At 38.7% G+C, this 118,795-nt stretch overlaps 1 protein-coding gene and 1 long non-coding RNA gene across 5 annotated transcripts; one reads left to right on the forward strand and one right to left on the reverse strand.

The window, feature by feature from the left end:
• Window positions 1-2,884: 2,884 nt before the first annotated feature.
• LOC146542192 (uncharacterized) lies at window positions 2,885-58,411 on the reverse strand. 4 transcript variants are annotated; one of them, XR_014880415.1, is made up of 4 exons: window positions 57,553-58,411; window positions 38,389-38,612; window positions 9,251-9,984; window positions 2,885-7,627 (listed from the first exon to the last, which is right to left on the reverse strand). It is a non-coding gene; the product is annotated as an uncharacterized LOC146542192 (long non-coding RNA). The 4 variants fall into 4 exon arrangements; XR_014880416.1 differs by having other exon boundaries at window positions 2,885-5,885; window positions 57,553-58,410; XR_014880413.1 differs by having other exon boundaries at window positions 2,885-9,984; window positions 57,553-57,830.
• LOC109363970 (uncharacterized) lies at window positions 40,615-42,550 on the forward strand. The gene is given in 2 exon segments (XM_085213445.1): window positions 40,615-40,758; window positions 41,534-42,550. Coding segments are annotated over 2 exon segments (1,161 nt in total).
• Window positions 58,412-118,795: the final 60,384 nt, after the last annotated feature.

Consider the following 118,795-nt stretch of genomic DNA (forward strand, 5'->3'; position numbering starts at 1 on the left):
TTCTCTAACACTTGCTTATGTATGGTGATCATTCTAAAACAGCACAGAAGCCTAAATTCATTACTTCTAAAGAGAAACACATCTGTGTCACAAGTAAACAGTGTCAGGATATAAGTGGTTGAAGCCAGTAAACACTTTTTACAGTTCTATGTAGCTTGCACCCCACCTTGCATGGTGGATGAAAAAGAGAGGCACTTTGTCACAGTCATGAGTTCATGTTAAAAAAAAAAAAAAAAAAAGAAGAAGAAAAAAGAAAGAAAAAAGAAAGAAACATAAATTACTTAGGGGTGCAATGCCTTAGTATGTATGCATGTAACTGCATGAAGGAAAATAAGTCAGTATGGTGTCATGTCTTGATGTTTTGTTTATCATGTTTTGATGAATGTAAAAATTTTACCTCATGCATACAACATTCTGGTCATCTCAGAAGCACAATAAGCAAAGCAGTGCTGTTCACAGTGTCCCAGTGAATCAGGACTCCTTCCTAAACAGTAACCAAGGGTAGTAAATGGCTATGCTCTAACTCAATGGAGCAATTTAATATAAAAAGGATCTTAGTCTTTAGTAACACAGTTTTCAAAAATTGTGGTGGGAATGCAAGGAATGAGAAGAAGATTTAAAAAAATAGAAGGGAAAGGAGTATTTAAATTTGCTAGCATTCCATTGTAGTTGCAATTTGCAAACATGAATCTTACCTCTACATTTTGGTATCTGTGTATGCTATTGTCAATCTGACTGCAAAAACAAAGAAACACATAATCAGTATATTTTTATGTTTCTACAGGTAAAGTAAATTTATACTTGAACAAAAGCATAGTGTTTGATGCTATAAGAGGAATGAATGTATTTTTGATATTGTGAATGCAGACTATCTTAGAGCACTGTTGGGGAACTGACTGAAACCTGCTACAGTTTATACTGTAGCAACACCAACACCCGCCCAACACCTGCATCCATCTGGGTCTTCAGCATGCTCCCAGTGTGCAGCAGTTAGTGGAGAGCATTGTCAGGGTCAGTAGCTCATTAGGATTGTGAGACAGCTCAGACTTAACAGGAAGATATCATCTGCTTGTGGCAACTTTATGGCAGTAGCATGCTGCACTGTGTACACACTACTTGGGTACATGCATAACAATGGCTGTTTGCAAAGCCAGCAGCATGTGGAACTACCCCAGCCCGTCACAGAGCCTGCTGTTGTCAGCACGTGGTGCCACCCAGTCATTGATGGTGGGGCCATCAAAACAATCCGCAAAGGAGCTTCACTGGGCTGCAAGCAAATTCTTCCTCCTGCTCCTTGCGCAACATTTCTCTGATTCCAGGATTTGCAAGCAAGGGTCTTTCTTCCCATAATTGATCATGCTGACCTCTGCTCTTCCTTGCAGCCTCAGGACCATCCGCATCTGCCTTTCTCTTGGCTCTTATCTTGGCAGGCCCTGCTCCCTCGTCCTCACCCTGCAGCCCACCAACTGGAGTTTCCTGTTTTCCACCCTTGCTCACAGCAATCTCTGCCTTATCTCCCTGCTGGTTTCATTCTCAGCTCCATCTGTTCACTTGACGTTTATGAATCTCATCAAGCATTTGTTTTCAAACCCATCCAAATTTAAATACTTTCAATTGTATTTGTGCTCACTCGGTTCTCACATTTGTCACTGGGTTGATAACTGTGCTGAATAACCTAAATTTGGTTCTGAGTTAGGCTTCCATCCTTTTCCAAAAGCCTGCCATGCTTTCAAACCTCACAAAGAGGTCCCCATGGCTGAAACAGTCCCTTTTTGTACTCCATGCCTGTCAGACATTCTCCAGATGCGTGAAACTTCTGACGTAAATTGAGATCCTCATCCTGCCCCCATCTTCTCCCAGCAATAAAATGTATTTCTTTGTCTTGAAACACCATCAGATTCTGTCATACTTTGTTTTGAACATTTAGTGACTGACTTTCACTTTTGTGAGAAACATTTTTTTACTCTTCCACCTCCAAATTCAGTGGGAAACCCTTCTTTCACCTTGTTTTCCTTCTCAGCAGGAGCACAGGTTTGAAATTAAAATAAAATAGCTCCCTCCTCACTCAAGCTTGTATCTTATTCCTGCTTTATTCTCATCTGAAATGCCTCATTCCTCCACAATTTTAGTTGTACTGAAGTGTCACAGAGATAAAAGCAGGAAGGAAATATAACTAGCTTAATTTATCCTTATTTTTATCTCAACTAAATCTGATTTAAATCCCTCAGTTATTAAATGAGTTTCATTCCAAGTATGCCACCTGCAAAGGATACTTCGAGAAAAACACTGCATCCAGGTCTCCAGCTCAGAAGCTCACAGGTAAAGGAAAAAACAGACTTCCAAAACAAACAAAATTTCATGAGGAAAATAAATATTTCAGACTGGGAAAGTGAGGTTCAACGTTAAGATTCTGACTTTGTGGATCATCATTCAAAACTCCTCACTTACCAATTCCTTTACTAATATACCTAATGTGTTGTATATATATACACACACATATATATATATACCTATGGACTGTCCTTTTTTTCCCTTTGAATCTCATCCTAGTATTATAACTCTTTGTCAGAATACGGGTATCCTGATTACCCCAACTACTACTCTTTCAATACATTTCTAGCCTGCAGATGTGTGGTTTCCAGTATTTCCAACTAATACCTACTTTGTTCTGGTACAAATAATTCTATACACAAACAGTTTTCCTTTTGAGGTGCCTAATAAGGATTAAATTAGATTTAGTGGACTCTGTTATCTTAAACCAAATCAGTTTAGTTCCACTATCAACTTCACTGCTCATCACTGAGTTTTTTTTTAATGTATCTGTTTTTCATTGTTTTTCAGCAATGTTTTATAATCTACAGCTCATAAATCGTATCTCCACCCACCTGTGATTTCCCAGCATGTTCTCTTACTATCAAAATAAAAAACAGTACTGTAAGAAATTTGCACTTAAAGGATATTTTTCTCTTTCTCCTTTATTTTGAATGTTAACTCATACAACAATCAGAAAACAGCCAGAGAATTTTCAAAACATCTCTAAAAATCAATGATGATTATATTGTCAAGCATTGAAATAAAACAATGATCACAGCAGATGTTGCTGTGCTAGGATAAAAGCATTGCCTGTTTCATAAAGGCAAAGGAACCATTAAAGCTGCAGAACATTAACAAGAGTATCTTTTTGAAATGAAATATGACAGAGAACCACAAGAGAAAACAGAGGCAATATCATAGCTCTAAACTCAGTATTTCATGTATAAAGTGATCAATTAGCAACACCTGTATTAATAATACAGCCACCTCAAAGTTGACTTCTGACTTTTCCAGGGCATAACATGGGGCAGCAGGATAGATTGGTGCAATTAAAATGCAAACACCTGTGCTGACTTTTAAAGACCAGATGTGCTGCTATTAAACAAGCCCTGAGGTTTGCTTAAAACTAGCACCTGCTTCCCAGTTGAATACTGTCACTTGGGTTACTATATTTAAGTATATTTTAAATTTCAAATATTTTCAGTTCTCTTTACACAGGAAATGTCTGTATTTAGGCATTTCTTCGCAAAGAAGACAAATTACCTTGTCTGCATGCTATGTTCCAAAATTCATTCCCACCCTTCAGCTTCCTCCTGAGGTCTCTCCTGGATGTTGTATAATAGCCAAGATCCAATAGCCACAAAGCGTGCTGTCCCACAGTGTTTAATTCTTATAATACATTTAGCTACAGTGGATAATGATAAAAATGAGAATGGAGCTACTGATGAGTCAGCATTAAACTACAGCGTCCCATTGAATGACAGCAACCCTGAGGCCATGCTAAAAATGACAAACTTAGTTAATAGTTATATCCCAGTTTCTCTTGGCATCTGCACACGGTCTTGGGCTCTGCCTGGCAGCTCCCTGATTTATAACAACATGGATTTGATTTTGGGACTGAGCACATATGCATCCTCTGACTAGGGACTCCCTCGTGCCATCTGTTGTTTGCCAGTTGTACTGTCCCAGTATGCACCAAAAAAGCCCACACATTTCGAGACTTGCAGGTGAGACAATGACAGCAGCTGCGTCCTAGTGAGCAGATTCATAATTAGAAGAGTAGGACAATCCATAGTTACACAGTCAGCATATAGCGTGTCTCTACTGTTCCGCTTAACAAAACTCAGGGCCCAGCTCCATACTGTACTTAGCAATATATTTAAAATTGTTGGCAGCTAAGAAATCGGCCAAACAATCACCTCTCTCAATATCTTAGTTCTGATATTGGAAGTTTACAGTATTACTATAAATTTGTCTACCTCCTTTCCTCTCTGCCTTTGTCATTGACAGCTGATACAGTTAATTATTTTAAAGACATGATTTTTTATACTCAAGGGAGTCATCTAGAGATGGAAACGGCTTGACTTTAGGGAGCTTTAAAATTTAGCATGATGTGTCTGACCATGACAAAAAACAGGATGTTTTTTTTTCGTGCAGAATCATCTAAACTATAATCTGTGTGTATCTGCCTGCATGTATCACATGCATCCTCGTCTAACAAGCATTTGAACACAGCAGAGCAGAAATATCCTACCTCAGTGGATGGGCAGCCAGCCCTTTACTCAGGCAGTGGAAAGTAAAGGCTCAGCTGTATTCTGGAAGGCAGGACGAATGTTTACATAGAAGCAACCTGCCAGGGTTATTCTCAGGGGTGAGAAAGGCAAAGGTGTCCTAGACGTACAACAGAATATATAATAAACTCCTTAAGGTGCTCCTCTCCAACTTACTGAGGTATTGTGTTGCTAGGTTTCCACTGCACACTTTTCAGACTATTTTCATTTCTATTCCAACTCCTCTTTTCATTAACGAAAAAAAAATATGTTTAAACACAACCTAGAATCAAATCTCTTCTGAAACTGCAAGAACTGTTGTATCTCCAGGGCAGCAAACAGGAGAAGCAGCAAAACGACCCCGTGACTATTTTTGTCTGGGTGCCTGTGGTGAGAACAGATTTTTGATGATTTGCCTGGAGCACTGGAAATCTTAGCACCAGCTTTGAAAGTGTAAGATACACTGAGAGTGAGGAGAGGGATATGAAGTGCTCAAGATATGGTAGACCAGCCTTTTGTAGTGTCTGATGGGGTATTCAAAGAAATGAATCATTCAATTTGTCCTGAAGGTTTTCAGCTTTCAGGAAAAGGAGGAAAGTTTACATCAGTCCTTGATGTAAAGACTGAGCGTGGGCATGAAAAAATGATGATTTTAAGTCTGCAGGGTTTTCAAAAGGACTTAGTTCGCATCTATGAGGCTTCTGAAAATTGGTGTTTTTTTTACTCGCTGGATCCTATCTAGAAATAAAAGTAATTTACATGCCTCAGCAGCAGCTAGGGAATTTCAGTTCTTTCTGCTACAGCAGAAAACACGGAGATATACACATGATGTATGCATGCACGTATAGATAACAAAATACAGATACATGTAGATTGATCCAAAAATAATGCCTCCTATTTATTTCCATGGAAACTACAACAGCTAGAAAGAGCACAATAATAGTATTTGATAAACTCTCAGCTAAAAAAGCTCTTCATCAAGATAGTCACCACCACTAGCTATGCATTTTCACTAGCAATGAACAAGAATCTTCATGCCATACCTGTACAAATCTGCATGGCCATCTGGAATATGGCTTGTACTTCATATTGGTGTTGCTACTGCTAAAATGCACCAGTCGCCATCTCACTGTGCTCACATCCACTGTTTGGTCTCCACAAACGTTCAGCAAGCATCAAGGAATGTCAACGAACACCATTTTTTTTCTGCATGTAGAAATTCAGTGACACACCATTGCTTCATATGCACTTCCATGTCAGACACCATTTTGTTAGACTGCCTCTCTGCTGCCATCTGTCACACTGCAACAAAATGTAATGGAATATTGGCAGGAAAATTCAACCTCTACTATCATACCACCAACATCCACCTATGTCATTATGAGCCAACATTACAAAATACAAGGCATTACTCTCAGAGCAGCCTTTATACATCCAGGGAAAGAAAGGCACTAATAATAACTTTAATTTCATTGTCTTTCTCATGGTTTTTTTGTGTGTGTGTGTATGTGTGTGTGTGTTTGTTTGTTTTTTTTTTTGTTTTTAATGAGGCTCTCTGCTATGAGTATGGTAAACTTCAGAAATGCTAGGCATCAGAGGTACAGGAGAAAGTGTACTTTCTTGATATCTTGATAGTGTAAATCATAGTAATATGGTTGAAATAATCTATTTTCTTAAGGTAAAAGCCTTTTTCTGTGACTGGTGAGTACTTTTTGATGATGATCTGGATTTAGTGCCCTTGCCTGCACTGTGTTCTGTGCAGTGACCGCTAATTCAGTTTTGGGGAAAAGGTGTTCAAAGATGCTTCCCTGATAAAGGGCAACCTGAGTCTTTGCACAGGACAGTCCTTTACCATGCCACCAACACGTCGCCCTGCTGAGCCCCTGGAGGAAAGAGACATAAAGGGAAAGAAAGAGACATAATTCAGAGGGGCAGTTTAGTTTCACTGCTGTGCAAAGACAGAAAACTATTACTTTGCTGAAGAAAGCAAATTACTTCCAAAGATGTGAGTAGGATGTGGGCCTGCAAATTGGCATGTGCATACTGAAATTAGCCAAGTTTTTGAAAATATGTAGGCAGGAACGGATACAGATAGACGTGTAGCCCCCAGATCCTCACAAATATTCAAGTACGTGTGTACAGTTAAATTAAAGGAGTGAGTGTCAGCATCTAATTAGTTTGTCTTGCTTTGGCCCTTGTGAGATTTGGACATGTTTAAGACACCTCTCAGATTCTCTAGGTGCTTGCATGCCTTTACAAATCTGTCCTTACATGCCTAATTAAAGACATGAAACACAATCAGTGCTAATATTTCACTTCCTGTAACCTATGTCAACAAGCCTTTTCTTGACTATTTAAGCCCAAAACTAATATAAGTGTAACATAAATTCTATCTGAATTACTTGTAGGCTGCTCCTTTATAACCTCCAGATTTTAAATTGATCCTTATATGAAAGTTACTGGCACTAATCCATACTTTTTCCTTCTGGATCTCATTTTCTTCAGCAATATCCCTTCAAGTCTTTTTTTTTTTTTTTTTTTTTCCCTTCAGTATTCAGAACGGGGTTCGATAATCTGCCTCATTTTTCAAAATTAATCATTTATTACATTTTTTAAAAAGCCAACAAATATGCATAAACCACATTCAGACATCTGGGTCTGACAGCAAGAAGCCAGTGCTGCCTTATGGCCACATGTAATTGTCACAGACATATCTTGCAGCACATATTCTAGCATTCAGCATGTCCTCCAGCATGCATTAGCAGTTCAGTGCCATTTTCTCTTTGCAGTCCGAGCTGCTCGCAGCAGCATTTCCTTACTAGTTCTCGACGTGCTTTTTTGGATTCCAGAATAACTTCAGCTCTCCATTCCTTTGTGATTATACTCAATGATCCACTTTGCCTTTTCCTTTTTAACCGTTGCCAAAATTGGCATTTTGACAGCACTGGAAACTGAAGTCCTCTGTTTGTTCAGGGAATAGCTACAAGCGCAGGCAGTGCTGCAAGCTGTCCCAGCTCTGCTCAGCCAGCATACCCCCACCTTCCCTGGAAAAAAACACTCTTAGTAGCATGCCTCTTTTTTCCCTTACTCAGATCATTCAGGTCTTGAGTTGCACTGGAAGATAGCCTGCAAGCAAGGACTGGTTAATGATGGCTGCAGTGATATTTATTTGACAGCAGTCTGATAGTGACCACCATCTAATTTTGTAGAGGCTATTGGATCGATCTCAGGTGGCAATAATTTCTTGTCATTCCTGCCTTTTGTTGGATTTGAACCAGGGTCTTGGAGATGAAAAGAGAATTTTAGCCTCTTGAGGCATTTAGTACACCTGTCTTATCATCTCTGTTTTCATTACATACTTCCTTAAATCTCCTTTTTTTTCTTTTTTTTCCATTTCAGTCTCTCCTTTTATTCATCCTCCTTGAACCAGAATTTTGCACCTCTGTAGACCAGAATACACATACTCCAGTATCTCCTTTCTGTTCTTAATGTCAAGCCAGCAGCAGACTCTCTTTTCTGTGATCCCTCTACTCCCTATTAATAAAGAAGATCCTAGAATGCCAGTGGTTTTGAAGTTAATGGGCGCAGTTTCTTGATGCTGAGTCTGTTTGACAATGCTAATAAAATTCTTGACCATGAGGAAGGTTACAAAATATTTCTTTGTGTCCAGTTTGTAATACATGTCATAAAATTAATTAAATAAATATTGCCCTTGTCAGTAATGCACGGTTTTAATAGTGCACTTAACTTATACTGAAGTATAATTTAACAGCAATGGGAGCACTTATAGTATCCAACTTACTGTGAAATAAATTCCTACTAATCATAATGATATGACACTGACACCCTTAGACAGGGTCCTCCTTCATTGCATTTTTTTTTTTTAATTCCCTAAGTAACAAGAAATAGTGTTTAATTTTTTTTTTTTAAATATATGCAGCAAGAACGTCAGCAGAATAAGACTAATTTTACCAAGTTTTGTAATTTTAAGCTCCCATTCAATTTAACTGGACCAGAAACATTCAGGTTTTTCTCTACTACTTAGAACTTCAAACCAAGCCAAACCAAAATATGAATTTCAGTATATTCAGAGCACTAAACCAATTAGTACTCCTACACTTGCCAAGCTATGGTTTGTTGTGTTAAATATGTACATGTGAGTACCAAACAGTCCTTCCAAACACAGTGACCTATTAAATCAGAGCCATTAAAATCAAGCACCGTGATAGGATTTTAGAGGGCTGTTAGCCACTGAGAAACAAAACATGTAATGTCTGGATGAACATGCTGTCCTTCCAGTGGAGATAATTTACAGTTTGCTTTCATTTCTTCACAGAATTGCCATGCTCTAACCTCACTGACCTCTCATTTATGGGATTTGTGGTAGTTCAAATCATATTCTGTATTCATAAATGCTCCCTTAGGTAATGAGGTGAATCACAAAGTGATTCAATTGGAATTTATAAAGGAATTTTGATTAAAAGCAAGTCTTGAAGATGTGAATGAGCTGACCTCCACCAAGTTTTATTTGAGAAGAAAAGTTTCTTGAATCATAAAGCTTCCAATATTTTCCAAAGCATGTGGCAATATTAAAAACTTAGACTCTAAAGCTTCAGAATTGTTCACTTGGAGACGTTATTTTATTTTTATGCACAATGCCAGCTTACCGTAAAGCACTTTTGCAGTAATTTTCCTTTAGATTTCTTTTTTTTTTTTCTCTTTAAGGTTTTCCTTTGAGGTTTTTGTAGACTGCGTGTGGGGACATCAATTGTTATATCAGTCGCATTTAATCATTTCTTTTTACAATGTTATGCATAAACTGCAAACAAAAGAGCCATTGATATTAAAACAAAAACAAAAACAACAGAACCAATGCAATTATTTTCTACAACATATGACTATTATTATTATTTTACTTGTAGAATACTTGACACAGGATTTATTTATTGTTACAGACTTACAGCATTATTCGCTTTTGTAAGTAGAAAGGCAGTTTCATTTCAATGTTAGGTGATAATATAGAAAGATACAGAATAAAGATATTTTTCAATATTATCTCTCCAAAGAATTCAAAATACTGGACAGGAAACACATCTTAGAGGATGGCATTTCACTTTTTTTCATATATATAATAGAGTAATATCTTGGTTTTGCTTGCTTTCTATAAGAGATTATTGGAGCGAGACACTTTCTTCCCATCGAATATTTGGGACCTAATGTTTATATTGTCTTAAATCATTTCCAATCCATTAATATACTGCATTGATCCACCATTCATCTGATTGTTGAGAGGAGGCATTAATGGTTTCCATTAGTCCATTTTCTAATTTCCATGTGTTCTGATGATAATAAATCTTCACTTCATCTACTTGCAAGGAGCAGCAGGTTCCAGCAGAATGGACTGCATTGCAGATGATAGAGTTTTCCAGAAGGAGAAAAAAAGCAATGAACAATGATTATCTTCAGAGGAAAGGGAAACTGCAGAACCTTTTGCAGAATTTGTTTTAAAGAAAGAAGATAAGCACAAAGGCTAAAAGGCAGGACCTACATACAATATGTGACTGGAAATCTACCTGTGTTCATCAATCTTGTAGAATCAGGCAGGAGGGGAGGAGGGATTAAACTTGGTTGGGGTCAGTGCTCAGCAAAACAACTCCCAGATTGAAGGCAGCCCAAATCTAAGCCATTCCAGGTGGGGACTGTGACCATACACCTGCCTTAAGCACAGAGTAGAAATGTTTTTAGGTGTTAATTATAGGAAAAAAAAAAAAAAGACTGCATAAATTTGTGCCTCCTCTTTTGATGATGAGATTTGTTTCATTCTCGGGTTGCTACCAAAGATACAAATAACTGAATCCTATATTGTTTCAAGATTTACAAAAGAATAAAACTAAAATAGGCAGGAAGGGAATAAGACTCCATGGGTCTGGCTTTTATCCATGCAGTTCTATTTATCTAAAAGAAATTACTGAGCATTCATAATGCAGAGTACTGCTGCTACGCAGTAGTAGGTCATGAATACACCTATTTTTACCTGCTGTTCAGAACACTGCATTTCATAGTATGAAAAACTGATAGCTTATTGAAGTACCAGAGCATATGACCAAACTCAAACTCTGCACTTTCAACAGAATCCTTCTTTAAACCAGGATTTATTTGTCTGATCTATTCTAAATTTGGAAGGAAAATGCCACTTATGGTTCACTTCAGAGGTGATATCAGTGGAGCTGTCATTCCTTCTTTAGGAATGGAGAGCAATAAAAGCTCATAAAGTTGTTTTCCTTGGCAAACTTTCAAGTATAAGTCTCTAAAAGACAGAGATTCAGTGGTCATGAGCTGGCAAATCATTCTTTTAAGTCTCACATGCTCACATATATTGCTCAATTTGAACTTGGTCTTACATCACCAGTTTGAAAGTTGGACAAGAAGTTCAGCATTTTGGAGTTTATTGATGAGAAGGGCAAAAAGAAAAAGAAAAATCTGATCTTTGAAGTAAGATTTCCTTCTATACAACAGAGACAATATACACAAACAGTATACACTAAGAAAATCTGTGAGATAAAGAACATGAGGAGGACAGGAAAGGAGTACTAAAAAAGATAAATTAAAGCATCTGCTGAATACAAGGTGAGTTGTTTTGCCAGAATATGTTTTGGAATAATTATTTTATCCACACAGGTCTTTATCTAGCAAGTTTTAAATTTGAATATAGCTTCAAAGTGGGTGAGGGGAAACCAGAATCTCAGTTCCAGGAAAAAGTGGTCATGAACTCAAGCAAGCTTTCCACCCCTACTCCAAATACTTTAAGAAGCTGTTGACAGATTGTCAAACTCTGAAGACTGCATCTCAGTGAATAAGCCAAAAAAAAAAAAAAAAAAAAAAAAGTAAGAAATGTGTATGCTGGGATGGGGGAAGAAGAGAAAGAAGAAAAGACATTAAATATTTAGCACCATACACTGCCTAACAGGGAAGTTGACAGCCTATAGAACAAATCCTGTACAATTGTCCAATTGAAAAACAGTGCCAATCATGACACCAAAGGAACTTGAAAGTCAGACAAGGGGAATTCATGCAGCGTGAGGGGCAAGTGCTAGATCTGATGAGGTGAATAAGAATTTTAAGAGATTTCTTCAGTTTATTTAATCTAGAGGGATGAATGCTTGGGTTCACCAGGCACTCTATGAACACATGGATGCTCACAGATTCCTAATGAAGACTCTTGACGAAGAGACTGTACAAGATTGGGAGTAGATGCATCTAAGCCAACCTTTTCAGTTTGATTGATTATTACGTCCTTCACAAAGTAGTTATTTGTGGTATTGATGTAGTAACTGTAGAAAGGTCTTTCATAACTGCTATATTTAACAAATATTGAGCCAGGCAAAGGGGACACTGCAATTCTAGTCAAAGAGAGTGACATGAGGACACTGACTGAAGGTGAACTCTTCAGTGCTTGCACTGGGCAAAAAATAATTCATGCTTCTTCTTTGCAAGTAAAATTTTTCAGATTGCAGAAGAATGTCTAAAAAACTGATGGTATCAATAGTTGCTAATTAACAATTACTAAAGTCTGTAGGCTGTTTTCAATGGGTTCCAACTGTTTTTCCATCTCTGAGAGGCTTCGTGGTGAAACTATTGCTCATATTTCCAGACCAGCCTTGATGGGTTTTGTATTTACCCTTCAAAGCAGATGAGAAGCTATGTAGCTCTGCAAATGGCTGATCCACTTGAGCTGCTGAAGTTGAATAGCACGTTCCAGATTAGATTACTGCAGCAGTTTCTCACTTTGAGCAAGATCTATGCAAAGGTGGCAGGGAAAAGGAAAATATTGATGGTAGGTGGGCAGCTGGATTGGATGATCTTGGAGGTCTTTTCCAAATTTGGTGATTCTATGATTCTTTCAATTACCAACTCAATGACTTAGTAAAATTGCCAAGGCTGGATGAAGAGATGGAGGAGAAAGGTGGGCTGAATGGACAAAGGAAAGGGACAACACTGATGAGGAATGAAGCAATTAAGATTTGCACTAGCAAGTGAGATTCTGAAAGCAACAACAGCAACTGCAGCATGAAGAAAAGAGTCAACAAATTCTTAAATCTGTGTTATCTTTGAAGTGGTAGAGACTGTGAAGGGGACAAATATCAGCTTCCCCCTACACCTGCAGGGTGTAATGGAAGGACTGTTTTCTTCACCACATATGTCTGAGCCAAAAATTAACCCCACTGATTCTGGAGAAACTCAGTTGCCAGTCACACTGAACTGGGTGGTGATTTTGAGGAGCAACAGGATGGCAACATTTAATTCATTTGTTTTTATATTAGAAGCCACGTCCTAGCCCCACACACTCCCTCACAGCACTGCCTCTAGCAGAGCTGTACCAAGCACTTTTTTTTACAGAGTGTCTCATGTTTTTGGGGAGAAGACGAAGGGAGTCCACATCATGAGACACAAAAACCATCCCAGCACTCAAAGCTTGCCAAGCACCAGGCCATAACTCTGCAAACAGGAGATGATTTGTTCTCCCCATCTGTCTGGCTGTTCACAGGCAAATCTCAAAGGAGGACAACAGAAAATTTGAGCACAGATACTATGTGTGGCTGGGAGGTGAGCTTGTGGAGATACCACTGGAAATCCAGAAGGACAAGAGCAGGTAGGAGTCCTCCATAAGGAGCCCTACACACACCCCACTATTCTGTTCATAGTCTCAATGTGGTGGTATGATTCCTGCATAACTCATGAATGAGGTCTGCAGACATTTTTACAGGCATGTAGACCAGTTTCTTCCTCTCATTTTTGGGAAGGTGAATTTGATTTGGAAGAATTAAGCAAGAAGTCTGACCTGAGAAAAGATCAGAGAAGATACAATGTTGAGAAGTTTTAGAAGTTTATTTGGCTTTGTTAAACGCTGCTGGTTAGCTTTTTGAGCCATAACTGTACAAAGTAATATGTAGAATAGTAAATATGAAGAAGAGAAGTAATGATCAAGGGAAATCATAACAAACTTGATTTAATGCCACTGTGCTCTCTGTGGGTTGGCAGGGTCTACAGGTTAAATTAAAGTACTATTGGGCTCCTGTTCTGATAAGCAGAACATCCTATAAACCAACTGGTACTCACAGAGGAACTGAAGGATTCTCAAATAAGCCTCAGTCTGCCCTTGCCGCTTGTTGCTTATCCACACATAGATATTAGATTGTTCCAATTTTATTTAAACTATAAATCTATATATAAAATATAGAGCTCAAGTCATATCAATCTATTTATTGCAGTGCTATATTCTAATCTAGGGGTAAAGTCAAGCTCAATAGCTGATATCAGTGACTGGAAATACAATGACAGCAACTGAAGCAAAATTAATTACATAAACCAAACATTGTTCTGTAAATCAGATTTAGATTTTGTTCCATGTACAACTACACTCAGTTCAGCATCTCTCTTTTTTTTCCCTCTTTGGTATAATATTTTCTCACAGGCAGACTGCAAACATTAGTGTTCATTATTTTCATCCATTAGATGTAAATATACTGGATGACTCTAAAGTAAATGGTGTCAGAAGGGCTGTACTAAAACAGAAGAAAAATTACAGATAGTCACCGTTAATTTTAAAATCATGAATGGGGCTGATAACTGAAAAATCATGCACAGCATGCAAAGACTTATAAATCAGTAAAAGGAAGTGGGCATAGAATACAAAAGGGTTATGTTCAGGACTGCTAGATTAAGCCTGAGAAGATTAATTTGTAGTGCCAGTAATAGGGTACTTGAGAATAATTAGCTTTCATATCAAATGTACCCTGCACTTGTGCCTAAAATCTTTACATGAAACATACGCATCTGAAAGGAGCTACAAAAATGAGAACTAGATTGGTTAAGTCTTTGTAGCAATATCTTTGAAGAAATCTGATGAAATTTCAAATTAGTAAGAAATAGTGGTAATGCAGTCAATACAAAAGAGGAGCACAATAAAAATCCACTTGATGTAGATTGGTGAGGAACAGAAGCAGTTGGGCAGCTTATTCCTCATGGGAAGGAAATGTCACTTCATGGTGTGCTGGAGGAAAAAGGAAAGTTGAGAACATATGACACAAAATGGTACGTGTATTAAACAAGAAAAATAATAAAACGGTCACATTAGTGTATTCTGTTTCAGTTCACAATCAGTATACTCTGCCACATCCACAGAGGATGGAAATGATGCAAACTGTTGAACTGTAACACTGCTTCTCAGACAGTTCATACCTGTTCTCTGCAAGGTTTTTTTTTTTTTTAATTAAAAGAAGATGAACATTTTCAACAATGAAAACTCACATCACACAAGGAAGCTATTGAGAAAAAAAACCTTCAAAAATTTAAATGTATACATACAAACACTTGCACACGTGTGCATAATCATCCTTCACAAAATATGTCAAGCCAGTCTCAAAACTGTGTGATTGCCTCCAGAGGCCTTCCAGTACAGGCTGCTCATTGAATGTGATCGCTGATGAGATGCCTGTTTTTCATTAGGACATTGGTTAAGAATTAGATTAACAATCTCCTTTCCCATGGTGCTTTGAAGCTGTGTTTTGAGCACTTTCTTTGGTCTGAAAGGTAGATCACATTGCAAATTAGCAACCCTGGCTTTATATTTACTCCTTTCCTTGCAGATTCACCTTCATACCCACACCATGTGTTCTCTGATATCACACTGATGGGCTCAGAACAATTTCTCAAGAGTGTTTTTATTTTCTCTGTAATGTTTATCATTACCACAAATGGGAAAGTCCTCATTCTGTCCATTGTAACTATGGCAAGCCCTCGAGTTCCCATTTGTACAACAGTCTGCATGTTTCCTTCCGGTACAGTCTTCCATGTTTGTTGTTACCCCTGTGTTCAACATAGAGTCAAGACAAGCAGGTACATTTTATAATAATTACTATAAGTGCTCCAGAACCAAAGGAAAAGCATTATATTCTCTGCACTACTGTCTCAGGAACTGTGGCTTTAGACCTGGAACATAGCCAGACCACTACAGGACTGATACCAGAGCGACTCCCAACCAAATCTTGAAGCATATGCATAGAAAGATAGGTATCTCATAAACTAATCACAAAAAAAAGAAAAGTTGACATATTTTTAATATTGTCAGCATTTTGCCTTTGTTGCACAGCAGTAAATAATGTAGCAGTACATGAAAAACAATTTGAATGCCAGATGGCAGGGACAACTGTTGCTGATTTAAGGCAAGGTTGTGTCTGAATGATGAAAACAATGGGAAACTGCTGCAGTAAAGTGGCAGTGCAAGTCTTCAGGAGCAATCTCCTCCAAAGCTTGAGAATAGTTCATCCAGACATTCAGGAAAAACTGAGGACCTGTCTCAAGTGAAAAGGTATGCATGTCTTGAGACCCAGCACAAATGATTTTACGCTGATGGAAATGAGAACAGGAAACAAAAGTAGAACATAGAAATATGGGCTGAGCATGCAGGGATATTGTCAAGGAAATACAAAGCTCAGATAAGGTTGAAATTACCAAAGGATACCAAAGGCAACAAGACAAACATCTATCTGCAGTAAAAGAACAAAATAGGAATGCATTGTGATTCAGATAAATGGGGAGGGTGATTAAGTGACAGTGGATGCAGAAAAGGCTGATGTACTCTGTATTTCCCAGTCAGGACTCAAGAAGATGTGCTACCAGCAGTAAACGAGTATCAGCTATGGGATCTTTCGAGAAATCTTGAGCCAGGGCCCCTGAGGTCCAGGGGCCTGATACAGCTGCATGGGATGATGGTGAGCAAGACGGTTGATGTCATAGTAAGGCTGCTTTCTATCACCTTTGAAAGTTTTTGGGAAAATCTTCTAATCATAGAATTATAGAACCACAATGACACAAAATGTTGCAATTATCTTCAAAAGGACAAGAAAGAAGAGCCAACAAACTAAACATGAATTTCTCTCTCACTGTTTTCTGAGAAAAAGTCATGGAGTTTATTATTCTCCCGGGAATATTTTTCGTGCATAAGAATGATAAAAATTAATTTGGAATAGAAAGAATATGTCTATCCCAGTTAAGACATACTTGACCTTTACTGTCTTCTATGATAGAATGACTAGATGTGATTGTGAACTGTGTGTAAGCAAAAACCAGCTAACTTTGCCTTCCTTGATTTTAGCATGTCTTAGTTCAGAGTTTCAACAGAGCTCATCATTGCATTCTTATATCCATACTGTAATGTTACTGTTTAGATAGGTGCACTACTGGATGGCTGAAAAGGTGTCTACGTGGTCAGATTCCATGTATAGTGGGTAGTGGGGAACACTTCACCTGGCAGCAGAGCAACATAAAGGTCCCTCTTTGGATCCATCCTATTCAATATCTTTAACAGTGATGTGAAGGAAGAATCAGAGGCATGTTCTTCAAAAACTCCCACTTGATGTACATCTCAGATTGCCATTCAGAGACACCTGGATGTGCTGCAGGAATCAGACAAGAGGACTTTTTTATGGAACAAAACCAAACAGTAGATCCTGCTCCTGGGATGGCCTACTCTCCCACAAGAGTATGAACAGAAGACCAGCAGCCTGGGAAGAAGCTCTGCTGAAAAAGTCCTGGCACATCGTAAGATAAGCATGAACAAACAGCTTATAGTCCCAGAGATCAAGCCAAATTATGCTGCAGTTAATTTAATCATTTTATTTGCAAGCTTACTCTGATAAAGTCACTACTTCATGGCCTGCTTCTCCTCAGTCTTTCATGTTTTAGAAACTGCTTCTCTCAACCTCTGTTCTCCATCTCCCCCTATAAAACTCTGCCAGTTTAACTGAAGGGGACTGCAAAGCATTCTTATATTGATGTGAGAAATGACAGGCTTTGCTCTAAGACTCTCCCTGTTTTCTATCAGTTTGATGCAGCATTTTAGAATTCATTTTTAAAATAAAATAAAAAAAAAAAAAAAAGAAAAGGAAAAGAAAGAAAGTGGAAATAGGGAAAGGAAAAAAGATTTAATTTAATTGTGCATTTAACTGAAATCTTTAGAACTCCTTGCATTATTTTATCACATCAGACTTGTCAAGTCACACTCATTTGAATGAGTGAGATTTGAAAACTTCTGAGTGTTATATTACATTTTCCATTGATATACGCTGTGAATCTTTACGGCTGCATGAAAATGAAGCCAAAAGTAAGAGGAGACAGCTCACTTCAAATAAGTGAGACTGGATAGGTCTGTCATATGTTATTTCAGGTGCTCAAAGGATAGCAATTCCAAACAGAGATGGGTGATGCAGCTGACAGGTTTGGATGGGTTTAGATAAAGAGGGAAAATTTAATCATAGAGACAGAAACAGGAGGTTATGATTCTCCTCTTGGAGTCATAGCCTTTGAAGACTAATTTGAGCCTCATCTCAGACTCAAGAGGGGCAGAAATGTCACAGCTGAGAGCCCTCCTGGAGGCCTTTGTTGGGCTCCTGCAAAGACCTTGCACTTTCTAAGGAGAAAACAGGCACTGCTTTCTCTTTAGCTGGGATGGAGGAACTGTGCCCCACAGATCCCCTTTCCCCCCCGCAAAAAGAAGATATCTGTGGATGAGATTACTCCAAAACCAGTCACAGGCTGACCCTGCTCCTAACTTCCTGCCTTCCAAGAACTCTCACACTCCCTTCATGCATGCAAAAGTCTTCTTTCACTCCCATACTCCCATCTCAGCATTTTCAAGCTGCCAGAGTCTGCTAAAAGTTTATAAAACTCTTCAAACAGAGATTCTTCCTCTTTTTTTGTTTTGTTTTGTTCTGTTTTTAGAGGGGGAAAGCCACCAAAGAGCTCAATATCACGCACCTGGGGGTTGGCAGCGTTTGCACGCAGCGAGCGAATCGCGAGCGGCAGGCGCGCTCTCGCTACGACGCTGCCTTTCGCACGATGGCCGCTAGGGGGCGGTGTTTGCACGCCGTGTTGTGCCGGGCCCGGCAGCGCAGCGCTCTGTCACTCTTAATGAATTCAGTGTTTGAAACCGAACCACCGTTTGAAATGTGCTTGCATTCATACGCAAGGGTAGACATGTAACGCGGAGAATTTCCATTAAACTTTCTACACAACCTCAAATTTTGAGTACTTTTGTGGGATGTTTTTGGAAAGTTGTGCGGCAAAGATGTTGGCTCTCACAGCGAAATCTCAGAAAGGAGTTCATGCACCAAGGCATATGTTCAGCATTTCTGAGACTGAAAGCAAATCACACATGGCAATTTTTAGGAACACGGTATCAGACTGAAAACAATTATTTCTTGGGTCAGGAATGTGGCAGACACACTGTAACTATTTTAAAGGAACGGAGGCGTGGAGATAAGAGTTTTTAAGTGATACTAACATGCACTGGACAAACAAATGGGCAAACTTGGATGCCATGCTTGTAACGAGATCAAATACACTTGATTAGACTTACACTAAAAAGCAATAATGATTATAAAATAACAACAGTAATAACAGTAAAAACAATGGTCTATTTGCTCTCTGCAGCAGACCTAAGGTGCCAGAGAATGTATATTGTAGCAGCAAGGTTGAAACTAGATGATCACTGTGTTCCTTTTCAACCCAGGCCATTCTATGATTCTATGAAGGAGATTGTAGGTGTCTCCCCTTCCCTATTTGGCCTGCAGGTCTGCTCACCACTCTGTCAGGCTCAGTGGCGGTAGAGCATGGAAATGAATTAGGAAAGAAAAAAAAGTAAAATCTGACAGACGTGCCTGGAAATTATTTTGCTCCCAGAATTTAAAACTGCTTTTGAAGAAGCACTGGTTAAATTTTATTTTGTTTTGACCTCACCAGTTTTAGTTCCTTGGAATTCCTCTGAGTGTAAAAGAGCTAAAAAGACAAGGCACTTCTTCCCATTAAAAGTTAGTCCAACATAAAGGACAGATATTTCCTGGAGATACTTACACAGATATCAGCTTGCTCTGAGGCACAGGAAATGTTACTAAACACACAGTCCCTTGAGGGGATGCGCCTTAGAGAGCCACAGAAGTTACATCTGAGGGCTTATGTCCAGAACTTGCATGTGGGCAGAAAAAAATCTTCAGTCAAATCGGTGGTGATACTCCTAGAGGCTGGGTGACATGACATGCACAAGCCCCAGTTTCCTTGGCAGATGATAGCTGTGCCCTCAGGCCATTGTGGTGTATGAGGTAGCCATTGCTATCAGTCATGAATTTGTCAACTGAGGCTATATAGTCTAAGGCAGAACACAAGTACAGCTGGAATAGCTGCCAATACCCCTTCCCACTCCTGCCCTCATCCTTTTTGGAGATGGTTGTTGTTTCCAGAAAATGGTGTTTCTATGAACTTTTCAAACACAAAGTTTATGTTTTTCACATGACTGGTGATCCAGTAATAAGTACAGCAGATCTAATTGTTCTTCTGTTTTGTCAATACAAAACCACAGCGGCTCATTCAAAATCTGCAACTTTTCTCTGAACAGTGTGAGAAAGGCCACGATAGGGTTCAGGGTCCCTGCTCAGACAGAAAGACTCTGAAGACGAAGGTTCTGGTTTTACTCTGTCATACTGAAGAATTCTGCGGCAGCCTGCAGCACATGGGTGATAGCCTGAGATGACACAAATGCTAACATCTAAAAGAAATACTCAGGGACACAGATTTTGGACAAAAAGTTAGCTAAAAAATGAAGACACCATGGAAGCCAAATTAAAAATAGCCACAGTTGCAATGAGTAAATCCTCTGCAACTCCTGAGTGTTTTTAACAGGGAAAAAGTGTAATCATATAACTTTGGGTAGACTTAGCATCACACGCAGCATTAATTTTAATGAAAGCTTTTTATTTATTTTCTATTTTGAAGAATAACATAAAATCAAATTTAAATTGTAAATAGTATCCAGATACTACTGGTTTCCTGGCTCAAATTCTTCAGCACATATGGCAGAAGCATAAGCTTGTGCCAGTCTGCCTACTTTGGGTAATTTTGCATGCAAATAGTTTAGTGCCTATGTTGAGGTGCTAGAATGTGTTTAGTACACTTGAAAATATTTGCATTGCAAAAAGAGAGCTAATCTCTCGAGGAAAATCAAATTGATATTTTGTATTAGGGGACTGCTTTGGACATTGTGTGGCACTGTTATATGGAAAATGATGTTGACAGTACAGCTAGAATTTTTAATTGACCTTCATAAGTGAAGGACTCAATGCTGCTTTGCCAGATTTGTAAGCTATTGGAACAGTCTTTGGTTGTCATTCATCACTGTGCTCTTTTGCTGCTTCTGAATCTTTCCTCTGATAATTTCATCACTTTGATAAAGCTATTCCCCATAAGCAGATTTAGCAGTGATTGCAATGTTTAATAAGTACTCAGGAGGCAGGCTGGATGGAAAGAAGAAACAGCACTTATTAATGGCATGAATCATTACCACAGCTGTGTCTTCTCTAGCTTCTGGAAATGTCTATTTCACACTGGACATGCTTAGAAGCTCAGCTCTTGACCACTTCATGGCCATGATTCTCATCGTCAGCAGCATTAATATATCCATTCTCTTACTATTAAGCTTATATTTCAGACTTACATTACCCTAGCCATGAACACGCGTGCTCACATACATAGATATCCCTTTTAGTTGCTTAAATGATCTCTGACAGTGTTTTCCTCTGGGTCAGCATGAAACTTGTCAGTATAACATCTAAGAGGTTATCTGCTTAGTCTGTGCTGCATGGATTTTGTTCCCTTAGCATCTAGCTGCTTGTCTCACAACACAAGGCCAACATGAGTTGTTCTGGTTTGGTCATGTCAAACTTTCTGGCTGGTTGGACACTGACAGTGGTCTCAAATCAGCAGTGGCTCAGTACTCAGAGCTTCCTTTGGCACCAGCATCTCATGGCACCTGAAACACAACTGGTTTCCCATTTGTTTTCAGTCCCACAACAGACATGCTATTTGGCAGGATGACTTTTGTGAGGACTTTTTTTCTTAAAACATGAGCTGTAACTTCAGCCACACATTTCTATGGCTTCCTAAGCATGTATAGGATAATAGAATGTTAAATTATTTTCATTTTGTGCTGAGGAGGAGAAAGGATTTGGATGTTTTTCCAGTTAATTTATATAATTACATCACTCACTTGGCTACTGCACTTAAAAAAAAAGCTGATGCTGTTAGTAATAGGCCTTTTTTTAAATTTATTATTTTATTTATTTATTTTCAATCTGAGCATGGATTTTCTTCGTCCTGCTTGCTGACCTACATGCAAATGCATTTGGCTTCTCTACTGCAGGAAAATCTCATTGGGGGCCTTACTGAATGCTGCTTCATATATCTACCATAAACACTCAAGAAGAAAGGTGTAAGTGCTTTGGGAAATATTTCTGAAACAGTAGCCCTTGATGTGGCAGATAGCCAGGATCATAACAGAGAGATGAGAAACTGTGTTATCAGCCATACAATCCTGCTGCGGGTTGATGGTCTTTTGCAGAGGGAGGAGGATGGAAGACGAAGGTTCTGGTTTTACTCTGTCATACTGAAGAATTCTGCGGCAGCCTGCAGCACATGGGTGATAGCCTGAGATGACACAAATGCTAACATCTAAAAGAAATACTCAGGGACACAGATTTTGGACAAAAAGTTAGCTAAAAAATGAAGACACCATGGAAGCCAAATTATAAATAGCCACAGTTGCAATGAGTAAATCCTCTGCAACTCCTGAGTGTTTTTAACAGGGAAAAAGTGTAATCATATAACTTTGGGTAGACTTAGCATCACACGCAGCATTAATTTTAATGAAAGCTTTTTATTTATTTTCTATTTTGAAGAATAACATAAATATATAATATATGTATATAAATATATAATAACATGGAGCAGGATGCTTTTGCAGTGACCAAGACTGCCTTGCACTGCGTTCTTAGGATATACTGATAAGGCAGCAGATTAGCTAAGTCTTAAATAATTTTAAAATGCCTTTTGTATATGTCTGTCCAATACCAAGTGAAATCATTTTCCAGCGAGTCCCTAAGGTGCCTGTTGGCTTTCAACATATGGAGAAAGAATTTAATCTGGTCACAAAAGTTATGCATATCTACTCTATACTGTGTATATGGTACTTCATTGTTGCTTTTATTCGTTCTCATCAGCAATTAGTTTATCTTCCTTTTTCAGTTTGTCTAATAGATACGATGATTGCTACACTGATTTAACTTTAAACTTTTTGAAACTTAGAAACTTCTGTTATCCTTATAAGGAACTTCCATAGATGTTCTTACTCTGGATCGCTCACAACCAAAATTAAAAAATACTTTATTACAATCTCGTAGTCCTTCAAAAATTTATAATATTAGTCTTTGAAATGTTTCAGAAGCCGAAATAATACCACATGGCATTTCCAGACACTTGAAACCTTCAAATGGTATTTTTACAGTCATTTAATTAGTTCATCTCACTTACCAAAAGGCAAAACTTACCTGTAAAGTTCCGAACACCATTATTTCTTACATATCAGCTGTTACCTCATAATTTCTTTTTCCTTCGAGAATACTTACATGTTTGTTTTGAAATTATTTCTAGGAGGAAGTCATGCTTACTAAAATAGGCAGAATATTTGGAAGGAAAAAGTTTTATTAACTATCTACTGCTTTTTAGCTGTGCATCACTGAAACTTGAGAGCATTTCTACATGACTCTGGGCCTTTTGCCCTGTATTTGTACAGTAGATACATCTTATTTGGAAAGAACACTGTAGTGCTGTAAATGAGAATATCTATTCTGCCTCTATCTCATCCTCTAAACCTTTTTTATAAGGTACTGTACTACCAGGGAAATAGTTATTATTAATGCTTATTTGGTTCTCATTTCTATTTCCTTGTTTCTATGTGTTGGTGAGACTGGAGAGGGAGAAAAAGCATAAATGCCTTGTGTACTTGTGTGGTAGATAAAGCCTTTGGCAACTGCAGAGCTTCTCACCTTCAGGAGGGCTTTGGAATTGGGTTTCTAGGTATTGACAAAGGAATTACCAGCGATTCAGTTCAAAATGTTGATCATTTTTTAATGTGAAATAGTGTTTTGAAGATGGACCTTAGAAGAAAACAGTTGGATTTCATGTTAGCCAAGAAATACCCCCTCTTAATACCAGTAGCATAGCTAACCACATGTTAGTCGTAGCTCTATTAAAGTATCATTAAGAGTCTAAGTAGTATCAACTATTAAAATGCCATAAGTAATGTTCTGATTTAATATGATAATGACAGTGATGGAAGTAGTTGAAATGGTCTAAAAGCTGTGTGTAGGGGCAGCTGCAGAATTTGGCTCTTGCTCTACTCACATTTTAATAATTATCCTTCCAGTCATAAGACAAGTATTTAATATTCTTGATGAAAGCTGAGATGCCAAAGAACAACTATTCAACAGGTTGGTTTTTGTTGTTGTTGTTGTTGTTGCTTCAAATACATATATTTGAGCAGCTTTATAGTGATAAGTATTTGTATGAACACATCTGTTAGCATAGATAGTTCCACAGAAACATTGCCTAATCGTTAGTATGTTCAGTTCCATTCTAACAATATGATACCTGTCTGTAAAGCAAAGTGCCAAAACAACTACAAAGACACTTTGATGAGAAGCAGTGGTTGTTGATCTGTGAGCACACAAAAGCTCTCCCAGATTTGCTGGGAACCAGCTGGTTAGAGCCTGAACTGAATCAAATAACATGCACAATGGTGTATGCCATCAGCTGTGCTGTTTTTGTTGTTCTACTATGTCGAATCAAGGGAATCACAGTCAAAACAGTCCTAGTATAAGTCTGGAATCTCTTCCTGGTCTGATAGTATCTTTTTCTGTTGTTGAAACCTGGCATCATGGTTACGTAGGTCATTCTGAAAGTAATGTCTCCTAATTATTTCCATGGAGATTACAACAGATACAAAAAGCACAATACTGTTACTTGATAGAACAAATTCTCAGCTACAAAACACTATTTTTCAACGCAGTCACCACCACCAGCTGTGCATTTTCACCAACAATGAACAACAATCTGCATGACACGCTAGTAAAAATCTGCATGGCTGTCCAGAATGCAGCTTGTCTTTCATATTGCTGTCACCACTACTGAAAAGCACCACTACCACCTCAATGTACTCACATCCACTGTTTGGTCTCCACATAAACATTCAGCAAGAATCGATGAATGTCACTAAACGCCATTTTTTCTGCATGGAGGAGTTCAATGAAACTCCATTTCTTCATACGCACTTCCATGTCAGATGTCATTTTCTCAGACTGCCCTCCCGCTGTCATCTGTCACACAGCAACAAGATGTAACAGAATACTGGGGAGAAGGTTCAACCACCAACATCTGCCCCTGACATCGTGGGCCAACATCACAAAATAGGAGGTATTACTTTCAGGGCATCCCTCATGTGCTCTACCTATGAAATTATCTGTGATCTATTTTGAGGAGGAATGTGAGACTTCCTTTGTTACATTTGCAGATCACTTCAAAATTTAAAAAATAAAAAATAAATGAAATCACAATCTAAAGCAGGAGACTTTGATCCAAGATCTATGCTCCTGTTGCTCAGCTCTGATTTTCAGCTTCATCCCTTTTATAGCTTTCATGCATCTTGTTGTGAGGAGACAGACTTCTAGAGGTGTTCAGTCAGCTGTAGAACTAAGGTGGAAGTGAGGCCAGCACAGTCTGTAACTTTGACATGTTCACAAGTGCAGTTCTGTATAGGATTTATATTGCACTTCCCCTTCAAAATGTGTTGTGATCCACTACAAGGTGACAGAAGATGTTAACTGGAAGATGGGTAGTAAGTTGTGACTGTCGAAGGTGAGAAGGGTGGAGGAGTGTGATAAACGGTGAGCACTTTGAATATATCATCTTGACTCCCCTTATCTTTAGTGACTGCTGCCTCTGCTTCAGAGTTGAATAAGCAGTTCAAAATGAGAATGAGCTAGGTAATTGCACAAAGCTGCAGTTTGAAGTCACTATTCCAGTAAGTCATACAGTCCACTGTGTCTACACATTTCTCATCTGCAAATAAGCAATACCAGATGGGATTGTAATAATTCCCATTGTTATGGAACAGTCTTGCTACTTTTAGGAAAGTCCTGCCTGAGAGAGCTGCCTACTGTAAGCATCCACACCAGTGAAAAACACTGTGTTCCACAGCTTTTTGCAGTATTTTTTCATCCTGTTTCCGCCACAGACCTCAGTAGCCTGGTGTGGGATTCTGTTTCAACAAATAGGTGCTGCTTGTGGGCCAACAGGAACTTACCATAAGCAAAGAACAATAAGGAAGGTCTGACTTAGTGTGTTTGTTGAACTCCTCTGTTAGCAATTGCCTCCATTTGAAAAAAGCAGAAACAGGGCCTCTGCTGCCTGAGGGATGCTGACACATCAATCAATCCATACTTATTCTCAGGTAAGTAAATAAAGGAATAACTGAAGGATAAGTCACTTCAGAAATCCACCAACAAAAACCTCTGATACATAAACTACCAGAATGAAATGACTCATTAGCAGTTTGGACGCTGAATTGCATTTGCAGACACAGGGAGGGAGAGAGAGAAGGAAAAGAGCAGCAATGCAAGCTGTGGGACATACATCTGTCTTTTATTCCCTGAATACCCTGCCCTTTCTCGATCCCACTTTACTGGAAGGGAGGAAAGGGAAAAAGGGAAGGGAAGGGAAAAAGGAAGGAGAAAAACAAAAACAGTGCAGCATATTTCTCATCGAACAGCTGCCTCTACAGCTGATGCGACTGTTAACTCCTGGTTCTTACCCTGCTAACCTGAATGTATGTGAGCCCCTGGCAGTCACATCACGCAGTTATGCGAGCAAAATTCCCATCACTCCTGGTGCCTCCTCATCAGCAAACACAATAGGCATATTATATCAAGTCTTGTGAATAATTCATCCCTTATATTAGGGGGAAAAAAAAAAAACCCACACAACAAATAAATTATACATTTTCTAGTAGATAAGTTTAGAGATGTCTTTTAAGGAGGACAGTAAATTTAGAGGCTTTATTTCTACCTGCTAATCATCTGTTTGAAGCAACAACAACAAAATAAACTAATAATCTTAAGAACTTCAATAGATATGAACACAGTTTTGTGTTCTGAAAGACATGGATTAACCATTTCATTTAGTGAGAATAACAAATCTCATAGCCTGTTTTCCAATTGGACCATGCATCCACAGCCCTCATGAAGGTGTTCAGAAACTGCCTAATTGAGACTCTGCTCTTAGAGTGAACTGGGATGGTTCTGAGAGAGGCAGTGTATGTGATCTGAGGTCAGTCAACATGGTTTTGGTAACATTCACCAGCAAAACAAAATGATTTTCTGCTACAGAGCAGTGAGTTCAACAAAAGCCTAAAATGGGACTTTTCATTGATACTGGGTATTCTGGAACAAGCACTTCTGTGATTTGGACCCTAAACTGCTGTAGCGTCACTTAAATACCCACGAATTTAAGTTTAGTTGAACTGGCAATAAAAACACCCCTGGCTGTGCTGAGCTGTCAATCTCTTTATGGGAAAAGCTCAAAATCCTGCTATTAACTACGCTAAGCAATGCCACTGGGATGAAATTGATAGTGCATGTGCACTGCTTTTTTCTTCTTTTTTTTTTTTTTTTTTAATAGACTATGAGAAAGTCTATCCAAGTGTTTTTTTAATTATTATTACTACTTTAACTTCCTGCTGTTATTTCCCTAGAACAAGCACTGGAGGGGAAAATTATATTTCTGCAACAACTTTGAATCAAAAAGTCTTTGTGGATAACTATTTCCAATTCATCTTGTGCTCTGTCAAAATTTAAACTATGCTTCTTTACCACCTCTTAGTTATGTACCTTCCTCTGCAATTTGCGAAAAGAAGATGAGCTTGTGTAACTGCTTTCTCTACAGACTGACTTTCAGGATTATCACAAATCATCTAATGTTTAGAACAGGGGAGACGTTCAGTTGGTAATGCAAGGGAGGAAGTACAAGATCATCCTTCTTCTGTATCTGCAATTGACAATAGGCAGCTGAAGTATTCAATGGAAAAATACTCAATTTATCCATGCTTCAATTTATTTACCTGGAAAAAAGTGCCATGATACTTAAGTACATCACTGGATCAGAAATAGTCACTACAGATTATTGTGAACACAGCTGCTCTATCAGGTCAAATCAGCACAGAGCCAGGTGTGTGTGGGAGATAGGGAGGGAATAAGGGGGACAAGAGACCAGTTTGGATACAGCACTGGGAGATGAAGTGCTTGCTTTACGGCTCTTGGTCAAAAATGGGTTGAACTGAAAACCTGAGTTTGGAGTCAATCTGTGGCTGGGAAACGTGATGGTGAAATATAACTTGAGCTATTCAAGTGATTGAAAATATTTGAAATTAAGTGTTAAAGGATACAATCTACACCTTGGAGTACATTGTAGAGTTTCATTGTAAAGTTCCTTGCTCATTCACAGAAGCATGGAATCATTAAGGTTGGAAAAGATCTCTAAGATCATCTTGTCCACCTATTCACCTACCACCAATGTTGTCCACTAACCCACGTTCCTTAGTATTACATCTACCTGATTCTTGAACACCTCCAGGGATGGTTCAAGACTTTTTTTTTCTTTTTTCTTTTTTTTTTTTCAATCACCTCTATATAGGACAGCCTATTCCAGTGCTTGCCCATTCTTTTGGAGAAGTTTCTTCCAACATCCAACCTGAACCTCCACTTGCTCAACTTGAGACCATTCCCTCTTGTCCTATCACGTTACACAGGAAAGGAGGCTGACCCCCACCTTGCCACAGCACCTTTCAGGTAGTTCTACAGGACAGTAAAATTTCCCCTGAGCCTCTTTTTCTCCAGACTAAACAATATCTGTTCCCTTGGCCACTCCTAATAAGGTTTGTGTTCCAGTCCCCTCACCAGGTTTGTTTCCCATCCCTGGACACCCTCTCCATGGCCTCAATGTCTTTCTCGTAGTGAAGGGGCCCAAAACTGAACACAGTACTCAAGGTGTGGCCTCACCAGAGTGAGTATAGAAGTACTGAGTATAGGGGGATGATCACTGCCTCGTTCCTGCTGGTTACGCTATTTCTGTTACAAGACAGGGTGACATTGGCCTTCTTGGTCACCTGGGCACACTTATAGCTCACATTTAGCTGAACTTCAATAAACATCACCAGTTCTTTTCCTCTGACTTTCTTTCCAGCCTCTCTACCCAAGACTTGTAGCACTGCCTGGAGTTGTCGTGGCCAAAATGCAGGATCCAGCATTTGGTATTGTTGAACTTCATCCCATTGCCTTCAGCCCCATTGCTCTATCCTGTCATTTCCCTCTGCAGGACCTTCCTACCTTCATGAATACCAACACTTCCTGCCAACTTGGTGTCATCTGCAAACTTATTGAGGGTGCACTCAATCCCTTATCCAGATCATAAAGATATTAAGCAGGATAGGCCTCAATTCCCTGGGGAATACCACTTGTGACCTGTCACTAGCAAGCTTTAACTCCACTCACCGTTAACTCCACTCACTCCACTCTGGGCCTGGCTCTCCAACCAGTTTTTTACCCAGCAAAGAGTGTACATGCTCAGGCCACAGATTGCCAGCTTCCCCAGGAAAAATCTAGGTAGGCAACATCAGCAGTCTTTTCCTCATCCCTACCAGGCTGACCACATGGTCATAGAAGGAGATCAGGTTGGTCAAGCAGGACCTGCCTTTCGTGAATCCAGATTCCTCATTCATCTGTTTCACATACAGAGAAATTGATTCTAATGTTCCAGGAAATTAATGTCACCATTTGGAAGGTATGCCTTCAGAACCTCTAGTTAAAATTCAGCTCTTTCCAGAGACAGGGCTCATGCTTACTGCAGGCACTACTGGGAGAGGAAAAGCACACTGGTTTGCTATCTCCTGTACTCCGAGGTTGTGGTGCTACTTTTTTAAAGTTTTCCATGAAGAAAAGTAATTAAAGTATGGGATAACTTACAAAATGAATTCTGGGCATCAGTGACCAACGCCAATCCATTCTGCATAGCTTATTAATAAGCACATTTGGATAGTGAGAAAGAACCAAACAAGTTGTGCAGCTCTAGAGATGGAAGAATGGACCAAGAGAAAAAATACGTGGAAGTTATTGTTACATGCTCTCTTTTTTTTTCTTTTATTTCTTATCTGCCTTCCTCTTGTTTTTCTAGATAAATAATCAGATCTTGACTTTTCTTCGGAATGAAACCACATGCAATGTTTAATTTATATATTTCATAATTTCTAATCAGAAAACTAACTCTACAAATGTTTGTTTGTTTTTATTTGTGGTGTTTTTTTTTGTTGTTTGTTTTGTTTTGTTTTGTTTTTGTTCCTGTCCCCAAAGTTATATGCAGATCTATCTGTGAGACTGAAGATGAAGAATTACAGAAGGCTCTCACTAGTCCATTTTCAGTCAAGCAGTTCTTTCAGTGTCAGACAACTCCGTAAGCATGGGCAAAGAGACTCAAAGCAGATTTTGAATAGCTGTTGAAATGATGAGTTATAAAATCACCACAATATCTGTAGGACTAGCTCACTTCATAGACAGAATATGTACATCAAGGCCATTGTCAACAGATGTCTATCCAACTTATTCTTAAAACATCCCATATATATCGCACAATTGTGTAATTTAATTTTGTCTCACTTCTGCATATTTAAGGAAGTTTTTCCTGATGTTTCCATGTTAATCTTTTTTGAAATTTTTTACTCCCCAAATAAGAAATTTGATACCCTGGTAGCCAAAGAAAGAAACTGATGACAGCCTCTTCTGAAAAACTGTTTGCATATACTGAAAGATTATCTTTGTATCTCAACTTCCTCTCAGGTTTTCAAACTAAACAAAACAAGGTTATTCCTCCTTTTCACGTGCTTCTTGTTTGTGATAGTTTTCTTTGGGCACTTGTTGTATCATCCTCTTTTTCTGCTTGATCTGCTAAGTCTGTTTCAACATAATTACTGCTCCTCCCCTTCACCTTGACACAGTTTCATACAAAACCAGCACCTGAAATCGAGCAACATAAATTATTTCAGCATGACTTCAGGTAACAATAAAGACGACCCAAATATATGTTGTTTTAAAAAGATAGTTCAAGCACCCGGGTGTTTAGAGTAACAGAATGTATATGTGTGTAAGGGGTTTAAGATATGTACAACAGATTTACAAATGGCAACAAGAAAGTAATTCTAATCTTAAGTTTATAATGGCTAATGCAATCATTCTAAAGGCTACAAAAGAGAAAGTGTATAACCTGGACACCTATACTTTGGAATGAATCTCAAACCTCTAGAATCATAGAATCATAGAACCTTAGAATCACAAGTTTGGAAACGACCTGCAAGATCATCTAGTCCAACCATCTTATCATTACCATTGCTACCACAAACTAAACCGTATCTCGCAGCTCCTCATCCAGATGTCTTTTGAACACTGCCAGTGACAGTGACTCCACCACCTCCCTGGGCAGCCATTCCAGTGCCTGACCACTCTCTGAGAGAAAAAGTTTTTCCTCATGTCCAACCTAAACCTCCTCTGGTATAACTTGTGGCCATTTCCTTGGGTCCTGTTTGTTGCCTGGGAGAAGAGGCCAACCCCTCCTCACCGCAGCCTCTCTTCAGGAAGTTGTAGAGTGCAATGAGGTCTCCCCTGAGCCTCCTCCAGACTAAACAATCCCAGCTCCCTCAGCTGCTCCTTGTAAGATTTGCTCTCCAGACCCCTGACCAGTTTTGTTACCCTTCTCTGGACACATTCCAGGGCCTCAATGTCTTTCTTGTAGTGAGGGATCCAAAACTGAACACAATACTTGAAGTGTGGCCTCACCAGTGCTGAGTAGAGGGGGATGATCACCTCCCTGCTCCTGCTGGCCACATTACTTCTAATGCAGGCCAGGATGCTGTTGGCCCTCTTGGCCACCTTCTCTCTTTGAAGCAGAGAAAATTCTTGAAAGTATTACTCCAGAGAAAGCAGGATTTTCTCTTTCCTGAAATGCTAAAATGCTTTGCAATTGTTTATCCAAATGCAAACATTGGTCCTGCTTGGCAAGTCTGTCACAATCAAAAAGACCATGATACATATCTTACAAGATGTATTTGCACTTCACACTAAGTGTTGTGAAAATTTTCAGCTAAAAGCTGTCACAGCCAAGCCATGTTTGCCCTCCAACTTCCCTGGTTAAATGTGGATGACCTAATATACATAAGATAGAGGTAGTTTTCACTTTTAGACTTCCCAGAATTTATGAAGGAGAATAATACCAACTAAAAGGATATGATGATGTTCTATCATAAAGCCATGTGAAAACATGATTTCCATAATAGGACAAACATGTTGTTTTATACTGTACCCAGATAAGAGTTCATTTCTGATGCCTCGTGTTGTATGGTGTCTGTAGAAGGAAAGCTGCATGTAGAGAAAGGATCTGGAGAGACTAGTCAGAGCTGTATGTATGCCTGCAGTGTGCCCAGGCAGCCAAGAAGGCCAACAGCATCCTGGCTGGTATAAGAAACACTGTAACCAGTAGGGGTAAGGAACTGATTGCCTCTCTTAATTGGTGCTGGTGAGGTCACAACTCGAGTACTGTACTCAGTTTTTGTCCCTTCACTACAAGAAAGACATTGTGGCCATGGAGAGTGTCCAGAGAAATGAAAGAAAACTTGTGAGCAGTCTGGAACACAGTGAATGCCACTGGATGCAATTTATTCCACATGGAGGAATTCAATTCCACACCTTTGCTTCACACACACTTCTATGTCAGATGCCATTTTGTCAGAGCACTTCTCTGCTGCCATCTGTCACACAGCTGTAACAGAATATTGGGGTGCCATACCATAATTGCTTGGATATCATGGCCCATATTAATAAATAAATACACATGCACCTTGTTGAAGTTATTATTTGTTGGCTAGTGCTACCAAGCAATTATGCCTAGAGCCTCATAATATTTTAATGAGTTTTTACACAAAGTAGCAATAAAAATTGAATAATAAGAAGTTCTTACATAATTAAAAAAAAAAAAGGAGAAAGAAGGAGGGTTGTTAGACATTTTCTTTTGGAATGAGTTGTCTTTTGGGAAGAAAAAACACATAGTAGATGTTGTAAAATATAAGGATCAAAATGCTGTCTGAGTTTTGTACTTGAGTAGTTCACAAAATAAAGAAATCGGGTTTACATGGTTATTCATTTATTACTTTATTTTTTTGTATAGAACATTTGTGCTAAAGGAAAGTAAGAAAAGTTACTAGTTTAATTTAAAGTGTGTTTGTTTTTCACTGATGGGAGAGGAGGAAACTCTTAAGTGGAACTCTTACAGTAGTGTTGTTAATATACTGAGTAAAGTCTAGATATTAATGACAAAACACTTAGCATGCAGAACGTAGGAAGTTCTGTACTGAAATGCAGAAGAATTTCTTTGTGATGAACTTCAGTGATGGTGACGGAGTACTGGAACAGGTTGTCCAGGGAGGTTGAGGCGTTTCCTTCTATGGAGATATTGAAGATTCACCTGGACACCTACCTGTATGAAATATTGCAGATTATCTACTTTAGCAGGGGAGTTGGACTTGATAGTCCCATCCAACCCTGGCCATTCTGTGAGTCTGTGATGTACTGTAAATATCATACTGATTTAAGTATTGCTTTACATGGATTAAAACTACTTAGAAATGGATGGCAGTGATGGTAAGGTATGAGTGAAAACTTTAGGTTTTTAACAATACTAATGCTCATAATGTAAATTCTAGTGATCTATAAAAAAAAAGATTTCTATTCTCTCCTGGTTTTGGCCTGTTATCAGCTACCTGAGCAAATAAGATAAAGAAAAAGAAAAAGAAAAAAAAGAAAAAGAAAAAGAAAAAGAAAAAAGAAAAAAAAGAAAAAAAAAAAGAAAAAGAAAAGAAAAAGAAAAAGAAAAAGAAAAGAAAAAGAAAAAGAAAAAGAAAAGAAAAAAGAAAAAGAAAAAGAAAAGAAGAAAAGAAGAAAAAGAAAAAGAAAAAGAAAAAGAAAAAAACCCCACAAATATCCACTTCCTCATGGTTGAAGCAGAATAATCCACTTGGATTTGATTTCAGCATACTCCTCATTACGAACTGTTTTCACAGACTCCTCTGTACCTCCTGCTTAGGCAGTTTTAAGCACAGGAAATCTGTTTTTTGTTTGGATCTCCTCCCAGTGGATTTGTGGGATTCTTGTTGTCAATTGTATTGGAAGCCTTTTCTTGTGCCAAGGGATGGGATGAGGAGGCAGGCAGCAGCTGGGTGGGAGCAGCATCTGCCTGCTGTTGATTTCTGCCAACAACCCCCCCCAGCCCTGGCTGTCCTCTGACTCCAGGGGAAATGATCAGAGATGTATTCCCCATGGGTGTCCATGGGAAGAGTTTTGGGGGACCACATACTCAAGCTGCTGCTGCGATTGCTGTAAGCACCTGTGACAGTGGCACACAGGAATGGAACCCTGTTGAATTCTTGTGATGTAAGGCTGTGACTGAAATTATTTGGGTTGATTTGGTTGAATCCTCAGTTTATCTTGGGATAACCCATGCCCTTTACTCACAACTTTCTCTGCTCTGAGTCCGCGCCAAATCAGAGGACAGCAGCACTGACTGCAAAGTCACTTGGCAGAGCTCTCTCTGACGCGTGAGAAGAGCTCACCAACTCTGTTTTTACGTGTTTTAAATATCGTGCAAGGACACGTGGTAATTCGTCTCTTCAAAACTGTATTTTTACAGCTGGGAGGTGTAGTAACTGAAGTTTCTTCGCTTCTAGGTATATTTGCAAATGCATCTAGATATGTAGGAGTAAAAGGAAAGATTACTTGTGCTATCAGGAAATCCTATGGGAACCACTCATTTCTGGGCTGGAGTATAGGATACTGACTTCTCTGCATCCCTTAGGAAAGCACTTGAAAGGAAGGAATGGCAAGCCTGCCATCTGCAAAAGCACAGGACGAAAAGTGAAAAAGGCCCCAGGGCTTTTACCATTTCCATCTGGTAAGTTATGCACGAAGTTGCTTTTTATTTGTTCACAAATTTGGTCACAGAACCGTATCTTAAACAACCAGGCCATATTTTATTAATTTGGAAGCCAAGGTTTGACTGTATCTTTCATCCAAAACATTGAGAGTAAACAGATAGGTAAAATTACTTTTTTAAAAAGGTTAGATAACAAGGAGTCAGGGGAGTGAACAAAGGTTGCTAGATGAAGATGGTTTTCAAACCCCGTTTGCATTCACCTTCATTTTTTAATTCATTCAAATCTTGATGAAATGCTCATTTGTTCCTGCTCAGCTTGAAATTATGAAATACACTATGAGATAAAGAGCATGCATCTCGAATTGACCCAACACAGATTTCTAGAGTCTAGTAGAAGTACATGATTTCTACAGTTGTAATGTGGACAGAAGTGATCCAAAGACATCTCTTGGGACATTTAAGTCTTTCCTGTTAAACTACTACTTAATCTAAAAACACTCATGCACATAATACTTAGGAGGAAGCTGAATTGACCTTGCCATAAACTTACATTATTTCTCTTTTCTGCAGTCTTTTGATCAAAGTATTCAAAAAGATTGTCTAGAGAGAATTATTTGAGACCTACAGGTAGATCTTCTTTTACTGAAGTAGTTACTTCAGGTGATAAGTTTGAGAAAAATTGAGTCTGATTACATCGTACTTCTACTGTGAAGGTCTTAACCATGAACACAGCAGTATTGATAGCCTACATGCACATGTATGACAGAAGATCCATGTATGACAAAAGAATATATGAGGGCTGATGCAAAAGTAATGCCTCCTATTTTGTTATTTTTGCCCATCTCAGAGGTGGATGTTGATATAGCAGTAGAGGTTAAGCCTTCCCATCAATATTCCATTACATTTAGTAGCTGTGTGACAGACAGCAGCGGAGATGCACATTGACAAAATGGTGTCTAACACAGAAGTGTGTATAAAGCAAAGGTGTGGAATTGAATTCCTCCATGTGGAATAAATTTCAACAAGGGGTTGTTGAGTCTCCTTCTCTGGAGATATTCAAGATCCACCTGGACACCTACAGCACAATCTGGTTCAGGGAGCTTGCTTTGGCAGGGGGGTTGGACTAGATGATTTCTAGAGGTCTCTTCCAATGCCCACAGTTCTGTGATTTGAATAAATTTCAAACCAGTGAATGTTTATGGAGACCAAACAGCAGATGCAAGCACAGTGAGGTGGTGAGTTGGGTGTTTCAGAAATGGTGACAGAAAGAGTGGGTTACCTCTGCTGGTTAAGATTTTTATGAGCACCACATGCAGGCTCTTGTTCATCACTGGCAAAAATGCATAGCTAATGATGATTAGTATGTTGATGAATAGTGTTCTGTAGCTGAGAATTTACCAAATATTGTCATGTTCTCTGTATCTGCTGTAGTTTCCTTAGGATTATATAGGAAACACTACTTTCAGGGTGACCTACAAGTAAATTTAAACGCATTCATTTATTTTTTCCATATTGCCTCTGTTTTAAATTCTTTGTCTGAAGTAGAGCACTATACAAATGTGTAGAGCACAGAGACTACAGTTCAGCCATTGTTGTTGAGTTTTGTCTGCTGTGCAGTGCCAAATATAATTTGACCAAAGTTCATGCCAGTGTAAACTACACTGTGCTAGATGTCTGCAAAATGTTGCTTGGTCATTTTATTATATTATTATTTCAAGCTTATCTGTGCTGTGATTGAGTTCTTTCTGTATCTCTGTTTTTGGTGTTTGCTGTCTGTGTAAGCCTATGTCTCAAGCTAAACTGTGTTTGGAAAAACAGTAGAGTAACTATCCAACACCTACTGCTCTGTCCCTGTTTGTATATTACAGTGATACAGAACCAGAGTCTTATAATGAACAAAGTTGTAAATAATGTCAGACAGTGCAGTCCACAAATACTTGGGTAAGCATACTGTGTCATTTTTGTTCAACTACTTTTATTTGTAAAAGTGAGTTAACAGCAACATAATCATACATACACACACACACACACATAAAAAAAGGAAAAAAAGGGGGGAGGTGGAAGAAGGAAATAAAGCTACTCTGTTATTAAAAAATAAAGAAAAAGACATTCAGAATGAGAATTATCACATTCTGTGACAGAGACAATAGAGCATACAAACTCTTCTGAGCAAAACACACTGACCAACCTGGCCAGTTTATACAATACTGCATATGCATAGCTTTTAAAAATTACTATGGATATATTCAAGGCCTACTTGTACAACCTTCTGCAGGAAACCTGTTTTTGGAGTGGGGTTGGACTAGATGATCTCCAGAGGTCCCTTCCAACACCTGCAATTCTGTGATTCCATGATTCAAGAAAGAAACTATAGAGACATAATAAAAATACCTAGGGAAATGGGTTGCAACTGGAATTTTTGCAGTACTGAGGTCTTTTTAGGACTGCGTTCCTCCCCTCCCTTCTTGACCTACCCAAGCTGTAGCTATGTTTGCCAAGAATCTGACATACCTATCTTTCATTTAAAGCTGTCAGTCAGCTTCATGCTTGTAAATAAAACTACTCTTAAAAAGAATCTAGATCCTAAAACAACTGATAACAGAGCTCAAAAAAGCTGTGACTCAAGTGTGAGTCTTTCATTCTCTCATGTTACTCTTCCTATTGTCGAAAACGTCCTTTGGGAATGTTTGGGAACGTTCTTGGAGCCTGCACTGTTCTCAGTTTTTTCCTCCTTTCTCTGCCAGTTGTTGCTAGATCGAAACCATTTTGCTAGATGATTACAACCATATGCGTTTAAAAATATACATTTTCTTGAATTAAAGTTAAATTATCAGAAATACCAGTACTCTTTCAGGAAGTTTCTGTGTCCTCATCACGCATAACAACTTTATTAGGTAGAGAGAAAAAAAAAAAAAAGTACAGGATAGCACTGATAGCACTGATCGCTTATTGGATTCTTTTAGAAGAGCTGAAACTTACAGGTCTGACCTAATCTTTTTGGTATTTCTCAGCCACATTCAGACCAAACTGTGCATTTCAGAAGTCCCATCACCAGATTTTCTCTAAAATTGTCACTATGTTTCTCTCACTGAATTCTACCTGATCTGTTTCTGGCAGCCCCAGGTGAACCATTCTCTTATTAGTAACGGGCCTCTCCCAACACATATTTAGCTTGTAACCCTACTCAGGGTGCAAGAATCAAACTAAGTGCTCTCTTTAGTTCCAGATATAGAAGTTTTGCAGGCAAAAAAGAATAATAAAGACATGGAAAATTAATCTCATAGAACTCTGCAAAGAAAGAAAAGCTATCTGTGAGCTAGTGAGAGTAAGCTGATGAAGGCATCAAACTGTAATTCTATTCTCTGTTTCCACCAGAATTCATTCATTATGGAGCATAGGAATTTCTGCAAAAATGTAAGTAAGTACTTCTTCACAGTAAGAGTGATGGAGCACTGGAACATGCTGCCCAGGGGGGTGGTTGAGTCTCCTTCTCTGGAGATATTCAAGATCCACCTGGATGCCTAGAGCACAACCTGGTCTGAGGAGCTTGCTCTGGGAGGGGGTTGGACTAGATGATTTCTAGAGATCTCTTCCAACCCCCACAGTTCTGTGATTCCGTGATTTTTCTTAAGTCTAGGTGATACTTACTGTAATACTGTTGATAAGGCATATAGCAATCATAAAAATGATGTCATTAAATTACCATCAAACAATTCAAGTTATCGGCTATCCTTACTCAACATCAAATCAACTTGAAGTACACACTGGGCTGCTCTCTCCTGCCATATTACTCACCATATGCCCCCATGTCCCTAAGGAAAAACATTCTCACTGATGGACTTACCTTTGCTGAGGCAGGAAAAACCCAGACTGCCTTGAGCAACGTGTATTTCATGTGTCCTACACTTAGAATATCTCACACGTACATTAAGAGTTTTGATTGGGCTGGGTCAGCTCTTGTGCCAAACAATCCAGATGATCCTAGGCAATTCCTGCCAGTCCCAAACAGCTTCACCACACCACCTGTACAGATGACAGCTGAGCCCATCGCTGTAGCTGGTGGCCCTTCTGTGAAAACATAAGAAAAGGAAAAATGCTTGCAAGAGTGAGGAGTGGGGAACTCAAAGGTGAGAAACAGCTCTGTAGGCACCAGGGGTTCAAGAGAAGTGAGGGAGAAGGTGCTCTGCATGCCAGAGAAGAGACTTAAACACCCTTGTCCAGAGGCTTTTACACCAAGAACTGATCCTTTCTCATCAGAGTGGTCTGCTATTCAAATACTGGGAAAAGTAAGGCCGATGTTCAGCAATAAGGAGAGACAAGCTGACTGGTATTGGTACCAGCTTCGGAATATTGTCAGTGTCTGAAGGGTAAGTGATTGTAACAGGTTAAGAATAACGGTTGATCAAGTCCTCTCCCTGGATCATGGGATTGTCAGATGATGTGACAACAGTCATTTTTGCGAACATCTTGAAGGGGAAGATTCAGCTGACACTCAGCTAGACAAGTGTGTAGAAAGGAGGTCACAAATTCATTAAAAATCTGAGTAGTAAAAGTTTGTCCTTTAAAATACAGAAGCTACTGGTGAAGTAAGCCCATAGGTTTATCAGTTTTGCTCTTCCTCTCATCATGGGACAGTGGTGGAACTTGTATAATAAATCATAGAACTATAGAAGAATAAAATGTTTTGGATAGGGACCATTAAAGATCATGCAGTTCAATGTCTCTGCTATTAACAAGCATGCCTTATTTTAAATAGGTTGCTCTGAAAGTAATGTCACCTATTTACGTAAGTGTTGATGGATGTCAATTCCAATTCTGGAGTAAATGGCATCCATTGACGGAGGAATTCATATATACCTTTGCTTCACATGTGCTTCAGTGTCAGACTCCATTTTGTCAGACTGCTCCTCTGCTCCCAACTGTCTCATGGCAATAAAATGTAACAGAATATTGGCAGGAAGGTTCAACCTCTACTACACTGTCACCAACATCTGCCTCTGGCATTGTGAACTAACATAATAAAACAGGAGGCATTGCAGTTCTTTCAGAGCAGATCTTGTAGGTTGCCCAAAGCCACATCTATTCTAGATTTGAGTGCTCTTGAAGATGGGACAGCCTTCTTAAACATGCTGTTCCTCACCACTCTTGTGGTAATAGATTTTTTTCTACTATCTAATCTAACTCTAGCCTCTATCAATTGGAAACCATTGCTTCTATTCATTTCACTGCAGTTCTTGGTGAAATATCGTGGAATCACAGAATTATAGGTTGGGAAAGGCTTTCAGGATCATAAGTCTGTGGCCTTAGGGCTTTGTATGGTTGTCCCCACACACAGGCCTATGCTCCAATCACTGTGTCCCCATAAATCAAGCATCCTCATGCCACATCTTCTAGTGAGTCTGTGCTAACCTTCGGATGGTGAATGAAAGTAAATTTCTACTGGACCCCGGCATCCTGCTGCTTATCTCTGTGTCCACCATGCTTGACATACGGCAGCAGTTACAGGGCCACTCAAGGCTGCAGCATGGCAGAGCTGGGCCCCAGAAGCACTCATTCTGGGTGAGTCACTGTGCTGCATTTCAGTACCTCATCGTGACAGTCAAAGATCATCTAGTGAAACAATCTTTCATAAACTCACCAGAACCTCCCAGCTCTTAGGAAGAGAGGATTATAAATGTCTAAAGTAGTTCTGTTGAGGGAACTTGAAAGTATTAGAAACACCATGGAAGAAAGGAGCTTCAGTTCAAAGAAGTGTTTTGACTACTTGTTAGGAACCTTCAGCACACTAAAGCATGCTGTTTTCTTAATCTTAGTGTCCTCTCCTGACAGCTCAGAATGGCTTTTTCTGGCTAGAAGGCCCTGGGTTACCCAAATATCTTGCCCAGGGTCACTCTGAAGAAGCCACAACCACCGGCCTAGCTGGGTGGTCTTCTGTGTTCCTTGGTCTGTGTCCTTCTTCCTGGGGTCTCTGGTGCGCCTGAGGATGTCATGGAGCTGACAGTGACTTCACAGTTCCCTTAGTAACAGTAGCAGATGCCTGGTTTGCATCTCCAGAGGATGATGTAAGGACATGAGTGGCTCTGGTCCCAGCATGCTGAATGCCATTAAATTAGCACTGCATGACTGGCAGTGCTTTGGCCCTTGCCTCCTCACATTCTTGATGGCCTGGGCTGCCCTGTGTTGTTTGCTCAACTTCTCCAAAAAAGGCCATCAGGTAGGAGAAAGGCTCCAGGTCAGCCATTCCCAGGGAGCCTTGCAGGATAAGGGTTTGGGAGCAGGCAGGGACTCACATTCACCACTGAATGGGGCATGAGCCTCTTGGTGGGTTCAGCTGGGGTCAGGGTCACTGGAGTCATAATGAGGTTCAGCAGAGCTGAGTGCAAGGTGCTGCATGTGGGTCAGGACAATCCCCAGTGTGTGTACAGACTAAGAAAAGTAACCGAAAGAAGCCCTATATAGAGGGACCTGGGTGTTCTGGTGAACAAAAAGTTTCACATGAGCTAGCAGTGTGCCCTTGCAGCCCAGAGTGCCCAGCATATCCTGATCTACATCGAAAGAATCATGGTCAGCAGAGTGAGGGAAGTGATTATTCCCAACCTGCTCTCCCCTTGGGAGGTCCTATCTGGAGTAATGCCTCCAGGCCTGTGGTCCTCAGCACAAGAAAGACATGAAGTTATTGTAGGGGAATGCAGCTCACATAGAAGATCATAGGGCTGGAGCATCTCTACTACAGAGAAAAGTTGAGGGATCTGGTATTGTTTCATCTGAATATGTGGTAGCCTGATCTGGTGGGTGACATCCCTGTGCAATGCAGAGTGTTGGAAATATATGATTTTCAAGGTTTGTTTCAAGATAAGCCATTCTATGACTCTTTGATTCTGTAATTCTATGAATGCTGCTTTCTTCTAGCAGGTCAGGAGCTGGCACAGGACATGGTGCATGAGTACACAGGAATCAGGTAAAGTTTTCTTGGCCTACTGGGGCCCCAGTGTTGTGCAGGGCTTAGCTGCATGCATGCTAGAGGCAGCATGGCCCAGTCTTTAACTATCAGCTGGCCACCAGACCTGGACTTAAGGCTGGAGGCCTGGAATGCTCTTGTTCATGGAGCCTCACATCCCCCATCTTTTGCAGTTGGCGAGGTGCACACAGACCTAGGTGAGCTTGGTCTGCTCTCCTTGGATGGCAGGCCACTGGGCCAGTTCTTGTGTTACAGACGTGACTGTGAGCACTGCAGCCAGGCCATTTGGAAGAGGCTGTTGTGGCACCATGCCAGATGGGCCAGAATGAGGGCATTCCACCATCTGCACTCCTCTTCGTCTTCAAACTCCAGCACCTCTTGCAGGGATGCGAATACAGCCAGCTCATCCCATTCCTCAACCAGAAGGAATTTGGCCACCCAAATTAACCTACCCTCTGTTGAACTCTTGTGCCAGTCAGAGCTGAGAAAACTGAGGAAATTCCATCTCGAGCACACAGTGATATATCAAAAATTGATGGCAATGCAGGGGCCAGCTGACACAATCACCTTTAATCTTGGACTTCTCAGCCAGGCCCACCAGCTTATTGAGACAGAACCCGTGCAGCCAATGAGAGATGCTTGCCACTGGACTGGATCACTCCCTACCGTGGTTTCCACTGCTGATAAGGACGTCAATCTGCCCACTGGAGTGGATTCTCATCATGTGTCAAGGCTAGAACAAGGACTGGACTTCTGGAAGCTTCTGAATATCCTGAGGAAGTCTGAAGAGACCAAACTGAGTGCCTTCCCTACCATTGTGCAGAAGTCACACAAGATGCACACACACAGGATAGCAGTTTCCACAGCTAACACACCACACCACTCCAGCACTGTCCCCATCTACTTCTGTTCACGGGAGGGTCTGTTCCTGAAAGAAGAGGTGCAGGAGGCCCTGGAGCTCCACATCCGTGCAAAGAAACTGCACCACCAGTGGGGCTTGCCTGGGAGGTTGCTGGCAACACCTCAGGCATAGCCAACATCCGCATGACTGCAGTGTGCAGTACTCCACACACATTACCACTCTTGGCATCTGAGAATGGGCACCACGTAAGATGTCAGGTGGAAACAAACTCCTGCTGCCTGCACTGCGAAGGGAGAGGCCTCCCCATTGAAAATGTCCTCCTGATTTTTCCTATTCCTATTAAAAATATTAAAGCCATTCCTCTCAAATCTGGGTATTTATTACAGGCCACCAGGCTAGGATGAGAAAGCTGATGAGGCCTTCTACACATAGCTGTATTTAGACTCACAATTACAGGCATTAGTTTTCATAGCCACCACCTGATATTTGTTAGACATATTCCAGACACACTCAGTCTAAGGAATTCCTGCAATTTGTTGAATATAACTTTCTGACACAGGTGGTAGAGAACCCAGCAAGGAAAGATGTGCTGCTGGACCTTTTTCTTCCGAACAGCAAAGGACTGGGGAAGTCTGGGATGCAGTGATCTCAAGATAGTAGAGTGGAGTTCAAGATTTTGTGTGGAAGAAGCAAGGCAATAAGTAGGACTGAAGTCCTGGACTCCAAGAAAGCCAACTTTGTCCCATTCAAGAACCTAGTTAATGGTATCCCATGGGTTAGAAAGTTGGAAGAAAATGTGACCTATGAGCGCTGATCAAAATTTAAGAATCACTTTTGCATGCTTAGAATTGGTGCATCTCTAAGGGTAAGAAGTTGAGCAAAAAATGTAATAATGAGCAAGGGCTCATGTACAAACTCAAAGAGAAGACCATGAAATGTGGAGAAAGGGTCCAGTCATTAGGAAAGAAAATTGGAATATTGTCAGGTTTGCAGGGATGCAACCAGGAAGGCTAAGGCTCACTTGTAATTAAATCTGGCAATTAATTAAATCTGACTAGACTGGGGAAGAGCAGAGGATGTTGTTTACCTTAACTTCAGCAAGGCATTTGATGCTGTTTCCCACAATATCCTTGTCATGAAACTTAAGAGTGTGGGATAGGTGTGCAGACAGAGGTGGATTGAGAACTGGCTGACTGGCAGAGCTCAGGGGGTCATCACTGGTGGCACAGAGTCTAGTTGGAGTCTTTTATTAAGTGGTGTTCCCCTGAGGTTGATGCTGGATCTGTCTTGTTCAACATCTTCATCAACTACTTGGATGAAAGGACAGAGCTCACCCTCAACAAGTTTGCTGATGATACAAAGCTGAGAGGAGTGTCTGATATAGCTCCTTTAATGGTGTACGACCAGAGCACCATACAAGCAGCCAGTACATAGGGAACTTAGCTCCAGAAAAAATGCATTGAGTAAATATAGTAAAAGGAAGTCAAGAATTGGGGACAAAGGCTGCTAAACTTACCAGAAACTGTAAAAACAATTTCCCAATAAACTCAATGAGATCAGAGGGGTGTTTCATGTCTGTTCATGTCAGTATATCCAAGGTTAATTGTGTCTCCTTGTTTCTTTTATTCATAAGCTGTATTACATGCTGTGGAAAAATGCAGACTTTGTACTTCAAGACTTGAACCAATATTCCTTATTCCCTTTTTTTTTTTTAAACAGGAGTAAAAAGCAAAGAAAGAATTGGGGCAGTTTTATGTTTTAGCTCTCCCCTGGATGTATATCCTCATGCATTTGGAAGTCCAGAGTCACGGTCATTCATATCTGTGAGACACTCTTACCATATACAGAAGGGAAAGGAGAATGTTCTTCCTTTAGACTAATTAAGAAAGTGCATGGAGAAAATACTTTGGCCATCAGAATACACCTGGAGTACAGCGTCTTATTCTGGGGACCCAGCACAAGAAAGACATCGAGCTGTTGGAGTGGGTCCAGAGGAAGGTCACAAAGATCAGAGGGCTGGAGCACCTCTGCTAGGACAGGCTGAGAGAGCTGGAGCTTTTCAGAATGAAGAGAATGCTCCAGTGGACCGAGAGACTTTTTATAAGGCTGTTTTTAGTGACAGGATGAGAGGGAAATGGCTTTAAACCAGAGGGTAGATTTAAGCTAGATATTAGGAAGAAATTCTTTGCAGTGAGGATGGTGACTGGAAGAGGTTGCCTAAAGAGGTTGTGAATGCCCCCTCCCTGGAGGCATTCAAGACCAGGCTGGATGGGGCACTGGGCAGCCTGGTGTAATGGGAGGTGTCCCTGCATACAGCAGGGGAGTTGGAACTAGATGATCTTAAAGATCCTTTCCCACTCAAACCATTCTATGATTCTATGATTCTATGAAACCTAGTAGTATATATCTAGAAACAAAATCTTTGTGTTGCTTTTCCCCTTTCAGTCCTCTCTTTGGATGGTGCACTTGGGACAGAGATTACTAGTATGTACTCCAATTACAAATGAAGACAGCTGTCCTGCTAATTAAATTGCATACGTCATAAGAACAGTTATTAAAGTGTCCAGAAACTCACAGCACCTTCTGCCATTAGCAGAAAATAACTAGTGAGATTGTATCTTTCCCTAATAAATTTCAGTTAAAGCTCTATTTTAATTAGAAATCCCAGGAGAATTAGGACCAATTCATTCTTGTTCTGCATGTGGTTGAGCTGATCACAATCCAAGAAATGGAATAAGTCTGAACAAAAGACTGCAAAATAAACATGTGCAGGCAGCTCTGGATTATCTAATGTTAGATTACCAGAGCCTAGTGCCACAAATAAGAAATGTGGTCCATTCTCTCAGGCTCTGCTCTCCATGTTATTTCTTATGCATTGTTCTGGACAAGAATCAGTTGAAAAGCTCTTCTTTTTCCCCAGAAGCTGCTATATCAAATATGCAATTTTTGCCTAATTTACATACACTTTGTATAATCTATGCCTCTGTTTTTATAAAGCTTTCTCTATTTCAACCTCAACCATATTCTCTAGAATGATTGAGTCAACTGTTTCTTTTTCAGAATTATTTTAATTAACTTTTATTTACAGTCCATTAGCAAATGGCTTCAGATTGAGTATATGAGAATCGTTTTCTCAGTCCTAGTTGCCATCCACATTCATTTTCCTGAAAGTTGACAGGTGCATTCCGTACTACTTAAAAAACAGAGGAGAGAACTGAATTTGCTGTGTTGCTGGTGTAGGATCACCATGCATCTCAAACTTTTTCTGCTTGGTCTGTGTAGATAAATGAAAGCTAAATCCACGCAGGTTAAAGAAGATAAAACAACACAGACAAGAGAAACAGAGTCTCTATGCAGTTTGTTCTTCTGCATCAAAAGCATGCCATAGTTACTCAGTTCCTCATCATTACCAGAAAATGGTGTGAAAATGGATAGCCTTGGTGTAATAGACAGCACTAATCACATCAAATTTGCTCTGTAGAACAGAAAAAAGTAGTCGATAGCCAGCTGCCATTGACAGATTCATTCCAGAGGCTGCACATTTGGATCCTGCAGCTGCCAAGCTGGTAGTGACTGATTGCTTCCAACAGTGTAGTAATCGAAGGTGAAGTAAGAGAAGCAGTACCATCTCACTTTGATCAGTGATATGGAAAAAAATACAGTTAATATTTAAAAATGTACAAATGTACTTTTTTTTTTCTGTTTTCTCAGCATCCCCATGTACAAATTTGCTTATTAACATGAGAATGTCTAAAGGTCTTAAACATATAGAACTCAGAATAATGAAGAATATTTTTTCTTTTTTCTTTTTCTTTTTTTTTTTCTAGACCATTTTCAATTAGAAGAAAACAGGAAACCTCATTATCTGTCTGACAAACTCCATTGCTGGACATGGTCTGAATATGTTTCCTCTTCTCTTGGCCCTTGCTTTTGCTCATTTCCTTATACTCAGAAAAACACTAATGAACCTCACGCATTTCAAATTAAAAATCAACATTATTTGGCAAAAGTTTATAGCTAAAATATAAGTAAGAATTAAAAATTATTTAGTTCCATTAATTTCCATTAAATAAAAAGCTAATGCAAAAGAAACAAAACAATTTCTCTTTGGTGAATCCATGCTGACTACTCCTGGGTACAGTATCTAGAACAAATTGTTCCATCACCTTTCCAGGGACAAATGTGAGGCTAACTGGTCTATAGTTTCCTGGATCTTCCTACTTTCCCTTTTCAAAGACTGAAGTGGCAGCCTTCAGACACCTATCCCATTTGCCAATACCTTTCAAAGATGATCGAGAGCAGTTCAGCTATCACATCTGCCATTTATTTCAGCACATGTGAGTAAATCCCATTGGGGTCAGACTTGTGTGCCCTGATTTTGGCTTGATATTCTCTGATCAGATTCTTCTCAGTGAATGGCAAGCCTTCCTTTCCCCACACTCTCTCTATTACTTCCAGGATTAGGGATTGCTGAGGGCTAGTCTGAGCATGAAAGACAGAAGCAAAAAAGGCATTCAGAATCTCTACCTTCTCAGTGTCTCCTGTTACCAGCACATCCACCTCATTTATTAGGGGACCCACACTTTTCCATAGTCTTCCTTTTACTGCTGACATATTTCAAGAAACCTTTCTTGCTATCCTTTACATTCTTTGCAAGGTTCATTTTCAAGAGGGTGTTAGACTTCCTTACTGTATCCCTGCAGGCCCTGACAACATTACTATGTTCTTACTAGATGGACACATCCTTTTCCCACATTTCATGGATCTTTCCTTTTAGTTTATCCATGAGTTTCTTGCTCATCTAAGCAGGTCTCCTGCCACCTTTTCCTGATATCCTACTCTTAGGGATGCACTGATCTTGGGCTCAGAAGAAGTGGTGTTGAAGAGCCAGCCAGCTCTCATGGGCCTTTTATTTTCTAACTCTCTAGCCCAAGGGATACTTCCAAGTAGGTCTTTAAGGAGGTCAAAGTCAGCTCTCCTGAAACGCAGGGTAGCATTCCTACTTCCTACTTTCCTTCTTCCACACAAGATAATGAACTCCGCCATCTCATGATTGCCACATCCCAAACTGCCCCCAACCTTCATTTCCCCAGTCAGCCCTACCTTGTTAGTAAAAACAAGGTCAAGTAGCACACCTCTCCTGATCAGCTCCCCCACCACCTGTATCAGAAATTTATCATCAACGAATTGCAGGAACTGTCTGGACCTTGTGTTGCTGCTTATCTAACAAATATTAGGATGGTTGAAGTCCCTCATAAGAACCAACTCTGAGAATTGATGAGACCACTTCCAGATGTTTGTAGAATGTCTCATCAACATCCTCCACCAAATGTTTTTTGAAGATTTGTGATTTTTTAAATTTTTTCTGTATCAAAGCATTTCTCCCAATATAAATTAATCATATCTAGAGATTATCAATATATTTTGACTGAAAGACATGTACCTCTGCAAAATAAACTTATACTCTCAAATATTTGTGTCTTGGAAACTGACAGGTGTTCTCAGTGTTACTGAAATACAGCCATTCTGTTGCATTATCAAAGTTTTGAATCACATGTATGTTTTGAAATGAGAGTACAGTTTTCAATAATATCCTGAATGATCAGAGGAATCAGTAGGTCTTTGAAGGTAGTTGTGAATGGTTAGTTGGAACTTACCTAGTCACTAATAATATTCAGAATTTGTTTAATCTCTCAGTGATGTCAACATCTGTAAGATTACACTCTACAGATTACACATACTGCATCTAGGTGTGTTTGTATCTTTGCAGTGATCTTACTTTACACTGTTACATCCATCATGCCCCTACATATACGCTGAATAATACTTAGCATTTTTAGGATACTTTAGAGGCATTAATTTATGTTTACAGTGCCAATGCATGCAGTGTATGGATGGAAGTGTTCAAAATGAAGACAATGACATAGACTAGGAAGCACCACAGAGTCCTGATCTAATTTAACCAGGGCTCCATACTAAATCAGTGGATATGACAATAATGCTGACTATAGACACAGAATTATGGCAATTTAACTTCATAAAAGTAGAAATTTAGAAATAAGTTTGAGCTGCTATATGTACATATGCAGTATGCATTTCATTTCAATTTATTTCATTTCACTGAACTGATTCCCAATATTCAAGAGCATAGTAATTATGAATCAGCTTTATTATCACCACAGACACTTGAGGTAGGGAAATGCTATCCTTATTTAAGAATAAATGTGAATAAACTATATGATGTATCTCAGGCCAGCCAGCATCAGTGGCATAAAGTGGGGATTTTGTATCTTCAGAATCTCAGTACAACAATTCGCCTAGATCAAAGACTACTTTTTAATACTTAAGGAAATTGGCTTTTTTGTTCTGATTTTTTGTTTGTTTGTTTGTTTATGAATTAATGGAGATGATGAAAGATGTTGGTTTCATTGTATGGGTAATTTTCTATAATAGCAGTAGTTAATAGCTAATGTGAAACTTGGAGTGGACAATGCTTGTGATGATCTTAGCTTAAGGAGAGGAAGGCTTAAAATGGAGTAGCATCTCAAAAACTGCTTAATCAAAAAACATGGTAAAAGTAACACAAAGAAGTACTGCTAAGTGGATTCTATGTGCTGCAGGACTACTCATAGTTTGGAATAAAAAGCTGGATCAAAGAGGTAATTATTGCAGCTGAGATCAAGCAAGAACAAAGCCTGTGAGCTCCTTTAGATAACAGATGCTAAGACCGGGATATCTTGTTTCCATCAGTGGAATATGAATATACATAGCAGATTAGGTGGGGGTAACAAACTTGTCCATGGCAGGTTGTGTTTTTTTCCTACCAATCCTAGTACATTTAGGAATGTTGACTGTGAACCTGTAGCCAATGTTCCTCACTTATTTTTGAAACGTTAATATCTGTAAAGACATCTTGAAGTATCCTGAAAGAGCAGACCAATACTGTCTCAGATATCACCTTTCAGTTCTCTGCATTCATACTGTAAGTCATAATAGTGCCAGTTCTGATTGCTTGCTTTATCTCCTTCCAGACATTTATTTTTCCTACATAAAAGATATGACCTTACCAAAATCTGAAGAACATGAGGAAGTCAATGTTTAGAATCACCATCAGCTGTTCCTATTTGGTCCAAAACAATGAAAGACATCCTCCAGGGGATCGGCCACAGTATTTTTTTAATCTACTATAGGGTAGAAATATCTCTGCTGGAGGCAGTTCTGGTCCTGTCTTCACTTATGGTTATATATGCAGTTGACATTCACTCACAAATGAAACACTACTGGCAACAGCTTTACACTAAATATTTTCAGCCACCTTTCCCAACAACATAGCATGAAGCAAAATGTAGCTAATGAGTCTCCATGGTTTCTCGTCTGCTTCAAAGGCCATCTGCCTGACCCACTTGATTAACAGCAATTCTTCTCTATATCAGTATTTTGTTTTTTCTTTCAAGTAGTTGTTAAAGATTGTGTCCTTCCTGCTGCAGGCAAATAAGAAAAATAGGGATTATTTTGAAGAGGTGTCATTTGAAGAAGAAAGTTTAAACCCATGTGTTCATTTCATCATCACCTGATTTAGATTATCATATTCTACAACATGAAGGCCATCACCTATCTTCACAGACTATGAAGCAGCTTCTGTTGTGCATCTGTACCAATGCAGTAAGCTCAGTGGCATACTTCTTTAACAAGACTTCTTTAACATGATTTTAACAAGAAGTTTGTCTTTTGCCTTTTTTTTTCTTTTTCATTTGTTATATTGTTGATCTTACTATACTACCCTATAGATTACGTCTTAAACTATGTTTATGATGAGGAGAATGACAGTAAAAATGTTGCATATGAAAAAAACCTGCTTCATTTTTGCACTGAATTATAGATGCTTTGTTTTTTGTGAACATAAACAAATCTTTTCCTCTATATTTAACAGAAATTGATGCAGATATGACATGATAAGCTTGTTTCTTTCATAGTCTATGTATTAGCACAATTGTTTTTTAACTGTTGAGAATCTTTGTTTAATACAGATAAAGCAATTTAATTAGAGCAAAAAACGATTTATTCTTCAACTTCTCTCTACAGACATATTTTCTTTTTTAAAGTAGCCAACCATGTTTGGCTACAAATGGTATGCATATTCAGTAGTAAAATATTATCTTCCACTCTGTGAGAAACGTGTAGGGATGCAACTGATTTCAAACAGAATGGATCTCACTTTAAAAATGTTAGAGGGACTGCTTTCATCACGTTGCTTATGAGAACAAACTCCATATTTAGAACGGTATGGTGAGGGTTGTGTAGGACATTCAGTTATCCTTTTAAGTCTCTTTATATAACTGTGCTTGTGGTGAACAAAGAAAACCTCTGTGTATTTCAAATACACATATGACATTAAATCAGCTCCAGAGAGCTGGCTTATTACTCCTTGTTACCCAGCAGTGACTTCAGACAGCAAAAAGACCAAAATGGAGTATAGAAAATCAATGACTTTGCTGTAGCAATACTCCACAAGATGTTGTGCAATATTCCTACCCTGTTTCTTTGACAAGGCAGGGTGCTTAGACTGACTCGCAAGGACATCTAATCTGAAACAGATTTCCTTACTGTTCAACACTCATTGTAGAATGACTCACAAGAAAATTACTCATTAGTTCCAGCAACCTGCTTTTATTTTTATTTCTGTCCCTAGTCACCTTCTTTTCCATCATGTCATTACTCCCTGTAACAAGTTATGCTGCCTGGAACACGCTGCAAGTTTTAGCAGTGCCAGCATGACATACCAGAACAACCAAAATTATAGCTTGAAATTATCATTGGAGCTAACTCTAGCAAGTGACATTCTTGCTGGTGTAAAACTTTCAGAAAATTCAGAGTATCTATCTTGTCTTAGATAGTCAGCACTTGTTATGTTGATGGTTTGTTTGTATTTTTTAAAGCTAAGTTTAAAATTTAAAGAAAGAATGCTTCTTGGATTTCAGTTATCCCAGTTCTATCTCCAGTGACAGTTTTTAGTTCTTGGAAAGGAATTTGCTGTTTGAAGTACGCACAGTAAACTCTGTAAACCATTTTTAGAAAGCGGAACAGATAAAAAACCTTGTAAACTTAGGACTATACATGCAGAACAATACTTCTCATGAGATACTTCAACCATTCTGAATTTTAAGGTTTGTCCAAAAAAAGAAGATGAATCTCTAGTGCTAATTAATAACTGTCAAAAACATTTATTTGTCTGTGGGGATGCTCTTCCAAATTTCAACAACTGTTCTGGGAATTTTCTGTCTTAAAAGTGTTCAGTAGATATCTGGTGCAGGGGATGTGATCTCTGCCCTGATTAGTGAAGGCTTCTACCTTTCAGCAAAACTGTTTAGGTGTGTATTATTACATTTACCTTGAGGCATGTAAATATCACACCCAGTTCCTTTGCAACCTGAGCCTTAACTGAAAAAGAAATAAAATGCCCTTCAAGAAGGAAGAGGGCTGGATTTTTACTGGAAAGTAATATCTTCAGGGAAATGCACATATAAGTAACTTTCCGTTCTCAAGGCAAGTGCAGTCTCCATTTGATTACATGTGAATAAAAAGACTCTTGAATCAAAGTAGTTATTACATTTTGAATTTTTCCTCTAAAAGTGTTTGCAAACTGAGCCTGATGGAAGAATTGCATTCCTTTATTTTAACTTTTCTCAATGTACTAAGGAACTGTTTTGGTCTACCAGCTCTCTTGATATGCGCTAAAGAAAAGCATTTATGCAAGCATTTAATCTTGAATCCAGTGTTCAGTTTGTGCAGATGATTATGTGTGCAGTCTCTATTCCTAGCTGTGAGACTTTTATCTTATGAGCAGAAACAGTGGCAAGGGAAAAAAAGGAAAAAAACAATAATAAGAAAGAAAAAAGAAGAAGAAACCTCGAGAGAGAGGAGAGAAGAAAACCCACTTTAAAAGGAGAGAACAGTCAATAAAACAATCCGGAAAATTTTTGGTACTTAAAATCATTTTCCTGTACGTTTTTAAACAGAACAGGTTTTATATTTGCCTATATACAAGAATGCCAGGTTTAAAAATACTTGATATCTCTTTCCCAACAAGAGAAAAATATAAACCAAATTTATTAGCTGCTTAATAGAGTTTATGATCTCTTTTCTCATCACATTCCAGAGGAATAAATTGGGAATATGAAGATTAGATACAACTAGGGACTTCAACAAAAACAACAGAAAATACCTGTATTTGCCTAGAAAAATGTTCAAAGACAGGACAGGATTCACTTTTACCTCAGCATTTCAGAGGAGAATAAATTATTTGGGGCTTGTTTTTTCGTTGTTATTGTTTTTGTTTTATCTTTTTTTTAAAATACATTTCTGGGCTTATAGTCAAATACTAATTTATTAGTTTGGGCAGTTAAGTATGCAGCCTAATTTAAGATGTTATAAGCATCTACAGGTTGTGATGAAATAAATGAATTCTCTCAGAACAATTAGTGGTTAACTGTAAGCATCTACATTTATAAATGTTGACCTGTTTCCATGTGGCAGGTTTAAATACAGCACCAGTCACATGTTCTTTATTTATTTCTTAATTTTAAATATTTACTGATTACTGCTAAATATATGCTAAATGCTAGAACAACCACAAAATCTACTCTGTAGACTTTTCTCAGTGTTAAAACTGTTTAATTTTCTCAACATGTGACTACCAGGAGGAAAAAAAGCAAGAACAACAGTATTGGGAAGCCATGAACCATGTATAACTATCATTATGGAGTATTTTCTTAAGGATTTGAACGTGTGAAAATCAGCAACGTGAAAGAAAGCAGCAACACTACCAGCTTCAGGACAAACAATTCAAGCCCCTTTATTCCTAAAAATCATGAGAATGGCTTCATTATCTGAAGATAAAATAACACTTTTCTTGTAGGAGCTTATATTTCATTATATGATATTTTACAATTTTTTTGTATAAAATCATTTGAATTCTATCTCAATAATTTTGTATTTCTTTAAGACATTTTTTAGCCTTCTGTTTTCATTCAGAAGGTCTCAAAATGAAGTTAACAAAAATCAAAATAGGGCTATTAATTTTTCTTCTAGTTTTATAATACTGTGTAAAAACAACTAAGGAAAAGTTATGTACTAATACTACTAATTCAAATGATTTCACTGCATTTCTATGTTTTTAAAAATGAAGCCCCTGAAATAAATCATATTTACTTTCTTTTTTATGAGTTAATATTTGTACATTTTATTACTCTGATCTGCTATAAATATATACATATATATCAGAAATGTGTATCCTATTAGTTAATATTTGTAACTGTATTACTCTGACTTGCCATAAATATATATGCATACATCACAGAAATTTGTATCAAATAGATGAATCTTTGGGGAAAGAAGCAGAAGGAATGTTGGATTGAAATATAATTACTTTTATATTAATGGCAAAATTTGTTCATTTTAGAAGACATGGTTGTGATTTAAGGTCTGATCCTGTATTATTTTCCCATGGAAAACATTTGATAATAAACAAATTTTGATCATTTAAATAGAGAGTAATTTCTAACTGAATTATGAGCACTGGCATTGTTCAAAGGTATGACACATGAAGATTAGTACAGGAATACTCCTCAGATATTAAGGATACCTTGTGAATTTCCCATCCTGATAGTCAGACACTGTAATACACATTCATATTTTCTTAATATTTCCTAACACTGATTCCTCAGCTTTTGTGGCCTGTGCTCCAGACAGAGCGGGGCTGATGAATCTGCCTTGATGCCATTCCAATGTCACATTCACTGTAAAAGAACCTGACACTTTTTATTTCTTCTCTAGTTCAGAAGTCAAGGGGAAAGATACCTTCAAAGGAGCTGTGAAAGATGTATTTCCACTTGTACTTCAAAAGTAACACACACCACTCCCGATCAATTTGTCTATCATGCCAGCATCACACCAAATACCTTTGCAGCAGTCAGGCTTTTCTTTCACTGCTGCGACAGCATCAGCTAATCCTGGTCATTTTGTAGTACGTGTAGATATTATGCAAGTTTGCTAATATCTCACCCTTGATTGAAATTTTCATCTCATTTGTATTTTTTGTATAGACATATTGTTGTTATAGCTCACATCCTAAGGGATTTCTCTGGTTGCTTCATTGCATACTAAGACCACTTGTGTTATTAAGGGCTACTTATCATTGAATATTAATTTCTATTGGCTATGATGACAACTGTTAAAACTTTTGGAATGTGTGATGGCTGCTGATTTGCTAGTGTGACCTGCAAGAAGAAGGATTATTGTTTCAATATATTATGGACAAGCATCACCAGTAATCAGCACATTTTCAAGTTAACTGTAAAACTATCTACTACTACTTCAGCAGTTGTTTTTGTTTTGGGCTCCTTTAAGAACCCGAGATCCACTGAACCTGCAACAAAATAGAATTTAGTTAGCATGCATGCATGCACAAGTTTCCTTTCTTTCCTTCTTCATTTTTTTTTTTTTTAATTAAGCACTCAGACTTACTTCAAAAGTAGCACAAATATGCAAGTCAACTTTATGATTAATTACTGCAGACTCAAATGCTTTTATTCTTGGTCTTCATGGAGAATCTACTATTTCCACTGAGATTTTTTCAACAACTTTAGCTGTATTTAAAGTTAATGAACTTTTTCAATTAAAGCTTCAGATATTTAGCCTTTGGATAACATTTAGAAGAGCCAGGGTGTATCTAATTATGTTGGGTGAATTCCTAAAAGGCTCTGCATGTATTTCATTCATAGTGATTACATTTTAAGTTGCGGGCACACACTGGACTGGACTTCACTCTAGACTGAGTGCAAAACCCTCTTGTGAAATCATTATGACCAATAGGTCTGAGAGTCCAAGGAATGACTGCACCAGCAAATGCCTTTGAGATCAGGTACAGTATCAGCTATTCTGAGTGGCAGAAAAATCAGGATTCCCATTAGGTAAAAACTATACAAGCAAAAGAAGGCTACGTAAAGTGTAAGGACTTTCTCTAAACTGGATAAAGCATGACAGAACAGAATACTGAAAATATGCTGCTCACTTACAGAAAACAGCAGTGAAATCAACAGAGGAATTAAGCTAAAAAAACTTCCACTCTACTATGAGCAGAAGGAAAATATAAATGTGATTTTCAGACAGTGTCATTTGGTCCAGATGCATTTAGGGAGGAAGTCTGTCAGAGTTGATTTCTGCTTTCCTGTGGGAGTCCTTTGTTTCTAATCACACTTCCAGGCTCCTGAGGAGCAAAAGTTAGCACTAGAAAGAGCCTGACTAGCTCAGTAGAAAGTGACACATCAGATTAAGCTGTTGCTTACATTCAGGGTAGCTGTTTCAGTATCTTATACAACTTTCAGAAGATCACTCACACTAGCCCATCCCTGAAATCCTGTAAAAGGAGGATGTCATTATTTCCCTATCTAAAAAGGCAATTGTGAGTATGTGTGCTGAAGAAAAGAACTGGCCATAAGGAAGGATTTGAATAAACACTTACCTAAGTAAATAATAAATAGCATTAAACTGAAAAGTACATCTACAGAATGGAATTCTAAGAATTTTAAACCAAGGAATCCTGACCACATATTCCACATAAAGATATGAGGCAGAAAGACTTGGGAAGGTAAAATCTGGGCTCAGATTTCTACTACTCATACAGTGTAGAAATGCCTTCACAGAACATCTTTGCAGAAACCCAGCTCACTTCTATGTTTAAAATTTGCAGATAAAAACTTCTCAATACCATTAGCTTAGTTTGATGTTTCAAATATATGCATTTCTCTGTTCTGCCTTGTGTCTGATTCCAATTTTTTAGACAGGCTTAACTCATGCCTTAGGAAATTCATAGTTGTCTTTAACTTGACCAGTTGGTAGTGCAGCCTCTTGGTACAGAAAGGGGACTGTACTGCAACTGTTCACCATCCTTAGGGCTCTGATTTTAATTCTATCTTCCCCATCCTGCTGCCAGTTTTCAGAAAAGTCAATGATGGTATAATAACCTTGATTCCCTGAAGCTGACCACTTGCTACACAACTGTTACAGGCAATGGCACAAGCAAACACAATAGTGTGGCTCCGTAGAGCTTTACTGCCAAGCAATTCTGACTAAGAGAATATAAGGATAGGGAAGAAATTTCAAAAGCTACAATAGATGATGGGATTTAAAGAACAGTCACTAAAGGAGACGGTCTTGTTTTTCTCTTCTCCCCATTCTTTTTCATGCAAAATACAAAGAAAGTGCAGTAGAGCATAGCTCTGAAGTTAATACTTGCATGTATCTTTCTGACACTGTATTTATTGCAGTGACAGATAAAAAAAAAATTGCTCTTTTTGTGACTATGATCTCAGACTAAATCAGAACATAACAAAGCTCACAGCTGCTTCTTCAAGATTGTTGTGAGGATATATCTAACTTGAAAGAAAACATCACCTTTCTCCCTAGCAAACTGCGGCATTAAAGAGGAAAAGTGGCAAAATTCCAACCATAGCTTGCCAAAACTGAATTTCAAGGTATTTGTTTGAAGAATAAAAATATCCACCATGTTCCCAGCACTGAAGTATGGCTGTTTTTCATCCATCCAAATTTCCTGTGTTTTTTTTTTTATTAAAAACAATGTAGAAAAACCTTACAGAGACCACAAAAATGCAACTTCATATCATTTTTTGCTTTGAGAATTTTCTCCACTATTTATTCAAATAGTACCTCACACTTCACTGAACCTATCTTGCTCATTGTTTTCAGAAAGACAGAGCCTATTTCATTACAGCTGACTTTTCATTTAGCAGGTAATGAAGTCACTTTTTCCATTCGGATATGAGTAATCCCCACGGACAGCCTGATGCATAAAAGGGATATGCACCATGCCGACCAACATTCTGGTCAGTTAAGACTCAAGAAGTAGCTGAGAGTACACACTGGGCACTGGACTGGACCTAGGTGCTGGAAAGAAGTTCCTCATGCAGTTACTTTTGAGAAGGCCAGGCCTTTATTTCTACCTTTAGTTATAATCATCACTTTGGCTTTTTGAAACGGTTCATGTGATTTGATCGCTCATAGTAGCTGCTTGGTTTTGCCTGGCTGATACACGTACTGAAAACTGAAATACATTAAAACAGCAAGCATAGTTGGAGCTACAACAAATTTAAGAAGGTGCTTTAAGAACTTACCAAGATACCTTTGTCGCTCTTTTTTGGGCTTCTCTCCCAGTGACTTCAGCTTGAAAGCATTAAAATGAGTTCTTTATACATGCTTTGCAGGTGAGGGCTCTTTTCTTTTCTTTTCTTTTCTTTTTTTTCTTTTTTTTTTTTTTTAGCTTTAATTTGCTGTTTGATTCGCCCCGGGATTTCCAGGTGTTGCACGAAGGAGTAAAGTACAGAAAGTACCTCGGTTCTTGGTTGTCAGCCATTGGATGATGGCCACAGCATTATTAAACCATCCAAGCATGCTGGGTCTCAACCACAAAATTTAATTTTCCCTACTGCAGGGACTAATCAACTACCAGAGGCTCTAAGTCCTGAGGAGACTGTTTTTATCTGTATTTTTTTCTTCTAAAAACTGAAGCACAGTTAATTTTATAGTTTTGTCTATCCTCAGGCTTACAAACAATGACAGAAATGCAGCTTGATGAGAAACAGATAAAATGTGGAATTTATGCTTACACTATGACATAAATTAAAGAAAGATGAAAGGTCTAAGTAATTAATTGGACCGCCATATGTTGGATGGAAGGACCCCAGATTCCCTTGAGTGAAGGCGGAAAAAAAAACTATAAAAAGGAAAAAGATCTAAAAAAGAAGTAGCTACTTCTTGCTTTGTGTAAAAAAAAACTCATGGAGAAAAGTTACAATTCTTACTGCAATTGCCCATTTCCACAAAACTACTCCTATGGACAAACTGAATTCCCATTTCTGAGACTTCCCAAGACATTTACAATGCACACATTTGTATCTTAAATTTAGTATGCATAGGAACAATCAATCATGGGATTCATCACATAGTAACTCTTGAGCTTCTTGAGAAATTGCTAGCACAATACTTTTTTTCAGGAGCTCCATGCGTATATTCTCTACCCTAAAAATGTGAGCAGGCAATCGAACCATGTAAGTTTCACTTACTGAGAAGCATATGGTCTGATGCTAAAAGGAAAAAGCAGAGAGAGAAGAAAGGAGAGAAGGGAAAGAAATATTGCAGCTCAGCACCACTGCAGTATTCATCTACCTTATTTTTAATTGGAGAAGCTGTTTCTTGGAGTTCTCCCAAGAAAGACAAGGGGGGGAAAAACTCCACAATGAAAAAATGATACCTCAAACTTACCAATACTGGAGATAAAGGCAGTATTATGTACATGTTAAATTTTATCATAAAAAGATGGTCACAAGCAGCAGTTCACATGACTAAGACAGAATTCTTTCAAAGTGACGGCTGTTCAGGGTTTATAGGAAACATTATCTTTAAAGATATTTGGAAATAGAAGAAAGTTTCAACCAAGGAAAACAATTATAAATATTCTTAATTGCTTGGAAATAATTTGTCATACAAAATTGGACTGAGATACATTTATACAAAAGTTTCAGATGCATTGATGTTGTAATGCCTTTTAAAAGCTCAGCATGTTTTTGCACAGAGTGTTCCAATAACACATTAAAGAAAAGGATATGACTTTCACTTTTATCTTCTGCCTCTCTCCCTCATTCCATTCTCTCCTGCACTTCTTTCTCTTCAGTTTCTTTTTTCCTTTTCTTTTTTTTTTTAGTCTTTTTTTTTTTTTTTTTTTTTCCCTCTCTCTCTTTGCAGAGCAGAAGAGAGCATAAAATAACTGGACTCTGTAACTGCTACTCCATTTATTTTATTATTTCAGGAATTCTTTCCAAGTGGGGTTGCAATTACATTTAAAACTAGAGAATAATGGGCTATTGACATGTATATGGTTTTAGAAATATAAAGCCTCATTTTCTCAGCTGGAATTTCCCCACAATGTGCATTTACATTACATTAGAGATGCTCTTTTTAAAAAGAGCATAGCCTGCATTCAGACGTTTGACATTATCTGGGTCAGAGGAAGTGTTTAAAAGCAATAGCCTTACATCTACTGTGAATCTCTTACAGGCACACAGTGCATTAGTGAAAATGGGGGACACACTGAGAGGCTCTATATTTAAGCCATAGTTTATGACATACCTGCCTGCACCAAACATTAATCTGCAGGAAATTGATTGTCATGGTCATGGTCACTTGCTCCACTCCAAATGCATATACATTACTTAAACTGAAATCTGCACTTCACACCCTGTGCAGTTTGATGTGACCAGAAATGGTATAATCCATAAACTAGAAGTTTTTATGGTGCATATAACTGTTGTCATTTTCAACATATTTACCTAAAAATATAGCAGCTGCAAGCTTTTCCTTCTGTCTTAACAATGATGGCATTATTCCCCCTTTGCTTAGCTGAGGTCTAACTAGCTTGTCAGGCTCGAAATCACGTGGCACTGGTTAGGTATGTAAGCAACTCAGTACCTTTCTTGTTCCCAGAAGTGCCTAAGACATAATGAAAAAGGAATGCAGAAGTTTTTCACCTGTTATAATTGTCCTATAAAGCCCTATACAATGAACTCTTTGTCATCTTCCAAGAATGGGTCATTTGTGAATGGTAATGCTTACAAAAGTGTGTTTTACGAACAGAAAGTGTAACTGGTGTGATAATGCAAATGAAACCCAGGGAGGTTGCGCAAGATATCAGTAGTTTTTACCACTTGCAAGATTTTCAGATATCAGAGGTTTAATTTATCCTGCAGTGATATTCTACATTCTAATTGAAAAGTGCTCCAAACTAGTGCCATCCTACTGTAATTACTGAGAAATGAAAGTCAGCATAAACTATGTTTTTTTTTTTCCTTCCTCTTTTCCTGTTTCATTTCTAACTTTTCTCTAACTTTTTCACTCCTACTGCCTACCACCATCAAAAATTTCTCTCTTTTCAAGTCCTCTGTGTTACTGCTCTCCTTCTCTCCTTCTCACCAACCTGGTGTGACCTTTCCTGCTCACTTAACTCTTCATTTTTCCTAAACCTGCACAGTATCTATTGTACAATATGGCGCTCTCAGTATTTTTTCTACTGTCTTTAGCTGTATTTTCCACAGATTCATGAAATTTCTTGAGCTGGAAGGGACAAAACTTCTCCTTTCAAAACTTCTCCCTTGCCCATTCTGTTCTATATTCCGACCTGCAGACAACATTCTCCTATCTGTTTCCCTCTAACTTTCTTTTTAAGTGAAACCTATATTTTCTTTGATAAATAAACCCTTCTTGATGTCCTGTCCTCTCCTCACTTCTAGCTGGCAACAGCAAAAAGATATACATTAGTATGTTTGAATTTCCAGATCCAGTTTTTCTAGAGCTATTGAAACAACAGCTGTCATAGAAGTTGCTGCTTAGTAGACCACAAAATGTGTCCAAAATATGTCTGTCCCCTGACCCCTGGTAAAATGGAAAACCTAAAATTAACACCAAGACTCTTTTAAGATCGTGCAGGACTGGAGACCGTCATTCTTTCAAATTCTTCCAACTAGGTAAGGAGTGTAGGTGAGTCATGAAAAATGAGAACTTGAGATTCTGAAACTAGGAAATGTCTTTCTTCTTCCAGCCATAGTTTCATCATCTCTCCCCAGGATTCATAACAGCCCTAACATTGTCCTGGCCAAAAAAGCGTGTATTCTTCTGAAGGAAGATTTTTTAGCTCACGGTGTAATGGAGAAGAAAGAGAAGAGCTGCTTACATATATGTTTGGGTTCTCTGCCCCATCAAAATGAGAGATTTTATTATGCTTTTCTTTCCTCAGAGCTGTTCAACTCTTAAAATTCTTTTCCTCCTAAATGGAGAAGGTGTAAGGAAGTGGGAACAGATGGAGTGATGTTTTTCCATGGCATGTGGGCAGTTCCTGATCTTTCCCTAAATATAACCTACCAGGCAACTTGCCTGCTTGTAAACAAGTGTCATCTGTATTGCTTTTGTGTACTACGTCCTTTCACATGAGGTAACATGGTTTCACTCCACAAAGCATCAAGTCATACTTCTAGGTAACTCCAGAAAGGACAAGCTCCCATTCCTATTTTGATATTTTTTTGTCACAGATGAAGTTAGTACCTAGCACTACCTGTAGGTCTAGGAGAAAAGATGATGCTTGCAACTCTATTAACAACACTATGCATCCCAGTGCCTTTGTGGCCAAAAACAATCCCTTCAAAAGAGCAATCCACACTTTAAACATATTTTACAGTTTCAGCATATGGTAATGTATGTCCAAAACAGTAAATCTGATTATTATTATTGTTAGAGGGAAAAAAAAATATCTAACGTGGAAAGATGCAAGAAATTGTATTAGTTGCTAAAAGGAATTGGGAGAGAAGCAGGAATTGGTAGCAAGCAATAGTCAGAGATAAAGGCTTTAGAAATGGCACTGCTTTATCTATTTTAGCAAAAATCTTTGTCCTCTATAAGAGAGCATATATGCTTTTGAAACTGTTTAAAAGCAAAGCAAAGTAGAAAGGTGTGCTAACAGAATGTATAATATAATATACATAATATAATAATATAATATAATGCAATAGCAGAGAAACTCCTCTGAAATTCAACATCTATTAAGTAAAGAAATATTATCTCATATTTCTGGGATGAAGAAGTATTGAAGTCAAGCAGACAATTTTTAATTTTCTGATAAGCAGCAGTAGCAGATGTTTCCCTACAATTCTGTGATTTTGTAATGGATGAGGCCAGGCTCTTCTCAGTGGTATGTAGCAATAGGACAAGAAGCAATGGCCTAAAACTTGTGCATAGGAAGTTCCATACAAACATGCGGAAGAACTTCTTTACAATCACAGTGACAGAGCACTGGAGCAGAGAGGTTGTAGAGTCTCCTTTTTGTGGAGATATTCAAGATCCATCTGGACACCTACCTTTGTGGCTTATTGTAGGGTGCCTGCAGTAGCAGAGGGGCTGAACTCAATGGTCTCTTGTCCCTCCCAGTACCTGCAATTCTGTGATTCAGCAATTCTGACAACTATATTGCAAGTCAATAAATATTTAAACAAATCTGTAATGTTAGCAATTTTGCCCGATAAGCCAAAGTTTATTATTGAATATGACCTGATAATGTAGAAAGTGAGTACTTTGGCACATCTACTGCCTATTGCAGCAGCACAGATATTTCAGCAGTGCCTCATACAAGCTCTGTGAGAACAAAACAGTGGCCATACTGGAAGTGAACCAACATTCATTCATTTAGAGGTCAAGCAAATCATTCATGCAGACATTAAAGCCTAGGATGATGAAGTTTGCTGTCTGCCTTGAGCCTGAATCTGTGCTCTGGAAACTCTGGACTTGCACTTGAATCTGGTTACATCAGAATTCAAAAATAGAACTTATCCTACCTCTGAATACAAATGTTGATGAGGCATGTTTGCCTCCTAAGTGGCCCAGCTGCATGTCTAGATCATAAATAGCGGACAATTTCCCAATAGGATCTACTGAGAAATTAAGTCTGGAAAATGGTGAAGAAATCAGATAGCAGATAAAATCCAATGGTGGGAAAGAGGCAATGGAATCAATGTTGTTTTTTGTTAATGATCTTTTTTCACAGTTATTGCTGTCTGCGTTATTAAAAAAATAAGGTGACATTTTATAACTCTAAAGATATACATACATTAAAATGGAAAAACAATCACCAATGTTTGCTCCAATTGAACTGATACAACTCCAGTATGACCAAACATTAACATTTTGCCAGGAAATTCTTCATCAAAGTAAACATCAAAAGTGCATTCTGTTGCTTTAGTATAAATTGTAATAACAAACTGGAAGTATTAATAACTCCTGAAGGCTACAGTTTTATCACATTTATTCAGAGCATTTTACTTTGCACTATAGACTTCAAACCAATCTTGTAAGTTCTGCTTGAAACACCTGCAGACACTGGTTTCCAAGCTCTGGCTAAAATTGACCTTTGCATTATAATAGTCACCATGCTATTTCTTAGGGCTCATAGTTGGGTAAAATATTTGCAGACACTTCAGCTAAGGCGAAGATATAGATATGTGTAAGATATGTATCTTATACATAGATATATATAAGATATATGCAGGAAGAACATACATTCTTTTCTTCCTACAAAGTGTAGTTTTGCAAGTATTCAGTATCCATAGTCAAACACAGTAGCTTTCTTCCATTGACTTGCCTTCCCTAAGACTGCATAATTCCTACTGAAGACAATAAATGCAACCTGAAAATTATTTTTCAAGACCAAATCAATCAAAACTTTGAGGCTGTACATAGAGGTACACATATTGTATATGTCTGTACTCCATATATTTGTCTATATCTATATCTATAAATATGTACATCTGCATACACTCACAACCACAGGGAACAGAGAAGAGTACAGTTTGTGCTTTGGAAAGTGTCCTACAGCTTTCAGTTCTTGCAACAGCAGCTCCTAAAACTGCAAAGAGAAACAGGCTCATTTGATAACAATCACACTGCGAAGTCACAAACTGTAAAACTCCCCATGCAAACAGATGTGAAATCATTTTTAACTACCTCTTGTTAAACAGTAAGTTGCAATGAAAAGGTATTTTATATCAGATTACTTGTGTACTATATATCTTACAGACCTGAAAATGTTCTTGAGCATTTTAAATGTTGACTAAAAGGGAGCTGAAGAGTTAGAAGACCTATACAGTACTGCTGAGATTGTTCCCTGATGTTGGCAGCACCAGCAGTACTGTAAAAATAAAAATATAGAATAAATTTTTGCTGATGTTTTTGAGTAAATAAGAAGGGTTCAGGCAAGTTTACTTGAAATCCCTTTTTCAAGAAATACTGTGCATTAACCCCTGCCACCTGCAAGGCGGTTTGATTTGCTTGATCTGCTCCAACACCACCACTGCATTGAGGGGAATTACAAACAGAAATCATAAATATTCTGTTGATTTTATTTGGTTAGCACATCTAAATGCATTTTTCATAAAGAGATCAGATATTTCACAAAAACACAGAGTATTTCAGGCAAAGAACAGCAGAGCCATAAGGTAAATCTCTACACTTAGAAGTATTAAACTAATATTTCTTAGTAAGCATTATGTGTCCTTCATTAAAAGTAAAATAGTTTAAAATAGTATTCTCTGAAAGAATTGTCAGTAAGTAATTGGATATAAATTAGATATGAATATAAATTAGATATAAATTGGATATAAAATAGATAGAATCATTTAGGTTGGAAAAGAATTCTAAGATCAAAAAGTTCAACTATTCTAATATCATCAAGTCTAGCTGTTCTAGTCTGGTTCATATTCATGAACTTGTTTCCTACAATTAGGTGGAAGGGAAGGCTTCCTTTATAAAATAACATCTTAAGAATTAAACCTCCAGGAGAAAAATTTATCTGCCAAGCTTTTGTAAGCACTGTGCATTAGGGGTTCTTTAGATTGTGTTATGTATGAAGGATAGAAACAGATTGGTGAATGAGACCAGGGCTGCAGTTATAAAAAAAATTAAAAATAAAAAAACTAAGCTAGCAACTATGGCTCAGAACGGGAGGGCTCACAGATTAAGGACTAACAGCAAAAGGGATCTCCAGCCAAGACTGATGATCCGGGTCCAGAATGAGGTTTCAGCTGAAGATATGGTTTCAGTAAATGATCTGGAATGAATGCTTGATTCAGACTGAGACAGTAAGCTTAGAATAGGTTAAAACAGGAACTGAATCAGACAGAGGATGCCAGACAATCATTAAAAAAGAGAGGTTATAAACAGATGTGGTTCAGGTGTGGGTTTGTAAGACACAGATTCACAATTAAGTCCGAAACCAGATGAACAAATAGGAGGGGACTTTGGATATGAAGTTAAGCAGCAGTAATAGATTTATATTATCACAAAGGATAGTATCTGGAGTTCCTTGATCTGGCAGCACAATTGATTGAACTTGAAACTGAATGATCCACCTAATAGTCTGTGTTATGGATATGACAGGAGCTAGGCTAGGTCTAGTCGAGTTCCTGGAAGATGTTTCTGGCTAAATTTTACAGTCTTTGTCAACATTTACATCAACATTTGCAACATTTTTTACTGCATACTCAGCAGAAAATGTGAAACAGCTGTAGATTATGATCTGTGCATCAGAGGACTCTGCTCATTGGTCTTAAAGTGTTGTGTAAGTCACATTCACCCTAGCCTTGTGAAGATTCATGCTAATTGCTAATTTATTCTTTTATAAATGAAAGGAAGTATACAGGAAAAACTGAATATATTCTATGTATTCCAGCTAACCAAATATCTGAACTAGCAAAATTCACAGCTATTACTGTTGTTGTTATTATAATTGTCCTTTTCTGCCTAAGTATGTTAGCTCTTCTGCTTACCTAAGAGCAGAGATGCAGTATGCAACTTGGGGTAAGCCAACTAGGTGCTACCTATGAATACTCCAGAAAACAGAGAGAGCACAGAAGTATTAGGCCTTAAGCCTTTCTCCAAGAGTTCTTGGGAGTTCACTATCTCATCCCTTGCCTTGTATGGCACGCCTAAGAGAATGTGCCACTACTGAGTCACCTGGAAGACAGATTTTGGCACAGTTTCTTCTTTCCTGCCCCACATTTCATTATTTAAAAAAAATAAAAATGTTTTGAAGTGACACCAAGTTCTGCATACATCCAATACTCTTTTTCCCAAAGCAAAACTCTGTTTTCATAGATAAATAAACATGCTGTTTAAATTAGGGCACCATTTTTTGAAGGCATGGAATGGGAAGGTAAGGTCAAAAGGAAAAGTGCCGCAAGCTATTTTCCTGTCTTGAGAAAAGATGGGAAAACAGCCTTTGCTTCAGAGTAGGATTTGTTTGAAAATAAGAACACAATATTTGTTGTCAAAGCCTGGGGAATTTGCAAACATAATTACATCTTCAAAGTGTTATGGAGTCCCACAGTAAGAAAAAGATGTACGGATAGTTAGATATGGAGAAAGTCCTTACACGCACAATAAGTGCAAGTGAAATGCAGGAAACACAAAGCAGGGAGAGGGAAGGGAACAGGTTCCATGAGAAGTATATTACTCTGCTCCCCCTGCAGAGCTGCAGCCATGTGGGGTGGGAGGGACAAGATGACATGCTAATGAGGCTGAGCTAGATTATGCCTATTCAGAAAAACGGGTTGTGTTTGTTTTTTTTTTTTCTTCCTGAAGTATTTGTAAACTATCGGATTACCTATTTTGGCAGCAAATGCTATAGAGCCACTTCCTGAAAGGCATTATAAGCCAGATTAATGCTAAATCTGAAGCCAACCTTAAATTAATAAAAGTTTTCTGTATTCTTTTTCACAGGACCAAAATTTGCTCTGGTGTAATGAAAAAGTCCATTTCAGACTAGCACCTATGATTTATTCTCTTGCAGTTTTGGGCTTTTAATGCTTCTTCCTTTATGTTTTGGCTGGAAATGACTTTTAATTTTTCAGCTTTTTTTGCAGCTATTGCTACTGTATCTATGCACCTTTCCTCCTGCTGTATTGTGAGGACTTTTCTTTCTGTGAAAGCTTTTCCCTGGATTCATCAATTGGCTTTTCTTTTTATCAAGACATCTAGCCCAGTATTTCTCCAGTGGACTGTTTTCTTTATAACTTTGAGTAAGAGCTCTTTGTCAAGCACTCTCAGTTCTTGCCTCTGGTAGGAGGTGAATGCAAGATAAGCCTTGCCCCTTTCCAGACCTCTCAGATGGAACTGGCTTCAGGCTGTATAACTTCATTATGTAATTTAGCTTTTAGCAATAATTTCAATTTGGATGACGTTCATATTTTTCATGAGTTATTACCTAACATCAAAAGCAGTATCTTCATAGTTGCATCAAGACACAAGGTCTTATTCAAATACAGAAGATATCACAGCAGAGAGAATACATTTAACAAGTGCCATGTCATCAGTTCTTTTTCACAGTTTTTCTTCAATAAGGACAAATCTTTCCACAGAATGGCTAATTTATGGTTAATATCATTTTAGGAACAAATAGTTCTTTTTTAATGAACAAGGTAGCCTGTAAAAGGGCCTGGTATCTAACAGCATATAATTGTTCCATTAGAGAATGATTGTGAGTACTGAGGGCACTGGCATCACATGGTACTCCTTGCCATTACTCCCCCTTCTCCCCCCCCAGTAGTTGCACTGTTCAGTACACTGTGCCCTTAGTTTTATGCTTGCTGAGTTTATCTGGAGTGTTCAGATCCCTAACTGTTCACAAGCCACCCCAGCCACGGCCATTGCTATGGGAAGGAGGGGCACTATATGGAACTCTTTCCTTTGAACCATGGGATCTGAACAGTTACAGAATTTTGCCTATCTCTATCTTTCCTGTATTCAGGCTGTCCCGGTTGTAGAAACACAACCTTATTGATGCATAGCTTTTGGGATTCTTGTACTGATGTGCTGTAACCCTCCTCTCCCAGTTGCTTGTAGTTTGTGGTGCCACCAGAGTCTTTTTCCTTCCTGCCTCAGAATGGTTTCTTTGACTACTTATCTTTGGATTTAAAACTTGCTCAGTGAAAAGAGCATCCCCTCAGTATCAATCCTTAAATATGCTCATGTTTTTTAATTCTGACTGAATAAAAAAAACAGACAAGAGGATAATGGTCTTGTCATCAAATCATTTCAAATGTTATTCTTAACATTCTCCTCATGAGAAGGGAAAGCTGAAAGACCATAGGCAGTGAAGTGCCATTTCATTGTAAGCAGTCCATAAAATCTGAGCTCCACAGATACTTGACAGAATTCTGATGCTGCAGTACCTCTGCTATATCCAGTTTTTGAATATGTGACAGATGACAGTCTCTAAGTGGTTTGGTTTCTGAATTTCACAAAGAAGAAAAGATATTTTTAAAACTTGTGATGGTGTAAACTTAAGTTCATTTTTCTTTACCCCATATTTTTGTGTGCTATCATTGAAGACACAGAGCCTTTGTAACTTTTCTCCCCAAATCCACGCATTATTCATTCTTGGTATAGTATGCTGACCAGAATATAGCCCAGCTTTTGCTTGGCATTTGGCTTTGTCAAAGAATTCCTGTAGATTGGATGACTTTTATCAGTCCTAGAAAGAAGACATTTACAGAAGTGTTTTCTCTAACGTTTCCAAAATTTTGAGGTCTGTGAAAGGGAGACAAGGGAATTCCTAGAGCAGTTTGCAGAAGAATGAAAATGCAGAATATCTGAGTATTTACATCAACCTGTGTGTATTTAACACCTCATAGGATCATCACAATGTGTTTCAGTATTTTTGCATGTAAAATATTCAGCCCAATGAAAAGTTAATGGCCATTCTGCCTGAATCTCACTAGTTAAATGAAGTAAGTTTTTAAAGGTTGTGAGAGGAATTTGTTTACTTGTTCCCATGAAGTTATATATTTCCTTCAACACATGCTCAGTTTCTGTTATTAACATATCCTCTGTGGAAGTAATTTTCTTTTCAAAACTGTTAGTGCCAGTTCTATATGACGTTTCTTTAGTGGCATTCCCAGAATGACAAGGTGTTGTAATACAATAACCTTTATGGAAACTTGCACAATACACATATACCTGGCTATATTTACAGCAGAAGCACTTGGCTGCAGATAAAAACTGAGGGTAGTCTGTGACATAAAGAATAGGTAGAAAAATAAGAGTACAGATTTTTAGCTGCATGTATGTCTGTGGAAACTCTGGATGAAAATCTTATTCGGTTTATGTAACTACTAGCTACCTAGCTCTGTGCAGCTGGTTAATATTCCTATAGGCACACACATATGCAAATGATTCTACTTTTTCCACTATGAAATCCTCTTTGACAGAGCTTAATAACTGGGCTCTAGACTCACTACTATTTAAACTGTACAATTTATCTTCAGATATTTGTGTTGTTGTTTGGTTTCCGTCGGATAAATTGTGATTGAAATTGATTTGGATAGTTTTCATAACTAGAGAAAAGCCAATATAAATTTTATTCCGAGCAAATTTTGGATATTGAGCTATTATTTTTTCAACTGACTAGAAAAAAATCATTAAGAGGAAATAATTGTCACAAGATCTTAATAAAGAACATGTCAAACCTTTTATATCTGAAAATAAAAGACTGATGCATTTTGTATAAAAAATAAATTAATCTAATGACGAAATTAATTTTTTTCTTCAAGATTTTATTTTATGCCCAGCTCATGTATCAAGCAATTAAAGTCTAAATTCTACAATTTATTTGATACTGGCTATTTTCCTGTTGATGGTACCAATTATAAACATAATTCTTCAGCTTTACATTTTAAGGTAAGTATCAGTGCTAACACTTTTTCCTTGTAAAATCCTACAATTTGTGATTTTGTAATGACTAGTTATGATACTGTGCACCACTGTCCATTTACATTACACTGCGAACCTGATCCAACTCCTGTATAACCCCATAAGAATGTCTCCACTGACCACACTGAAGTTCATAACTACCACAATACCAGATCCAAATGCCCTAAGCTTTGAGAAAGGTTAGAACTTTATCCAAACTTTTGATTCAAATCCTTCTGTAGTAAAACTACAAAGTAAATTCTTGATTTCATCTTAGACTGCAATGCATATTCTAATTGTGCAGAATTTTAGAGAAGAAATTAGGATCATAATGACATATAAGGAGCTGCTAGTCTGCCAGCAAAAATACTCCAGCAAGTATTTTCATTGGCAACCGTAATAGAAAGCCTATTGCTATGTTTTGACATTAGTGTATGTTTCATTCCAAGTGTATTATTTATAGTACTGTTCACATACATACTGGTCATTTTTTGTCTGCTTTGTTTTTGTTTATTTCTTTAAAAAAATATAGTATAATGTTGATATCCTTCTGAAAAATAACTGTGATATTTGTGCTTTTATCATTAATAAATGCGCTTATTTGGTAGATTCAGGCTCACATTGTCTTACATTAAGGACAGATAGCAACGTTTTTTAGCTTCCATCAACCATGCTGGATCATGAAACTTGACAAAAAAGTTGTGGAATCTTTTCTTTCCAATTTCATAAAAATTCCTATTAGGTACACATAAGCAAACAAAAGACTGAAGTACCCGCAGACATAAAAATCAGAATAGAATTTGTTTTGCAGGCCATTATTATAATGGCGTGTGAGAAATCTTAACTATCAGATCACAGTTTAAATTCTGAAGGGTACAATTGTCATTACAATTGTTTGGATTGTATATTTTTTCTTGAAAGCTCAAGATACAATCCCAGCATGAATTGCTGGGATACTTTTAAAACATCCTTACCATGTAATTATTTTTCCTAATCACTTTTTGATTGTTCTGGCTTTGAACAAATCATATAAATATGAAGAAGATAGATCAAATCTATGTCTAAATATTTGCACAAAATCTCTATGCATGCATAGCTTACAGTATCATAATTTGGAGCATATTTATACTTTACATAAGAAGATAAAACCATTTCAAAATTTAACCTTCCCTGAGCAGTTTAAATTTGATACGTTTTTCCAGAAGGAGAAATTTGTTGAGAGACAGGTATAAGTGAGTGTATACAAGACCAAGTGAATCTTGAGATCATAATTTTGTAAAATCTTATCTTTGCCCACAAACATAGGTTTTCAGCACAGTAAATAAGCATGTGGATAGAGTAGAAATATTTTTCAACCTATTTTTTATTTATGTCTTCAAATACTTGAAAATGACCACCAGTTTTGCTTCTAAAAAGAACTTGTGGTTTGTGCAAATTGCCAAGTCCATGGCCATAATTTAATCTATGCACTTGGTTTTGTATTTCTGAAAATATAGGAAGTCCAGTTTTTTTGTCATCACTGAACCTCCAAAATCCAGACTAGCACATTTTAATTTGGTGGTGGTAGCCCAGCTCTCATTTTCATCACCTATCACAAACTCTACTGAACATCTATTTGTGAATAGACAAAAGATGCTTTAAAATAGATATAAGGAGTAAATGTTAAATGATTTACTCTTGTCCTATCAATTTGCTGCTAGTCACAATTTTGTGATCTTGTAAATTTAGAAAGCAAAGTAAATTATCTGTCTGTTTCTGTTTTTAATTAAAACTTACTGGTTTTGCACATCCACACACACAAAATACCAATTCCTCTTCAATTAAAGAGTGTCACTGCAACCCCACAAATGTTTAGCATGGTAGTAGATTTGGAGCCATTACCATTAGGAACTGCTGTGCATCTACTGTACAATCCAAAGACAGCTGAAATGCTGTGCAATCTAATTCTCAGAACAGCACTTCTTAGAAAACTGGGCAATACATAGAATACTATATCTGGATGTCCCAAGATAAATGTTGCCTAAAAGAAAGAAATCATTAACTTGTTTCTCTTCATTGCAATGAGAAAATTAGTGTGGTCAGGAAAATCTGGAAGACTGTTAGAAAAAAATCGTTGTGGTCTGGTTTGAAACACATCAGTGGATTTAAAGAAAATCTTTGCTTCAGGAATGTTTTTATTTTGGGAGGGGAGGGCGGGGGAGGCGGAATCAAAACGTGGAACTATTATCAAGCCAAATTTTATTGAACATATTAATTTCAGAATGCATCTGCCTTGCAACGCAACTCAGTGTTCATCTTTTCCTCAGATAAAAGGCATATTTTTCAGTATTTTAGTGCAGAATGATTAGAATTATTCAGATTAATCTTCAAATTTTGAGGTTCATCCAAACTGAACAAAGAAGTTTTACTTGTCATTAAAGACAGGTAGTTTCTCTAGACTGATACTCAGGTGGTCAGAGTTGTTACAGAACTACCAACAAAGTTCTTACTGGACTTGGACATGCCTGTTTCTTATTTTCCCATGCACAGAGTTAGCATCATGACTCCTTAGTAAAAGCTTTGATTTGCTGTTGAAATGTGCTATTTAGGAACATTAATATTATTTATTTAAAAAATAAACAGAACCCAAACTGAGCACTCCCCAAACTGTGAGAGAATGCTGAAACCATATCCAAAATTGTGGTTTTAACTCAGCTGTAATTTACAAATTATAATTGACATGGAGCAGTGCAATGATAAATTCTACTCACCATCCAAAGTGAAAAATATAAGTGTTTTCTTTGAACTACAAAAAACAAAACAAAAAAGAGAGAGAGAGAGACAGTAAGAAGTTTGAGATTCTTTGCTCTCTTCAGATAAAAAAAATAGAAGATACTGACCTGAAGAAATAAAGTTTGCCATCCTTTGTGGGACAGTACCCTTCTGAAATTTCAAAACAAATTGAAAAAGCTGATAAACAAGTGTTCTGATTACAGCAACTGAGCAGAATTAAGCAGGAGCTTTCTAGTGAAAGAAAAAGGACCCAGGCACTAACTATTGTGGAAGCCAGTTTTTAAAGATTCTTACAGATTTAAAAGTCTCCCTATAAACATATCCATATTTATTCCTATGCTAATTTAATCTTATTAATGACAATTGTTTGACTCACAGGTTGTGAGAACTAGAAAGCAGATATTCAATTGCTGAGTGACCTCACTTCCAATTGACCTCAATGTAAATTACACCTCAGATTATATTCTGACAAATCAGGGTGTTGAGAAAAGCATTAAAGAGCATTAATGGCTAGAAACAGATTTTCAGCAATGCTAAGAAACAAATCTTTATTGATGACCTGGATGAGGGCATCGAGTGTACCCTCAGTAAATTCGCAGATGACAGCAAGTTGGCTGGAAGTGTGGATCTGCCTGGGGGTAGCAAGGCCATACAGAGGGATCTGGACAGGCTGGAGAGCTGGGCTGAAGCCAACGGGATGAGGTTTAACAAGACCAAATGCCGCGTCCTGCACTTCGGCTACAACAACCCCAGGCGACGCTACAGGCTTGGGGCGGTGTGGCTGGAGGACTGTGTAGAGGAAATGGACCTGGGGGTATTGATTGATGCTCAGCTGAACATGAGCCCACAGTGTGCCCAGGTGGCCAAGAAGGCCAATGGCATCCTGGCTTGCATCAGGAACGGTGTTGCCAGCAGGAGCAGAGAGGTGATTGTTCCCCTGTACTCAGCACTAGTGAGGCCGCACCTCGAGTACTGTGTCCAGTTTTGGGCCCCTCACTGCAAGAAAGACATTGAGGCCCTGGAACGTGTTCAAAGGAGGGCAACAAAGCTGGTGAGGGGTCTGGAACACAGGCCATATGAGGAGAGGCTGAAGGAGCTGGGAATGTTCAGCCTGGAGAAGAGGAGGCTCAGGGGAGACCTTATTGTTCTCTATAACTACCTGAAGGGAGGTTGTAGTGAGCTGGGGGTCGGCCTCTTCTCTTGTGTCATTAGCGGTAGGACCAGAAGGAACAGTTTCAAGCTACAGCAGGGGAGATTCAAGCTGGACATTAGGAAGTATTACTTTTCAGAAAGGGTGGTCAGACACTGGAATGGACTGCCTAGGGAGGCGGTGGATTCGCAGACCCTGGGGGTGTTCAAGGAAAGACTGGATGTTGTGTTGAGGGACATGGTTTAGTGGGAGCTATTGGTAATAGGTGAATGGTTGGACTGGATGATCTTTCAGGTCTTTTCCAACCTTGGTGATTCTATGATTCTATGAAATTTGTCTTTGCAGCCAAAAGTAGCCTTTGACTGTCATCCTGTGAAATAATTCATAACTCCTGACAGCTGATCAGTTTTAGTATGAAGCAATTATTACTGACCATTAATAGAAATTTGTATATTTTTTGTATTTGCCTCAGGCTGAACCTTATTTTTAGTAAGAGTGGAACCCTTGTTAGGGGGTACTAAAAGTACTAGAATTCAAAGACTAAGCATAACTTTTCTATGAAAATCCATGAAGAGAATGATTTCATATGTCATAAGGAGAAGTATCACTAAAACAAAATATAATAGAACAATGTATATAATAAATGCACATCAAGCATAACATCAATATAGATGGTACAGAACCGGGAGGAATGGCTCTTATATCAGATGATTGCACTGCTATCCAGAGGAAGCTCAGGATGGAGAAATGGGCTGACGGGAATGCATTAAAAAGCTTTTCTTCTGTATACTGTACATGACTGGAAAAGATGTCCATATTATAGGAGAAAATAATTGTTTTCTGTGGTTTAAGCAGTTCATTTGGATCAAACTTCAGATAAAAGATGCTGTACAACAAGCTGAAACTGCTGTGTTGCCAAGGGAGCAAATTTGAATGGACATGAGTAGTGATGAAAGAAAGATATTGTGGAGAAGAAATAGAACAGGAAGACAATGTACTATGTGGGGCAAAGAAAAAATGCGTTAAATGAATTTATGTTTTACCCATAGCCAACTAAAGCACAAGTGGTGGCCTGCTTGAGCCTGGCTTTAGTAGCCTGAAGAAGAGAAGGTGCATGTGTTTGAATAAGGTCATATCTTTCTCTTCAGACATCCACATTTCATTCCTCTTGGCTAGAATACTTATAGGGTAAAATTACAAAAACCAATCTATGCCTAAATGCAGAATGTCTTCCAGATATCTAGGCAAATGTATGAAATATGAATGCATATTATCTTTCAGGTTTATTTATGCACAGTGAAGAGTTATGAAACCTTTTAATTTCAATTACCACTTTAATTAACATAATAACTTAGAGTAGTATTATTTATTTTGTTTTGGCTTCCCCCCAAGTCAAAACCACAACTCTCATTCTATATATCTTCCTTGGCTAACAAATATTCTGGCTTTGCAGTTTTTAAGTCCTGTTTGTGTTCTTTCATTTTGCTGCCAGACTTCCTATTTGCTTACATGGGACACACTCCTCCATTTGCTATCTCATAACTATATGAAATGTAATAATTACCAGGTGAAGTGTCACAGGCTTTGAGAAGTAAATGCCGAATTTCAACATTGTAGGAGTTGCATTAATAGCTATAAGAGAATACACAACTAATAAATCAGAGAGACGATGCAGTCAAAATTACACAGAATTAGAACAGTTTTTTTGATAGGTCACAAGTATAGGGAACAGAAACATACTTTAGAAGTTTATGACTGAAGGCATTCATTATGAATTTCTTGTGTCCTGCCATTCACAAGAGTGAATAAATGCTTTGCAGGCCACTTAAATAGCAAAGTTTTTTCCCCACTGAAAAAAAAGTCATAGTAAAAAGACACTTGCTGAAAAGAGTGCTAAAAAGAGAAGTGAAACATGCTTTGTCATTCTTATGTTGCAAATGAACAGTCCTGATGCAACACACCAATACAAAAGAAGAAAATCCTAAAGTAAAGCTTTGATCTTATATATATTCAAAATGCACCAGAAAATGTCAAACTAATGAAGTGTTTTGTTATAGAAATTGGGCTCAAATACTTGAAGATCCTAACCTGTTGAGTATTTCTGGAGTATTATAGAACTGCAAATTCACTTAGGTTGAAAGAGACCATTTTGATCAAGATCAACCTTACCTATAAAGTCCCATCTATAAACCATGTTCCTTAGTGTTGTGTCCATGTATCTCTTCAGTACACCCAGACTACACTTCCCTAGGCAGCTGATTCTCATTTTTGACTTCCCTCTCCAGTAAGGTATTCTTCCTCACACTCAATCTAAATGTGCCCTAGTACAACTTGAGATCGCTTCCTTGTGTCCTCTCACCTGGCATTTGAGAAAAGAGACTGATGCCCTCCTAAATACACCCCCCTTTCGGATAGTTGTAGGGATTAATGAGGTTTCCCCTCAGACTTCTTTTTTTCTGGACTAAACAACCCCAATTCCTCAATTACTCTGCATAAGTCTTCTTTTCTAGTCCCTTTTCCAGCTTTGATGCTCTTCTCAACACATGCTCAAGCAACTCATGATCTTCCCTAGCACATAGGTGTGGCTGACAGATGGCAGTAGTTCCCTGGATCATCCATTCTACCCTTCTTAAAATTCAGCATGACATTGCTTTTCCAGTCACGAGGGACTTCACCTCACTGCCATGGCTTTGCAAGTATCATTGAAAGTGGCTGGCGACTACAGCAGCCACTTCCCTCAGGATTCTGGGATGCATTTTATAGATGTTCAGGTTCTTCAGGCGGTCGTGAACCTGGATCTTCATTTACAGCAGGAGGGATGTTGCTCCCCAGTGCACACCTTCTGATCCATCTCGCTTCTTGTCAGTGTCTTCCAACACAGGATGCTGGCTACTCTGGAAACAACTGACATTACTCATAAAGACTACAGGAAAAAAAGCAAACAAACAAACAAACAAACAAAGTACTTCAGGTTCTCCTTTTCCTGTTGATGTATTTATGAAAGCAGTTTTGATTTGTCTTTTACTGCACCAGCCATGCAGAGCTAGCTGGACTTTGGTCCTTCTAACTTTCTCCCTGCACAGCTTCCTGACACCTCTGTAGTGCCCTGCCTGTTTTTCCAGAGTCCCTAAACTTTTTTCTCGAACTCCTGAGGAAGCTCTCTGTTCAGCCATGCTGGTCTTCTCTCACACCAGGTTGACTTTGAGTGTGTTGGTAAGGCCTGGTCCCCTGCCTTTGAAATTTTATTATTGAAGAAGGCCCGACCTTTCTGACACTTTTGCCTTTCCAAACTGCATCCCCGGAGACTCTGTTAGACAGGTTAGTCAAGATGCTAAAGTCTGGTCTCTGGAAATCCAACTGCTTTCCTTACTTCACCATGGATCACAAACTTAGCTGAATATAAAACAAGAAAATCTTGGAGTAAGGCTTTGATTTTATATTTTCAAAAGACATCAGAAACTAATTATGACCTAATACAGTTTTTTATCAGAGAAATTGTGTCCTAAATACCTAAAAGTCACAACCTTGAAGGTGCTGAGTATTTCTGGAGTATTGCTGGCACTCATTCAGAACTATATTCAGATCAGTTCTAATGACAGTGATTTTTCTTTATGCTGGTACTTAATCTGGTTATCAGTAAAGTCAAACTAGTCTGATCTTTGATTATGTATTTTCACTATTATTTTTATGTTTTTAGGCACAACATTTCTGGCCCATCCAAGCAGCACACAATAAATGTAAAAAATTGTTATTAAATGCAGCACTGCACTAAACAAAAACAGTATAATTTAAAGACTAAGAAACCACAGGCATACATACAGTCCTGTGATCCTCAAGGTGCATTGGGTTACTTTATTTTTATATAGAGATCATGATGAACATGGAAATATAAAAAAGTATATTTTAGTTCAGAGAAAACATATTTCCTGCAGAGCAAAATGGAAAGGAACAATTACAGTCTTGACATTGCCAAACACTGAACTTCAGCAAAAGGGTTATAAAATTAAAAGCAAGAAATGTCATTTTCCATAAGCAACATGATACAGTATGTGATATATTTACAGTAGGATGTGAATATTTGCGGCTGTAAGTTTGTGATGGAGAGATCATTTCTCCTTCTCCATTTCAAACAGTGGATTATAATTTTTGGATGCTGTTCAAAATGTATAAAATTCAAAGACTGGTGACATAAGTTCACTTCATCTATGGTTTCATTTAATAGGGCTTTGCTGTATTATTTTTTATAACTATACTATTTTCTGCTTTATTGCTGAATCTTTCAGCTATCTCACTTTATAGAAAATGTAGTTGTTTCATGATTTAATAAATGAGCTGTAGTGGTGTTACAGTGGTTGCATGTCTATGTGTGCATGTACCTACCTATCTATACCTACGAATATATATATCTCAGAACACTCACTGTTTTAAACTTTAATCATGCATAAAAACTGCGAAGTGCTCAGAGTTTGAAATGCCTTCTTGAGTGCTACAGAAATAAAATTAGAGTAGGTTTGGCAGAGTTTAGGATGGATCAACTGCCTAAAGGTACAGTGTTCCATTTTGCTGTGATAATCTCTGGAAATATAGCTTCTATTCCAGCCAAATTAAACTCCCCCCAAAAAGTTTAGGAGTATGTCAGCCAGTAGCAGCTGTAGAACTGCACATTTTCCCTCTTGCTATACTTCCCACCATACATCAGATCATGAATGCTTTTCCTTGCTTTTGACACTCCATTTAATACTCCCAGACTGAAGTGCACATCTAGAAAGCTTCCTCATGGACAGGAGTTTCCACACTTATGTTTCAGCCTGGCCAATGTTGCAAATGAAGAAACATAGGACAACTTCTCTTTGGCATCTAACAAAAATTGCTGGCTTGTCAAAATTACATGTGCATAGGTAAGGAGATGATGAAGGACTCAGTGCAATCGTGTGGGCTGGGAAAGGCAAAACGTTCTTATTAGCATGAGCTCCCTCGCACACACATGGGGTCTCAGAAAAAAAGAGTAGGTTTAGGTACTTAAGTTTATTCTGCTTTTCTGAGAGAACCACAGACCTACCTCCATTGCAATTTTAACACTTTAGTGTCTTTGTAACAAACTCTAAATTCTGGAGTCATTCTTTTGAGAATCTCAGCTTTCATCTGGATAAAGACTACACAAGCTGTAAGAATTGAAGGAATAGAACGAAAGCATAAGATGGCTATTTTGAAAAATCCTACAATGTCTGCATCAAGTTCATTTTTATGAGGAAAGGCTGAGCAACCTGGGTCTGTTCAGCCCTGAGAAAACAAGACTCAGAGGGGATCTTACTAATGTTTATAAGTATCTTAAGTGTGGGAGTAAAAGGGACATGGCTTGACACTTTTCAGTGGTCCGTGGGGATGGGATAAGGGGAGATGGCCAGGGCATAGGAAGTTCTGTATCAATATGAGAAGGAACTTCTTCACGGTGAGGGTGACAGAGCACTGGAACAGGCTGCCCAGGTAGGTTGCGGATTATCCTTCTCTATAAGGAGACCCATCTGGATGCCTACCTGTTCAGCCTGCTGTAGGGGGGCTAATTTGCAGGGGGGAGTGGATCCAATGACCTCTAGAGGTCCCTTCCAACACCTACAATTCTGTGATGCTGTGATTCTGAGATTCGCTATTTTGAAGCACTACTCGCACCTACTAAGCAATGCTGAGTGTGCTCAGTTTTGACTTGTAAATTCTATTTTGTACTGTGCTATGTTCTATATACTTTTGATCCTGAGGAAGACTGAATGTTTCCAGCTGAGTTCCTTCCAGAGGAAGAAAAGCATTTTAAAGCTGTTCCTTAGAAGCTACAAAACAAGATCCTATTACAAGGATGAGTTATGGACTTAAATATAGAAAAACCTTCATCTCAGTGCTAAATTAGCTGAATATTTTCAAAAGATAGAAAACAAGCAGTAGTAGGATATTAGGAAAAGAATAGAGAAATTCACAGTCAATATAAACATAAACACAGCTAATATGAAATATAAACTGAAAAATGGACAATTTTCCTTCAAATTAAACATTATGTACAAATAGAAAATCAAGGCATAGTAGAGCTATGCTACTGCAAAACAGTGAAATACTGACCAAGCTCCATAGGTTGCTCTGAAATTAATACCTCCTATTTGTTTCCATGGAAACTTCAGCTGAGACCGAGAGCACAACAACACTATTGATAGAGCAAATTCTCAGCTACAAAACACTATTTTCCAGCATAGTCACCACCATTAGCTACGCATTTCCACCAGTGATGTACAAGAGTCTGCATGTTGCACTCACAGAACTCTGCATAGTCATCTAGAACATGGCATGTCTTTCATGTCACTGTCACCACTGCTAAAATGCACCACCACTTCCTCACTGTACTCACATCCACTATTGAGTTTCCATATGTTCAGGGAGTGTCCATAAATGTCAATAGCTGCAATTTTTTCTGCACAGAGGAATTCAGTTCCACACCTTTGCTTGATACTGACGTCCATGTCCGGTGCCATTCTGTCAGACTGCCTCTCTGCTGCCATCCGTTACATGGCAACAACAAGGAATGGAATATTTTCATAATAAAATAGGATATATTACTTTCAGAGCAGCCTGTGTTGTTTCAGCAGGACAAGAGATTCATAAGGTGGGGAAAAAAAGGAAAGCATTGTTTTGTGATTTAAAATAATGCTTAGAATATGGAAAATGAATGATTTTAAAACACAAGGAACAAAGAATCAGTTACATATAGAGACTTCTTTTATCCTTACCCAGTGTGGCTTCAGCTATTGTAATTTCTTTAACAGAAGAAGCAAAGCAGAAAGGAGTATCCTTATCTGAGCATAGTAGGAATTGTTTAAAGGACAGAGAACAGCAGAGAAGCTGAAATTCCATGCTCTCCCTAGGAAGGTGGTATTCCTTTTCTACAACCTATGGGAACACCAACTGCTATATAATTAAAAATAAAGTTTTTAGTGTCGGACTGAAGAAAAACTTCCCTATTTCTCCCATGTGCTTTTCAAGATTTTAGTTTGTTGCCACTGTAAAAAGTTTTCTTTATACTTTCAGCCTTGCTTTCCTTATTATTAGGAATTACATTATCTCTTTGAGATATCTCAATGGTAACCACAATCTCTTACAAAGTTTCTTGCAAAACTTGCCATTATCTTGGACTCCAAGCAGTAATGTGCCTACACCTGTCATTTCTTACCTTTTATATACAGAAGACGCTTTTCAAAGGCCTTAGTGACACACTGCATTACTGTTTTAAAGTATGTAAATCCTTAGTAACTCATGCTTCCTGCCATGCATTTTGTCAGACAGCAGCGTAATAACGTCCTGAATTGGTGACATGCACACTGTAGACAAGGACTTGAGCTGGAGAAACAGCTCCCTTCCCAGGCCCTGGACTAACAGAAGTGGGAATCTGTAAAAAGTGGCTTGTTTGCAGGCAAAATTTTCTAAGAAGAAAATGCTCTGAATATCCACAGGAAAGCTGGTGTAATCAGTATACAGCATTCTCTCAGACAATCTATGGCTTTACTGGGGAAGAAAAAAAACACCACAACAGAAATCCTTTAACTCACTACATAAACGTAAGAGGATTGTCAAAATGGGTAGGCAGAAGTTTATCACACTAAAAATTGTTATTCATATAAAGTAAAGCTTTGTTTAGGCTTCAGTGAAAGCAACCAAATTTTAACAACAGAAGTTCTGTTCTTCACTTTTTTTATCTCCCTTTCCACATTCAGCTCCTCTGTTGCTGCACCTGCTTCCAGTTTTGGCTTCTTGGCAGTTATGCTTAAAGAGACATCAGCTGGCAGTGGCCAACTGTTAAAAGCTCCCCTGCAATGCAGCTTTGCAAGTGCCAGCCATTTATTCTCTGGTGCATTCCAGCTTAACACAAGATTTCTCTCCCCATCTTTTCTCTGCTCTCAGATTTCACTTCCAAATAGCAGCAAAAGATCTGAATTATGGCCTAGTTTTTGAGAATGGGTGAAATGTGGTCATTTCTGTTTGCTGTTGTTTTTGTAATATATTGATCTAATAGGTCTTGCAGAGAATTTCAACTATAACACCATTTCATCATTGCAGATATAGCAGTTGGGCCACAAATTTTGTTTTGTTTGAATAGTTTGTCCTTTCAGGCAAATGGCAGGATAGCAAAGCTGCAGAGATATTGGTGTTGTTTTCTTGCCTTTGTGTTTCCTCTTCTGCTTTTCGAAGTCCAGAGTGCTATCCTTGAAAAAGAAATATACATAAAGCAGGAAACAAAAACAGGGGAAGGCAGAATAAGTATTCAACACAGACAGATTGTTCTTATGATGCCTTGGAGTTCACAGTTCAGACTGATCTCCAATGTACTAGAATAAATTTAGAGCTATTAACAACATCAGATTCATTAGACTGGCTCCAGAAATCCATGCATGGAGGGATAAAAAATTGGCCCTAACCAGACATTTTTCAATTCACTAGATTATTTTAGCAGAGAATGAGAGAGTGCCACAGATGTGTGTGAATTCCACAGTATATTTTCTTTGGAAATTTCAAACTTATCTCTGTTGTGTGTTGTCTGAATTCTCTTTCTAGGCCATCTGGGGAGATGATGAAGAATGTGATTTTCACAGTCTGAACTTCCAGCGTTTCTTGCTGTATCTCAGACTCTCTGGAGATAATGCTGGGTGGGATAGGATTGCTCCACTGCTCCCAGTACAGATAGTTTTGTTTTTTTTCTTCCTTTTTTTTCTTTTTCTTTTTTTTCCGCTGCAGCAGCAGTTTATCATGAAGCATGTATCAGAAGCATTACACATCTGCTCGTCTCTGCTCCTCTTTCAATAAACCCTAAGCCTATTTCCATATTCCTGTTAATTTGAATATTTCTATTGACTATAACCAAGGTTGAACCATGTTCTTCCTTGCTGAAATCTGCGCTGTTCATAGAAGCAAGGAACAGTGTGGGACAAAAACATTAGGAAGGACACTGCACACTGTCTCTTTGGAGTAGAGAAAAGGGATATTTCAGAACAGCTACAGTAAAGCTATGGTTGAAAGCAGTATTGAGTTTTGGAGAATACAGATCAGAGAGAGCCAGTAGAAACAGTACCCAGTTCCAGATGCTTTGCTAGATTATGTTTCTTAATTGTGAAAAGCTTAGATGCAATCCACAAAGTGTAGGTCAAGAACGGACACGTTTCAACCTTCTGAGGATGCCTGTCAGTGGACATATAAAACAATTGCATCTTAATGCCTAGTTTGTGTTTGAGAAATTGTGGCTCTGAGAACGATGCTTAGAATCCAAATGTTCTGGCTTGGAAAAGAATGCCCACATGTAAACCTGATCCACAGAAATACTGAGAGAATGGAAATGACAAATTCAAGCATTATATATAGTATGAGGTGAAAGAGATTTTAAGTTATGAAAAACTTAACTATCTTCTGTTTGATTCCTCTATATTCAGGAGAAGGTAAATTCTCTTTTCTTTATAAATAAGAAACATTGCATCAAAGATATATGGCTCTAAACCATGGACTGACTTCCAATAACCTGATTTTTTTGCTACGTGCTTGGGTCAAAAAGTGATGGAGATTAGCATAATATCAGTAGGCATATTTTTGCTTGTAACTTTGAATTGGAATCTAAATCTTTCTTTCGTTAACCGTAAGATTGCCAGGTAATTGAGGAAAAGGATGGAAAAGCTACAAATACTGGGAAACTTTATACTCCTTTAATTAAACAGCAAGGAATTGAGGTACTCAAGCACCGCTTTCACTTACATCTGTTCTAGAGCTGCAGCTGCCTGAAAAGAGTGGAATAATATAGACCAGGTTTTGTAAAGTTGCTCTTGTAAGATATAGGAAGTGGATAGCTCTTTTGCTGTCTTAAAATGGAGGAATTGATTTCCCTGTAAAATATGGCTCAAATTTGGCTTTCTTTCAGAAGTACTTGATTATATATTGAATGTCTTTGATATAACAGATCATTCTAGAGTTTCTCAAAACCTTTTCAAAACCAGAGGCATCATGGAAAAACTGAAAGAACTGTCTGGTTTTGTTAACAAATATTGCTTTTGTCCTAAAGACCTGGAGCAGCTTCAAACACTGAGTGAAAATTACAGGACTCTGAAACTTTGTGAAGAGATTACTAAACACAACTTGAGCAAACTTTGCATTCCCCAAATTTATATTATTATCAACTCTTCTGCCCCTATCCTAGTCTAAAATAGCCATACTATCTTTATAGATAAAAATACAGTCTTTTCTACTTAGTATGTAACCTGAAAGCTTTTACTGCAGTAAAACAGAGGGTGGGGCTGAGGGTAAAAATATCTCTGATAGATAGAATGCTTTATTTTTATTAATGCCAATTAATCTTAATGAAACTAGGAATAATTTACCTGATAGAAAATCCTCTAAAATTGAAAAGCCAAAAGGGAGGAGAGAGTTGGTTCCAGTGCATGTGATAGGATACAGAAGAAAACAACTTTAAGAAAGGAAAAATTATGGAAAAAATAGTGAGACTACACAGGCACAATCCATGTAAAGATGGCATGGAAATTGAATGTTATTATCCACTGTCTTGATTTTGGTCTCATACCATACAACACAGTAGAACTGATTAATGGGAAAACAAAAATCAGAACCATGAATGCATATGCATGTGTATGTGCAAACACTGGACAAAAGTTCTGAAAAAAACTTTTCAAAAAACTTTCAAAAAACAATCTTATCTCTTTTGTTACTCAGGTTATTACTGCATTGGGTAAATCAGTTCTCCAGGGCTTCATATTTATTCACTTCAGCTAACACACAAAAATTATAAAACAAATTCATGGGCACAGTTTTTAATGCAATGAAAACTTTGGGAGAAATGTTGAGTCTGTAATCCTCAAGTGCTACAATGAATTAAAGGATAGAGAGGTTAAGTGGGAGTAGTGTCTGGAGAAATACTGAGATCTCAAAATGCTTTGAAAAGGATGGAATCTATAATAACAGTTATCCTTAATTGATAATAGCACTTTACATCTGAGAGGAAATGTGCTAGAAGAGCAGAATTTAAAGGAATGTGCATATATACAACTAATCATTTCTCTTCTGTCTATTCAAAGTCAGATGCAGGTGGAACCAGGGATATTGGGAAGGAACAATGAAGCCTTAAATAATCTCTGAGAAAAGCAGCATTATTTTACAAGATTAGAAAATCCTCTTTAATATTTTGTAATATAAAACACTGCTTTGAAAACAAAGCTTTCACACGGAAGGAAAAACTAAACCGATATAGAATATTTATTACATTTTAGATCTGCAGTGAAGTTACTTAGTTCTGAAGTAAAACCCACATTCCAGTGATATCAATAGAATAAGGGTTCATTTCTTCTTTCTTGGTCAAACTCTATCATAAATAGCAACATTTAATTTAAAATCCTACTACAGTATAAATCAACATATTGTACCATTAATCCATTTAATAGAAAGGTATTTCTAAACAGCTGGCATATTTCAGTCCAGAGGCTCAGAACCTCATGCAACCTGCTGTAGGGAATCTGCTTTAGCAGGGGGTTGGACTAGGTGATCTCCAGAGGTCCCTTGCTTGAATAGTTTGGCAATAGATATATGTCTAATATTTGGAAAGTTATTCAGAGCATGCTGATTAACCACATCCTACATTTTCAAGCAAGAACATGTTGGTTTCATTCTAAACACATTCATAGTATTTAATTGATAACTATCCTACATTTACATAGTCCTTAATCTAGAAGGACTTTGAAGTACTTTGCAAATTATGGAACAACTTATTGTGAGGGAAACCTCCAAATCAATCTCCCATTTTCTGCACAGAGAAGGAGGGCAAAGGATTTCATCTAGATGTGAAATACTGCTTTTCCTCTCTGAAACTCTGAAGAAGCCAGTATACTGCTTCTAAAGGGCCACACTTAGGCCAGGTATATGAGAACCTGTATTCTGTTCCAGTAATATCCACTTTTGCTGTCACTTAGGCTACCTGGGGCTTTAGATGCAAGATCCGCCCTGACTTTTATCTCATGTCCCTTTTTCCTTTGCTTCTTTTTGCATTTATTTTCTGATTAGGATAGTAGATGAGAACAGTCAGGATTCCCTTAAGCTGGCACCAGTAGAGCAGAGAACATCCCCCAGATGCACTTCCAGAAAGATGGGCCCCCTTGAATACAAACAGGGCCATTTTCACCCTCACATGTTTTCAGGGAATGCATCTAGAATTACAAAAAATGATCTTTGAGTAGAAACTTCCTAGATCCTCTGCTCATATACCTTCTCCAGCTGGATGTTATTGGTTTTCCAGACCAATGGCTGTAACCTTCAAAAAAATGATGGAGCACAAATCTGGCATTATAAAAACTTTCAGACTAAACAGTGTATAGCAGTGTTTAAGTAGCAGCCAAAAAGAATTCTGTGAAATATCACTTTGCACATGACTGGATTCTCAAGCATTTTGCATTTTTTCCTGGGACATTAGATAAGAATGTTTTTCTCCTCCAGGATGTCAACAGAGGCTGCAAAAATGTCTTCCCTTCTGGTGCATGTTTTAAAAGAAGAATATATCAGTCTTTTTACTAGGGTCCAAAAATAATATTCTTTTTGTATATATTCTATTTACCTTGGTGAATTCTTGTATTTCTGTGTTAGGAACTAACCATTCCACATCTTTTTCTTTTAAATTAAACTTTCAAACACAGTTGGAAATTCAGCTCAGTTCAGTTATAAACAAACAATCCATCATTTTTCATGTAACTAAAACAAAGTAATGCTCACTGAATAAATGCTCCTTTAATCAAGAGCTCCATTTTTCTGCAAGAGTGTAGTCTCTTCTGTGTTTACAGAATGCAGTTAACATATACTATTATTTATTCTAAGCCTTTTAAATCTGAGAACTTCAGTTAAATTCTAGAGTGTCTTGTTTGCTGCTGATATATTCTGATGTAGCACTGTCCGCTGAAGAAAAAAACGATCATGCACTCATCTTAAAATACATGTATTTATATACATATACACACACAGTATACATACAAATGTATACTGCCCAATAGGAAGGCTTGACTTCTACAATATACAGAAATACATAGGTTACTCCAAAAGTAATGCATCATATTTATTTCAATGAAAACTGCAACAGATACAAAGAGTACAATAACGCTATTTGATAGATAACATTCTCAGCTACAAAACGTTATTTTTCAACAATGTCATCATCAATAGCAATGAATTTTTGAAGAAGAGCACACAGTGATCGTAAACATCTTCACCAGTGGAGGTGATTCACTATTGCTATCACCACTACTGAAATGCATCACCCACTGCCTCACTATGCTCACATCCACTGTTTGATCTTCATAAACATTCAGCAAGTGGAGATGACTGCCAATGGCTGAAATTGGTAAGAGTCTTTCCATGGCTGGGAGTGAATTACTTGGAGTGAAACTGAGTGCTTTAATCCTCGCCATCTAGAATAAAAACTTGACTTTTAAGTATAGTATGCAGGAAACAAAACAATATGCAGATCTTGATTACATATAATAAATTAAAGAATTATAATTCATATCTCAAAGTGAGGAAAATAAAGAATTCTTAAAGAAATTATCTACATCCCTTCCTTATATTATCTGGTTGTTACCATGTTTACTTCCCCGGGTTTCTGGACTCACAGAGACACCTTGCCAAATCTAATTCAGACAAAGTACAAGGAGAACACTTATTCCTTTCTTTGGAGGAAGGCTGGGATTACCAATATTCGGCACACAGAACTCTGTAAATACTGGGAAGGAGGAAAAGGATGGGGAGGGAAAGGAAGAAAAGAGAAAGAGAATAGATGTCTCCAGGATTCCCTATGTTTATGTTGGCAGGGCTCTTTGTGGTGCAGGTGTGCAGGAGACCTCTCTGTCATTACCACAGCAACCTGCCCATCTAATCTGCTGAATATATATTGGAAAAACAAAACAAAACAAACAAACAAACAAAAGAAGAAAAAAAACAACAACAGAGAAACAAAAAGAAAAGCCATCCACCCCCCTTTCTGCTCCATCCAGGAGCCCAAAAAAGGATACAGTCTCCAAGCATTCCTTATATTTCCCTAGCCATTTCCTAGGCAACAGCCACCAGGAGTTGGCAGGCCCTGTGGAGAGAAAGCCTTGCCTGTCTGGAGCATTGCATCACCAGCTGCAGGCACCTCCCTCCCCCTCCACAGGGCTCTCTGCTCCCTTTGCCTGTACTCAGACATGGCACAGCATGTGCAGGCTGGCACACAGCATGCAGACCTGGGCATCTCATCTCGGCCTTCTCCAGCACAGCAGGGCAGGACATGAGCACACACACTTCATCACCCCTGACTTTGCCTGACCTCCTTTCCCAGATTGGCACCTGAAGAGTCTGACAGAACATTTCAAAACAGTCATCACCCCTGCATTTATTCTGAAGTGATCCCACATACCTTCTATTGTGGCTGTTTCAGTGTTCACTGTTGCCAGTAACAGGATCTAACTTTGTAAAGTTCAATCTCCCATAGGAAAAATCTAAAAAGTTTTACGTTACATGGTAATTGTGGAGCTCATATGATCGAGCAGCCAGAGACTGTAGCCATAAATTCTTCTGAAATGCCAGATGGAGACTCAGCATCAGTATTTGAGAGAGGTTATAAGAAGAGGGTTTTGGAAACCTTTGAAGATACTTAAATCTCCAGTCACCTTGCAGATGAGCCGTGCCGCTAGAATTGTGTTTATCTGGTAGAGAAAGGGCTAGTGAGAGAATTCTCCTTATCAAAGCTGGTAGTTTAAAAAGCAAACTCTTGCAGTTTCAGTTATGACAGCTGTTTCTGGGATGTGAAGAGGTTTTTAGAACTGTGGGCTCTCTATCCCGTGTATCCAGCAGTGAAAGCTCTCATTTGTCTTCCCACCATCGTGTTGATGCAGCTGGGTTTGACACTGCTTACCTCAGCACTTTTTTTGTTAAAAGGCAGAAAGCTTACTTATGATCCCAGCCTTTTCCTATCAAATGACACTTAGCTAGTGGTTTTGATGACTTATTTACTGGCACTAGTCCAGCAAAAACAAAAATGGACATTCACAACTAATAAATCCTTGAGCCCAGATAGCTTCAGCTACACTGGTATGGTTACATCAAATTGTCCAGACTGATATCAGCACTCCCTGGGAAGCTGCATCTTTGCAATTGCAGGCGGATGCTTCTTTCTATTGTGTCCTATTTGCTTTCACACAGGCTGCACTTTGATCTTGCGGCATACTTTGCATTTATATGCACAGTGCAAGAAAGAGAGAGTGTGCCTTAAGAAAGAGGTTATTTTCTTCCTTCTTGTTTGTTGGATATATTTGGATAATTGCAGTATAAACTATATAGTATAAGGGTATAAATAGCCTATGTAGCAAGCAACATAAACTCCACAAGAGTGACTAGACAGATGGGAAGAAAGTTTTCATCTTTCTCAGCCGCACTGAAGAACACTATTTTACTGGAGACAAAGGGTCAAAAAGGTTTAGCAGCTATAAAAAGTTTAATGTAACTGTATGCTGTTCACTGCTGCATACCATCTGAGGTCACCCCATCCATAACACTATAGGAAGTGAAAGCATTCCTCCAGAGCACTGGTGATAACATTGTTTAGCATTGCATTCATCTTTCTCATCACTGTAACTTCCTTATAGAGACAAAACACAGCATAACTATTTGTGGAAAGGCTCTGATTTCCAAATATACAACATAGCTCCCTGTAAAAACTTTTCACACTGTAATTCAGAAGGAATAATTTTGAGCATTTGCTTCTACAGTAATTTCCTATTAAATCTGAAGAGTGTTTCATTTAATTATGCACTGGATAACTCAGAGTTTGCTATACTAGGATGAAGGACCCCTTGCTTTAAGATCAGGAGCTGAACTCTTTTTTGTGATAATATTTCATCAGAAAGTAACTAACAGATCATCCCAGCTTTTTTGCTTTCCATCAGGATTTATCACTTCTTATCCTTTTTGCTTTACCAGTGACAAGGAGGAAAAAAAGCAAGATTATCCTGTATGGAGGTTAAATACTGTGGGATACTGTGGTCTTCAAGTTCTCTCTAAAAAAAAAAAAAAAAAGAAGAAGATAATAATCCATAGTTGCACAGAGAAAGTCTACCTTACAGTTGTAGCATATGCCCATTGAAGGACAAAGTCTGAAAGTTAGATCTGCTACCACATCAAGACAACTAGGAGAGACCAAGACATCTAAGAAAATGGTGGGGAGAAAAAATGAGGGGGCTGTTTGGTGCTGAACTATCGTCTAGAACAGCTGTGTGGGAGGTATGTACATATACTCTATTTCTGACACATTTTGTTAATGAAAAGTGCTTGACAAAGCATGCACTCTGCCACTCTATGACATTCACTTACATGAAAGAGTTAAGAAGAGAAAAGCTATCATGAAAAGAATGATGGTTCTGTAGTTAAGCCTGGCAGCCAGGAGGCCACAATTCAGTGCCAATAACTGCCACATGTTCCCTGCATGACCCTGGGCACGTCAAATCATTTAATCTTGTATTGACTCAATTTCCCATCAGTAAAATAGGAACTATTCTAATTCAGACTGTATTTTGTTTTCTCTTTGAGACTATAAATTCAGCCTTTTGTTTACTCAGACTCCTGGACAATGATTCATGCTCCAACATATGCATAGTACAGTATAGCTTAGAATTCTAATTTACACCGGGATCACAGAATCACAGAATTATAGGAGCTGGAAGGGACTTCTAGAGACCATCTGCCAAAGCAAGCTCTCTAGACCAGGTTGCACAGGTAACAGTCCAGGTGGGTCTTGAATGCTTCTGGCGAAGGAGACTCCACAACCTCTCTGTGCAGTCTGTTCCAGTGCTCCATCTCCCCTATTGTGAAGTTCTTACACATATTTGTGCAGAACTTCATATGCTTCAGTTTGTAGCCATTTCCCCTTGTCCCATTGCCATCACACATCACCGAAAAGAGTCTGGCCTTATCCACTTGTATCCCGCACCTTAGATATTTATAGACATTGATCAGATTCCCTCTGAGTCTTCTTTTCTCAAGGCTGAACAGAACTAGGTTGCTCAACCTTTCCTCCTAAGAAAGGTGTTCCAGGCACTTCATCATCTTTGTGCCTCTCCACTGTACTCTTTCCAGAAGATTCCTGTCTTTTTTGTACCAGGGAACCCAGAACTGGACACAGTACTCCAGGTGAAGCCTCACCAGAGCATATAGGCCATGCTCTTTTTAATGCACCCCAGGATACCATTGGCCCTCCTGGCCACCAGTGCACACTACTGGCTCATGGACAACTTGTTGTCCACAAGAACCCCAAGGTCTCTCTCCACAGAGCTCCTTTCCAGCAGGTCATCCCCCAACCTGTACTGGTGCATGCAGTTATTCCTCTCTAGGTGCAAGACTCTTCACTTACTTTTGTTAAAACTCATCAGGCTCTTCTCTGCACAACTCTCCAGTCTGTTCAGGTCTCATTGAATGGCAGCACAGCCTTCTGGTGCGTCAGCCATTCCTACCAGCTTCATATCATGAGCAAACTTGCAGAGGGTGGACACTATCCTCTCAACAAGATCATTGATGAAGATGTTGAACACAAGACCAGGCCCAGTGGTATTAGAGGAATACTGCTGAATACAGGCTTCCAACTGGACTCTGTGCTGCTGATCACAACCCTCTGAGCTCTGCCAGTCAGCCAATTCTCAATCCACCTCACCATCCACTCAACTATTCCACATTTCCTCAGCATGATTATAAAGATGTTGTCGGAGACGGTGTCAAATGCCTTGCTGAAATCAAGGTAGACTACATCCACTGTTCTCCACCATCCACCCAACCAGTTATGACATTATACAAGACTACCAACCAGGTTGGTTGAGCATGACCTCCCCCTGGTGAACCCATGCTGACTACTCCTGACAACCTTCTTCTCTTCCAATTGCCTGGAGTTGGCAACCTGAACGAGTTTTTCCATCACCTTTCCAGGGATGGAAGTGAGGCTGATTGGCCTGTAGTTTCTTCCTTCTTGCCCTTTTTGAAGACCAGATTGACACTGGCTATGCTCCAGTCTTCAAGCACCTCTCCCATTCTCCAAGACCTCTCAAAGATGATAGAGAGTGGTTCAGAAATCATCTCTGCCAGCTCCCTCAGCATACATAAATGTATCCCATCAAGGCCGATGGATTTATGCACATTGATGTTGCGTAGATGCCTTCAGACCATCTCTTCCCTCACCAAAGGGGAGCCTTCTATTCCCCAGACTCTCTCACTTACTTACCTCCAGGATCCAAGATTCCCAAGAGGGAGTCTTTGCAATGAAGACAGAAGAAAAGAAGTCATTCAGTATCTCTGCTTTCTTGGCATGCCCCACTACCAGAACACCCCCCTCATTTAGTAAGGGACCATATTTTCCCTAGTCTTCCTTTTACTGCTAATGTACTTCAAAAAGTCTTTCTTATTATCCTTCATCTCCTCTGCCAGATTCAATTCCACGTTGGCTTTGGCCTTCCTCATTGCATCATTGAAGGCCCTAACAACATTCCTATATTCTTCCCAAGTGGTCAGACCCTTTTTCCACATTCCATGGACCTACCTCTTCCCTTTGAGTTTACGCGTGATGTCCTTGCTCATCCACACAGGTCTTCTGCCATCCTTTCCTGATTTCTTACCCATAGGGAAGCGCTGATCCCGAGCTTGGAAGAAGCACTATTTAAATGCGGACCAGCTCTCACAGGCCCCCTTACCTTCTAACACCCTACTTCACAGAATAGCTCCAAGTATGTCCTGGGGGAGGTCATGTTGTCTTTCCTTAAGTCCAGGGTAGCAATCCTACTTTTTGGTTTGCTTCTTCCACTCAAGATCTTGAACTCCACCATCTCATGATCACTACATCCCAAGCTACCCCCGACCTTCGCTTCCCTAACTAGCCCATCCTTATTAGTAAGAACAAGGTCCAGTCACACCCCAGCCCTTATCGGCTCCTCCACCACCTGAATCAGAAAGTTATCTTCAACACATTGTAGGAACCATCTGAAGTGCGCATGCCTGGCTATGTTGCTTACCCAACAAATATCTGGATAATTGAAGTCCCCTGTAAGAACCAGTGCCTGGGATCGCGAGGCTACTTCCAGCTTGTAGAAGGCCTTGTCAACTTTCTTCTCCTGGTCAGGGGGCCTATAATACACACCCACAACAGTGTCATCCATTCTAGCCTGCCCCTTAATTTTCACCCTCAAGTTCTCCTTTGATACATCACCATTCCCCCAGGTGGAGGTTGATACGTTCTAGCTGCTCTCTCACATAAAGAATAACTCTACCACACCACCTTGTCAGCCTGTCTTTCTGAAAAGAAAAAAGGGATATTTATACAGGACAGATATTTCAAAATTTAGAAGCAGAATAACTGTGATAAGCTCTGTGGAGACACACACTGCCCTGCAATGAAAAATATAGAAATTTGAGGAGGACTTTTCCATACTGTACAGCTAAAATGATAACAACTTGTGCAATATTCAGGAATTTCAAAAATTTAAGTAAAAGTATGAATTTATGAAGAAGTAGAATTACAAGAGTCTAAAACAGATCCATAGTGCATTATTTAGAATTATTTCTCATCAATTTGTTTCTTAAATTTCTTAAACTTTCTTTCTTCTGCCAAACAAGGTTCCACGTAACGTTTCAGTTGTCTTCAGGAGTCACATCCTGCAGGTAAATTAGAGATTTTTCATCTAAGAAAAGCAAATGTACTGATGTTATATTTAGGAACAGAAAGACATGGTTTCACCTCTAGCAATGTTGGTAACAGTATATAAGCTGTATATATATAAACTGTATATAAATGAAAAAAAGAGAAGTATCAAACAAGAAAATGAAACACTACTTTATATATGCAATTTTCTTATCATTTTCTCCTGAAAAATAATTATTCACATAGGAGAAAAAGTTGTATGTATTAACATATACATTAATGCATATATTAATGTAACTATAAATGCACAAATACTGACTTAAGCAGCTTCCCAAAAGCAAAATCCTTCTCCAGCATATGGAGTACAAATAGTACTTGTCCAGTTTTCTAGGGGAATAGAGGAATTTTTTTTTCCCATGATAAATGTCCGGAATAATTATAGAAAAACTCAGTGCTTAAGGTGTCCTTTTTTATTTTATTTCTATGGGAATAGACTAGACCATTTTTAGAGATGAAATTCTCCAGCTAATACTAAAGAGTATCATATAGTTCCTTACCCTCTCTCCCACAACAAACCTCTGCCAAAATACACCTGCATTATGTTTCTTAATTACTTTTTGCAGTGGGATACTGTACCAACTTGTACTTAAGGAACAACTTGGACTAAGAGAGACTCAAATGTAGTTCTTGGTCCTATGCCAAAGAATTCTTGTGTAGTCCTGCACACATTTCTTGATCTCTTTGCATCTTAGTCATTTGTTTGTACTAGAGGTGGGTAACAGACTTAATCTCACAAAATTATTCTTTTATTGTTAAACTGTAAAGACGTCAGGAAAAGAATTTCACTGTTTGTTTGGATGATTAGCAAAACAAGGTCAAGATCTTAGTCAAGACTGCTGGAAAATATTGCAGTCATTGTTAGTACTGTTATTATTATCATAATTACTATTGCTGGTACAGCTATTTTATTAGATGCTAGAGAACTTGTCACTTTTACTGTGGAGATACAGCTGCTTCATCCAGCAATTGCTCTGATTGTATCAGACAAGGTCTTAAGCTCACTTGATCCTGTCCATAGCATTGAGGTAAACATGGTTAAATGTTTACCTCAGGTAAGCATGGTTAAATGCTAGGAAACCTGTGTAGCATATTTGATACTTGCTAGGAAATGCAATTAAAAATACTGTAGGGATTCCTTACATAACTTCTAAAGTCTTGCAGCAGACTACACAAACAGATATGAGCTACATTTTCTCTTAAAAAATGTATTAAATATTTTACTTCCCATTTTAACTTTTCTTTTACTTGACAGTCTCACTAATGGAAATAGACTGCAGAGTTTAGAAGTTCTGCTTTTGAACTTGATCCATGAAATAGTGTGGCTTATCCATATAGGTACGTCAAAAATAGCAAAAGACAATGACAGGTTGGCAAGATGCTGCAAAGTTAGCAATCTATTCAACTTCCAGATTGAAAACAGCCATAGGGGGAAGTTCTGGGTAACCGATATCTCAACATACAGCATACAGTAGTCCTAAAGTGTATCTCTATGAAGTCAACAGAAACATTAGACTTTGGTCTTCCTGTCAAAGGACTCTAAAACAAGATGCAATAGTAGCTTCTAGTCTAAACAACTGTTTTCCATCTCAGAAGATAGTAGAGAAAAGCTGGAAATAGGATATTGGAATCATACAGTGTAAGGCAAAAGTAATTCTTAAATAAAATTCCACATTAGCTTATACAAGCAGTCTAACAGTATTAACATAGCATATTGACATAAACAGTCATATTCCCAGGTCAGCTTAGGTCCAGAGATGCAGTCAAGTGCATGATCCTTGTTCCCTAAAGTTTTCCTTTCTTCTTCTTTTTTTTTTTTTAATTAAATATAAAGACATTTTTTTCCCTCTGTTGTTCCTAACTATCACCAAAATCACTTCCCAGAGCATACTAAATCTGTCATCCTCAAAGGATATCACCCCACCAAGAGAATTCATAAAAATGTACTTAAACACAATTTTCTTGTTACAATACAATTATGTATTTCAATGTTGAAATGTGTGTCTAAAGTACTTGGTCAAGGTAAGTATCTGAAGATACTTTCATCCTTAGTGTTTCTCACCAACATTGCATTCAGCAATTATTTGTAAACTGGTTACACATACAATATGTAAGTATTACGAAGTTAAATGTTCCAGTTCTACTGGTATTACTGAATGGTTGATTCTCTTTATATGTTTTCATCAAAGAAAGTACAAAACATCTTAAATAGATAAATCATACTCACTTCTGTGCTTTGTTTCAAGATTTTAAAGGAGAGGCTGATATGGATGTAAAAGTAATGTGTAGCTCTAATATAACAATTTCACAATTCCCTTGTACTAGTGTCACACAATATCTACTGAAATATCTACACACTAAGCATATCTTCCCTGTCAACCTTATCCAACCAGCACTGTGTGAAAAACATAAGATAAAACAGACACAAAGAGATTTTACTGAGCATAATACTTTCTTCTTCTCTGTGGAGAAATTTTATTTTTGAGGGTTTTTATTTTATTTTATTTTATTTCATTGTATTGTATTGTATTATGTACTTATTTATTGAGCTGGTGGTAATTTCTTTCTGAGTGGACTACAAATACCTACATATGTTTTTGGAAACACTTTCTTGTTTTATGGAAAATAAATGATTTATTCAAAACAAAATTGTAGACTTCAATCACCCTAATATTTGCCAGAAAAGAAACTGCCAAGCTCACACGGTCCAGGAGGTTCTTGCAGTGCATTGCAGATAACTTTCTGATGCAGGTGGTGGAGGAGCCAATGAGAAGAGGCATGCTGTTGGATCTTGTTCCTAAAAAGGAATGACTGTTTAGGAAAGTGAAGGTGGGGAGGCAACCTTGATCACAGTGATTACAAGACAGTGAAATTTGGGATCTTACATAGGAGAAGCAAGGCCATAAAGTAGGTTGCCCTGAGCTTCTTCCAAGCTCAGATGAATGCATCCATAAGAGTAAGATATCAGGCAAAGGTGTCAGGAGACATGCATGGATGAGAAAAGATATCATGAAAAAAGTCAAATGGAAGAAGAAAATTTATGGAATGTGGAAATAAGGTTTTGCCGCTTGTGAAGAAAATAGATTTCAGGGCATACAGATATGGGATGAGGAAGGCTAAGTCCCACTTGGAATTATATCTGGCAAGGGAGGTTCAAGGGAAACAAGAAGAGTTTCTTTAAGTATGTCAGTAGCCAAAGGAACACTAGTGAAAATGTGGGCTCTCTGCTGTATGAGGAGGGTGCCCTGGTAATGAAGGATACTCAGAAGGTGGTGTTACTGAAATTCTTCTTGGTCATTACTTTATCCCTTGAAAATCCCAGACCCTGTCAGTAAGAGAAAGAGTCTGGAGAAAGGAAGGTTTGCCATTCACTGGGGAAAATCTGGTTAAAGATCATCTGGGCAAACTTAACACACACAAAATCTATAGGCGCTGATAAATCTATCCACAAGATCTGAAAGAGCTGGCAGAAGTGACTTGCCAAACCACTCTCTACCATCTTTTAAAGGCTATGGAGAGTGGGAAAGGTGTCTGAGAACTGGATGAATGTCAATGTCACTCCAGTCTTCAATAAGGGCAAGAAATAGGAGCCAGGATAATACAGGCCATCCAGCTTTACTCATTCTGGATGACATCTCCAGCAAGCAAAAGAGAAGAAGGTTATCAGGATTATTGAACATGGATTCATCAAGTCGAAGTCATGCTTGAGCATCCTTGTGATGCCATCTAGCCTTCTATGATGCCATGACTGGCTGAATAGATGAGGCGAGGGCAGTGGATGTTGACCAAATTGACTTTAGAAATTAAAACATTTATTCAATCATTCTGATTAGAGAATCAGGCTGTGGGAGGGAGGGTAAGTGAATACTTGAAATGAGATTAAAACAAAAAAAGCACTCAATTTTCCCAATTTTTCAAATATGTAGCAACATTGTTATCAGAACCTGCAAAATATGATCTGGAGCTGACTAAAGGCCCAAACTGATACAACTTTTAAATAAAGGCCTCAAATCTAACCTCCTCTGATACCAGGCACAGCATGGAGCATTTCATTCAAAAAAAGTTTTGTTCTAATTCTTGTGGACCTTTTTTCTTTAATGTAAATAAAGATCTTATTCAAATTCAAGAAGAGAGTTTGTGCGTTATTTTGTAACTTAATTACAGCTCTTGCCCCCTACCTCTTTTCTTGCTTTGTGATTACTTATGCTTCTAACCATTCACCAGAAGTAGAACTAATATAATATCTTAAAAAGATAAAATACAAAATGTGTGTGGATTCTACTAAAGGTGTATGTCTTCCTTTCTTCAGACTCTTTCTCTTACTGACAGGGTCTTTTGAAGGGGTAATTTTAGCAGTAAAGACAGAAGCAAAGACCACCTTCTGAGTATCCTTCATTACCAGGGCACCCTCCTCATACAGACAAAATACAAAAAAGATATGCGTTCTACTAAAATAACCCACACCAACAGAGATATTCATTAATTAGATGTAAACATGAACACCAGTAAATCGCAGCAGAGTAAGACAGCAGAGAAAAGCTGTATAATCTCACCTGCACTTTGTAATAGTATATGCTCTTAAAATTGGAGGAGACATTCCAAGTTTATACATTCTTGATTTGCTTGATATTACTTCTTGAATTATTACTGTGCTATATATCCATTATTTTCATGCAGGAGCAAGAATGTAATAGGTAAAAAAAAAAAATAATCAACAAACAAGACTTCAGTCATTTCATTCTTCCATTAAAACAGTTTACAAGTCAAATGAAAACAAATTTTCTTCCTGAAGGTTAGTGACATAATACTTCTGTTTCATCACATATTCCCTAGAATTGTTCATCTGAAAAACTGTAGTAGCAGATTGCTAATATCTCCCATGCAAGACAATTCACAGCCCATACTCTCCTCTGAGCATATGACATTTGGAAAGCAGCTCAGATTACTAAATTTAAAGTTAACATTTGGCAGGTTCTGCAAGGCTCAAGTTTGGCAAGCATTCTGTAATAAACAAAGTGGCATTATTTTTCATCATATTTAAAAATATAATTCCCTGAAGATTAAAAGATGCTTTGGGGAAAAAGGCTATTAGAGGCTACTTGTTCTTTTTTTTCTTTTTTCTTTTTCAGAAGAATACCCAATTTATACAAACAAGTTCTGCTTTAATGAGAGTGGCAGCAACACTTGTTTTTTGACTCTTGCTTTAATTGTTTGCAATTCCCTTTGCTAAAAGTGCTAAAAAGAACATTCCAAAGAACTCAAAGAAAAGGGCCTAGTCAGTGCCTTTCAAGACAGCCTCTGCAGAGCTGTCCAGAGGGGAGCCAGTTGTCGAGCTATCATTACTTGAATGGTTTTCAGCTACAATGTGTTCCCAAGGTTAACAAGACAGTTCAGCTAAAAATAACCTTATATACAAAGTGGGGCTAGGGGGAATTCAATATTATTAAAAAAAAAAAAAAAAAAAACACAACAAAACAAAAAAAAAACAGCAAAAACTTCAAGGACTGGCTTGTACTGGGAATGCCTAGGACATCCAAAGTTAAGATTAGAACTTCACCTCTAATAAAACCATTTTGAAAGACAAATAAAAGCGCAGTAGAACAATTTAAGGAGAATGTAGCTATTGTATCTTGATTTCCTGGCTTCAGCCACACTTTATCACACCCTTAATGCTCCTAAGCATAACTGCTAACAGCAGGATGGAATGGAACTGCTATTTTGCTTATATACAAATATTTCACTTTATATGAATAATTCCAAAAATCCATGCAAGAAAAAGCTTCAGTGTTCATGTGCAGAGATATAGTTGGGACAGATGGGACTTCCACGGTCAACGTAAATGCTGTCTTCAGCCAATGATATATTCCACTGACTCTAAGTTAGGGCCTTTTATAGGTTTTCAAAAATGAAAATGGCAAGTGATCTTTGACTCTCCACTGCACATGCAGCAAGTACACTCTCAACATAAGGGCATGTCAGATCAATCTCTTCAGACATAGTTCAGATGCACTTGCTTCTACTAGAGTGAGTTCTTTCCTAAGTCTTCCATTCTCAGCAATGATAACAACAAACTCTCAGTGAAACACACCCTAACCCAAAACATATTAGTCCAAGGGAATGTTAACATTAGGTCTCCTACATATACATTTTCTGTGATTTCTGTTGTTATTCTCTAAATAAGCTCTTGTTAAGGTTTAAGCAAAATTTCCCTGTATACATAGGGCAAGGGCATTTTTTCATATGAAGTTGTTTAATCACAGATCCAAAACTTTAGGTTAGATCCAAAAAGACATGAGTCTAATATGGATACTGCCTGTCATCTTGGCTCAGACAAGAATGAAGGGCAAGACCTTGAGCGTAAAGGCAACTCCTGAGCTCGTAATGAGTGTCTTCAGACAGTACTTACAGTGCAGATATGATCTCCATAGTAAACGTTTGTTCATTTCAGTGGTTTGCTTTGCAGCACATGATGAAATTACTTTGCAAACATATCCATAAAACCAGAAGATACATTCTGCCCAACAGAGTCTATGCCTTTTACTCTACTGCAGGTGGTAGCCACTTTTGTTTAGCAAAATTTGAGAAGTACTAAGTGTCTGTATTGAATAATAATGATACTATCTTATTTCAAGAGCCACAAATAAGCAGTGCCATTGTTTTTGGTAGAAAGAACTGTGAATCCAGCAGCCTGCAATTATTTAGGCATCCGGGGTGTATCACTCAAAAGTAAGGCTGAAGCCTGATCTCAGTAAGTATACCATTAGTCATAACCACTCAACATCACATTTTCCTCTGCAGGAAATACATATGAGACTGAAGATCCTTCTACTCTGGTCTTCTAGTCTGCTTCATTTAAACACATCACAAAGCTTCCTGTTCAGGGTCCATCTAACTTTTTAATCTTTGTGGAGACTTTATCCCTTGTATACTCATTCCCAGCATTTTCTTCATGCATGTATGCATTCTGCTTTGTCTCTGTGCAGCCAGCTTACAGTACACTATCTCAGGCCCATTGCTGGATTGTCTGGAGATGTTTCCCTTTCAGAATCATGGCTCCCTCTCTGCCCTAGCAGTACCTCTCTCTATCCTATCCTAAAGCATAGAACATCTTGGATTGAAATGGACTTTAAAGATCATCCAGTTCCAACTCCCTGCCATGAGCAGGGTCGCCACTCAGAGATCAGGCTGTTCAGGATCCCACTGAACCCAGCCTTCAATGCCCCAGGAATGGGCCATCCACAGCTTCTCTGAACAGTATATGCCAGTGCCTCATCATAAAATATACCCTTGACATGTAATCTAAATCTCCCCTCTATTTGTTTAAAACCATTCTCCTTTGTCCTATCACTACCTGTTCATGTAAAAAGTAACTCTCCATCTTTTTACAAGCTCCCTTTACATACTGGAAGACTGCAATTAAGTTTTCCCAGAGCCTTCTCTTCTCCAAACTGAACAAGCCCAGCTCCCTCCACTTTTCTTCATAAGGGAAGTGCTCCAGCCTATTGATTATCTTCATGGCCCTTCTCCACACCCACTTCAACATCTCCACTTCTTGTGCTGACAGCGCCAGGCCTGGATGCATAAGTCCAGACGGGGCTTTGCAAGGGCAGAGAAGAAGAGGAAAGTCACTTCTTGCCCTGCTGGCCTCCTCTCATTTGGTGACTTTTCATTTGATGTAGCCCAAATTACAGTTGGCCTTGCAGGCTGCAGGTGTACACTGTTGGCTCACGCTATGTTTTTTGTCCACCAGAACTCCTGGGATTGCCCTGATCCAGATGTGGCTCTTTGCAGTTGGCCTTGTTGAACATCATTATGTTCACATGGGCTGACTTCAAGCTTTCAAGAGTCCTCTGAATGGCATCCCTTCTTTTTATTATATCAACTGCACCACTCAGCTCGGTGTCATCTGCAAACTTGCTGAGGATTCACTCAATTGCACTGTCTAAGTCATTGATAAAGGTGTTAAAGAGCACTGCTCTCAAGACTGATGCCTAAGGAAATCCACTCATTAGCATCACACTAGATATAGAGCTGCTTACCATGACCCTCTGGCAGGGATCATCCACCCAATTCCTTACCCACTGAGTAGTCCACCCTTCATACACATACCTTTCCAACTTAGAGACAAAGCTGTGGTATGGGACTGTATCAAAGGCTTTTCAGAAGTCTAGAAAGATGACATTATTTATTCTTCCTGTATCTATTGATGCTATCACTCCATCATATAGGGCCACCAGACTAGTCAGGTACAATATTCTTGGTGAAGCTGTGCTGACTGTCTTGGATCCCCTTCTTGTCTTGCATGAGAATGTCGACTGTTTACAGGCTGGTTCAGTCCGGATCCGTGATTAGTGGTGTGGAGGGATTTCGTGAATCCACGTCTCCAGAAAAGGGAAACAGGGGATCCCAAAATAATTAAAAGCATCAATGATCTAAGGAAAAACAAACTAATTTACCGAATACGATGTGGAATAACAATAACTAAAAACCATAAAACCACGACAGAGTCTTAATATACCTTCTAGGAGGACCCATGATCTTCCCAGGAACAGATGTAAGGTTAACCTATCTGTAGTTTCCCTTATCTTCCTTTCTATCTTTCCAAAAAATGCAAGGGAAGATTTCTTTTCTCCACTCACTGTGGGCTTCACCTGACAGTCATAACTTTTCAAATATGATGGAGAGTAGACTGGCAACATCAGCCAGGTCCTTCAGGACCCTGGGATACATGTCATTAGGCCCCATAGACTCATACACAGTCAACTTTATGAGGCGGCCTCAAAATTGCTCTTTACTTACAGTGAGAGGGATTTTGCTCTCCCTATTCCTGCCTAGATATTCAGGGACGTGAGACACGGATTTGAGACTTGGGATGCCTGACTGCCGGTGAAGACCGGGGCAAAGAAATTCTTGAGTACCTCAGCCTTCTCTATGTCTTATTGCCATTTGTCCCTTCTCATTTATAAAAGGGAGTACACTCTCCTTAGTATGTCTCTTCTGTCCAATATGTCTAAAGAGTCTCTTTTCATTATTTTTCACATCCCTTGCCAAGTTCATTTCCATCTCTTCCTTGGTTTTCTTCTGCAGATCCAGACAGCATCTCTGTATTTTTCCACTCTCTTTCCCTGCTCTTGGTTGCTCACGTTCTCTGGGATCTACCTATGTACCTGTGGGGTTGTCCTGGCACTGCTTCTGGTCCTGTCCATGCCTCCTCAGCAGCTCTCACAAGGGCCTGGGTCTCTTAGCAGCTTCTCCAGGCCCTTGGGTCTCAGTGATTTCAGAATTCCCCTGCACATTGTGATCCCTTAGTCTGCTGCAGAACATGCCTGTGCTGGAGTTGATTGCTTTGTAGAATGACTATGAAGATGTAATCCACTAAAACAATTCCCATTCTGATTTTTTTTTTTTTTTTTTTTTTTTTTTTTATGGTGCTGTGCTTAGCTACAAGTAATTTGCTTGAATTCTAGCACTCATTTTAAAAGTCTCTTTAAAGCAGAGAAAGGGTCTGGAAAATTTCAGCTACTGTCCCAATGTATAATAAATGTATTATGGCCTACTTTGTATCTGGTATGTTCATAAAGCATTTCCTCACTTCCATCCAGAGAAACTGCATTTTTTTCCCCCCACAAAATGCTTATGCCTATTCAAAGTGCTTTTTCTTTGCTTATTCTTACCCTTTTTGACGCTCCTTTATCCCAGAACTCCTCATGTGTTTAAAACATGCAGTTAAAAATTGTGATCTTTCTAAACTCAAACTGGACTCTAAAGGAATCAATATGGTCTTCACTACCACAAATCTGAACATCTCTGAAGCTAATATACCTGTTGGTATAATCCAATTTAATGATTTATCAAAATATACTGTTGCCAGCTTACTAATGGGGATAGCTTACAGATGGTCTCCTAATGGACACATGGATTCAGCCTGAAGAAGAGAAGGCCCAGGGAGACCTAATTGCAGGCTTCTAATATTTAAAGGGCGATTATAAATACCAGGGAGACCAACTTTTTCCACATTCTGGTAGTGGTAGGACAACAGGGAATTGTTTTAAATTAAAAGATGAGAGATTTAAATTAGACTTCAGGGGGAAATCAACAAAGAAATGGAAACACATATCATGCCTGAATTCTAAAATCACAATGACTTTCCCTGGCATTCTTTTCATCTTCCTGAACTACTATAAATACTCCATTTTCTTCAGAGTTACATACTTCGTAGATTTTGCAGTTAAGTAAACTAGAAGTCTGTGGTTAATGTGCAACTAAATCCATCCACTAGCAAACTCCTGAGCTACTTGCTAAAATAGTCATTACAGCTCAAAAGAAGGTGCTCTATTGCTTCAGGTCTTCCTGGTGACTGAAAATGTAGTTACTGGTATGAACTCCTATTTTTGTTGTTGATATCACATTGATTTAATTAACCTTTGGCTTCAAGTGGAGATTTTCTGTTTTAGGATTCAACCAAGAGGCTATTAGAGAACAGTTTGTCAGACTGATAGCTCCTTAGCTTAGTAACAGTTACATCTATTGGACCAAAAAGTAAATAAGATGGCAGCCATGCTAAAAAAGTGCTATAATAGTTCAATTATCAAGAGCAGGATATGCATAAACAGAGTCATTCCATCTGCAACAGGGCCTGCATGGGGTCATGCGTCCTGATTGGTGCAATCAGTCAGAAGTGACCATAAACTGATGTAAATTTGCAGAGTAATGCCACTGGCTTAGAGTCACACTCGTATCTTGCTTTGCAGTGCTTTACCTTTGCTGTGTTCTTTGTAATCCTTCAATCTTATGATTTCTACAAAACAACAGACATAACTTTGCACAGGGTAGGAGATTTCTTTACTTTACTTTATGTTCTCATTCCATGTTTTTTATACTAATTTTGATAACAGTAACCAATCTAACAGATAAAAGAAAAATATGAAAACAATTTTTTTTATGATTTTACAGTATTAAATCATTACACAGTGCAGTGGGAGTAACAAACCCAGAAGTTTTCCAAAACAATATGCCTATTGTTTTCAGAAGTCTATTAAGATAAAATTAATAAACAACAAACAAACAAACAAAACAGGTTTCAATTCTGTCTTAGACCAAAAAAAAAAAAAAAAAAAAAGAAAAAAAGAAAATTGGATTGCACTCCACTTTAAGAAAACTGCAGAATTCAAAGAGAAAGTTTTTTAATTTTTGTTCTGTGTTTCCTAAGTTCCGTTGCCGCAAAAATTCTTTTAGCTCTCTCAGATATCAGCAAAAAACATGCGTAGTGAGGAGAAAAATCTTCTGATCTGATTGTAGGATGATTCTGAAATGATACCCAGCTATATGTTTTAGCAAAATTCAAAAAAATGCCCAAACTCTAAAATAACAATAGTCAGGATGCCCCTCCTTTGTCTTAGCAGCACCATCAAACCTGTGGAATATCACTGAGGGGCAGCACTACCAAAACAGACTTTCAAAAACAATGAGGTATAGGGCAGAGGCCCAAATCTGCTTAAATATTATTGCAAGGGAATATCAGCTCAATAAGGCTGATGACTCCTTGGGAGCCAATAATAGCTGACAGTGGCCTTGAAGTTGCTCTGAACTCAGACAAGATGGCAAAACATGATCTACTGGCTCAGGGCATCATAGCAAGCATCACTATTCCTTTTTTCCCATGGCCAATGAATTCCAGCACTGTCTCGTTTACAGTATGAAAATGTAAGCAAAAAAAAAAAAATAAAAGCTAAGGAAGCTAGAAATGCCAGAAGATTTGTGAAATGTGGGGAGAGAGGGTGGGTGGTTAAATGAGTATATATCCAATCTTCTTTTCTTTTTTCTTTTTTCTTTTTTTGAGGAGAAGGAAAAGAAAAAGCAAAAACAACAACAACAACAAAAAGCCCCACAAGGTTTATATATTTCCTAAGGAGTAAAAGTATTTTCATTTAAAATAAAATGATGGTCCTGCTCCAGGACTGTCTTCCACTCTGCCTAAGAAGGCAGATTCTCTCTGCTTCCTTTCTCCCACCAGAGGCACCAAGGCCCCCTGCAACCTGCCAGAGCCAGTGCCCAGCGTCTGAGAGTAAGATGGGCAGCAACAGAAGCCTGAGGCTCTTTGATCCTGCAGAAAGTGGGGGCCATGGAAAGCACTGTTATCTGGGCAAGGTGCCAACTCCCCTCCTGCACAATAGGCACACCCAGGGAGCTCTAGGGACCCACACAAGTGCAGAGCCAACCAGCCCTTGCTCTGTTTACTCTGCCATGACAGGCACAGTCCACCCTCCCCTCCCATCATGTCTCTGTCAGATGGGGTTGGGTCCCTGCCCTGAGAGGGAACCTCCTCTCCTGCTGCTGACGGTGCCAAAATGGCATTTCTGGAATGACCTGCAGTCCATGCATTCTAACTATACTTGCAAAGGGAAGGGCTGGACAGGCTGCTTCTACACATTGTAGGTAAATATCCAAAGCAGATTTTCCTCTTCTTCCTCATCCACTCCCTTTGGAGATAAAACACAGGACAGCAGGTGAGGCTCCACCTGACTGTGAGAAAACATGTGGACCAGACTTAGGTCCATCATCTGCTCCTCTGTCCTGCAGCTCCATTTCAGCCTAGCCCATATGCAATGGAGCTGAGTCCCTTTGACATATGCTCAAGTATCCAAAGGTGCTGGGCCAAAATGCACTGAACAACGCTTGAGAAAAGTGACAGCACTCTGTGCGCCCCTTGAAATTCCCCCCAAGGCACAGCAGAAACCAGCAAGTCCCCATCACAGATTCTCATTTGGGTCCCAACCCTAAAGACCTGAAAGAGACTTTCAGAGATGGTAAAATTTTGAAGAGCGCTCAAAGAGCAGAGCTGATCTTTCAGGTGTGGTGTATGGAGAGTGCAGTCACTTGGATGTGTGCAGGATAGTAGAAGACTGCTGTCTGTAGGCAACTTTGAAGCCAGCCCTGCACCCAACACTGCAACCTGGTAGGAGCCCCGGAAAAGGAGGGGAACCCCAACTGCCACAATAGTGTCTGCCTCAAAGTCACATAAAGATCAGGAAAGTGGGCATGGACAGGCAGCAAGCCCCTGTGAGGAGGGCTCTATCTGAGCCCTCATTGCATGAACAGTGAAGGACAACTTAGCCACCGACATTTGGTGCCCACAAAAACTCAACAGAGAGAAGAATTTAGAAACACTCATAGAGGCATGGTGGGATCATCAGCAAGGAGTCCAAGGACACTATAGAGCTGAGCCAAGGGAACTGCTCTGCCACAGTTGTGTTGTTGGGCCCTGCGATTTTGTCTAATAACTTTGATCTCAGAGATCTGACTCCACAGTGCAGCTTCCTTTTGGGAGGGCCAAGCACAAACCCAACACTGTGAGAGCAGCTGGCCTGTGTCTATATCTATACAACTCAAAGCCCAGTCAGGCATAATGATGCAATTTTCATAAAGGCCCTCTGACAATGCCTTTCACATGTCCTGAATTTCCTGGGAAAGACAGAAATGAAGGAAGGAAACAACCACATGAGCAATGAGCAAAGGAAGAAGCCCATGTCACAAAACCCAAGCAAGCCTAGTTCAAAGAACAGAAAGACTCACAGCATCCTGACAAGAAAATAGAGGATCTGTCAAGAACATCTGTATATATGGCAATGCTGTGGGTGTGGATCAAGGCCCAACAGCCTCCTCTCCACTCCCAACACTCTCTAGCTCAGCTTAGAGAAAAGTTCAATTTTGCCACAGGCAGGTGCTACTAAGAAGACACCAGCATTTCTCCTTTCTTCCCTATCAGCTCATGGCCAACAGAGGTCCCAGCACGCTGAGAGAAAGAGGCTGGCAGTCTTCCCTGACCTGACATTGCCTGCTCCTGCCTGGCCAGAAGCTTTATGGAAAACAAGCTGTACCTGTCAAAGGATGGGTAGCTGGGGAAAGCTGCCCAGGGCCTAATTCAATTTGGCCTTGCATTCCTCCCGGGATGGGGCTCCACAGCTTTCCTTGGCAGCCTGTTCCAGGATCTCACCACTCCATGTGTAAAAAATTTCTTCTAATGTCTAATCTAAATCTCCCCAGTTTTAAAACCATTCCCACCTGTTCTATCACTATCAGATTGGATAAAAAAGTCAATCCCCCTCCTGCCTGTAAACTTCAACTACTGTAAGGCTGCAATGTGGTCTGCCCGCAGCCACCTCTTCTCCAAGCTAAACAAGCCCAATCTGTCAATCTTTCTTCATAGAAGTGCTACAATGCTCTAATCTTTGTGGCTCTCATCTGGACCCACTCCAATAGCTCCATGTCCTTCCTATTCTGAGGGGCCTCAGGTCTGAACACAGTATTCCAGATAGGGTCTCACAAGGGTAGAGTAAGGGGGACAATCATCTCCTACCTGTAATATTCCAGTAGAAAGAAATACAGCAATTCCTCCGTAATTCAGACTAAATAAAAACTCTGAATTCTCTTTTCCTTGAAGAGTTTGAAGGAAGAGTTTGAGTCCAACAGAGATTGCATTTTACCAGAAAAACACAAACTGTGATCAGCAAAATACACAGAGAACAGGATGCAAAAGTACCTGTCTTTTTAGAAACTGTAAGTACAAAAGACAAGTCCAAGCCAGCCTTTACACACATATGCCCTGGCCTGGGTCTGCTCTCACTGTACAACTGTCAAAGTAATTTAGGCTGCCGTGTAATATCTAATCAACAGCAAAGAAATGAAACTGGGAAACAGATTTAAAGTTTTACTTACTTATTTATGTATTTTAGAAACAACAATCAATCAGTCTAATGAAAAATCAAAACTAGAAGAGGTTCTAAGAAAAAGGTTCTGGAAACTAAGGAGTTCACAAGGTTATATATTTTTTTCAGAAACTCTCACTTCATTATCCTCATTAAAAACAAAAAACAAAAAAACACAAAAACCAAAAAACCTTAAAATTGCCGAATTACCTTCAGCCGTTGTAGGTCTGTTTTGTTCCAGCTGCAGGCTTGCAAGCTGCATAGAAATGAACATTCCAAAACTTGGAAAATATTAAAAAGTGGTTAACAACAGTGTGGATTCCAGCCAACTCAAAAGAAAATAGAAGACTATTAAACTTGAAAATACTGTTATTTTGACCTCTCTCAGCACCATAATTTCCATCTGTTTATTTACAGAGACCTTAAAGAGACATGAAATAAGAAAGTTTGTGCTGTGGTACTGCTGTCAACTGCGCTTATTTGAAGAACAGATGTATACTGGGGAATATTTATCTCTCATGATTGTCACCTGATGTGAAAAGGTTGCCTCCACCCTAGACTCCTTCTTTTTGGAGTAAGTGGTGGTGGCAAAGAAGCTAGGGCAGAGATAAAAACAGGGAGGAGGATAGGGAAAGGTTTAAAGATGAAAATCACTTATCCTTTTGTTTAAATATATAGTGTGTATATTTCACAAGTTCAACGAGTTTAACTGGGGGAGCATAGGAATTATAAACCAGTTTTATAGATCCAAAGCCTCTGTCAAATAAAATTCCAGTTTGGCAGTAACAAGCTTTACTACTGAAAATGTAAAGTCAAGATATTTAGGACTGAAATGTTCATTATATTTCTTAGCGGGCCCAATCCTGTAGAACAGGGGTACTTTCAATTCCACCTAAGCTCTCATTTCTTTTTCTGTAATTTTACTGGATACCAATAGGATTTCTCAAAGTTAGTTATTCTACTCAGATAATTGCTCCAAATACTATTTCTTCCATTCAGAGATAAGATAATGGATTAATTAATTATAAACTACACATAGCAGCTGACTTCGCTGTATTTTCAAAAAACATGTAGAGATTAGAATTAATATGTAAGGTTCCCCAAACTGCAGGTCTTCCCCAAAGACATTCACATGTTCACATGTACACAGCAGTACCACCATATTGTAGTTAATGTTATGTGATCTATAATCTATACCACAAATAAAAGAGAGAAAACATAATTAATGTTACTCTTGGAATCCTAGCTTCATTATTTCTTGACCATGGGACTCAGTCCATTACCTGAGGTTACAGAAGTTTTTGTAACCTACTTACGCTATTGCATGTAACAGGAGGAATGCTTCAGCTATAATGTTTTAAATAAATTTCTAGATATAAAAACATGAAATATGCCCAGCTGAAAATTCTCCCACATTGTCAGGTTTTCCTTTCTTTTCCTTACCATATCATACAGAACCTGCATAATACAGAGAATTCCGTAAGGTTCTATTTCTTGTCCAAAAACTGCTTCCTTCCATCTTTTATTTTTTTATTCTGCATGTGTTAACTCTCAATTTAATATTATTTACTTTATTTTTCCTAATAATAATAATAATTTCCTTATAATTCTTCAAATATTCTTCCTACCTGAGTCTTTGTTCAGCACTGCTGAACGCTAATGATACAGCATGTGGAATACTCTTTTCAGCTGAGATCTTCATCATGTGAAAGACATGGACAGATGTTGATGATGAACTGGAGCATCTTTCATACACAGAGAGGCTGAGACAGCTTGAGCTGTTCAGACTGGAGAAGAGAAGTCTCAGGGGAATCTTCTCCATGTTTATAAATACCTAAATTATTCTGTAACATATACCAGATCATTATACTAGTCTTTTATTTTTCTTCATAGAATCTCTTCATAGAGTCATAGAACCACAGAATATCTTCTGTTGGAAGGGACACACAAGGTCCTCCACAGGCTGCACATGGACATCTGATCCATGTGATGTGTCATGTGCTGCAGGGGAACAGACTGCTCTACCATGGGCCTCTTTCAGAGGTGCAACCAGTGTTGCTCATGGTTCAGCCCACACCAGCAGGCTATCCCTTTTGGAGCAGCTGGAACTGACTCTGATCTGACATGCTGGTGCTGCTGGGTTCTTCTTACACAGGTCACCTCTGTAGCTCCCTCCTCTCCTTGCCCTTTGTTACCAAAACCTTGATGTATAAGTGAAACATAATATCCAGGATTGCAGTGTTCCAGCTGCAGAATTTGATATTTGTTCTTCTCAAATTTCATACTATTGGTGCATTCTCAGTGCTCCAGTCTATCAACATCTGTCTATTAGGACAGAAGGACATGAAAAACAATAGGAAGACTTTCTACAGGTACATTGGCCGGAAGAGACAGGCCAAAGTAAGTGTACTTCCTTTGGTAAATGTAAAAGGAGAACTGGCTTCAACGGACGAAGAGAAGGCTGAGGTACTGAATGAGTTCTTTGCCTCGGTCTTCACTGGAGGCCAGGATTCCAGTATTTCTCATGTCCCTGAGCCTTGCATCCCTAAATCTCTAGGTGGAGACTGCAGCATTAAACCCCCCCCACTGTAAGGGCAGAACAAGTCCAAGACTGCTTCATGAGACTGAACGTATACAAGTCTATGGGGCCGGATGGCATGCATCCCAGGATTCTGAGGGAGCTGGCTGAGGTGGTTGCTGAGCCACTCTCCATCATATTTGAAAAGTTGTGTGGCTGTCAGGTGAGGTCCTGGATGACTGGAGGAAGGGTCACATCACTCCCATTTACAAGAAAGGGAGCAAGGAGGACCCAGAGAACTACAGGCTGCTGAGTCTCACCTCTGTGCCTGGGAAGATCATAGAACAGATCCTCCTGAATTATATGCTTGATCACATGAGGAATAAGCATGTGATCCGAGACCGCCAGCACGGCTTCACCATGGGAAGGTCATGCTTAACCAATCTGGTGGCCCTCTATGATGGAGTGATGGCATTGGTGGACAAGGGAAGTGTGACCAGTGTCATTTACCTGGACTTGAGCAAGGCCTTTGACATGGTCCCCCATCACATCCTTATCTCCAAATTGGAGGGATGTGGATTTGATGGGTGGACCATTTGATGGATAAGAATTTGGTTGAAAGGCTGTAGACAGAGGGTGGTCATCAAAGGCTCTATGTTAAGGTGGAGGCCAGTAACGAGCGGTGTCCCCCAGTGGTCTGTCTTGGGGTCGGTGCTCTTTAATATCTTTATCAATGACATCAATGATGGAATCGAGTGCACACTCAGCAAGTTTGCTGGTAACACCAAGCTGAGTGGTGTGGTTGACATGGTGGAAGGAAGGGATGCCATTCAGAGAGACCTCGACAGGCTAGAAAGGTGGGCCTGGGTGAACCTGATGAGGTTCAACACAGCAAAGTGCAAGGTTTTGCACTTGGGTTGAAGGAATCCCAGGCATCCATACAGACTGGAAGAAGCGGTCCTTGAGAGCAGCCCTGCAGAGACGGACCTGGAGGTCTTGATAGATGAAAAACTTAACATAAGCCAGAAGTATGCTCTTGCAGCTCAGAAAGCAAATGGTATCCTGGGCTCCATCACAAGAGGGGTGGCCAGCAGGGACAGGGAGGTGATTGTCCCTCTCTACTCTGCTCTTGTGAGGCTCTATCTGGAGTAATGTGTCCAGATTTGGAGCCCCCAGTACAAGAAAGACAAGGAGCTGTTGGAGAGGGTCCAGAGGAGGGCCACGAAGATGATCAGGGGACTGGAGCACTTCCCCTGTGAAGACAGGCTGAGGGAGCTGGGCTTGTTCAGCCTGGAGAAAAGACTGAGGCTTGCTAATTAAGTATCACCTGTGTTCCCGATAGTTTAGTAATCTCTCCAGACCTCTGAAGACTCTGTTGATCACCCTTGGACTTCTCATTGTGACTTCATTACTGCCCACATGAACAAAAAAGAGCAATACAAAAAAAAAAAAAAACAATAATCTGAGGGCTATTCCTGGTATCATCCTTAATCCAAGTCCCAGGGAGGCAATAAACTTCCCTAACAGGTGGGTTTGGTAGGCATGTCAGGCCTTCTGTTCCTTCAGAAAGGAAATACCTCTGACAAGGACCCATTTTCTCTTTTCACAAAGGTGGTCAAGAGGATCTCTTTTCACAAAGGTGGACACAAGAGGATCAAGCCTAACCAGCAAAAGTTCATGAAGGGTAGATTCTGTTTGACACCACCTGGTGGATAAGAGAAAGGTTGTGGATGGAATCAGCCTGGGCTTTAGTAAAGCCTTTGTCTCCCACAGTATTCTGGAGAAGCTGTCAGCCTGTGGCGTGAATAGTTGTACTCTTCACTGCATGATAACCTGGCTGGATGGCTAAGTCCAGAAAGTGTTAGTGAATGGAGTTAAATCCAGTTGGTGATCAGTCACTGTGGTGTTCCTCAGGGGTCAGTAATGGAGCCTTTCCTGTTTAATATCTTTATTGATAATCTGATCAAGGGGATTGAGTGCACCTTCAGGAAGTTTGAAGCTAATACCAAACTGGGAGAAAATGTCGATCTGCCTGGGATTAGGAAAGTCCTACAGAGGGATCCGGACAGGCTGCATCAATGGGCTGCTGTATGATCTTTAACAAGACCAAATGCCAGGTCCTGCACTTTAATCACAACCACCCCATGTATTAGCACAGGCCTGGGGCAGAGTGGCTTGAAAGCTGTGCAGAAGATGGATCCAGAATGCTGGTCAACTCTTGGCTGAACATAAGCTATCAGTGTGCCCAGATGGCTACACCTCCAGTAACGTGTTCAGTTTTTGGGATCCTCACCCAAAAAGACATGGAAGCATGTCCAGAGAAGGGCAACAAAGCTATGAAGGGTCTGGAGCACAAGCCTTTTGAGGAACAGCTGAGGGAGCTGGGATTGCTTAGTCTGGAGGAGAGGAGGCTCAGGGTACACTTTATATCTCTCTGTAACCGCTTGAAAGAGGCTGTAGTGAGATGGAAGTCAGCCGCTTGTCCCAGTAACTGGTGACAGGACAAAAGATAATAGCCTTAAGTTGTACCAGAGAAGGGTTAGATTGAATATTATGACAAATATCTTCTAAGAATAGAGATGAGATATAGCAGAAGGCTGCTTAGGGAAGTGGTGGAATCACTGTCCCTGAGCATTTTCAAGAAGCATGTAGGTGTGGCACTGAGGGACATGGTTTAATGGGTGTAGAGGTGAAAAGTTGATAGTTGAACAAGCTGATCTTGAAGATCCTTTCCAACCATGGTGGTTCTATGATTCAATACTACTTTACTACATTATAAAAATTATGTTGAAAAAAGTGCCTCTACTCCTTTAGTTTAGTCATTAGACATCCCTGATTCAAAAAGGTCGTGTAGGTGTGCTTAACTCAGTATGGGCTTAGTTATGTCCATTTATGACAGTACTATTGAAGAGATGATTGTCCTGTAACAAGTGGTGCTCCCCAGGAGTGTGCATTGAGTATTGTTCAAGATCCTCATCAGTAACCTGGAGGAAGGAATAGAGACCACCCTAGCAAGTTTGCTGAGATTCAAAGCCGGGAGGAGTGTCTGACTCACATCATAAGACTGTGCTGCCATTCAGGAAGTTCTGTGACAGACTGGTATGTAAGGTGGAGAGGAACCTAACGAGCTTCAACAAGGGTAACAATAAGGTCCTGAACGTGAAGAGGAATAACTGCATGCACCAGTACAGTTCATGGGCTAACCTGCTGGAAAGAAGTTACGCAGAGAAGGACCTAGGAGTCTTGGTGGACAACAGTTTGACTATGAGTCAGCAGTGTTCCCTTTTGACCCTTCAGAAAGCCAGTGGAGTACCTCAAGAAAAATGCAGCCTGCACATTCAAAGAAGTTATCCTCCCCCTCTAAGTTGTCCTGGTTAAATATTGTGTCCAATTTCAGAGTATTGTGTCCTCTTCTGAGTTTCCCAGTGCAAGAACTTCTAGAGAGAGTCCAGTGAAAGCCTGCAAAGATCATCAAGGGCCTGGAGAATCTCCAGTACAAGGAAAGGCTGAGAGACTTGGAACTCTTTAGCCTAGAGAAGATTGAAAGGGGATCTTATGAATATTTACAAATATCTAAAGGGCAAGTAGGAGGATGAGGCCAAACTCTTTTGGAGGTACCTTGTGACAGGGCATGGGGCAATGAGCACAAATTGGAACACAGGAAGTTCCATCTGAATGTGAGAAATAACTTGTTTACTTCAAGAGTGACAGAGACTGGAACAAACTGCCAAAGAGGTTGTGGAGTTTTCTTCTCTGGAGATAATGAAGATCCACATGAATGCCTTTCTGTGTAATCTGTTCTAGGGAACCTGACTTAGCAAGTGCGTTGGACTAGATGATCTCAAGAGATCCATTTCTCATATGTACTCTTATATTATCTTCAGAAGAGACACTGTGCAAAAAAAAAAGGTTGATTAGTTTCCACTGTAACAAAAAAATTTGAATGGTTTATGAAAAAGTATAAGTGGGCAATAAATCATCTTATTATGAGGAAAATATGCTACAAGTGGAAATCACTTCACTGAGCACTATTACTAAATAAAAAACATCTAAGTATTTTCAATGCTGTAATGCAAGTATTTAAACTTCATTTCACATACATGCCATATTTAAAACTTAAGTGCTCAGTTAAATTTAGTGACTACATGTATTTTTCCTTTCACTGTAGAAATATATTGAAAAATATTCAATTTAGTTTAGATAGAGTATGCACAACATATGCAAATTTTCATGTTTTTGCATTTCCCTTGTAGATTAAGTGTATAATAAACACAAAATTATGCTTGGGTGTTTCCAAGCATGTATTGTTGCTCCAAGCTGTGAGTTTCAGCATCATAAAACTTCATTCTCTGCTTTGCATCCAGAGCTTCAGGTATGGTACTGACAGTTGTAAAATAAGTTTTGTCACTTGGCCTTGCATATGAATCAAAATTTACAGTAGATCATTGCACATGTCCACACCATTTCTCTGGGAGTGGAAGACATTAGTTCATTTAGTTTTGTTGCTCTATATTAAATATGGCAGTTTTATAATTCAGCTTTTCATCCACTAAGAAGTGAAGATTAAACAAAAATTCTGTTCTAATGAGCTCTGCAAAATGTTACTTCCTGTGTTAGACGGAGGCAAACACATTGTGAGAAAAAAATGGAATTGAAGGCAATGTCAGTATAGTTTAAATTGGTCATGCAGCAAAATTCAGAGAAATAAGGACTGGGAATATGTTCTGATCCCCACCACCCACCCTTAAAATTTCATTCCAAACCATACTGCTGTTTCAAATGAAAAGCATATTTTCTCATCAAGATTAATATATTACTATTAAGTTGTTTATCAAATTCACTATTAATCAAAACGTTTTGGAAACCTGCTGTTGTCCCTAGGGTAGCCTGAAGCATTTTATTCCAGGATGTTTCAGGAATGCTGGCCGGCTGCAAAACTGCAGAGGGAGAGGAAACTTCTGGCATGCCTGCATATACCACAGGATTTTCTCCCTAGAGAAGCTGTTTAAGAACATGGTATTTTTAAAAGCAATGCCACAAGTGCTGTGAAATCCAACCCTACAGAAAGGGTTCTCAAGCTGAATACATGGCTATTACTGAGGTGCAGCTTTGCAGCAGCATAGTGTAAATATTTCAGTTGTGCCTTTTTTCTTTTCACCACTTAGATGTAATGCTTCTTCTTTAACCTAGCTAGCCAAAACATTTTGCCAAATATAACTTTTTTTCCTTTGTGATTCTTTGCTGATGTGACTTTGTAGCATATTTTGATAACTACTGTTAATAATTATCTATCTGGCAGTATTATGCTTCTGATAGAAATTGTTTTCACTAATAGCTGGTAATATTTGCTGCTTTAAGCATTCTGTTCTTTACAGATCATCTTTTGTCTGAACCTTTTTACTTCTTATTGCTCCAGACAGCATCTTTGTGTCTTTGATGGTTCATGTGGTAATCACTGATTCCCACATCTAGTCAATTTGCCCACGGGTTATGTGAAAGTTTCCTGTTTTGTTTTTCACTTTGTTCCTCACCCCTAGAACCTCCCATCTAACTTGATTCCTTGTTAACTGTCATTTTCACAGATTTACTCTATAATTATATAACAATCTTAAGTGGCTATCTAGATATGCAACCGAGTATTTTAGACTTCTATCTGCCCTTGCTGAAATAGCAATTTCATTTATCTATAAATGAAAATTTGTACTGATTTTACTGTAAACATGAATTTTAGTTTTGAAGTACTGTCTGAAAATGTTGGCTATTCAGATTTCACAGACATATTTCAGATTGCACAGACATAGAATTTATTTCTGATTCCAGGTGGGCACATTTTCCATTCTTCTCTCTGCAACTTATTTTTTTTATGCATCCTACTTTTTTTTGCCCTGCACAGTTCTGTAGGAGGGAAGCAAGACAAAAACAAACTCTATGTTATAACTTCCAAATGACTTTTCAGTGAAGATAGTAATCAGTGTTCTGGTATGCTACCTGGATGGCATCATCTATCTTTCAAATGGAAATTATTTCTCATGGAACATATAAAGGCACTGTGACACTGTAAAGAGATGGTTGAAGGTGCTGTGCTCATTGGAGTCGCTAATTGATTTTAAATGATCATCTAGAGGGCAAAGACATATCACTAACACATATGCTATTCAAGTAGAACCAATATATTTTCTGGACATCACTGTAGTACAGCAGAAGATGAGAGATAGGATACAACCATAGTCCTATAATGCAATGTTGTCACTTAAGCTGGGTTCAGTATTGTGTTATTGGTGTGTTCTTATCTGTAAATGAAAATATCATTTCCTTGCACAAAATGTCATGCGGTCAATTGTCACTCAAAAACTAGAGTATTACCTAACAGGTAAAACATTATATAACTAGTAAAATTCTTTCACCTCAAAAGTTAATTATATCTGAACATCCCCAGTGTAATGATATTAACAAATGATCATCAGCAATTGATGTGTTTTACTGATTTTGACAGCATCAACTATTCTAGTGGTAGATTGTACACCATCCTAGAGATCTTCAGGAAGAAGCTGCTTCTCTGGACATTTGGATTTAATTTGTGTGTGTAACTAATAAATAACTATAACAAATGTGTACAGGACATCTAAAATAAGTATTGGCCAGTGCCTATTTAAAATTCAAGTGCAACAGCAATTTAATAAAAACAACTCCTCCAGAATGTGGCCATAAGGAAAGAGTTTACACAATCTGTTCATCTGCATAATGAGTAACTGAGGACCTGAGAACAGTTGGAACATTGCTGTGGGCAACCCAGGTCAGATTACTGATAATGTAAATAAAAAAAATTTAAATTTCCAAAAATTGCAAACATCACAATGTAGCTAACAACATCCCTAACAAGAGCACACAAAACAAACCACAAGAGGGGCAATTTGGAGAGCCATGAGAGGCCATAAGGCTACTGTAAAAATCAAGCAGTATGATATAATTTCATCTAAGGCATAAAAGAACATGAAAAGAGAATATGGGGAAAGAATTTAGAAAAAACAATGTATTTTGCTTATCATATATGTAACAGTATATAAAGTTTACTTATGCCAGACACATATTTGCAAATATTACTCTTGAACACTAGAGAAAATAATCATTTTATTTATACTAATGCAGTACCATAACTAAGCATTGTCAGGAACCAAAATTCTTGTAGCCACAATGCAATCCTCTACTTTCTCGTGACTATAGTGGAAAAAATTAAAAAATTAAAAAAAAATAAAAAAAAAAAACAGAATGTACAAGGAAAGCACAGACAACTGATCTGTTTCCAGTAATACTGCAAGGCTTATGATGCAGTAGTTAGATGAACACTGATCCTTTCCAGTGATTAGTTTGCTGCATCTTCTTTAGAGGCAGGCATTTTTCAGAACACTGGACCAGTATAGGCTAGACCTAAACTTTTACAAAGTAGCTTCAGTTTGTGAGCTTCTAGGTTTCATTTCACTGTCACTGAATATCCTAAGTTGGAAGAAACCCACACAGATCACTCAGTCCAACTCCTACCTCCACACAGAACCACCTAAAATTCAAACCCTATGTCTTAGAGCTGATTTGTATTGCCAGCAATCCTGTCGGGTATGTCTGTGACAGGAGAAGACCTATCTTGGTCTCTACACTCAGTTGCTGCACTCAGCTCCAACAGCTGCCAATATTTTCCTGTTTCTGCCTGATCTGCAGTGCACGGTGAGCAAACAGATATGTGCTGCCTTTTGTTCCTTCAGTTCATATTCTTGCTGGTTAATAGATAGCCACCTGTATATACATAGACTCATATTCTCAGAGGTCCAGTTCAGCAGGCAACTTGAGTTTCATAAGCACTTCACTCTGCCATTATGCCTGAGAGTCCGAGCAGATCCTTTCAGTGTTACCACATTCTTATGCTGCCTAATACTTCTTCAAATGATGATCTCACACAATTCAACACACCAAGTTCTAGATGGCAGAGACCTGCTAAAGGGCTATAAAAGAGTTCCTTTTTCTGGTTATTATAATTACTGTTTAATACTAATATACCTACAGCATGTCCTTATTCTGTGATAGGGAAATCTTTTCCCAAAAAATGAGACCTCATAGGAAGTTATGAGTCATCAAAATGAATGCTGCCCCTGGGACTGGGAATATAAAAAGGCAA

The sequence above is a fragment of the Meleagris gallopavo genome, chromosome Z (genome assembly GCF_905368555.1).
Source record: "Meleagris gallopavo chromosome Z, MGAL_WU_HG_1.1, whole genome shotgun sequence".
In the NCBI taxonomy this organism is placed as follows: Eukaryota; Metazoa; Chordata; class Aves; order Galliformes; family Phasianidae; genus Meleagris; species Meleagris gallopavo.